The sequence below is a fragment of the Vipera berus genome, assembly GCF_964194415.1.
Source record: "Vipera berus genome assembly, chromosome: 6".
NCBI classification, from domain to species: domain Eukaryota; kingdom Metazoa; phylum Chordata; class Lepidosauria; order Squamata; family Viperidae; genus Vipera; species Vipera berus.
Window position 1 is genome coordinate 91,355,564 of NC_138208.1, and position 142,641 is coordinate 91,498,204.

Below are 142,641 nucleotides of genomic sequence, written 5' to 3' on the forward strand. Positions count from 1 at the left end.
AGAGAGAGAGAGAGAGAGAGAGAGAGAGAGAGAGAATTGTGGGTGCTTTAGCAATGGAGGTTTTTAAGAAGAGACTGGACAGCCACTTGTCTGAAATGGTCTAGGTTCTCCTGCTTGAGCAAGGGGTTGGACTAGAAGACCTCGAAGGTCCCTCCCAGCTCTATTCTATTCTAAAAACTTTGTACTTGCAAGATTCCATTACTATAAAGTGGTTTTAGGTCATCTAGTTTAATTGTGTTTACCTGTCTGGTTTACATGGGAAGCCCAATGATACCCATAGTTGGTGCTTCTCGTCTGGACTGTCCCAAAAGGCTGACATCAATACTTAAATAAGGATGACAATACATTTTTCAAAGTGGATGTTTAAGAAAAAAAATTATTAAGGAAGAAAGTTTAGTCCTGTGCATGTAAGAAAGAGAATCCACTCTAATGAATCCCTCGGGGTATTCTGGAAAATGAATCTGAGGGTCATTAATTGACTGCTGCTTCATAGCAAAACAGAGATGATGAAATTCCCTGCATTTGTTATAAATGGATCGTGATGATGGAGAATTGGATTGCACCCCCTGGGCTGTGCCTGTTTGGGCACACAAACCCATAACGAGGTCCCTTAACTCTCATTTCATCATCCCAGAAAGTTGGACCAATTACTAGCAGCTAACTCTCTCTCGTCAATGCTGGTTATTCCCAGCAGCAGCCTCTTCTCCTGTGAACTGGTCCAGGGAAATCAGCTCCGTTCTTGGGCAGAGAGTCGAGTCCCAGAATGGTAAAACTTTTATTTCCACTTTTATTTCAGAGTTGAAAGTTGCACTCTGTGGCAAAGTGGATAACAGAATATCAGAGTCAGAAGGGACCTTGGAGGTCATCTAGTCCAACCCCCTGCCCAGGCAGGAAACCCTCTACCATTTCAGACAAATGGCTGTCAGGTCTCTTCTTAAAAACTTCCAGTGTTGGAGCATTCACCACTTCTGGAGGCAGGTTGTTCCACTGGTTAATTGTTCTAACTGTCAGGAAGTTTCTCCTTAGTCCTAGGTTGCTTCTCTCCTTGATTAGTTTCCAAGATCATGGCAACTGGCCCTCTCCATTCCTGGCAAATAGATGGGGAAGAAATGGAGGGAGTGACAGATTTTATTTTCCTGGGCTTCAAGATCACTGCAGATGGGGCATGTTGTGGGCATGAAAGTCAGTTTGGGAATTTGAAAGTGGGAACTGGAGAGTTCCTAGGAGGGCAGGCACCTGGTGGCGATGTATAGGACAGCTGTCTCCTACCGCTTGAACGGCCTGTTGTTAGCTGCGAAGTCGTGTGCGACCCATCGCAACCCTATGGACCACGTTCCTCCAGGCCTTCCTGTCCTCCACCATCTTCTGGAGTCCATTTAAGCTCACGCCTCCTGCTTCAGCTCACGCCTAGGGACCTGAAATATATAGTTCCTTCTTTTTGCCATCCTATAGGACCCAGAAAACCTACCTTTTCAGGCTGACCTTGGCTCCAGTGGAGGGGGATCTTACGATAGGAGTAATTGATAAACAACAGATCCCCTCCCTTCCCCTTCCCACCATACTCCCTCCCTCCCCATCTTTTTAGCTAGGTTGATATTTCGTACTATGGCGTTTATTGCGTATCATTAGAGTTTGTAGTTTAATATCCTAATGTTGTAAGCCGTACACTGTTACTGTGAAGTAAAGATGGGCAGCTAATAAATTTCATAAATAAATAAATAAATAACCCCCCAACAGGCCCCCAAACGGCTTATCTTAGGAAAGCTGTTAAGACCTGGCTCTTCCCCCGTGTATTGGGGGTGAATTGAGTGGTCCCCTTCTGATTGTTTTTTTTTAATGGATTTTGTATTTATAAACAGGCAGTCCTGTCCATGGGGTTTTCATGGCAAAGATACTGGAGTGGGCTGCCATTTCCTTCTCCAGTGGGTCACATTTTGTCAGAACTCTCTGCTATGACCTGTCCGTCTTAGGTGACTCATAGCTTCATTGAGTTATGCAAGCTCCTTCGCTGCGACACACGACAGAGAATGAGGTGGCTGGATGGAGTCACTGAAGCAGGAGACATGAGCTTAAAGGGACTCCAGAAGATGGTAGAGGACAGAAAAGCCTGGAGGAACGTTGTCCATGGGGTCACGATGGGTCAGACACGACTTCGCAACTAACAACAACACACAGGCAGTCCTAACTTTAGAAAGGGCACAGTGGCTAAGTGGTTAAGAGGCTAGGCTTGTCAAATGAAAGGTTGGCAGTTCAAAACTTAAGTACCGCAAGACAGGGTGCGCTCCCGTTACTTGCTCCATTCCTGCCGACCTAGCAGTTCGAAAGCATGCACTGAGAGCAGATAAATAGGTACCACTTTGGTGGGAAGGTAACAGCGCTCCATGTCATGCTGGCCACATGCCCAGGAAATTTCTTCGGACAATGCTTGCTCTTTGGGTGTGAATTGGAGAGGAGCACAGCCCCCTAAAGTTGGACACAACTGGACAAGGGGAACACTTTTTTTTAAGTCCTCGTTTTCTGAGTGCAATGGAGTCCAACAAATCCATCGCTAAAGCAGTAACATGACCATAGCTAACTTACGGTGTTAGTTCCATTGTGGTCATTACATGAATCACCAAGAGCCATTAAGCACAACATCAAATGATTAAGACTTGCAATTTCCCGCTGGCTTTCCCATTGTCTTTGCTTATCAGAGACTTGCCGGTAAGGTTAAAAGTGATGATCACATGATCAGGGGATGCTGTAATTGGCTGCAAGATTGAGGATGAGTCATAAATATATTTTTAAAGCACTCATAACTTTGAATGGTCACTGAAAGAGACAGGAGAGGACCAGGTTGTTTCTTGCCTTGATTAGTTTCCATCTGGTGCTTCTTGTCCTGCCTTCAGGTGCTTTGGAGGATAGCTTGACTCCCTCTTCTTTGGGGCAGGCCCTGAGAGATTGGAAGACTGCGATCATGTCTCCCCTGGTCCTTCTCTTCATTAAACCAGACATACCCAATTCCAGCAACTGTTCCTCATATGTTTTAGCCTCCAGTCCCCTGATCATCTTTGTTGCTCTTCTCTGCACTCTTTCCAGAGTCTCGACATCTTTTTTATAATGTGGTGGCCAAAGCTGGATGCAACATGTTCCAAGTGTGGCCTTACTGAGGCCTTGTAAAGTGGTATTAACACTTCACATGATCTTCATTCTATCCCTCTATTAATGCAGCCAAGGATTGCATTGGCCCTCTTGGCAGGTGCCGCACACAGCTGGCTCAGATTTAAGTAATCGTCCACTAGGACTGCGAGATCCCTCTCACAGTTGCTATTAATGAGCCAAGTGCCACCTATTCTATACCTCTGCATTTGGGTTTTCTTGCCCAAGTGTAAAACTTTACTTCTCAAAAGAAGGAGTTTTCTAGAAAACTCTCACGCTGAAGTTTCCACTTCCCTGCTAGCAACGAGTCCCTCAGGGCCAGGCAGGCTGAGCGTTAAATGTCTTCCCTCACAGGGTTCATGACCAGCTTCCTTACGTTGGGGCTGCAGGACCCAGGTCCTCCACAGGTAAGACTGGGTCAACAAAGAAGGAGAGTTAAGATTCGTTGCTGGGAGGGTTTGGTGTTCAAAGGGCTGGAAAAACATTGCCTGGTGGTGTTCCTATGTTAAGCAAAAGGCTACGATGAGGGATCATTGCCCAAGACAGGTTGGCTGGCCCATGACAAAGATCCTGAGCTCTCTGTGCAACAGGGGAGACTGTGCAGTTGCAGAAAGAAGAGGGGTCTGCCTGGAAACCACCAGGTACATCTGCCCTGATTAGCATCCTTCTCCACCTGACTATCCAGATTCAAAGCTGCCTCCCAGATCATGAAGAGAAGACCCAGTCTTTGTTTCTGGATGGGAAGTCCTCTTCCCTGGCCAACAGTGCCTATCTTGACTGTATTGAGATTTAATGTATTGTCCACCCAACTGATCCATTTCTGGATCCAGTTATCGGTTCATATGAGAGTAGACAGGGCAAGACACTCGAACAGAAACAAAGAGCCAAGCTCGCTCCCTTCTAGCATTGACAATGTCATCCAGTTGGGTCATGAAGCAAGGTGCTGGTGATGACCTATAAAGCCCTAAATGGCATGGGTCCGGATTACTTATGGGAGCACCTGCTGCCGGCGTCATCTTCCCTTCATCCTGTGCGCTCCCACAGAGAGGGCCTCCTCAGGGTGCCGTCGGTCACGGATTGCCGGCTGGCGGCCCCCAGGGGGAGAGCATTCTCTGTGGGCGCATCGACCCTCTGGAACCAACTGCCTGTTGAGCTCCGGATGGCTCCCGACCTTCGCTCTTTCCGCCGTGACCTGAAGACTTGTTTGTTACAACAGGCCAGCCTGGACTAAGGGTTTGTGTTTATTGTAATTATTTATTGTTAGGGCTAATTAATTTTAATTCTCTTTTAACTTTTGTATGTTGCATTTTATTGCCCTGTACACTGCCCTGAGTCCTTTGGGAGAAGGACGGTATAGAAATTTAATAAATAATAATAATGAAACGTTTGCAAGAAAGCCACCAAGTTCAGACAGGACATGGGGGACCTCACAATCTCCAGTGTGTTGCAGTGCTCTTAAACACCCTCACCTTTTGTTCTCCCTATGCAGATCGACACTGTGGTTGCATGGAGGCCAGGAACCTTACCAAGGTAGCCGAGTTTCTCTTCCTTGGCTTCTCAGGTGTTCCTCATGGCCAAATCTACCTCTTCATGGTATTCCTCGCCATTTACCTGGTTACCGTAATTGGAAACGCCACCATCTTCACCCTGATCCAGCTGGATTCCCGTCTTCACAGCCCCATGTACTTTTTCCTCAGCCATTTGTCCTGCTTAGATGTTTGTTACTTATCCGTCACGGTGCCTAAGATCCTGATCAATTTCTCCCACCAGAGGAATACCATTTCATACAACCAATGCATGGCTCAAATGTTCTTCTTGATCACCTTCACAGGATCCAAATGTGTCCTTTTGGCTGTTATGGCCTTTGACCGCTACGCGGCCATCTGTCAACCGTTGCATTACAACACCTTGATGAGCAGTCAGGTCCGCGTTCCTCTGGCTGCTGCTGCTTGGATCTGGGGCCTCCTTAATTCATCACTCCACACAGCGCTGGCCACCAACCTGGACTTCTGTGGGGCCAACTACATTGACCATATCTTCTGCGACGTGCCCCCGCTCCTGAAAATCGCCTGCAGTGACACCTACGTCAATGAGCTGACTCTGCACTTGGCCACCATCTTCACAGGCTTGAGTCCTTTCCTGTTTATTCTCTTCTCTTACACCTATATAGTCTCTGCCATCCTGAAGATCCGCTCTCATGCCGGCAGGAGCAAAGCCTTCTCCACCTGTGCTGCCCACTTGATTGTGGTCATGATCTACTTTGGCATGGCCAATGTGAATTACAACCGTCCCAGTGCAGGCTACTCGCTGGGGGTGGACACTTTAATCTCCACCCTCTATTGCATCCTCACCCCCATACTGAACCCCGTAATCTACAGCCTCCGGAACAAGGAGGTCAAGGGGGCCCTACGAAAGCTTCTGAGTGGCCTGAAGACCGATTATGCCTTTGCCCCATCAAAATGACCAGTGCATTTGATAGGACAGCTTTTCTGTCTCCTGCCCTTCCCAATAGGAAGATGCAGAAGTTCTGGGGATCTCCCAGAGAACCAACTGGATAGGAGCTTTCCAACTGCTTCTCCAACAAAATCAAGAGAGTCCCATCTTTTGACAAATGAGGGCAAAAATTCCCAGGTTTTCCAAAAGGCAACTTGGCTTTCTGGCTTTCTTGAAAACGTTTTGCTTCTCATCCGAGAAGCTTCTTCACTTCAGTTCTTCGGAACTGGAGAAGCTCTGTGGATGAGAAGCAAAACATTTTCAAGGGGGGGGGAAAAAAACAAACCCCGAGGAAGTCCATCTGTCTTTTGGAAAAGTGCCTTCAGGACGACCGTGACACTGGATGATTGATATATCTACTTTGATTCTCCGGATGTTAGCTCAGAGCCTTTCCTGATTCGCGAGTGCTGCAGATCATGGTTTAACAAGCTGTTGTGAAGGTTAAAGGAAGCTCTCAATCCTTACCCTGTTGGGCTGTGAAAATAAAAAACCTTTTTCTTGATCTCGACAGTGTTGGCTTTGTAATCTAGAACACACTCCAGAACTCCATAAAACCAGGCAAGCCTGGTGAAAAGAGTCAAACCAGACCTATCTATCTATCTATCTATCTATCTATCTATCTATCTATCTATCTATCTATCTATCTATCTATCTATCTATCTATCCATTATCTATCTATCCATCCATCCATCCATCCATCCATCCATTATCTATCTATCTATCTATCTATCTATCTATCTATCTATCTATCTATCTATCTATCTATTATCTATCTATCCATCCATCCATCCATCCATCCATCCATCCATCCATCCATTATCTATCTATCTATCTATCTATCTATCTATCTATCTATCTATCTATCTAGGGATGCGGTGGCTCAGTGGGTTAGGACGCTGAGCTTGTCGATCAGATGGTCGGCAGTTTGGCGGGTTGAATCCCGAGTGCCGCGTAACAGAGTGATTGCCTGTTACTCGTCCCAGCTTCTGCCAACCTAGCAGTTCGAAAGCACATAAAAATGCAAGTAGAAAAATAGGGACCACTCCGGTGGGAAGGGAACAGCATTCCGTGCGCCTTTGGCGTCTAGTCATGCCGGCCACATGACCACGGAGACGTCCTCGGACAAGCGCCGACTCTTCGGCTTTGAAACGGAGATGGGCACCAGCCCCTAGAGTCGGAAACGACTAGCACGCATCTATCTATCTATCTATCTATCTATCTATCTATCTATCTATCTATCTATCTATCTATCTATCTTTCTGTCTGTCTATCCATCCATCCATTATCTATCCATCCATTATCTATCTATCTATTTATCTATCTATCCATTATCCATCCATTATCTCTCTCTCCATTTATCCATTATCAATCCATCCATTATCTATCTATCTATCTATCTATCTATCTATCTATCTATCTATCTATCTATCTATCTATCTATCTACATCTCACATTCTGCATGCCAGAACTGAAGAAGCTTCTTGGATGAGAAGTGAAAAGTTTTCAAGGAAATCCCCCCTTTTGCCTTTTGGAAAAGCAATTTGGGACTTTTATGGATTTTGTTGGGCTTTGCATGCTGCCCCAAGTCCATCAGAGTTAGGCAATTAAATTTTATGAATAGATATTTATTTATAAATCATGCTTAGTGGGACAGAACATGGTATCCGAACACGGCAACATTCCTTTATCCTTTGGGGCTTAAGGATGGCAGGTTCCCTCTGGGCTCATTGTCCTCTGTTGCCTCTGTTTCCCTCAAGCACAACTGCTGTCTTCTCCCTCCCCCAGCCTGGCTTTCTCCATAAAGACTTGCACAAGGGGGTGATGCCTTAAAGACATTTGAGACCAAATCTGTCTTCTGTCCAGGAGATGCTGGAGAGGACCAAAGCGAACCCCTTACTTCTTCTTTCCCTCAAAAAAAGTTGAGCCAAGAGCAATGCAGAAGTGAGCTTGATCACCACATCTGGAGCAAGACCCCAGGAGCCCAACCTCTCTCCCCCCCAGGTCAGTAGCTTTACAGAATGCCTCCCCCAAAATACACACGTTAGGCTTGCCCACTCACCTGCCTTCAGGTAGTATCCTAACTCCTGAACTTTAAAGGGACACCCTTACTGTGCTTCCAAGCACAGAAGGCAAGCAATTTATGTTTACTTCCAGGCAAAAGACAAACATTTCTTCAGCCAGCTGCATCTGGGATGGGTAGTCCAGGAAATAGGCGTCTGTTGTGTGTTCATGCAACCCTCTTTCTTTTTTTTTTATTGAAAAGTTTTAACATACAATTTATCTTTAACAGTCCCCCCTCCCCCTCCCTTCTCCCTCCCCCCCTACCTCTCCCCCCTCCCCCCCTCCCCCCCGACTTCCCAGAGCTAAATACAAGGTATATATATAAAAAAACAATCATAAACAACCATATACTAACAACCATAAACTCTAAAATCCATCACTCTCTAGCTTATATAGGATAGGACAAAAATAGAAAAAGAAAAAAAGAAAGAAGACTTATTCAAATGCTACATGAAACTTCTTAACCCTATACTTGTTCTGGATAAACTCAATCCATTTTCTCCATTCCATAATATAACGTTCTTGCGAGTGATCTTTCAAATAGGCCAAAATCTTCGCCATCTCTTCCAGGTCGGAGACCTTTAAAGTCCACTCTTCTATGGTCGGCAGTTCCTCTTTCTTCCAATACTGACCTATCAAAAGTCTTGCTGCCGTAATTAAATTTAAGATCAACTTAGTGTCCACAACTGTAGCATCCGTAATTATTCCCAACAAGAAGAGTTGCGGACAAAACTTTATCCTTTGCTTAAAAATCTTCTGCATATTCCACCAAATTTTTATCCAAAAAACCTTGATCTTTTTACAAGTCCACCATACATGAAAATATGTTGCATCTTCATCTCCACATCTCCAGCATTTTGGCTGATAGTTCGGATACATACTTGCAAGCTTTTTAGGATCTAAATGCCATCTATAAAACATTTTATAAAAGTTCTCTCTTAAGTTTTGAGCTTGTGTAAATTTTACGTTCCTCACCCAAATCTTTTCCCACGTGTCCATTGTGATAACTTCCTGGATGTTTTGGGCCCATTTTATCATACAATCCTTAACGAGTTCTGTTTCTGAATCAATCTCTATCAACGCAAGATATATCCGTTTAATATGTGCTGGTCCCTGATTTCTAATTTGCTTTATCAGATTTTCATCAGTCATTGTAAAACCATTTTTCTGGTCTTCTTTCCACCTGGCCCGTAGCTGAGTATATTGAAACCAGTTTTGAACAATCTTCTCGTCTCGCAAGAGACTATATGGCTTCAAACACCAATCATTTCTTTCCAAGCTTAGGATCTCCTTGTACGTAGTCACATCATGTTTGAAACCAGCATGTATATTTTCTATTGCGTGTTTTGGAATTGCCCACAATGGTATCTTACAATCTAACTTATGTCTATACTTCTTCCAAACTCTCAGCAATGCCTGTCTTAAAATATGCACTCTAAACACATTATCTACCTTCTTATCATACAACAAATATGCATGCCAGCCAAACAGCAAGTCGTGGCCCTCAAGATTTAATAATCTCTCTTGTGTCAAATTAATCCAATCACTTATACCTGCTAACGCAGCAGCTTCATAATATAATTTAAGATTAGGCATTTTAAGACCACCTCTTTCACGAGTATCCTGCATAATCTTAAGTTTAACTCGTGGCCTTTTCCCTGCCCAAACAAATTTGTTGATACCTCTCTGCCATTCCTCCAAATTAGAATCTTTCTTAAGAACCGGTATCATTTGAAATAAAAATAAAAATTTAGGCAGGACATTCATTTTTACTGCTGCAATTCGCCCCAACAAAGACAATTGCAGTTTTTCCCAACTCTCCATTTCTTTTTGGATTTTTCCCCATAATTTTTCATAGTTATTTTTATATAATTTTGTATTAGAGGGCGACAAAAACACCCCCAAATATTTAACCCTTTTGACAATCTCAAATCCAGTTAACCCTTCTAAAAGGGCCTTTTGCGATGCTGTCATGTTTTTAGCCAAAATTTTAGTTTTCTGTACATTAACTTTAAATCCAGAAACCTTCCCATATTGCAACCCTCTTTCAAAGGCATCCAAGTTAGATGCCCACACCTTGATTTGTGGGAAGGAATTGCGTGGTTAAGAATGGGCTGTGTGAAGAAAGGCTTTCTTTGGTGTCTTCTAAATCCCTTTTATAATTTTTTATAAATCTCGTTTATAATTTTGCTTGCCCTCTCACATTCTTTTTTCCAGCTCCGAGACACCATGTTTTAAAGGTGGAGACCACAATGTCATTCTGAGCATGGCTTTCTAGAAGAACATTAAAATCCATAGTTTTACTCTCCTTCCTACAATGTCCCTTTCTTTGTCTGTGTCAGAAACACCTACAAGTTATGGACATAACATTCAGCACTGAGCAGATAAAATAGGTATAAAGTAGCTCGTAGAATATACTAGGGAAAAAAGTGCGTAAAATAAATAGGTTTACAATTAAATGGATCAGGCGACTCCAGCACGGGAGGTTTTTCAGGAAGAGACTGGACAGCCATTTGTCTGAAACGGGATAGGGTCTCCTGCCTGAGGAGGGGGTTGGACTAGAAGATCTTCAAGGTCCCTACCAAGTCTGTTATTCTCACCGGCATGAGGTCTTCCTCCATACGTGTTGAAGGGCATTGTATGCAATGCAACGTATGTGGGATGGTTTGTTCTTCTCCACCTTTGCACAGAGTATCTTCCACAGGGAAGCTCCATTTTAATCGATTGTCCTTTGATCTTCCTATGTGGTGTGCAGTCTATTTAGAAATTTCCATACAGGCCAAGATTGGTCTTGACGAAGTGGCAGACATCTGTGTGATTGTGCCCAGGTGCTTGGTAACTTCCTATTCACCTTCTATAGTTCCAGGAGAGTTTGTGTTAACCGGTTTTTAGGAGGGGTGGACACTTTGAGGAAGGTGTTCTCTAGTCTTGATCTAAAATGTCCTAACATGGAAATTGTTTTCCACATCAATCTCTCCACCAAGTTTTCTGATATAGTGTTCTGCCTTAGCCTTCTAGAATAGAATAGAATAGAATAGAATAGAATAGAATAGAATAGAATAGAATAGAATAGAATAGAATAGAATAGAATAGAATAGAATAGAATAGAATAGAATAGAATAGAATAGAATAGAATAGAATAGAATAGAATAGAATAGAATAGAATAGAATAGAATAGGATGCAATGCGATGGGATGGGATGGGATGGGATGGGATGGGATGGGATGGGATGGGATAAGATAGAATAGAATAGAATAGAATAGAATAGAATAGAATAGAATAGAATAGAATAGAATAGAATAGAATAGAATAGAATAGAATAGAATAGAATAGAATAGAATAGAATAGAATAGAATAGAAGCTGGAAGGGACCTTGGAGGTCTTCTAGTCCAGCCCCCTGCTCAAGCAGGAGAACCTTTACCATCTCAGTCAGGTGATTGTCCAGTCTCTTCTTGAAAATTTCCAGTGATGGAGCACCCACGATTTCTGAAGCTGTTCTACTGGTTGATTGTCCTCATTGTCAGGAAGTTTCTCCTCAATTCCAGGTTGTTTCTCTCTTGGATCAGTTTCCAACCATTGTTTCTTGTCCTGCCCTCTGGTGCTTTGGTGAACAACCTGACCTCCTCTTCTTTGTGGCAGCCCCTCAGATACCACAATAAAGCTATTGTGTCTCCCCCGTTTCTTCTTTTCTTTAGACTAGCCAAACCCAAGACCTTCTTTGACTTTCCTTGGAATTTCCGATGTTGCTCCATCCTGATCTAGCCATACATTCTGAAATTGTCCAAGCTAACTTGAATCTTACCTTGTTAAGACACAAGTCAGTCCTCCACTGCAGATGGAAACCATGGCTAAGGTTGCTTTTTCCAGGAGGCACCTGGACTTTATTGTTTTTCACTGAAGACATTTCGCTTCTCATCCAAGAAGCTTCTTCAGTTCTGACTCGAGGGTGGGGAGTGGAAGGACCCTTCTATTCCCCACCATCTAGTCAGAGCTGAAGAAGCTTCTTGGATGAGAAGCAAAATGTCTTCAAAGAGAAGCATGGCTAAGATTGTTCTTCCCCCCCCCCCCTCATTATCAGAAAGAGGTTCTCCTTAGTTGGCTGGATTAGGCATTCAGGAAGAGCAGAAAGAGAAAACCTCCACTGAAAGATATCGAAGGGACACATTGAGAAGAAGTCCCCACGATGAGCAAAAAGTAGAAAGTAGAGAACCTCATCAAGTGACACTGCAAGACAACTGAAGGCTACGTGAGAAGCAAATTCCTGAGTCCTCCTGTTTGCAAACCCCACATCTGGAGCCTCTTCAGTTGCATAGTTGTGACTAGACATCATCATGGGAGATCTAAAAGGGACTTTTTTTACTCTTCATCAACCCAGGCTTGGATGTCTGGAATTGTCGTATGTTCTCTACAACCAACAGGAGTCTTTGCAATTTAAAGGCTGGGAGAATGACTTCCCTCCAGAAGTTGTGGGTGCTCCAGTACTGGAGGTTTTTAAGAAGAAATTGGACAGCCTTTTCTCCAGAATGGTGTAAGGTCTCCTGCTTGAGGAGGAGGTAGGACTCCAAGGTCTGTTCCAATTCTTTTATTCTGTTACTCTGTTGTTGTGTTGTTGTATTATTCTGTTACTCCATTATTCTGTTAGCTGTTTGGTGGCCCTTGCAAAGTTGTCAATGGGTAAGCTAGTAGCAAAGATGGGTATGCTTTGGTCTTTCCCGAAGGATTGTGAGATGCTTTCCTTAAAAACTGATAATAATGTTGTTGTATTTCCTTCCTTCCTGTTGGATGATAGTATTTCAACTTTTTGTCTTTGTGATTTTTTTTTTAATTTGGAAGGATAAGCCAATCCAAAATTGCAAAAAGTCAGAACTTAAAACAAGTGTCCTTTCTGAGCCAGAACAAAAAAAATTATTTGAAAGGTTTCAATTTATGGGAGCAAAAAAGAGTAACTTAAATGCTCTGTGAATTTTGATTAAGTGTAAAATTTATATTTTGTAGACTGTTTAATCCACTACAAAACCTGAGGAGACAACATCTGCCTTTTAAAATTGGTGCATATGTGGAGGTTAAGAAAAGCCCTCTCATTCTGTTATCTTTTTGCTCTCCTTCAGCATCTTCGCTAACACAATCCCTGCATTCTCATGGATTTCAGCAACCACACTCTTGTTAGTGAGTTTCTTTTGCTGGGTTTATCCAACATCATACATGGCCAAGTCTATCTCATCCTGCTGTTCCTCATCATCTACTTGGTCACCATTCTGGGCAACTTCATGATCATCATCCTCATCCTGGTGGACTCCCATCTTCACAGTCCCATGTATTTTTTCCTCAGCCACTTATCCTGCTTGGATGTCTGCTACTCAACAGTCACAGTCCCCAAGATCCTTTCAAATCTCCTTCTCCAAAGGCACACCATTTCCTACAACCACTGCTTTGCCCAGATGTTCTTCCTGATGGCCTTCTCTGGCTCAGAATGCTGGTTGCTGGCCATCATGGCTTATGACCGCTATGCCGCCATCTGTCAGCCTTTACGCTACTCAAACCTCATGAGCTCACACTTTTGCATGCAAGCAGCTGTGATCAGCTGGATCTGGGGCTTCCTGGATTCAACAGTTCACACAGCCTTGGCTTCCAAGTTAGACTTCTGTGGAGATCATCAGATCGCCCACATCTTCTGTGACCTCCCGCCCCTGCTGAAAATTGCCTGCGGTGACGTACACATCAGTCAGATGACCTTACACATAGCCACCATATTTGCAGGAATGACCCCTTTCTTTTTGGTGGTCATCTCCTACTTCTACATCCTTGCATCCATCCTGCGTATCCATTCCAACTCAGGCAGACAAAAAGCATTTTCCACTTGTTCTTCTCATTTGCTGGTGGTCATCCTTTACTTTGGGAATGGACTACTAAACTACAACCAGCCCAGTGCTGGCTACTCCCTGGAGACCGACACCCTGATTTCCATAACGTACTCCATTGTCACCCCCATGATGAACCCCCTGATCTACAGCCTACGCAACAAGGAGGTGAAGGGTGCTCTGCGGAAGGTCCTGGAAAGACACAGGAGAATGTAGGATTCTTCTCAGAAGGTGCAAAGACAAGTTTAAAGTCCTTCTTGGGACATCAAGAACCCAAGTCTTGTTTTTCCTGAATATATTCAGGAGAACGTAGGATTCTTCTCAGAAGTTGCAAAGATAAGTTTAAAGTCCTTTCCGACATATCAAGAGGCCAAGTCCTGTTTTTTCTGAGGAATGAAAAGACATGAAAAACACTGCCAGGACTGCCAGGATGTGTGTATATAATGTATGCATTTACTTGTGGTTCTTACTTGTGTGTAGCGTGCACTGCAGACAGCACTTAATTTTGTTGTGCGATACACAATAACAATATATTCATTAACTCATTCATTCATTCATTTATTCATTCATCCTGTTGCACCAGCTATATTTCACCATATCCCAGTCTGCCATACACAATGGGGGGGGGAAGTTGTGGAGTAGTAAAGGGAGGGGGCTAGGATAAGGAGAATAGAGACTACTCTTCATACCGTTCCAAGGTCATATTATGAAATGCAACACCATCCATCCTGCCAGTTGTTACCAAAACAATTTAGTTGAATGTAATTGGACAGTGGGAGATAACCAGTGGGGAAGGTGGGGAAAAGGGAAGAGAGAGCCAGATGTTTTGGGCGTGAAAGTTCAGATCTGTCTTTGCTATGCTATAACCACTTGACTCTAGTAAAGTACACTTTCGTTAATCATGGAATCTTTCCTGACTGACCAAGTTGGGATGGCTGAAAGACACTGTAGATCTTTGGTTGACTCTCACAATTGGTGACTTTCAGACCGATGGCTTTCCTCCAACTTCTTACCAAACAGAAATGAAGTGTCCTCTGAAACATGTTTATCCAGTTATAAAATCAATAAAATAAAATAAAATAAATAAATAAATAAAAGCTAGCAGAAACACTGGCCAAAATAGCTCCTGGAACAACACAGGGGAACAAAAGTTGAACATGCAACTTTCAAACGCTTTCTGACTCTTGAGAAGACCAGTTCTTGCTCTGACTGGTGAAGCCCTGGGGAAAAGTGGCACGTGGTTTCTGGGTGGGACACAGTCTGTGGCTTCCAGGTTGACTGGCTCCCTTAAGGCTTTCTCCAGAAACATGCTTCTGAAGTTGGGGGCAGCATTGAGAAAGATATTAACCAAAGGGATTGATAGATTGGTTGGTTGGTTGGGTTGAGGTTTTTCCAAATAACATTTTCAATATTTAGCAAACAGCATATTGTCTGGGTACATGTATTTAACTAACAATAATAGATATAGTTAATTATCATAAACAATATGTTAATTAATGCTAATATATATTCAAAATTACATATCACGTTCCTTTCTCTGTGACTCGTTTCTCTAGCCATTGATAGAAATTATCCCATGTTCTAAAATACACAGAGTCTCCTTTCTCTTTAATCTTTAAAGTCAATCTATCCATTTCTGTGCACTCTAAAATTTTCTTAATTAATACTTCTTCAGTTGGTAAGTTTTCATTTTTCCAATGTTGGGCAAATACAATTCTTGCTGCCATTGATATGTGTAGTATTAGATATCTGCAATCTTTCTCCTAATTGGCTCCTATTGTTCCTAACAAAAATAATTCTGGTTTAAAGTTTATTTGCTTTTTAGTCATTTCCTCCAAACATAAATGTATTTTAATCCAAAAGCGTTTTGCATTGAGAAAGATATTAACCAGAGGGATTGTCATGGAGGAATTGGTTAAGCAACTTCTTTTTTTTCGGTGTATTAGTTACAACTCTGGAGGAAATATTTATTTGCTATAACTATTTTTTCACATTGCTATGTTTTTAGCAAATTTATCTGGAATACATTGGTGGGTTTTTTTCCTATTGCCATTCTCTATCCAATGTTTTATTTGTCATTTGGTAATTTAAGTTGCAAAGGTGTAAATGTTTGTCTAAAATAAATGGGATTTTTTTCTTTTCTGAATATAATAATTTCAGAATTGCAACCTTGGCCAGTTTTCGTTCCAAACATTGGTTATCCAGTTTAGCCATCGTACGTACTTGGAACAAATCCAAGGGCTGGAATCTCAAGGACTGGTTGGAAACCTCAAAAAAACACCAAGAACAATCCCATCAACACCGGAAGACATTTCTTGAATGGAATAGAACTGGAAGGGACCTTGGAGGTCTTCTAGTCCAGCCCCCTGCTCAAGCAGGAGAACCTGTACCATCTCAGACAAGTGACTATCCAGTCTCTTCTTGAAAACCTCCAGTGTTGGAGCGTTTCCAGCTTCTGGAGGCAGGTAGTTCCACTGGTTAATTGTCCTCACTGTCAGGAAGTTTCTCCTTAATTCCAGGTTGCTTCTCTCTCTGGTCAGTTTCCAACCATTGTTTCTCGTCCTTCCCTCTGGTGCTCTGGTGAACAACCTGGCCCTCTCTGCCTTGTGGCAGCCCCTCAAATACTGGAATGCTGCTATCCTGTCTCCCCTATTTCGTCTTTTCTTTAGACTAGCCAGGCCCAAATCCCGAGTCATTCTTCATATGCTTTAGTCTCCAGGCCTTGGATCATCTTAGTTGCTCTTCTCTGAACTTTTTCCAAGCTCTCAACATCTTTTTTGTAGTCTGGTGACCAAAACTGGCTGCAGTATTCCAGGTGTGGCCTCACTGGGGTTTTATAAAGCGGTGCTAATACTTTGCGCGATCTTGATTGCATACCGTTATAATACCATCATAATTATGGTAACTTGAGGACCACCTAATTAGCCTCCCAGAAGAGGGAGGGAGACAGTAAGTACTCTTGCTCTACTTATTTCTAGAAGGTCAGCTAAAAGCAAAGGAGGCAACTGACTTCTGCTTCAGATCTGGAAAAGATTCTGTTGTGTAGTGGGTTTCTTGCAAGTAGGAGGCGAGATGACAGGGTTCAAACAGGAACACTGCTTTATTGTAGAACAGGAACAGAAATGAGAACAGAGGCTTCTACGCAGCTACGTATATGGTTGGCCACTGGGCGGTGGCCAATAGGTTTCAAGGAACCTATTCCCGCCCCAGAGCCAACCAATGATCGTCCTGGAGATTGCATGTGTGGGCAGCCAGCGACTGTTACAAAGACAACCTGATTAAGCAATCTCAAGCAGCATTCAAAGACATGTGGACACAGTTCAAGTAAAAACGCCCAATACATTACAGATTCTTATGCTTTGCCCTCTCCTTTTTTCCCCATCCTGTGCATCCGACACCAGGAAACTGTTCTGTACTTGCTAACAAGTCCCAGAGAAGTCAGCTTTGCCCCCGAGGATCTCTGCTGCCTGCCCTCCCACCTGTACTCCCTCCAGGATCCAAGGCAGCAATACTCCCACCCACCCCTCCCACCCCCGGGGCCAAGTCATATTTTCCCTCACGAGCACCACCTGTCAGGGATAATGCAAGCAACTCCGAGACTTGCTGTGTTGTAAGGATGAACGTCTGAACACCTCCCTTCCTGCTCTGTTGCTCCCACTTCATTGCATCTGAAGCCAACTGTGGGAGAAGGTGGGGAGAGGATGAGTCTGCTTCAGCTGCAGCTGCTCTTCTGCAGGTGGGATAACCAGCCAAGGTGAGCTGCTTTGGGGTCATCAAGGATTCTCCTTCTGTTTGGGACGGGGAGGCATTAAAGGAAGATTTTGCGTGTTGGAAAGGAGGGATCAGGAATACAAGATCTCAGTGTATTTGAAAGACCAATCGCAACAGAGATATATTGTGGAGTGGAGAAGATGGATTGATTATATCCAGAATAAATATGGGACTAAAAAGTTTCACTTAGCATTTGAATAAGTAGTGGATTTATAAGATGTATAACTAGCTTGTAGTTATTTTATTAAGAGTTAAAGTGCGATTGAATTTAATATTTTATTGTTGTTTGCATATTTTAGATTATGTTTGTTTGTATTTTTATACCCTGTATTTAGCTCTGGGAAGTCGGGGAGGGGAGGGAGGGGAGGGGAGAGTTGGGGAGGTTTGGGGAGAGGGGAGGGGGAGGGGAATGGTTTTGTATTCAAAAATGTACTGTAAAGCTTTTCAATAAAAAAATAAAGGAATACAAGATCCAACCCAGGAATCTCCTTTTGGGGAATCTCAGAAGTGGCCAAGTCCTTCTTCTGCCCGAGATTCACCACAATATATTATCACCACCAATCGAGGCCTTGTCACCCTTCCGAGCTTTATCCACTGCTCCAAACACAGACTTTGACTTGACAAAACAGCTCCTTGGATGGAAGTTGGGAACTGGGAAGTGGCAGGAATACTTTCCAGCTTCTCTTGTGATGGGCAGACGTGGGAACTGAGGGCTCCAGATTCAAAATAGCCAACCGACACCATCTGCAGGCTATCTGAGTCGACTAGTGGTGATATATTGATACGACTGATAGAGGAGAATATTTCTTGCTTAGGTCTGAAGTGAAGGTGGTGCTCTCTGACCTCGGTGGTTCTTGCAGACATTTTAATGAGCCTGAATGAGGGTACCTAGTTTGGGTACAAAAAAGCAGTGAAGGTTTCAGAAGAGGTGGGGAGCGCTGGCCCCCAAAAGCTGGACATGACTGAATGGATAACATCACCATCGGGTGGGTGATGAAACATCTGCAAGAAAACAAGCAGGCTCAGAGAGGACCAAGGACCCCCACGTTCTTGTAGGTTACTGTAGCAAGGTGGAACCTCCAGGGTCAGAGAAATATTGGGCATCAACGTAGCATTTGATGAGGAACGTGAAGAGGAAGGGTTTGCTTTTGAGTTTGAAAGAGGCGTCTTCAAAGGACCCCTTTACTCTACTCTGCTGCTTCTGCATCCCAAATCTAGTTAGTTATTTTCATTTCTCAAATGGTTACAGCCTCCCAACTGAGAGGCTGCAGGTGGCACACAACATTAAAAATCCAGAGTGAAAATGTGCTATGTAAACCACTCCCCCCCCCAGTGACAAGAGAATCAAGCAAGCCACTTGATGGGCTCTGAATGGGAACCCCTGGCCCAATGAGAAAAGCTTGTCTTCAAGGTCTTCAGGAACAGTAACAAGGTGGGGTGGTCAATCTGACCTCTGGGGAAATGAAGTTCTAGTGGGTCATTTAACTCATCTTCCTCTGCTGTTAGTTCTAATTTCTTCCCTTGCCCATAATTCTCTTCCCAGCTAACCCTTCCCCTCCTCTCATGGATTCCCAGAACCAGACCCAGAGGACAGAATTCATCCTCCTTGGGTTCTCCAGCCTTCGGGGCCACCAGGTCCACCTTTTCTTGGTCTTCCTGGCTGCCTATTTGGCCACGCTGATGGGCAACCTCATGATCATAACCCTGGTTCTCCTGGATTCCCGTCTTCAAACCCCCATGTACTTCTTCCTCAGCCAGCTCTCCTGCTTGGATGTTTGCCTTTCTTCTGTGGTGGTACCAAAGATCTTGGCGAACCTCCTACGCCAAGAGCAGACAATCTCCTTCAACCAATGCCTGGCACAAGCCTTCTTCCTGATTGGCTTTGCGGGATGTGAGCCGGCATTGCTGGCCATCATGGCCTATGACCGCTACGCTGCCATCTGCCAACCTTTGCACTATGCCCACCTGATGAGGGGAACATTGTGTGTCCAGCTGTCTGTGGCCCTTTGGATCTGGGGCTTCCTGGACTCTGCCATCCATGTTGCCCTGGCCTCCAGGTTAGAGTTTTGTGGAAACAGCAATGTTCCTCACATCTTTTGTGATGTTCCTCCATTACTGAAAATCACCTGCAGTGATTCCTGGGTCAACGAATTGACCAATCATGTCACCAGCATCTTTGTGGGCCTTGGACCCTTCCTCTTCATCATCCTGTCCTACTTCTACATTTTGGTCTCCATTTTGAAGATTCCCTCCAACAGCGGCAGGCGCAAAGCCTTCTCCACTTGTGCATCACACATTGCCGTGGTAACTCTCTGTGTTGGAAATGGATACTTAAACTACAACCAGCCCAGTGCTGGCTACTCCATCGAGGCTGATACTCTAATCTCCACATCGTTTTGCATCGTCACCCCCATGCTGAACCCTCTGATCTACAGCTTCCGCAACAAGGAGGTGAAGGGGGCCCTGAGGAGGATTCTCAGCTGCCGGAAGACAGCATTGTATTAACTTGTCTCTCTCTCTCTCTCTCTCTCTCTCTCTCTCTCTCTCTCTCTCTCTCTCTCTCTCTCTCTCTCTCTCTCTGTGTGTGTGTGTGTGTGTGTGGGATTGCTGTACTTCATGTCTTTGAGCCCTGAGGAAGGGTAAAAGAGAACTGGGGTAGAAGTTCTTTCTCAAGGCAACTGCAAAATTATTCCCATGAGGAGAAAAAAAACTTTGGCAATTGTTGTAAGAATAGGAGATATTGGACTTTGCATCCTAACCAGAACTCATCTGAGTCCAGCCTTCTGTGTTCTGTATGGTTTGTCAAGAGACCCATGAGGAAAAGCAACACCTTTGTCCTAGCATTAATTCTACTGTCCCAGAGCAATGATCCGCTCTAGCTAACACAGAATTCAGATGAGGGATAGGAATAGCATTGGGAAAGTGGGAATGTGGGAAAGAAGACACAGACATGGTGGAAGCCAAGAAGGTTTGCAACATTTATATATATGTATGTATGTATGTATGTATGTATGTATGTATGTATGTATGTATATATGTATATATGTATATATATATGTATATATATATATATATATATATATATATATATATATATATATATATATATATATATATATATATATATATATATATATATATATATATAGAGAGAGAGAGAGAGAGAGAGAGAGAGAGAGAGAGAGAGAGAGAGAGAGAGTATAATGAATAGCTGATGTATATTATCATATAGGATCGAACTACATGTATCTCTTTGACTGATCTCTGGCCTTCTTTGACTCTTTCCTACTTGTTCTCTACATGTTACATAATGATTTTTGCTCTGGAAGAGTTGCATGGTGGCTCCTGTCTAGGTGGCCTCCTGTGTGGATTACTGCAATGCCACCTCCATGGGCTGTCCTTGAAGACTGCACTAAACTTTGACTACTCCAGAATGCAGCAGTGTGCATTGTGATTGCAGTCCTGGGTTGTCCATGCAATCTTTTTGTCACATGAGCTGCACCAGCTTCAAGTTCTTTTCTGAGTGCAATTCAAGGTGCTGGCCATCACTAACAATAACAACAACAGAGTTGGAAGGGACCTTGGAGGTCTTCTAGTCCATCCCCCTGCTCAGGCAGGAAACCCTATACCATTTCAGACAAATGGATGCCCAGTCTCTTCTAGAAAACCTCCAGTGTTGGAGCATTCACAACTTCTGGTGGCAAGCTGTTCCACTGGTTAATTGTTTTCACTGTCAGGAAATTCCTCCTTAGTCCCTGAGCTAGCCATGCTGAGGAAAAAGGGAGAGGTTTCCAAGCTGAACTATGCTGTCTCTGGAATTCTGGGAGTTGAAGTCACTGAGTCATAAAAGCCAAGGTTGTCTACCCCTGCACTAGGTTGACTTGGCACCTGGTCTCTGTTGTTTTTAATGTTTTCTGGTTTTAATATGGTTTTATACATTATTTTAATTTTACTTGAGAGCCTCCAGAGTTGGATTAGAAGATATGGAGGCTATATATATTTCATTTTAAATAAAATTAAAAAAAAATAAAGAGCATAAACGGTGTACAAGAAGTTCTTCCTGAAGCTGAGATCCCTGTGTAACTCTGTCCTCTCTTCCCTTCACAATCTCTGCTTACTCTGAAATCCTTCTGGGCACCTCCACAAGTTCTTTATGCGGGAAAGAAGAGTATTTCTCCCAGTAGATGCCTTTAACCAACTGGCCTTACACTTGAGTGCTGCATAGAGAGCCATGGAGCCTTATTATTACAAGGTCCAGCTGGGCATCATTAAATGTAGGAGAGAGAGACTGGCCAAGCCAGGGGAAGGAGTCAAATGTGAAATTAATCTGGCATCCATATGTGCCTATTTTTAATGCTCTTGAAGTCATTTCTAGAGCACCAGCTAAAAGCAAATGAGACAATTGGTTTCAAGTTCAAAACTGAAAAAGATTCTTCTGCTTTGTCCTCTCCATTTCTCCCCATCTCCTGAATCCAGCACCAGATAAGATAAGCTAAGCTAAGCTAAGCTAACCTAAGGTAAGGTAAGGTAAGGTAAGGTAAGGTAAGGTAAGGTAAGGCAAGGCAAGGCAAGATAAGAAGATAAGATAAGATAAGATAAGATAAGATAAGATAAGATAAGATAAGATAAGATAAGATAAGATAAGATAAGATAAGATAAGATGATAAGATAAGATAAGATAAGATAAGATAAGATAAGATAAGATAAGATAACCTTTATTGTTATTTTTTTTACTGTGGGCTCAATGACACACATCAAAAATGAAATTTAGTTGCCGCTCTCAAAGTGAAACACACGCATGACACACACCTAAAACATACTATGTACAACTAATGTATAGACCCAAACCCCTGTATATACTGTACATAATATACGAATGTTGAGCACTCTCCATCTTGAATACATAACGGAAGGAGGAAGCTTGAGAGTTCACAAGATTAATGCTGTATGGAATGAAACTATGGCTGAATCTGGATGTTCTGCTAGGGATGTTCTCTGCCTGCTAACAAGTCCCAGAGAAGTCAGCTTTGCCCCCGAGGATCCCTTCTGCCTGCCCTCCCACCTGTACCCCCTCCAGCATCCCAGGCAGGAATACTCCCAGTCCCCAGTGCCAAGTCACATTTTCCCCCACGAGCACCACCTGCCAGGGATAATGCAAGCAACTCCGAGACTTGCTGTGTTCTAAGGATGAACGTCTGAACACCTCCCTTCCTGCTCTGTTGCTCCCACTTCGTTGGATCTGAACCCAACTGTGGGAGAAGGTGGGGAGAGGATGAGTCTGCTTCAGCTGCAGCTGCTCTTCTGCAGGTGGGATAACCAGCCAAGGTGAGCTGCTTTGGGGTCATCAAGGATTCTCCTTCTGTTTGGAACGGGGTGGCATTAAAGAAAGATTTTGGGTGTTGGAAAGGACGGATCAGGAATACAAGATCCAACCCAGGAATCTCCTTTCGGGGAATCTCAGAAGTGGCCAAGTCCTTCCTCTGCCCGAGATTCACCACAATATATTATCACCACCAATCGAGCCCTTGTCACCCTTCCGAGCTTTATCCACTGCTCCAAACACAGACTTTGACTTGACAAAACAGCTCCTTGGATGGAAGTTGGGAACTGGGAACTGGCAGGAATACTTTCCAGCTTCTTTTGTGATGGGCAGATGTGGGAACTGAGGGCTCCAGACTCAAAATAGCCAACGGACACCATCTGCAGGCTATCTGAGTCGAGTAGTGGTGATATATTGATACGACTGATAAAGGAGAATATTTCTTGCTTAGGTCTGAAGTGAAGGTGGTGCTCTCTGGCCTCGGTGGTTCTTGCAGACATTTTAATGAGCCCAAATGAGGGTACCTAGTTTGGGTACAAAAAAGCAGTGAAAGTTTCAGAAGGGGTGGGGAGCGCTGGCCCCCAAAAGCTGGACATGACTGAATGGATAACATCACCATCGGGTGGGTGATGAAACATCTGCAAGAAAACAAGCAGGCTCAGAGAGCACCAAGGACCCTCATATTCTTGTAGGTTACTGTAGCAAGGTGGAACCTCCAGGGTCAGAGAAATATTGGGCATCAACGTAGCATTTGATGAGAAACGTGTACAGGAAGGGGTTGCTTTTGAGTTTGCGAGAAGGGTCTTCAAAGGACCCCTTTACTCTAACATCTCCATCTACTTGGAAAGCAAACTCTCCTGAAACACTTCGACAAAGCAAAGCACAAAACCTCTTGGTCCCCTTTCCATGTATCAATCATTTTCTGGAATGCAGGGAGAGAATTAAATTCTGCTCTGCTGCTTCTGCACCCCAAGTCTAGTTAGTTATTTTCATTTCAAGGTAGGAGGTCAATCTGACCTATGGGGAAATGAAGTTCTAGTGGGTCATTTAACTCATCTTCCTCTGCTGTTAGTTCTAATTTCTTCCCTTGCCCATAATTCTCTTCCCAGCTAACCCTTCCCCTCCTCTCATGGATTCCCAGAACCAGACTCAGAGGACAGAATTCATCCTCCTTGGGTTCTCCAGCCTTCGGGGCCACCAGGTCCACCTTTTCTTGGTCTTCCTGGCTGCCTATTTGGCCACGCTGATGGGCAACCTCATGATCATAACCCTGGTTCTCCTGGATTCCCGTCTTCAAACCCCCATGTACTTCTTCCTCAGCCAGCTCTCCTGCTTGGATGTTTGCCTTTCTTCTGTGGTGGTACCAAAGATCTTAGCAAACCTCCTACGCCAAGAGCAGACAATCTCCTTCAACCAATGCATGGCACAAGCCTTCTTCCTGATTGGCTTTGCGGGATGTGAGCCGGCATTGCTGGCCATCATGGCCTATGACCGCTACGCTGCCATCTGCCAACCTTTGCACTATACCCACCTGATGAGGAGGAATTTGTGCATCCAGCTCTCAGTCACAATTTGGCTCTGGGGCTTCCTGGACTCAGCCATTACCGTTGCCCTGGCCTCCAGGTTGGATTTTTGTGGGAACAACAATCTTCCTCACATCTTTTGTGATGTTCCTCCATTACTGAAAATCACCTGCAGTGATACCTCAGTCAATGAGCTATCCACTCACATCATGGGCACCTTGGTGGGTCTCATCCCTCTTCTGCTCATCATCCTGTCCTATTTCTACATTTTGTCCTCCATTCTGCAGATCCGCTCCAGGATCGGCAGGCGCAAAGCTTTCTCCACCTGCGCTTCACACATTGCTGTAGTAACACTCTTTGTTGGAAATGCCTTTGTGAATTACAACCAGCCCAGTGCTGGCTACTCTCTAGAGGTGGACACCTTGATCTCCACCATGTTTTGCATCATCACCCCCATGTTGAACCCCTTGATCTACAGCCTCCGCAACAAGGAAGTGAAGGTGGCCCTGAGGAAGCTTCTCAGCTGCCAGAAGACAGCATTGTATTAATGTGTGGGCAGGGTGGGGGGTGGGGGTGGAGTTGCTGTACTTCATGTCTTTGAGCCCTGAGGAAAGATAAATGAGAACTGGGGTAGAAGTACTTTCTCAAGGCACCTGCAAAATTATTCCCATGAAGAGAAAAAACTTTGCCAGTTGTTGTAAGAAAAGGAGATATTGGACTTTGCATCCTAACCAGAACTCATCTGAGTCCAGCCTTCTGTGTTCTGTATGGTTTGTCAAGAGACCCATGAGGAAAAGCAACACCTTTGTCCTAGCATTAATTCTACTGTCCCAGAGCAATGATCCGCTCTAGCTAAGACAAAATTCAGATGAGGGATAGGAACAGCATTTGGAAAGTCAAGGGGTCAATGTGGGAAAGAAGACACGGACATGGTGGAAGCCAAGAAGGTTTGCAACATTAAGATAGATAGATAGATAGATAGATAGATAGATAGATAGATAGATAGATAGATAGATAGATAATAATAATAATAATAATAATAATAATAATAATAATAATAATAATAATAATAATAATAATAATAATAATAATAATAATAATAATAATAAGTTGGAAGGGACCTTGGAGGTCATCTAGTCCAACCCCCTGCTCAGGCAGGAAACCCTATACCATTTCAGACAAATGGCTGTCCAGTCTCTTCTTAAAAACTTCCAATGTTGGAGCATTCACAGCTTCTGGAGGCAGGTTGTTCCACTGGTTAATTGTTCTAACTGTCAGGAAGTTTCTCCTTAGTTTTAGGTTGCTTCTCTCCTTGACGAGTTTCCATCCGTTGCTTCTTGTCCTGCTCTCAGGTGCTTTGGAGAATAGCTTGGCTCCCTCTTCTTTGGGGCAGCCCCTGAGATATTGGATCACTGCTATCATGTCACCCCTCACCCTTCTCTTCGTTAAACTACACATACCCAATTCCAGCAACCGTTCCCTATATGTTTTAGCCTCCAGTCCCCTAATCATCTTTGTTGCTCTTCTCTGTACTCTTTCTAGAGTCTCGACATCTTTTTTACATCGTGGTGACCAAAACTGGATGCAGTATTCCAGGTGTGGCCTTACCAAAGCATTGTAAAGCGGTATTAGTACTTCACGTGATCTTGATTCTATCCCTCTGTTAATGCAGCCTAGCACTGTGTTGGCTTTTTTGGCAGCTGCAGCACACGGCTGGTTCATATTGAAGTGATTGTCTACTAGGACTCCGAGATCCCTCTCACAGTTACTACTATTGAGCAAGGTACCACCTATACTATACCTATGCATTTGATTTTTCCTGCCTAAATGTAGAACCTTACTTTTTTCACCACTGAATTTCATTTTGTTAGATAGTGCCCAGTGTTCAAGTCTGTCCAGATCCTTCTGTATCTTAAGCCTATCTTCTGGAGTATTGGCTATTCCTGCCAGCTTGGTGTCCTCTGCAAATTTGATGAGTTCACCATCTATCCCCTCATCCAAATAGTTAATGAAGATATTTAAGAGCACTGGGCCCAGAACAGAGCCCTGGGGCACCCCACTACACACTTCCTTCCATGTAGACGCGGTTCCATTGAGGACCACACGCTGAGTACAGCCTGTCAGCCAGCTACGAATCCATCTGGTGGTGATGCTATCTAACCCATAGATAGATAGATAGATAGAGAGAGAGAGAGAGAGAGAGAGAGAGAGAGAGAGAGAGAGAGAGAGAGAGAGAGAGAGAGAGAGAGAGTGAGTATAATGGATGGCAGATGTACATTATCATATAGGATCGAACTACATGTTTCTCTTTGACTGATCTCTGGCCTTCTTTGACTCTTTCCTACTTATTCTCTGCATATTACATAACATTTTTTGCTATGGAAGAGTTGCATGGTGGCTCCTGTCTAGGTGGCCTCCTGTGTGGATTACTTGCCACCTCCATGGGCTGTCCTTGAAGACTGCACTAAACTTTGACTGCTCCAGAATGCAGAAGTGTGCATTGTGATTGTGGTCCCAGGTTTGTCCATGCAATCTTTTTGTCACATGAGCTGCACCAGCTTCAAGTTCCTTTCTGAGTGCAATTCAAGCTGCTGGCCATCACTAACAATAACAATAAAAATAACAGAGTTGGAAGGGACCTTGGAGGTCATCAAGACCAACACCCTGCTCAGGCAGGAAACCCTATACCATTTCAGACAAATGGATGCCCAGTCTCTTCTAGAAAACCTCCAGTGTTGGAGCATTCACATCTTCTGGTGGCAAGCTGTTCTACGAGTTAATTTTTTAATATTTATTGCCCTGTACACCGCCCTGTACACCGCCCTGAGTCCTTCGGGAGAAGGGTGGTATAAAAATTTAATAAATAAATAAATAAATAAATTGTTCTCTCTGTCAGGAAATTCCTCTTTAGTTCCTGAGCCAGCCATGGTGAGGGGAAAGAGAGAGGTTTCCAAGCTGAGCCCTGCTGGCTCAGGAATTCTGGGAGTTGAAGTCCAAGAGTCATAAAAGAGCCAAGGTTGCCTATCCCCGGTCTAGGTTGACTTGGCGCCTGGTCTCTGTTGTTTTTAATGTTTTCTGGTTTTAATATGGTTTTATACATTATTTTAATTTTACTTGAGAGCCTCCAGAGTTGGATTAGAAGATATGGAGGCTATATATATTTCATTTTAAATAAAATTTAAAAAAAATAAAGAGCATAAACGGTGTACAAGAAGTTCTTCCTGAAGCTGAGATTCCTGTGTAACTCTGTCCTCTCTTCCCTTCACAATCTCTGCTTACTCTGAAATCCTTCTGGGCACCTCCACAAGTTCTTTATGCGGGAAAGAAGAGTATTTCTCCCAGTTTGACGCCTTTAACCAACTGGCCTTACACTTGAGTGCTGCATAGAGAGCCATGGAGCCTTATTATTACAAAGTCCAGCTGGGCATCATTAAATGTAGGAGAGAGAGACCGGCCAAGACAGGGGAAGGAGTCAAATGTGAAATTAATCTGGCATCCATATGTGCCTTTTTTGTTTTTTTTCCAAATGCTATTGAAGTCATTTCTAGAGCACCAGCTAAAAGCAAATGAGACAATTGTTTCAAGTTGAAAACTGAAAAAGATTCTTCTGCTTTGCCCTCTCCATTTCTCCCCATCTCCTGAATCCAACACAAGATAAGATAAGACAAGACAAGACAAGATAACCTTTATTGTCTTTTTTTTTTTACTGTGGGGATAACGGCACGCATCAAAAATGAAATTTAGTTGCCGCTCTCAAAGTGAAACACACGCATGACGCACACCTAAACATACTATATACAACATATGTATAGACCCACACCCCTATATACACTGTACATAATATATGAATGTTGAGCACTCTCCATCTTGAATACATAATGGAAGGAGGAAGCTTGAGAGTTCACAAGATTAATGCTGTATGGAATGAAACTATGGCTGAATCTGGATGTTCTGCTACGGATGTTCTCTGCCTGCTAACAAGTCCCACAGAAGTCAGCTTTGCCCCCGAGGATCCCTTCTGCCTGCCCTCCCACCTGTACCCCCTCCAGCATCCCAGGCAGGAATACTCCCAGTCCCCAGTGCCAAGTCACATTTTCCCCCACGAGCACCACCTGCCAGGGATAATGCAAGCAACTCCGAGACTTGCTGTGTTCTAAGGATGAACGTCTGAACACCTCCCTTCCTGCTCTGTTGCTCCCACTTCGTTGCATCTGAAGCCAACTGTGGGAGAACGTGGGGAGAGGATGAGTCTGCTTCAGCTGCAGCTGCTCTTCTGCAGGTGGGATAACCAGCCAAGGTGAGCTGCTTTGGGGTCATAAAGGATTCTCCTTCTGTTTGGAACGGGGAGGCATTAAAGGAAGATTTTGGGTGTTGGAAAGGAGGGATCAGGAATACGAGATCCAACCCAGGAATCTCCTTTCGAGAAATCTCAGAAGTGGCCAAGTCCTTCTTCTGCCTGAGATTCACCACAATATATTATCACCACCAATCGAGCCCTTGTCACCCTTCCGAACTTTATCCACTGCTCCAAACACAGACTTTGACTTGACAAAACAGCTCCTGGGATGGAAGTTGGGAACTGGGAACTGGCAGGAATACTTTCCAGCTTCTTTTGTGATGGGCAGATGTGGGAACTGAGGGCTCCAGATTCAAAATAGCCAACCGACACCATCTGCAGGCTATCTGAGTCGAGTAGTGGTGATATATTGATACGACTGATAAAGGAGAATATTTCTTGCTTAGGTCTGAAATGAAGTTGGTGCTCTCTGACCTGAGTGGTTCTTGCAGACATTTTAATGAGCCTGAATGAGGGTACCTAGTTTGGGTACAAAAAAGCAGTGAAAGTTTCAGAAGGGGTGGGGAGCGCTGGCCCCCAAAAGCTGGACATGACTGAATGGATAACATCACCATCGGGTGGGTGATGAAACATCTGCAAGAAAACAAGCAGGCTCAGAGAGCACCAAGGACCCTCATATTCTTGTAGGTTACTGTAGCATGGTGGAACCTTCAGGGTCAGAGAAATATTGGGCATCAACATAGTATTTGATGAGAACCGTGTAGAGGAAGGGGTTGCTTTTGAGTTTGTGAGAGGGGTCTTCAAAGGACCCCTTTACTCTACTCTGCTGCTTCTGCACCCCAAATCTAGTTATTTTTATTTCTCAAATGTCTTAAAGTCACAATATCATGGTTAATATATTTTCAACCCAACATTGTAGGCTATCACCATATGCCTAACAAATATATTGATAAATGTAATAAACATGTTTTTACTTAGCTGATATAATAAAAATTGTACTAGCTTAAATATGAGATAATAGACATTAAGAGAAAAAGATTCTATGCCTTCTAACAGAGGGATAAAATCAAGTTCACGTGAAGGGTTAATACCACTTTACAAGGCCTTGGTAAGGCCACACTTGGAATCCTGCATCCAGTTTTGGTCGCCACGATGTAAAAAAGATGTTGGGACTCTGGAAAGAGTACAGAGAAGAGCAACAAAGTTGATTAGGGGACTGGAGGCTAAAACATATAAGGAACGGCTGCTGGAATTGGGTATGTCTAGTTTAATGAAGAGAAGGACGAGAGGAGACATGATAGCAGTCTTCCAATATCTCAGGGGCTGCCCCAAAGAAGAGGGAGTCAAGCTATTCTCCAAAGCACCTGAAGGCAGGATAAGAAGCAACGGATGGAAACTAGTCAAGGAGAGAAGCAGCCTGGAACTAAGGAGAAACTTCCTGACAGTTAGAACATTTAACCAATGGAACCAGAAGTGGCGAATGCTCCAACACTGGGCAGCCATTTGTCTGAAATTGTATAGAGTTTCCTGCCTGAGTGGGGGGTTGGACTAGATGACCTCCAAGGTCACTTCCAACTTTTTATTATTATTGTTATTGTTACTATTATTACTATCATTATTATAGAGAAATTATTTGATGTTGAAACAAGAGAAAATTTGGTTACTAAATTTAAGATGTTTTGGAAACTAATAGAAAATAAGAATGTTATATCGTATTATTAATTAGTTGATATAAGATGGAGAGAAATAGAATATATTTAAATAGATAAGATAGGTATTCTGAATATTAGACTCTGAGATGTATGGTTATAATGGGAACTTTGGTTACTTAAAACTTGGAAACCATAAATATTAAATGCTAAGTTAAATATTAACAGGAAAAAAATTGGGGAAAACTAAGTAGGACATTGATTGTCCATAAAGATTGAATGTTAAAACAATAAGGATATACACAAGCCAAAAATTATTGATAAATGTAAGAATGTTATGTTTATTTAATTGATTTAATAAGAATTGTATTAGTTTAAACAGGAGAAGGTAAATACTAAGGGGAAAAGAGGGGGAAAATTTTAATGTAGCAGCTCGACATTTGTAGTAAAGATATATGAATGTCATTGCATTATTTATTAACCCAGCCATCACACTGCTTTTCAAATACTCAAATGTAAAATTAGAAAATCAATAAACTTTTTAAAAAAAATATTTGATGAGGAACGTGAAGAGGAAGGGGATTCTTCTAAGTTTGCGAGAGGGGTCTTCAAAGGAACCCCTTTACTCTAACATCTCCATCTACTTGGAAAGCAAACTCTCCTGAAACACTTCGACAAAACAAAGCACAAAACCTCTTGGTCCCCTTTCCATGTATCAATCATTGTCTGGAATGCAGGGAGAGAATTAAATTCTACTCTGCTGCTTCTGCACCCCAAGCCTAGTTAGTTATTTTCATTTCTCAAACGGATACAGCCTCCCAACTGAGAGGCTGCTGGTGGCACACAACATTAAAAATCCAGAGTGAAAACATGCTACGTAAACCACCATCCTAGTGACAAGAGAATCAAGCAAGCCACTTGATGGGCTCTGAATGGGAACCCCTGGCCCAATGACGAAAGCTTGTCTTCAAGGTCTTCAGGAACAGTAACAAGGTGGGAGGTCAATTTGACCTCTGGGGAAATGAAGTTCTAGTGGGTCATTTAACTCATCTTCCTCTGCTGTTAGTTCTAATTTCTTCCCTTGCCCATAATTCTCTTCCCAGCTAACCCTTCCCCTCCTCTCATGGATTCCCAGAACCGAACCCAGAGGACAGAATTCATCCTCCTTGGGTTCTCCAGCCTTCGGGGCCACCAGGTCCACCTTTTCTTGGTCTTCCTGGCTGCCTATTTGACCACGCTGATGGGCAACCTCATGATCATAACCCTGGTTCTCCTGGATTCCCGTCTTCAAACCCCCATGTACTTCTTCCTCAGCCAGCTCTCCTGCTTGGATGTTTGCCTTTCTTCTGTGGTGTTACCAAAGATCTTGGCGAACCTCCTACGCCAAGAGCAGACAATCTCCTTCAACCAATGCCTGGCACAAGCCTTCTTCCTGATTGGCTTTTCAGGATGTGAGCCGGCATTGCTGGCCATCATGGCCTATGACCGCTATGCTGCCATCTGCCAACCTTTACACTATGCCCACCTGATGAGGAGGAATTTGTGTGTCCAGCTGTCTGTGGCCATTTGGCTCTGGGGCTTCCTGGACTCAGCCATCCTTGTTGCCCTGGCCTCCAGGTTGGACTTTTGTGGAAACAACAATATTCCTCACATCTTCTGTGATGTTCCTCCATTACTGAAAATCACCTGCAGTGATTCCTGGGTCAACGAATTGACCAGTCACATCAATGGCATCTTTGTGGGCCTCGGCCCCTTCCTCTTCATCATCCTGTCCTACTTCTACATTTTGGTCTCCATTTTGAAGATTCCCTCCAACAGCGGCAGGCGCAAAGCCTTCTCCACTTGTGCATCACATATTACTGTAGTAACACTCTTTGTTGGAAATGGCTTTTTGAACTACAACCAGCCAAGTGCTGGCTACTCTCTAGAGGTGGACACCTTGATCTCCACCATGTTTTGCATCATCACCCCCATGTTGAACCCCTTGATCTACAGCCTCCGCAACAAGGAAGTGAAGGTGGCCCTGAGGAAGCTTCTCAGCTGCCAGAGGAAAGCATTGTATTAATCTCTCTCTCTCTCTCTCTCTCTCTCTCTCTCTCTCTCTCTCTCTCTCTCTCTCTCTCTCTCTCTCTCTCTCTCTCTCTCTCTCTCTCTCTCTCTCTTTCTCTCTTTCTCTCTGTGTGTGTGTGTGTGTGTGTGAGAGAGAGAGAGAGAGGAGTTGCTGTACTTCATGTCTTTGAGCCCTGAGGAAGGATAAAAGAGATCTAGGGTAGATGTCCTTTCTCAAGGCACCTGCAAAATTATTCCCATGAGGAGAAAAAACTTTGGGAATTGTTGTAAGAATAGGAGATATTGGACTTTGCATCCTAACCAGAACTCATCTGAGTCCAGCCTTCTGTGTTCTGTATGGTTTGTCAAGAGACCCATGAGGAAAAGCAACACCTTTGTCCTAGCATTAATTCTACTGTCCCAGAGCAATGAACAGCTCTAGCTAAGACAAAATTCAGATGAGGGATAGGAACAACATTGGGAAAGTCAAGGGGCCAATATGGGAAAGAAGACGTGGACATGGTGGAAGCCAAGTCCAGCAACCCGGCAAGATGGCAATAGCATTCATTGTGGTGGTGAGACAAGCTTCGCACCTTTGCCAGTTCACGGATTTGGAAGAAAGGCTTCGAGATCATCTCGTCTGTGGAATACGAAGTAGAGATCTCCAACAAAAACTTTTCGTGAAGGAGACTCTCTCGCTCCAAGAGGCCTTAAAAAAATTATGGTGGACAAAGCTGCCGCTGGGGCCGTGAAGGCGTTATGGCCCACCAAAAGTACTCCTCACAAAGAAGCCATCCACCATGAGGATGCCAAGCAACAAGAAGATGTCAACTCCAAGCACGAAGTCGACAAGATTTATCGACACCGAGACAAGGAACAGAGACCCACTGATAAGGCAGTTCCCTTTTTTTGGTGTTTGGGCTGTGGAGGCCACCATAAACAAGTAGATTGCAGATTCAGGACAGCCATGTGTCGGGCCTGTGGGAAGTCTGGCCACATCGCAGCCATCTGTAGGGGTTGCCAAAAGTACCGCAATCTGGATGAATCATTCAGGAGAGGTACCGGGGCCCTGGGGCAGTTTAGAGTAGGGTTCTGCTCCAGCCGCAGGAGTGTCTGTCGCATGGGAGCCGGCCCCTCAAACAAAAACTTTGGCTTCAAGTCGAGTTGCAAGGCATTCCTTGCAGGATGGAGCTGGACACCGGGTATCCGTTATTTCCATGGAGACCTTCCAGTTTGTGTGCAACCACAGCAAGAGGTGAGCCAAGTTTAGACCATCTGAAATCCTCCTGACTGACTTCCAGAATTCCTGAGTAGCTGTCAAGGGCGAGGCCACTTTGGCCGTCAAGTTCAAGGGGTTTTCGGGGGGCCTAGATGTAATCGTGAAGGGCCAGAGAACGAGCTTAATAGGGCTTGATTGGTTTGATGGCCTGGGCATTCAAGTAACCGGGATCCACTGGACACAAGCGGTGAACTTGGCGTCAGTATGCGAAGAATTCACAGATATTTTTTACACAAGCCTGGGAGAGTACAAGGGCCCTCCAATAGCCTTTAAGCTTGATCATGCAGTAATGCCCATTAGGATCAAGCCTCACTGAGTGCCATTTGCACTAAAACACAAAATCGATGCAGAGCTGGACAAGCTAGTTAGTCAGGGTGTACTACAGCCCTTAGATGGGGGTGAGTGGGAAACTCCCATTGTCACGTCACTTAAGGCCAACGGAGAGATCAGGATTTGTGCTGATTATAAGCTCACCCTTAACAGGGCACTGCAGCAGCACGTGTACCCGGTGCCAGTCGTTAGCCACATTTTGGCATCAATGCAAGGGGGTATCATGTTTGCTAAGTTAGATTTGGCACAAGCCTATCAGCAGTTATGAGGTGGATGAGGCCACAGCAGCTGCACAAACAATTGTGACACACATGGGGGCTTTTAGAGGCAAACGCCTCCAATTCGGGGTTAGTGTAGCCTCAGGGATCTTCCAAGGAGTTATAGAGCATACACTCAAGGGTATTCCGGGGGTCTGCTCCTATTTTGACAATGTGCTTATCGCCGGAGAGTCCACTGTGGTGCTAGCAAGGGGGTTCAAGGCCGCCCTTCAACAGTTCCGCACAGCGGGACTCAAGCTGAAAAGGGACAAGTGTAAAATTGGGGTCCCTTCCACTGAAATCTTGGGGTTCTGGATCGACACTGAAGCATCCATCCTGCAGAGTCCAAGCTGAAGGCAATTTATCTGGCACCAAGCCCCAGATCCAGGCATTCCTGGGCCTCTTGAATTTTTACCATGCATTCCTGCCTAACAAGGCCACAGTGGCAGAGCCGTTACACCGGCTCTCAGACAAAAACACCCCGTGGAAGTGGACGAAGTTTCATGAAAATAGCTTTAAGGCAGCAAAGTCACTACTGTCCTCAAATTCAGTGCTTACACACTTTAATGAAAACTTGCCAGTATGCATTGCGTGTGACGCGTCTCCTTATGGTGCAGGGGCTGTACTAAGCCATTTGTCAAATGATGGGACTCAAGTCTCCATTGCCTACTATTCAAGGACACTGTCCTCAGCTGAGCGCAATGACGCTCAGATTGACAAAAAGGCACTGGCCATCGTGGCTGGGGTGAAGAAATTCCATGATTATTTGTATGGCAGGAAGTTCATGATCTGGATTAGAAGATGGGAGGCTATATACATTTCATTTTAAATAAAATTAAAAAAATAAAGAGCATAAACGGTGTACAAGAAGGTCTTCCTGAAGCTGAGATCCCTGTGTAACTCTGTCCTCTCTTCCCTTCATAATCTCTGCTCACTCTGAAATCCTTCTGGGCACCTCCACAAGTTCTTTATGTGGGAAAGAAGAGTATTTCTCCCAGTTGACGCCTTTAACCAACTGGCCTTACACTTGAGTGCTGCATAGAGAGCCATGGAGCCTTATTATTACAAGGTCCAGCTGGGCATCATTAAATGTAGGAGAGAGAGACCGGCCAAGCCAGGGGAAGGAGTCAAATGTGAAATTAATCTGGCATCCATATGTGCCTATTTTAATGCTCTTGGGGTCATTTCTAGAGCACCAGCTAAAAGCAAATGAGACGATTGGTTTCAAGTTCAAAACTGAAAAAGATTCTTGTGCTTTGCCCTCTCCATTTCTCCCCATCTCCTGAATCCAGCACAAGATAAGATAAGATAAGATAAGATAAGATAAGATAAGATAAGATAAGATAAGATAAGATAAGATAAGATAAGATAAGATAAGATAAGATAAGATAAGATAAGATAAGATAAGATAAGATAAGATAAGATAAGATAAGGCAAGGCAAGGCAAGGCAAGGCAAGGCAAGGCAAGGCAAGGCAAGGCAAGGCAAGGAAAGGAAAGGAAAGGAAAGGAAAGGAAAGGAAAGGAAAGGAAAGGAAAGGAAAGGAAAGGAAAGGAAAGGAAAGATAATAAGATAAGATAAGATAACCTTTATTGTTATTTTTTTTACTGTGGGCTCAATGACACACATCAAAAATGAAATTTAGTTGCCGCTCTCAAAGTGAAATACACACATGACACACACCTAAACATACTATATACAACATATGTATAGACCCAAACCCCTATATATACTGTACATAATATACGAATGTTGAGCACTCTCCATCTTGAATACATAATGGAAGGAGGAAGCTTGAGAGTTCACAAGGTTAATGCTGTATGGAATGAAACTATGGCTGAATCTGGATGTTCTGCTACGGATGTTCTCTGCCTGCTAACAAGTCCCAGAGAAGTCAGCTTTGCCCCCGAGGATCTCTGCTGCCTGCCCTCCCACCTGTACTCCCTCCAGCATCCCAGGCAGGAATACTCCCAGTCCCCAGTGCCAAGTCACATTTTCCCCCACGAGCACCACCTGCCAGGGATAATGCAAGCAACTCCAAGACTTGGTCTGTTCTAAGGATGAACGTCTGAACACCTCCCTTCCTGCTCTGTTGCTCCCGCTTCGTTGCATCTGAACCCAACTGTGGGAGAAGGTGGGGAGAGGATGAGTCTGCTTCAGCTGCAGCTGCTCTTCTGCAGGTGGGATAACCAGCCAAGGTGAGCTGCTTTGGGGTCATCAAGGATTCTCCTTCTGTTTGGGACGGGGAGGCATTAAAGGAAGATTTTGGGTGTTGGAAAGGAGGGATCAGGAATACGAGATCCAACCCAGGAATCTCCTTTCAGGGAATCTCAGAAGTGGCCAAGTCCTTCTTCTGCCCGAGATTCACCACAATATATTATCACCACCAATCGAGCACTTGTCACCCTTCGGAGCTTTATCCACTGCTCCAAACAGCTTCTTTTGTGATGGGCAGATGTGGGAACTGAGGGCTCCAGATTCAAAATAGCCAACCGACACCATCTGCACGCTATCTGAGTCAACTAGTGGTGATATATTGATACGACTGATAGAGGAGAATATTTCTTGCTTAGGTCTGAAGTGAAGGTGGTGCTCTCTGACCTCGGTGGTTCTTGCAGACATTTTAATGAGCCTGAATGAGGGTACCTAGTTTGGGTACAAAAAAGCAGTGAACGTTTCAGAAGATGTGGGGAGCGCTGGCCTCCAAAAGCTGGACATGACTGAATGGATAACATCACCATCGTGTGGGTGATGAAACATCTGCAAGAAAACAAGCAGGCTCAGAGAGCACCAAGGACCCCCATATTCTTATAGGTTACTGTAGCAAGGTGGAACCTCCAGGGTCAGAGAAATATTGGGCATCAACGTAGTATTTGATGATAAATGTGTAGAGGAAGGGGTTTCTTCTGAGTTTGCGAGAGGGGTCTTCAAAGGAGCCCCTTTACTCTAACAGCTCCATCTACTTGGAAAGCAAACTCTCCTGAAACACTTCGACAAAGCAAAGCACAAAACCTCTTGGTCCCCTTTCCATGTATCAATCATTGTCTAGAATGCAGGGAGAGAATTAAATTCTACTCTGCTGCTTCTGCACCCCAAGTCTAGTTAGTTATTTTCATTTCTCAAACGGATACAGCCTCCCAACTGAGAGGCTGCTGGTGGCACACAACATTAAAAATCCAGAGTGAAAACATGCTACGTAAACCACCATCCTAGTGACAAGAGAATCAAGCAAGCCACTTGATGGGCTCTGAATGGGAACCCCTGGCCCAATGACAAAAGCTTGTCTTCAAGGTCTTCAGGAACAGTAACAAGGTGGGGGGTCCATCTGACCTCTGGGGAAATGAAGTTCTAGTGGGTCATTTAACTCATCTTCCTCTGCTGTTAGTTCTAATTTCTTCCCTTGCCCATAATTCTCTTCCCAGCTAACCATTACCCTCCTCTCATGGATTCCCAGAACCAGACCCAGAGGACAGAATTCATCCTCCTTGGGTTCTCCAGCCTTCAGGGCCACCAGGTCCACCTTTTCTTGGTCTTCCTGGCTGCCTATTTGGCCACGCTGATGGGCAACCTCATGATCATAACCCTGGTTCTCCTGGATTCCCGTCTTCAAACCCCCATGTACTTCTTCCTCAGCCAGCTCTCCTGCTTAGATGTTTGCCTTTCTTCTGTGGTGTTACCAAAGATCTTGGCGAACCTCCTACGCCAAGAGCAGACAATCTCCTTCAACCAATGCCTGGCACAAGCCTTCTTCCTGATTGGTTTTGCGGGATGTGAGCCGGCATTGCTGGCCATCATGGCCTATGACCGCTATGCTGCCATCTGCCAACCTTTACACTATGCCCACCTGATGAGGGGAACATTGTGTGTCCAGCTGTCTGTGGCCCTTTGGCTTTGGGGCTTCCTGGACTCGGCCATCCATGTTGCCCTGGCCTCCAGGTTAGAGTTTTGTGGAAACAGCAATGTTCCTCACATCTTTTGTGATGTTCCTCCATTAATGAAAATCACCTGCAGTGATTCCTCGGTCAACGAATTGACCAATCATGTCACCAGCATCTTTGTGGGCCTTGGCCCCTTCCTCTTCATCATCCTGTCCTACTTCTACATTTTGGTCTCCATTTTGAAGATTCCCTCCAACAGCGGCAGGCGCAAAGCCTTCTCCACTTGTGCATCACACATTGCCGTGGTAACTCTCTGTGTTGGAAATGGATACTTAAACTACAACCAGCCCAGTGCTGGCTACTCCATCGAGGCTGATACTCTAATCTCCACATCGTTTTGCATCATCACCCCCATGCTGAACCCTCTGATCTACAGCTTCCGCAACAAGGAGGTGAAGGGGGCCCTGAGGAGGATTCTCAGCTGCCGGAAGACAGCATTGTATTAATTTGTCTCTCTCTCTCTCTCTCTGTGTGTGTGTGTGTGTGTGTGAGGGATTGGTGTACTTCATGTCTTTGAGCCCTGAGGAAGGATAAAAGAGAACTGGGGTAGACGTACTTTCTCAAGGCAACTGCAAAATTATTCCCATGAGGAGAAAAAAACTTTGGCAATTGTTGTAAGAATAGGAGATATTGGACTTTGCATCCTAACCAGAACTCATCTGAGTCCAGCCTTCTGTGTTCTGTATGGTTTGTCAAGAGACCCATGAGGAAAAGCAACACCTTTGTCCTAGCATTAATTCTACTGTCCCAGAGCAATGATCCGCTCTAGCTAAGACAGAATTCAGATGAGGGATAGGAACAGCATTGGGAAAGTCAAGGGGCCAATGTGGGAAAGAAGACACGGACATGGTGGAAGCCAAGAAGGTTTGCAACATATATATATATATGTATGTGTGTATATATATATATATATATATATATATATATATATATATATATATATATATATATATATATATATATATATATATATATATATATATATATATATATATACATACACACACACACACACACATATATATATATATGTGTGTGTGTGTGTGTGTGTATGTATGTATGTATATATATATATATATATATATATATATATATACATATACATATATATATATATATATAGAGAGAGAGAGAGAGTATAATGAATAGCTGATGTATATTTTTTTATTAAAAAGTTTTTCAATACATTTTATCTTTAACAAAACAACCCCTCCCCACCCCAATCCCCCCTTCCCAACCCAACCCAACCCTCCCCCCTCCCCTTCCCCCCTCCCCGACTTCCCAGAGCTAAATACAAGGTAGAAAAGTAAAAAACAATCATAAACTACCATATGCTAACAACAATAAACTATTAAGTCTATCGCACTCTAGCTATATAAAATGACTACAAGCAATATAAATGTCACATCGATACTTATTCAAATGCTAAATGAAACTTTTTAGTCCCATATTTATTCTGGATGTAATCAATCCATTTTTTTCCACTCCAGGATATATCATTGTTGCGAATGGTCTTTCAAATACGCCGAGATCTTTGCCATTTCCTCCAGGTTAGAAACTTTTAAAGTCCATTCCTCTATAGTCGGCAGTTCTTCCTTCTTCCAATATTGCCCTACTAAAAGTCTTGCTGCCGTAATTAGGTTCAACATCAACTTAATGTCCACAACAGTAGTATCAGTAATAATACCCAGTAAGAACAATTGCGGACAAAACTTTATCCTTTTCTTAAATATCTTCTGCATATTCCACCAGATTTTAATCCAAAATGCTTTAACCTTTTTACAGGTCCACAATATGTGAAAATACATTGCGTCTTCACCACCACACCTCCAACATTTAGGCTGGTAGTTTGGATACATACTTGCTAGCTTTTTGGGATCTAAATGCCACCTATAAAACATTTTATAAAAATTCTCTCTTAGATTTTGGGCTTGCGTAAATTTTACATTTCTCACCCAGATCTTTTCCCAAGTATCCATTGTAATAACTTCTTGAATATTCTGAGCCCACTTTATCATACAATCTTTAACAAGTTCTGTTTCTGAATCAATTTCTATCAATGCAAGATATATCCGTTTAATATGTGCTTGACCCTGATTTCTAATTTGCTTTACCAAATTTTCATCAGTCATTGAAAAACCAATTTTCTGATCTTCTTTCCACCTGGCCTGTAGTTGCCCATACTGAAACCAAGTTTGAACAATCTTTTCTCCTCGCAAAAAATTATACGGCTTCAAACGCCATACATTCCTCTCCAAACTTAAAATTTCCTTATATGTAGTCACATCATGTTTAAACCCAACATTTATGTTTTCTATTGCGTGTTTCGGTATTGCCCATAAAGGTATCTTGTAATTTAACTTATGTCTATACTTTTTCCAAACTCGCAACAAAGCATATCTTAAAATATGCACCTTAAACACATTATCTACCTTCTTATCATACAATAAATATGCATGCCAACCGAATAACAAGTCATGACCTTCAAGATTTAATAATCTCCCTTGTGTTAAGTTAATCCAATCACTTATCGCTGACAATGCAGCAGCCTCATAATATAATTTAAAGTTGGGCATTCTAAGACCACCTCTTTCACACGTATCCTGCATAATCTTAAATTTAACTCGTGGCCTTTTCCCTGCCCAAACAAATTTATTAATACCCTTTTCCCATTCCTCCAAATTTGAATCCTTTTTAAGAATAGGTATCATTTGAAATAAAAATAGAAATTTCAGCAAAACATTCATTTTCACTGCTGCAATTCTTCCCAATAAAGATAATTGTAGTTTTTTCCAGCTATCCAATTCTTTTTGAACTTTCCCCCATAGCTTTTCAGAATTATTTTTATATAACTTTGCATTTGAGGGTGATAAATATACCCCCAAATATTTAACCCTTTTAACAATTTCAAATCCAGTTAACCCTTCTAAAACAGCCCTTTGTAATACTGTCATGTTTTTAGACAACATTTTAGTTTTTTGTATATTAACCTTAAATCCAGAAACTTTCCCATATTGCATTATTATCTCCATCAATTCTACAACGGAATTTTCTGGCTGGGTCACCGTAACAACCAGATCGTCTGCAAACGCCCTCAATCTATAATCCTGATCTCTTATTTGAATTCCCTTAATTTTTTCCGAATTCCGTATTTTAATCAATAATATCTCCAATTTTAAAACAAATAATAAAGGTGATAACGGACACCCCTGCCTTGTGCCCTTTTCAATATTACATACTTCGGTCAAACTATTATTTACTATTATACGGGCTGTTTGCTTTTGATATAATGCCCTAATTGGTTGTAAAAATTTATCCCCAAAATTCATTTTATCTAATACTTTCATCAAGAATTGCCAATTCAGTTGATCAAAGGCTTTCTCAGCGTCCAAAAAAATCAGCGCTGCAGGGATCTGGTTGTTTCTTTCCAGAAATTCCAACAAGTCAACTATATGCCTCACATTATTTTTCATTTGTCTACCACTTATAAACCCAGTTTGGTCACCATGAATTACCTGTTGCAGTACCCTCATTAGTCTATTAGCTAAAACCTTAGCAAATATCTTGTAGTCCGTATTCAAAAGTGATATTGGTCTATAGTTTCTTGCTTGAGTAACATCCTGATCTTCCTTCAGGATCAAAGAAATAAAAGCAGTTTTCCAGGACGAAGGCACCCCTCCTCCGCTTTGAACTGTCTGAAACAATTCCCTTAATGGCTTTATCATCTCAGACTGTAAATTTTTATAATACACAGCAGTCAGTCCATCCGTACCTGGCACTTTACCCACTTTCAATTGTTTAATTGCTAAAAGAATTTCTTCCTCAGTTATCAATTGATTCATTTCTTCCTTTTGTTCTTGCGTAAGAACCGGAATACTAGCATTTCTCAAATATACCTCAATATCTGCTTCATTAATCTTATCTCTAGCATATAATTTAGAATAAAAATCAACAAAGGTTTCCTTAATAAGATTCTGTTGATACACAACCTTACCCTTATGTTCTATTTTGTCTATATTAGAAGCCCTTTGCTTCTTCCTTAGCATATAGGCTAACCATCTACCTGGTTTGTTGGCATTACAAAAAGTATTATGTCTAGCAAACCGTAAATTAGTTGCCACCTGATCAGCCATCAACTTATCAATAGCTGATGTATATTATCATATAGGATCGAACTACATGTATCTCTTTGACTGATCTCTGACCTTCTTTGACTCTTTCCTACTTGTTCTCTACATGTTGCATAATGATTTTTGCTCTGGAAGAGTTGCATGGTGGCTCCTGTCTAGGTGGCCTCCTGTGTGGATTACTGCAATGCCACCTCCATGGGCTGTCCTTGAAGACTGCACTAAACTTTGACTGCTCCAGAATGCAGCAGTGTGCATTGTGATTGCAATCCCGGGTTGTCCATGCAATCTTTTTGTCACATGAGCTGCACCAGCTTCAAGTTCTTTTCTGAGTGCAATTCAAGGTGCTGGCCATCACTAACAATAACAATAACAGAGTTGGAAGGGACCTTGGAGGTCTTCTAGTCCATCCCCCTGCTCAGGCATGAAACCCTATACCATTTCAGATAAATGGATGCCTAGTCTCTTCTAGAAAACCTCCAGTGTTGGAGCATTCACAACTTCTGGTGGCAAGCTGTTCCACTGGTTAATTGTTTTCACTGTCAGGAAATTCCTCCTTAGTTCCTGAGCCAGCCATGCTGAGGGGAAAGAGAGAGGTTTCCAAGCTGAACTATGCTGTCTCTGGAATTCTGGGAGTTGAAGTCCACGAGTCATAAAAGAGCCCAGGTTGCCTACCCCTGGTCTAGGTTGACTTGGCGCCTGGTCTCTGTTGTTTTTAATGTTTTCTGGTTTTAATATGGTTTTATACATTATTTTAACTTTACTTGTGAGCCTCCAGAGTTGGATTAGAAGATGGGAGGCTATATATATTTCATTTTAAATAAAATAAAAATAAAAAATAAAGAGCATAAACGGTGTACAAGAAGTTCTTCCTGAAGCTGAGATCCCTGTGTAACTCTGTCCTCTCTTCCCTTCACAATCTCTTCTCACTCTGAAATCCTTCTGGGCACCTCCACAAGTTCTTTATGCGGGAAAGAAGATTATTTCTCCCAGTTGACGCCTTTAACCAACTGGCCTTACACTTGAGTGCTGCATAGAGAGCCATGGAGCCTTATTATTACAAAGTCCAGCTGGGCATCATTAAATGTAGGAGAGAGAGACCGGCCAAGCCAGGGGAAGGAGTCAAATGTGAAATTAATCTGGCATCCATATGTGCCCTTTTTTAATGCTCTTGGGGTCATTTCTAGAGCACCAGTTAAAAGCAAATGAGACGATTGGTTTCAAGCTCAAAACTGAAAAAGATTCTTGTGCTTTGCCCTCTCCATTTCTCCCCATCTCCTGAATCCAGCACCAGATAAGATGATAAGATAAGATAAGATAAGATAAGATAAGATAAGATAAGATAAGATAAGATAAGATAAGATAAGATAAGATAAGATAAGATAAGATAAGATAAGATAAGATAAGATAAGATAAGATAAGATAAGATAAGATAAGATAAGATAAGGCAAGGCAAGGCAAGGCAAGGCAAGGCAAGGCAAGGCAAGGCAAGGCAAGGCAAGGCAAGGCAAGGCAAGGCAAGGCAAGGCAAGGCAAGGCAAGACAAGACAAGACAAGACAAGACAAGACAAGACAAGACAAGACAAGATAAGATAAGATAAGATAAGATAAGATAAGATAAGATAAGATAAGATAAGATAAGACAAGACAAGACAAGACAAGATAACCTTTATTGTCATTGTTTTTTTTACTGTGGGGATAACGGCACACATCAAAAATGAAATTTAGTTGCCGCTCTCAAAGTGAAATACACACATGACACACACCTAAACATACTATATACAACATATGTATAGACCCACACCCCTATATATACTGTACATAATATACGAATGTTGAGCACTCTCCATCTTGAATACATAACGGAAGGAGGAAGCTTGAGAGTTCACAAGGTTAATGCTGTATGGAATGAAACTATGGCTGAATCTGGATGTTCTGCTATGGAGGTTCTCTGCCTGCTAACAAGTCCCAGAGAAGTCAGCTTTGCCCCCGAGGATCCCTTCTGCCTGCCCTCCCGCCTGTACTCCCTCCAGCATCCCAGGCAGGAATACTCCCCCCCCCAGTGCCAAGTCACATTTTCCCCCATGAGCACCACCTACCACGGATAATGCAAGCAACTCCGAGACTTGCTCTGTTCTAAGGATGAACGTCTGAACACCTCCCTTCCTGCTCTGTTGCTCCCACTTCGTTGGATCTGAACCCAACTGTGGGAGAAGGTGGGGAGAGGATGAGTCTGCTTCAGCTGCAGCTGCTCTTCTGCAGGTGGGATAACCAGCCAAGGTGAGCTGCTTTGGGGTCATCAAGGATTCTCCTTCTGTTTGGAACGGGGTGGCATTAAAGAAAGATTTTGGGTGTTGGAAAGGACGGATCAGGAATACAAGATCCAACCCAGGAATCTCCTTTCGGGGAATCTCAGAAGTGGCCAAGTCCTTCTTCTGCCCGAGATTCACCACAATATATTATCACCACCAATCGAGGCCTTCTCACCCTTCCGAGCTTTATCCACTGCTCCAAACACAGACTTTGACTTGACAAAACAGCTCCTTGGATGGAAGTTGGGAACTGGGAAGTGGCAGGAATACTTTCCAGCTTCTCTTGTGATGGGCAGATGTGGGAACTGAGGGCTCCAGATTCAAAATAGCCAACGGACACCATCTGCAGGCTATCTGAGTCGACTAGTGGTGATATATTGATATGACTGATAGAGGAGAATATTTCTTGCTTAGGTCTGAAGTGAAGGTGGTGCTCTCTGGCCTTGGTGGTTCTTGCAGACATTTTAATGAGCCCAAATGAGGGTACCTAGTTTGGGTACAAAAAAGCAGTGAAAGTTTCAGAAGGTGTGGGGAGCGCTGGCCCCCAAAAGCTGGACATGACTGAATGGATAACATCACCATCGGGTGGGTGATGAAACATCTGCAAGAAAACAAGCAGGCTCAGAGAGCACCAAGGACCCTCATATTCTTGTAGGTTATTGTAGCAAGGTGGAACCTCCAGGGTCAGAGAAATATTGGGCATCAACGTAGTATTTGATGAGGAACGTGAAGAGGAAGGGGTTGCTTTTGAGTTTGCGAGAGGGGTCTTCAAAGGAGCCCCTTTAGTCTAACAGCTCCATCTACTTGGAAAGCAAACTCTCCTGAAACACTTCGACAAAGCAAAGCACAAAACCTCTTGGTCCCCTTTCCCCTTTCTGGAATGCAGGGAGAGAATTAAATTCTACTCTGCTGCTTCTGCACCCCAAGTCTAGTTAGTTATTTTCTTTTTTTTTTATTGAAAAGTTTTACAATACATTTTAAGTATACTCCATCCCTCCCCCCTCCCCCCAACCCTCCCCTCCCCTCCCCTCCCCTCTCCCCTCCCTGACTTCCCAGAGCTGAATACAGGGTATAAACATACAAACGTAAGCTAAAATATGCTAACAACAAAAATAAAACATTAAATTCTATCGCACTTTAACTCTCCGTAAACATAACTATATTACTAACAAATAACAAATAACTAATAATACATCATATAAAACCACTACTTATTCAAATGCTAAATTAAACTTTTTAGTCCCATATTTATTCTGAATATATTTGATCCATCTTCTCCATTCCACAATGTATCTCTTTTGCGATTGTTCTTTCAAGTATGCTGAAATCTTTGCCATTTCCGCCAGGTTTGAAACTTTCAAAGTCCATTCTTCTATAGTAGGCAGTTCCTCCTTCTTCCAATATTGCGCTACTAAAAGTCTTGCTGCCGTAATTAAATTCAACATCAATTTAGCATCTATAACAGTAAAATCTGTAATATTACCCAACAAAAACAACTGCGGAGAAAACCTTATCTTTTTCTTAAATATCTTTTGCATATTCCACCAAATTTTAATCCAAAAAGCTTTAACTTTTTTACAAGTCCACCATATGTGATAATACGTTGCATCCTCACAACCACACCTCCAAAATTTGGGCTGGCAGTTCGGATACATACTTGCTAGTTTTTTAGGGTCTAAGTGCCACCTATAAAACATTTTATAAAAATTCTCTCTTAAGTTTTGGGCCTGTGTAAATTTTACGTTTCTAACCCAACTCTTTTCCCAAGTATCCATTGTTATAACCTCCTGAAAGTTCTGGGGCCACTTTATCATACAATCTTTAACAAGTTCCGTTTCTGAGTCAATTTCTATCAATGCATTATATATTCTTCTTATATGTGCTTGACCTTGATCTCTAATTTGTTTTACCAAATTTCCATCAGATATCAAGATACCAACTTTCTGATCTTCTTTCCATCTTGCTTGTAACTGCCCATACTGAAACCAAGTTTGCACAATCTTTTCTTCTTTTAAAATATTATATGGCTTTAATTGCCATACATTCCTTTCTATCCTTAAAATTTCTTTATATGTAGTCTCATCATGTTTAAATCCAACATTTATATTTTCTATTGCATGTTTAGGTATTGCCCAAATAGGTATCTTGTAATTTAACTTATGTCTATATTTTTTCCATACTCGCAACAGAGCATACCTTAATATATGTATCTTAAATACATTATCCACCTTCTTATCATACAATAAATATGCATGCCAACCAAATAACAAATCGTAACCCTCAAGATTTAACAATCTCCCTTGTGTTAAATTAAACCAATCACTCATTGACGATAAAGCAGCAGCCTCATAATATAGTTTAAGATTAGGCATTTTAAGACCACCTCTTTCACGTGTATCTTGCATTATCTTAAATTTAACTCGTGGCTTTTTCCCTGCCCAAACAAATTTATTAATACCTTTCTGCCATTCCTCCAAATTTAAATCCTTTTTAAGTATAGGTATCACTTGAAACAAAAATAAAAATTTTGGCAAAACATTCATTTTCACTGCTGCAATTCTTCCCAATAAAGATAATTGTAATTTTTTCCAACCATCTAGCTCTTTTTGTATTTTTAACCATAACATTTCATAATTATTTTTATATAATTTCACATTTGAGGCTGAGAGATAAACCCCCAAATATTTAGTTTTTTAACTATTTCAAATCCTGTTAACTCTTCTAAAACAACCTTTTGTTCTATAGTCATAATTTTAGACAATATTTTAGTTTTTTGCGTATTTATCTTAAATCCAGAAACTTTCCCATATGACATTATTATCTCCATCAACTCTACCACTGAGTAAGTCGGTTGACTTACTGTAATAACCAGGTCATCCGCAAACGCTCTCAATCTATAATCTTGATCTCTTATTTTAATAAGCAGGCATATACATAGAATGAAGGCTACTGCTAAGCTTGTAAGCCGCCCTGAGTCTTCGGAGAAGGGTGGGATATAAATGGAATTAAAATAAATAAAATAAAAAATAAAATAAAATAATTCTGTTAATTTTATTTGAGTCTCGTATTTTAATCAATAATATTTCCAGTGTTAAAACAAACAGCACCCCAAGCCTAGTTAGTTATTTTCATTTCTCAAACGGATACAGCCTCCCAACTAACAGGCTGCAGGTGGCACACAACATTAAAAATCCAGAGTGAAATTGCGCTATGTAAACCACTCCCCCCCCCCAGTGACAAGAGAATCAAGCAAGCCACTTGATGGGCTCTGAATGGGAACCCCTGGCCCAATGACAAAAGCTTGTCTTCAAGGTCTTGAGGAACAGTTTCAAGGTGGGAGGTCCATCTGACCTCTGGGGAAATGAAGTTCTAGTGGGTCATTTAACTCATCTTCCTCTGCTGTTAGTTCTAATTTCTTCCCTTGCCCATAATTCTCTTCCCAGCTAACCATTACCCTCCTCTCATGGATTCCCAGAACCGAACCCAGAGGACAGAATTCATCCTCCTTGGGTTCTCCAGCCTTCGGAGCCACCAGGTCCACCTTTTCGTGGTCTTCCTGGCTGCCTATTTGGCCACACTGATGGGCAACCTCATGATCATAACCCTGGTTCTCCTGGATTCCCGTCTTCAAACCCCCATGTACTTCTTCCTCAGCCAGCTCTCCTGCTTGGATGTTTGCCTTTCTTCTGTGGTGGTACCAAAGATCTTGGTGAACTTCCTACGCCAAGAGCAGACTATCTCCTACAACCAATGCCTGGCACAAGCCTTCTTCCTGATGGGCTTTGCAGGATGTGAGCCGGCATTGCTGGCCATCATGGCCTATGACCGCTATGCTGCCATCTGCCAACCTTTACACTATGCCCACCTGATGAGGAGGAATTTGTGTGTCCAGCTGTCTGTGGCCCTTTGGCTCTGGGGCTTCCTGGACTCAGCTATCTACACTGCTCTGGCTTCCAGGTTAGAGTTTTGTGGAAACCACCAGATTCCTCACATCTTTTGTGATGTTCCTCCGTTACTGACAATCACCTGCAGTGATTCCTGGGTCAACGAATTGACCAATCATGTCACCAGCATCTTTGTGGGCCTCGGACCCTTCCTCTTCATCATCCTGTCCTACTTCTACATTTTGGTCTCCATTTTGAAGATTCCCTCCAACAGCGGCAGGCGCAAAGCCTTCTCCACTTGTGCATCACACATTGCCGTGGTAACTCTCTGTGTTGGAAATGGATACTTAAACTACAACCAGCCCAGTGCTGGCTACTCCATCGAGGCTGATACTCTAATCTCCACATCGTTTTGCATCGTCACCCCCATGCTGAACCCTCTGATCTACAGCTTCCGCAACAAGGAGGTGAAGGGGGCCCTGAGGAGGATTCTCAGCTGCCGGAAGGCAGCATTGTATTAATTTGTGTGGGGGGGTGTTAGGCATATGTCTGTTGCCTAACTGGTTGGGCTGGTAATATATAAACTACTACTGTAGGATTGCAATAAAAAGTGTAATGTATAACTTTAAAAGTAAATGCATGGCATCATACCTTCAGCCGATTGGCTAGCACTGATCCCAATGGCCATAAGAGGGAGCTAGTGACATGGCTTATCTCTCTCTGGTTTGTGGATTTTGCTACTGTTTGTAAAGTCTGATGATCTCTGTTTATTGTGGTTGACTTAAAGATTGGTAAGACGGCTCTTTAGTGGATAATCTTTAGACTGTTGTCATTGACTATCATCTAATTACTTATGAATGACCTGGACTATGCTTTATTCTACGAGTAAAAGCTTTTCACATCCCAGTGCATCTGTATGGTTACTGTGCATAATTCACTACTCTCAAAATCCCATTTTTTGTGCAAACTCTTGCTTACCCAAGAGTAGCTCTGCACATCACTAACAGGGTGGGGGTGGGGGAAGGGTTGCTGTACTTCATGTCTTTGAGCCCTGAGGAAGGATAAAAGAGAACTGGGGTAGAGGTACTTTTTTACATGAGCTACAAGTTTCTTTCTGAGTGCAATTCAAGGTGCTGGCCATCACTAACAATAACAATAAGAGAGTTGGAAGGGACCTTGGAGGTCTTCTAGTACAACCCCCTGCTCAGGCAGGAAACTCTCTACCATTTCAGACAAATGGCTCTCCAATCTCTTCTAGAAAACCTCCAGTCTTGGAGCATTCACAACTTCTGGTGGCAAGCTGTTCCATTGGTTAATTGTTCTGTCAGGAAATTCCTCCTTAGTTCCAGGTTGCTTCTCTCCTTGATTAGTTTCCATCCGTTGCTTTTTCTTCTGCCTTCAGGTGCTTTGGAGAAGAGGTTGACTCCCTCTTCTTTGGGGCAGCCCCTGAGATATTGGAAGACTGCTATCATGTCACCCCTCACCCTTCTCTTCGTTAAACTACACATACCCAATTCCAGCAACCCTTTCTCGTATGTTTTAGCCTCCAGTCCCCTGATCATCCCTGTTGCTCTTTAAAGCCCTGCAATGGTACAGAGCCAGGTGCTCTGTGGGTTCAGGTTCTCCTAAGGACGTCAGCCTGTCCTACCAATGAAGCGGAGCATGGTCCTAGTCCCTTCTCCCAAATGTTGTCATCTAATGGTAAAGAGAAAGTGTACTAAAGTAATTGTGTAAACAAATGTATTCGTGTCCTTAGGGCAGATGCTGATCAAGGTAGCCATAATCCCGATAGCATAACTGCACGTATTCCCGGCAACTGTCTTAAAGAGGAATGTATTAAAGTCCTTGTTTAAGCAAACATAGTCTTGTTGTTAAGGCAGATGATGATTGGGATAGCCATATCCTGTCTGTGAAACTACACATACTTCATGTAATTTTCTTCTGTAAACTGTTGTCTGATAAGAATGTGCAGGATGTAACAATGTATAACTAGGAATTAGAGGTGTATAAATATGTCTGTTCACGAGCACTTCAGGGTTCAGACCTTTTCCTTTGTTTAAGCCTTCTGAACCTGCGCAATAAACCTTTCCTTTCCTGAAGAGCTGGCATGAGTCTCTTCTTTCTACAACAGTTTCATGGCGACCACGAAGGGACTTCATTGCGAGGCGATGTTTCGCTGAGGGCAGCTTGACCCCTCGGACCCGACAAGAGGCCACTCCTGAATCATTCTCCAGGTGCCACGGGGGAAAGCACCTGCGGGAGACAGCAGTGACACCTCTGCGGGGCCGATGGTGCTGACGGCTAGTCCAAGATCCCTTGAGGGAAGGAAAGGAGGTCTGAACATGAATCCTGGCCAGGATGGGGAGAGGACGAAGTGTGAAGACGCCTCAGGCGAGTATGTGTTAAAGGGGGAAAGTACCTATCTCATTTGAAGATAGAAGAGGGGAACTGATCACCCTCCTGGACTTGGGACGGCGATCCTAAAGTAGTCCTTGTTAGGCTGTGTGGGAGGTTAAGCCATTGCAGTTCCTATTGGTGACCATTGGAACATCCGGCACTGTAGGTCAGTGGCAGTGTTCTTAGAATGGGAGGGAGAAGCAGTGTTCCCAGCACACCACTGGAATGCATGTTGAGAGGTTTTGATAATTATTTTAATCATACGCATTATAAAATCCCCTATCCCAAGGTGACAAAAGAGAGACCGAGGTTTCTATGTGAAAAGCAGTGGTCACATATGGGAGTTGGGTGGCCGCAAGAGGGTACATGGAAGTGATTTTTAGACCCCCTCCTTATGTGCCGTGTCCGCCCTCGCTGCCTCAACTGTTAGCGGCAGCAGCTGCAGTGCCAAGTGGAGCGCAGCCAGCAGTAAGAAAGAAGCAGAGAAGAAAGTAGCCTATGGCTCCCAAGGACGAGGGGGGTTTCTCTGTGAGTGAGAGTGGTGAGATAGGTGAAGGTAGTAGTGTGGCAAGCACTCCGTTGGAGCGCATGTTTAAGGGATTTGATACATATTTCAATCATGCCCAATACAGGGTCCCTTATCCGAAAGCCACCAAATGGCAACATAGCCGAATAATCAAGACGTGGTTAGGGGCCAGGTCTTAGTGAACCCTCTGGTTCGAGTCCAGGGGGTGGGAGGAGGCAGAAGAGAGGAGGAAGATGAAGAAACCGGGCTGGCGTCCCCGGTAGCCAAACATACAAGGGGAGCAGAATAGAAGAGGGGAGAACTAATGGCGCCCTTAAGGCAAGTTGATCAGAGAATCATTGACGTCACGGGACAAGCGAATGTGCAACCTGTTTGCAACCTAATTTTGCACTGTTGGCAGCTCCACTTTATACAGCTACAAAGGGGGGAGACTGAACATTTTCAGTGGGGAGGAGAACAAAGAAGGGCTTTCAAGGACATTAAGCTTGCTCTTACAGCAGCACTAGCTTTAGTCGTACCCAATTTCGAGAAGGCTTTCAATCTATAAGTAGATACAATGTTGCATTGGGAGAGTTGATGCAGCAGGCGGGGGCTAAGGTGGAATGAATGAACCGCACTTTAAAGGAGAAAATTATTAAAATATGTGCTGAGAGCCATTTGAAGTGGCCTGATGCTTTGCCCTTAGCACTGTATTCTGTGAGGTGTGCACCGCGAAAACAGTACAGATTATCCCCGTTTGAATTGATGTTTGGTCGTCTTCCTACTCTGTTTTGACGAAACCTGACGGGATGGCCAGATTTGGGACATAAGGGGGGAGTGTGGAACATGGAGATGGTAAAAGAACTAAATAAACAGGTTGAAAAGCTTCGAGGTTACGTGCTGGAGCAAACCCCTCCTAGAATAGTAACAAAGTGTCATCCCTTCAAACCTGGAGATAGAGTCTGGGTGAAACATTGGAAGCGGGAACAGCTAGAAGACAGATGGAAAGGACCGTATGTTGTTATGTCCTCTCCTCTTGCTGTCAAGATTGCAGAATCCAAATCATGAATCCACTGGACAAGGGTCAAAGCAGCAGCTGAACCTGAATGGGTGGTGTCTAAAGATCCAGTGGTTCCCACAAAGTTAACGTTTAAATGAAAGTGATATATGATTTGTTTGTGTAGCTGGACTTATTTAAGAAGCTTTAGTATATTCGTTGAAAGGCTACTCTGCTGGAACCTTACCGGCAATAGGTTCCTCCATGCTCAGTAGTGAAGACCCCTGCTAAGTCACTCTGGAAGCTGACTTTCTACGCACGGGACAAGAATGGAGAAAAGTTTACTGTTGCTATGGGTGTATTGTATTGCTGCTGCATGTAACAATGTTTCAAAGGAAGTTAGGGATAACCAAGGGAACGGGACCAAAACTGACACCTGTAATGCCTGTATAATCAAAGAAGACCTCTGTTGAGACTCATTGTCACAAGTTGAGATAAGGGGGAATAAAGAGGAAGTGTACTAAAGTAATTGTGTAAACAAACGTATTCGTGTCCTTAGGGCAGACGCTGATCAAGGTAGCCATAATCCTGATAGTGTAACTGCACGTATTCCCGGCGACTGTCTTAAAGAGGAATGTATTAAAGTCCTTGTTTAAGCAAACATGGTCTTGTCCTTAAGGCAGATGATGATTGGGATAGCCATATCCTGCCTGTGAAACTACACATACTTCATGTAATTTTCTTCTGTAAACTGTTGTCTGATAAGAATGTGCAGGATGTAACCATATAAGGAACAATGTGTAACAATGTATAACTAGGAATTAGTATAAATATGTCTGTTCATGAGCCCTTCGGGGTTCAGACCCTTTGCTTTGCTTAAGCCTTCTGAACCTGCGCAATAAACCTTTTCTTTCCTGAAGAGCTGGCGTGAGTCTCTTCTTTCTACAACAAAGGAAGCTGGGAAGGGTGCCTTTTTCACGGCAGCCCCTGCCCTGTGGAAGGCTCTTCCCTCTGACTTTCAGCAGGTCTTTACCCTCTTAGACTTCCCTAAAGCTTTGAAGTCCTTTCCCCCTCCCCCCCAAGTGCTGGGATAAAGTTGGCTAACCAAACATCTAGGTCAGGGGTAGGCAACCTTGGCTCTTTTTTGACTCATGGACTTCAACTCCCAGAATTCCTGAGCCAGCCACACTGAGGGGAAAGGGAGAGGTTTCCAAGCTGAGCCATGCTGGCTGAGGAATTCTGGGAGTTGAAGTCCAAGAGTCATAAAAGAGCCAAGGTTGCCTACCCCTGATCTAGGTTGACTTGGCGCCTGGTCTCTGTTGTTTTTAATGTTTTAATGTGTTCACTTTTCTGGTTTTAATATGGTTTCATACATTATTTTAACTTTACTTGAGAGCCTCCAGAGTTGGATTAGAAGATGGGAGGCTATATATATATATTTCATTTTAAATAAAATTAAAAAAAAATAAAGAGCATAAACAGTGTACAAGAAGGTCTTCCTGAAGCTGAGATCCCTGTGTAACTGTGACCTTTCTTCCCTTCACAATCTCTGCTCACTCTGAAGTTCTTCTGGGCACCTCCACAAGTTCTTTATGCGGGAAAGAAGAGTATTTCTCCCAGTAGATGCCTTTAACAAACTGGCCTTATACTTGAGTGCTGCATACAGAGCCATGGAGCCTTATTATTACAAGGTCCAGCTGGGCATCATTAAATGTAGGAGAGAGAGACTGGCCAAGCCAGGGGAAGGAGTCAAATGTGAAATTAATCTGGCATCCATATGTGCCTTTCTTTAATGCTCTTGAAGTCATTTCTAGAGCACCAGCTAAAAGCAAATGAGACAATTGGTTTCAAGTTCAAAACTGAAAAAGATTCTTCTGCTTTGCCCTCTCCATTTCTCCCCATCTCCTGAATCCAACACAAGATAAGATAAGATAGGAGAGGAAAGGAGAGGAGAGGAGAGGAGAGGAGAGGAGAGGAGAGGAGAGGAGAGGAGAGGAGAGGAGAGGAGAGGAGAGAACCTTTATTGTCATTTTTTACTGTGGGGATAATAGCACACATCACAAATGAAATTTAGTTGCCACTCTCAAAGTGAAACACATACATGACACACACCTAAAACATACTATGAACAACATGTATAGACCCACACCCCTCTATATACTGTACATAATATATGAATATTGAGCACTCTCCATCTTGAATAAATAATGAAAGGAGAAAACTTGAAACGATGGCTGACTCTGGATGTTCTGCTACGGATGTTCTCTGCCTCCTAACAAGTCCCAGAGAAGTCAGCTTTGCCCCCGAGGATCTCTGCTGCCTGCCCTCCCACCTGTACCCCCTCCAGCATCCCAGGCAGGAATACTCCCAGTCCCCAGTGCCAAGTCACATTTTCCCCCACGAGCACCACCTGCCAGGGATAATGCAAGCAACTCCGAGACTTGCTGTGTTCTAAGGATGAACGTCTGAACACCTCCCTTCCTGCTCTGTTGCTCCCACTTCGTTGCATCTGAAGCCAACTGTGGGAGAAGGTGGGGAGAGGATGAGTCTGCTTCAGCTGCAGCTGGTCTTCTGCAGGTGGGATTACCAGCCAAGGTGAGCTGCTTTGGGGTCATCAAGGATTCTCCTGTTTGGGATGGGGTGGCATTAAAGGAAGATTTTGTCCCTTAAGAAGGAGGAACCTGCAATCTCCATCTAGGGAATCTTAGAAGTGGCCAGGTCTTTTCTCTGCGTGAGACCCGCAATAGATCACAGCTTGTCATTTTCTACCCATCCAGCCTCTCCCATCCTTCTTAGGTTGAAGTGCTGTTCCAAATGTGGACATTAAATGGAGAAAACAGCTCCCTAGTTGAAAGCTAGGCGTTGGAAACTTACATAAATACCTTGCTACCATGACTAGCATCAATCTACAATCCATATTTGACTTGTATTCCATGAAGTTGTTGGTTTAACTATCTTGGATCTGGATCCCCTCAAGTTCTTCTGCCTCTCCTATAACAAAAGAAGTATATAAACGGGCAATGTTCCAATATTGGAAAATCAAAGTTATCCCGTTACCAGTCCTCCTTCCCCCAGCAAGTCATTTGTCCAGAATCTGGTTCTGATATCAAGCTTGGAATTGATGTTCCTCAGAGTTTGCACACCGAATTCTCCAGAAATGGAGAAAATTAAGCTCGGCTCCATTGGGTCTGGACACCCAGTTTTCCTTCCATCTAATTCTCATCCAAATATCTCTTCTGTGGAGACCTCATATAATGACATTGTAATTTTACCTCCGAAGGAGAATACCGCATATGTAGTTCAGGATTGAAATGAGGGGATTAAATGCAACCTGTTTTCAATAGAATTAACTGGTCCATCTGACCTGCATTGTCCACCTTGGGCTTAACTTCAGATTGCACACCTCTAGCCCAGGGGATGGCCTTTTTAAGAAAAGAAATCCCTGATAGAAAGAAGCTTGAGCCATTTAGCTGGTCTTAACAACCAATAAAGGAGAATATTTGTAGCTCAGGAATAAAATCAAGGCTCCTTGGTGCTCTGAGCTTGGCTGTTTTCTTGCAGATGTTTCATGACCCATAGTTTCATGTTCCATAGTTTTATGACCCGGCTATGTTCCACCATCAGTGCTAGAAGGGAGTGGGGTTGAAGGAGGAGGAGGAGGACTGTGGGGTCCTTGGTGCTCTGTTTTCTTGCAGACGTTTCATGACCCAACTAGGTAACATCATCAATGCTAGAAGGGAGAGGTGTTTGCAGAGTGGAGGAAAGAGAGGAGGAGGAGGAGAATGACAATGACAATGACAATGTGGTCTTTGTTGCTCTCTGAGCTTGGTGGTTTCTTGCAGATATTTCATTACCAAACTAGGTAACCCCATCAATGTTAGCGATGTGATTCCTCTAGCCCTGATGATGTTACCTAGTTTGGGTAATGAAACACTTGCAAGGAAACAGCCAAACTCAAAGAGTACCAAGGACCCCTAATTTTACTTTTTCCGTGCATTTTCCAAAGCCCACTGACCTACTGTGTTTTCTTCTCGTGTTTTTTCCTCTCTTCTCAGCTGTACATTTTCTTACCCATGAATGCACGAAACCAAACACGAGGGACAGAATTCCTCTTCCTGGGTTTCTCCCACCTGCTGAGCTACAAAACCCACCTTTTCCTGGTGCTGCTTGCTGCCTATGTGGCCACTGTGATGAGCAACATCATGATTATAATCTTAATTCTCCTGGATTCCCGTCTTCACACCCCCATGTACTTCTTCCTCAGCCAGCTCTCCTGCTTGGATGTTTGCCTTTCTTCTGTGCTGGTGCCAAAGACCTTGGTGAACTTCCTACGCCAAGAGCAGACTATCTCCTACAACCAGTGCTTGGCACAAGCCTTCTTCCTGATTGGCTTTGCAGCATGGGAGCTGGCCCTGCTGGCTGTCATGGCCTATGACCGCTATGCTGCCATCTGCCAGCCTTTGCACTATGCCCACCTAATGAGAGGCAAGTTGTGCATCCAGCTGTCTGTGGCCATTTGGCTCTGGGGCTTCCTGGATTCAGCCATCCACATTGCCCTGGCCTCCAGGTTGGACTTTTGTGGAAACAACAATATTCCTCACATCTTTTGTGATGTTCCTCCATTACTGAAAATTGCCTGCAGTGATACCTCGGTCAACGAATTGGCCAATCACATCACCAGCATCTTTGTAGGCCTCGGTCCCTTCCTCTTCATCATCCTGTCCTATTTCTATATTCTGGCCTCCGTTATGCGAATTCGCTCCAACACCGGCAGGCGCAAGGCCTTCTCCACTTGTGCAGCACACATTAGTGTGGTAACTCTGTTTGTTGGTAATGGAAGTATGAATTACAACCAGCCGAGTGCTGGATACTCTCTGGAGGTTGATGCTTTAATCTCCATCATGTTTTGCATCGTCACCCCCATGTTGAACCCCTTGATTTACAGCATCCATAACAAAGAGGTGAAGGGTGCCCTGAGGAAGCTAATCAAGAGCTGGAAGAGAGCATAGCCGTCATTTTGGGAGGAGGGTCGGTTTTTTTTTTTTAATATAACGATTACATTTTTATACAACATAAAGATAAAATCTAACAGACAGAAACGGCCAGAGAGATGGATAGGTAGAATAAAGTGAAAGAGAGAGGAGTGGAGTACAGAAAACAAGCAACGATAAGGAAGAAAACAGAAATATAAAAAAGAGACTTCCAACTTTTTTTACAAAGTTTATTTATTCAGCCTCTTAGTTTAGGGCAGGGGTCTTCAAACCTGGCCCTTTTATGACTTGTGGAGTTCAACTCACAGAATTCCTCAGCCAGAATGCCTGGCTGAGGAATTCTGGGAGTTGAAGTCCACAAGTCATAAAAGAGCCAAGTTTGAAAACCCCTGGTTTAGGACAATATAAGTAGTCCTGTACTTATGACCGCAGCTAGCTCAAAATTTCTGCTGTTAAGCAAGACAGAAATTTTTATGACCTTCTTTGCCACAATTGTTAGGTGAATCACTGAAGTTGTTAAGTTAGTCACACGGCTGTTAAATGAATCTGGATTTCCCCCACTGACTTTGCTTGTCAGAAGGCCACAAAAGGTGATCACGTGACCCCAGGACACTGCAACCGTCATAAATATGAGTCAGTTCCCAATATCTGAATTTTGATCACGTGACCACAGGGATGGTGCGATAGTTATAAGTGTGAAAAACAGTCATAAGACATTTTTTCCCAGTGCTGTTGTAACCTCGAACACTCACTAAATGAATTTGTGTAAGTCAAAGACTAAATCAGGGCTCTTCAAACTTGGCCACTTTAAGACCTATGGAGTTCAACTTCCAGAATTCCTCAGCCAGTAGGCGGAGCCAGTAAGCTCAGCCAGTAGGCTGAGGAATTCTGGGAGTTGAAGTCCACAGCCCTTAAAGTGGCCAAGTTGGAAGACCCTTGGACCACATGTAGTACAGCATCCACTTTCCAAATGGTCAATAGTTTTTGAATCATCAAATCCATATGTCATCATTTGTTTTGTTTTTTTACTTCTTGTAAAAAGCCCACCAGTGGGTCCCATTTAGAAGTAAATTTTGAAGCTGTCTTTTCTCTAACGAGAGCCATTCATTTTGCCATCTGTTCCAGTCCCACTACCTTTACCAACTGCTCTTCCATTGTCAGTATAGTAGAATCTTTCCAATCTTGAGTATATAGGAATTTTACTGCTGCAACCAAATGTAAGATTAACGTACCATGATTTGTTTTTCTAAAATTTTGTCCATCGACCCTAATAAAAAAAAATCTCTGGTCTAAAGTGTATTTGAATTAATGTCTATGTTTCTCAAGGAAGGTGTTTTGTCGACCCGCCTATGAAAAATGAAAGCTGTGCAGTTGAACTGTGGTAGAAGGACTTTCTAAAGGTGCCTGCAAAACCATTTCCATGATAAAACGAATGGAGATTAACTCTAAGAACATGAGTAGCTAGCTCTTGCACCTTTTAATAGAGTAACTCTATTTAAAATTAAAATAACAATTGAAATTAATGCAAATTAAAAACAAGGAAAAGAAAGAAAAATTAGAAAGTGAAGAAAAGAGAAAAAGGAAAAATAGAGACTGTGGTCTTGTGGTCTCAGCACGAGGAGCAACTCTCTGGACTACTTGTGGGTGATCTCAAATCCTCTCTTAGTCCAGAGAGGAAACATTGAAGAGCCGGTCTATTCACCAGCTCTTCATTCCGCTAAAGTCATCGACTTCATTTTCTGTGGACCAATCTTCAGCCCACCATTTCTTCCCCAAAGTTTGACGTAGCTTTTGTGGAAAAAAACAAATTTTACTCCACCCATCCATCCACACATTAACCCACCAACTCATCCATCCACCCATTCATTCCTCCATCGTTCCATGCATCTATCTGCTCAACCATCCATCCACCCACCCACCCATCTATTCATTGACCCACCAACTCATCCATCCATGTATCCATCCATGTACCCAACCAACCAGCTGGCCCCTTTCTCTCTATTAGGAAAACAAGTTTAGATGTGTGAACGTTGAGAAAAAGGATTCACATGAACTTAAAAAGGGGTGGCCATTCCCTAGCCTGTTGTCCTACAGATTTGTTTGACCTTAAATGCCCTAATTCCCAGCCTGCACATTTCTAGCAGAGGGGCGGCTTGTGAGGGTCTGCGATGAAATCCCTCAAGGTGTTTTGGAAAATGAATCTGAGGGTCATTAATTGATTGCTGCTTCCTAGCAAAGCAGAGATGATGAAATTCTTTGTATTTGTTATAAATGGATCGTGATGATGGAGAATTGGATTGCACCCCTTGGGCTGTGCTTGTTTGGGCACACAAACCCATCACGAGGTCCCTTAACTCTCATTTCATCATCCCAGAAAGTTGGACCAATTACCGTAGCTAACTCTCTCTCGTCAATGCTGGTTATTCCCACCAGCAGCCTCTTCTCCTGTGAGCTGGTCCAGGGAAATCAGCTCCGTTCTTGGGCAGAGAGTCGAGTCCCAGAGTGGTAAAACCTTCATTTCCAGCTCCGGTTGCAAAGTGGCAGCTAAGCAATGAAAGTCTTCTCTTCTCAGCCAGCAATTTGCTCTTTCAGCTCAATTTTCTGCTCTGCAGGTGGACTTTTGGCTCAGCCACCGCCATTCTCATTGTGTCTGAATCCATCTGTGGGGGAGAGCTTGAGTCTGCTTGAAGCACAGCTGGTCTCCTGCATGTGGGACAACCAGCCAAGGCCAGCTGTTTCGTGGTCCAGCCAACATCCTCTTTAAGGAGACGATTGCAAGGAGAGATTGACCATGGAAAGGAGAAGGAAGTGCATGACCAGGAATGCAAGATTCAACCCAGGAATATCCATTTAGGAGATCTCTCTGAGGGGACAACAGTTGTAACTGTCAACAATCCAGACCTTTCTATCCTTTCTCTCTGTCCTGCTCCAAAGATCGACTTGGACTAGGCAAATTGGTCCATTTGGCCCTTCAGAGAGGCAGTCCAAATGAAAGCTGGCTGCAGGAAACATACGGAGTTATATTTCCTGACAGGCAAGGGAGTTGATGAGATTCAACAGAAGTCAATCCAAGCACATCTTCATACCATATAACTAAATTATGGATATATATTAAGGGCTATTAGTTTTGGTGGATTTCTGTTGGCTCTTGACCATGATAGCAAGAAGCTCCTGCAGACCTAATACATCTGGGTATAAAATGCAAGGCTGCTTTTAGGCTCGTCAGAGGGAATTTGGAAAATGACCTGCCTCCCTCACTGTAAACCTCAATCTTGCAAGTAAAACCAGATCTTCTAAAACATCTCTACAACTGGAGGCCACTTTCTCCTTCTGATCCCAACATCTTTTCATCCATTTGGTAAACCTCACTTATTTTTTTTGGAAATCTGAAAGACGGTGGAGGTTTATTATCTCCCTTAAAACTGTATTAATCTCAGGTAATACCATATGCAGACCTAATGCTAAATGAGGTTGGACCTTCGTATGAGTGAGGTGGGACAACATGGGACAAATACCTTTAGATTTCTAAAGAGCAAGGGTGGACAGACCTGTTTTGTGTTGAAGCTCAGAGCAAGTCAACCATTTTCTTAAGAGACGCAGGATGTCCAAAGGGATGGTATAGCTGGACTGTGTTCCACATTGACTTAGAAAATTGATGGTCCTTCCTGAAATTAGGAAGGCAAAGAACTCAAGTAAAGGAAACGTGACAGTCTTTGATTCAACGGTTCCTTGTTCATGCTGCTCTCAGCTTCAACAACATGCTTTAAAAGAATCCAAACAATTAGACAATGTAGGAAACACATAAATAGTCTTTAACCTGGAGGATCTTCACAGCCTTCTCAGTTGCAGTTGGCACTGATTCTTGGAAGATCAATTGCCAGGAAAAGAGTAGGACCCACTGGAACATCAAAGATGTCTAAGCTGATGATCTCCTGAAGGATTGAAGGAAAACCTGCTAATCCAGCTGAGAGTCATAACCCACCAGGGTTTGGAGAAGGCAGATATTTTGGTATGTGGGAATGAACTTGGGAGATGGGAAGAAGGGAAGTTGCCTAGAGAACAATCAGATAAGACAGAGTAGAGCTCACAGAGAAAGGAACTCAGAAATGAACAACTGCCCAGGCTGTAGAACAAGATGGCAGGACATTTGTACTTTGCTAGGGCTTTATTGTAGCCATACAATAAAGTTCAATTAACTCATCTGGTTGTGATTCCTCTCTGGTCTACCTGAGAAGATTGACAGCAGGGCTGAAGGACTGCTACTTCCTGAGTAGGGTTTCTGGAACCAGTGTGGTGGCTTCCTCTCCACGTAAGCCGTTGGTCCACTTTGTGGAATATGCTTCTGATGCCATACTTGGAAGGGATGTTGTCAGGGTCCATTGCCACTCACTGCTTTCTTAGGAAGAATTTTTCTCTCTTCACAGGTGTCGATGTTCTTCCTGATGGATGCCCACAACCAAACACAGGAAAAGGAATTCACCTTCCTGGCATTCTCCATATTTCAGAGACACCAAGTCCATTTTTTCCTGGTGTTCCTGGCTGCCTATTTGGTGACTCTGCTGGGCAACATCATGATCATAACCCTGGTTCTCCTGGATTCCCATCTTCACACCCCCATGTACTTCTTCCTCAGCCAGCTCTCTTGCTTGGATGTTTGCCTTTCTTCTGTGGTGGTGCCAAAGATCTTGGCAAACCTCCTATACCAAGAGAAGACGATCTCCTATAACGGATGCCTGGCACAGGTCTTCTTCCTGATTGGCTTTGGAGGATGTGAGCCAGCACTGCTGGCCGTCATGGCCTATGACCGCTATGCTGCCATTTGTCAGCCTTTGCATTATGTCCATCTGATGAGACACAAGTTGTGCATCCAGTTGTCTGTGGCCATTTGGCTCTGGGGCTTCCTGGACTCAGCTATCTATGCTGCTCTGGCCTCGAGATTGCATTTTTGTGGAAACCACCAGATTCTTCACATCTGGTGTGATGTTCCTCCACTGCTGAAAATTGCCTGCAGTGACACCCGGGTGAACAAACTGGTCAATCGCATCACCAGCACCTTGGTTGGCCTCGGTCCCTTCCTCTTCATCATCCTGTCCTATGTCTGCATTTTGGCCTCCATTCTCCGGATTCCCTCCAGCACCGGCAGACGCAAAGCCTTCTCCACTTGTGCCTCACACATTGCTGTTGTAACTCTTTATATTGGAAATGGGTTCCTGAACTACAACCATCCAAATTCTGGCTACTCCCTAGAAAGCGACACCCTGATTTCCATCATGTTTTGCATCGTCACCCCCATGTTGAACCCCTTAATCTACAGCCTCCGCAACAAGGAGGTGAAGGAAGCCAGGAGGAGGGTTTTCAGCCACTGGAGAGCAGCCTTGTCTTCACATTGAGGTGCTTTTCTCTTTGAACCTCATATTTGTTTGCTCCGCAGGAAAAATAAAAGTGGTGCAGAAGAACTTGGGACAAAGACTTTCTACAGATGCCTGCAGAATTTCCCTTTGAGGAAAGAAAATGGGGCTTTGTAAGAATACGAGTAGCTGGGCGGTGCAGACAATGCAAGCCATGGACTTCACCACTCCAGATTGTATCCTGATCAATCAAGGGGCCTTGCGGGACCTGCAAACAAATGTAATTTCCTAATCCTAGAATCCTCCAATAAGCAGGGGCACATGGTTTTGGACTGTGTCGGTAAAACATCATGGCTTGTAAGCATTTTGATAGTCACATTTGCGTTATCCCAGAAGCAACCTCTATCAAACGTAGAATTCAGATTAGGAAAAAATAAATGATTCTGTTGACAAAAGAATATGTGACAATGTGTGGAATGCAGGGAAGCTAAGAAGGCAAATGAGGATAGAAATATATAAGAGATGTAATGAATGGTTAAGGTGTGATGGAGTTCAATACACGCTCCTCTTACCTCCTTCTTTTAATTATTATTGTATTATTTCCTATTGGCTTTCTCTCTGTGTGTCTTTCTCTGGGTGGATTATTTTTTTTTAATTTCACAAACTTTGACAGATCATTTAAACAGGAATAGCCAGAAGGATACAGGAAGCTAAGCAGAAAATAAAGAGCTGCTATTAAATCATAAGTAAAAACATCAAAGAGAAAATTGACAATGCACTCTCCACTTCTTTTTATTTTCCCAGTTGCACCCACAACCTAAATATCTGTATTGTACTTTGCACATTAATTGTGGAGATGATTATTAGCATCTATTTGGCCTTTTCTTCTGTTGTTTTGATTGGTCCCTTAACTCTTTTCCTAAGAACTGATTTCTAATTGTTTGAATTTTCCATTTTGTGTTACATGTCCTATATAAGACCTTCCTGCATAAATATTTTTAGTCTTTATTGTATGTCTGAGCAAGTCTCCAGTTTTGGTGACCTGGTCTTCTCTTATCAGCACAAATTCACCTGTGCCAAATTCATTCCTCTGGCCTCAACATTAAATTGTGATATCTTTTATGTTTTTTTCTGCGATTATTCCTAATAACAATATTTGTGGCATTTGTTCAATGCCTGTGTTGACAATGTTATGAAGGTTTTGATGCCTTTCTTTTGAATAATTTGATTTTTTTTCATGATTCTCAGATGTGATAAAACACTCTTTCTTTGCTGCAGCCAGTGTGGCCTTTCCATGTTCTCACATGCATGTGCCCCAGGTTTTCCTCCAGTCTCTTCCCTGTCCAAGGGATGGAGTCTCCGGCTGGGTCAGGCTGGGTCATTTCTCCACTCCACAGCAACCAAGAGAGACCCTCTCCAGCACCATAGAACATAGAATAACAGAGTTAAATGGTCCTTGGAGGTCTTGTAGTCCAACCCCCTGCTCAAGCAGGAGACAAATGGCTCTCCAATCTCTTCTAGAAAACCTCCAGTTTTGGAGCATTCACAACTTCTGGAGGCAGGTTGTTCCACTGGTTAATTGTTCTAACTGTTAGGAAATTCCTCCTTAGTTCCAGGTTGCTTCTCTCCTTGATGAGTTTCATCCGTTGCTTCTTCTGCTGCCTTCAGGTGCTTTGGAGAATGGCTTGACTCCCTCTTCTTTGCGGCAGCCCCTGAGATATTGGAAGACTGCTATCATGTTACCCCTCGTCCTTCCCTTCATTAAACTGGACATACCCAATTCCAGCATGTTTTAGCTTCCAGTCCCCTGATCATCCCTGTTGCTCTTTAAAGCCCTGCAATGGTACAGAGCCAGGTGCTCTGTGGGTTCAGGTTTTCCTAAGGATGTCAGCCTGTCCTACCAATTAAGCAGAGCATGGTGCTAATCCCTTCTCCCAAATGTTGTCATCTAATGGAAGCTGGGAAGGGTGCCTTTTTCATGGCAGCCCCTGCCCTGTGGAAGGCTCTTCTCTCTGACTTTCAGCAGGTCTTTACCCTCTTAGACTTCCCTAAAGCTTTGAAGTCCTTTCCCCCTCCCCCCCAAGTGCTGGGATAAAGTTGGCTAACCAAACATCTAGGTCAGGGGTAGGAAACCTGGGCTCTTTTATGACTCGTGGACTTCAACTCCCAGAATTCCTGAGCCAGCCATGCTGAGGGGAAAGGGAGAGGTTTCCAAGCTGAGTCACGCTGGCTGAGGAATTCTGGGAGTTGAAGTCCACGAGTCATAAAAGAGCCAAGGTTGCGTGTGTGTGTGTCTGTGTGTGTGTGTGTGTGTGTGTGTGTGTGTGTGTGTGTAGTCCCAGACACGGGACAAATCTTATTTCCTGTTTCAGCCTAGCCCAAGGCCATCTACAGGCAGTAGCCACAGCAGTGGCAGCTCATATTTGTGTAAATTTTTTTTTGGCTTGCTAAAAAAGAATAAAGGGAGACTGATATGATCATTTCAAACTTATTTGTTCTCATCAGTCAGCCATACCCTTCTGAGATTCGAACCTGGGCCGACTGCGTCTTAAGCAGTTGTTTTAACCCCTAGGCCACAGGCTCTCTCTCTCTCTTTGTCAGCTGAGAAACAAGGGAGCAAGGAAGATATGTGTTAAATGTTTGTTAAGCATTCAGAATACACTTGCTTAGTCCCAGACATGGGACAAATCAGCACGGGACTTGCTAAATAAAATAATAAAATAATAAAATAAAATAAAATAAAATAAAATAAAATAAAATAAAATAAAATAAAATAAAATAAAATAAAATAAAATAAAATAAAATAAAATAAAATAAAATAAAATAAAATAAAATAAAATAATAAAATAATAAAATAAAATAAAATAAAATAAAATAAAATAAAATAATAAAATAAAATAAAATAAAATAAAATAAAATAATAAAATAAAAAATAAAATAAAATAAAATAAAATAATAAAATAAAATAATAATAATAAAATAAATAAATAAAGAGCATAAACAGTGTACAAGAAGGTCTTCCTGTGTAACTCTGTCCTCTATTCCCTTCACAATCTCTGCTCACTCTGAAATCCTTCTGGGCACCTCCACAAGTTCTTTATGCAGAAAAGAAGAGTATTTCTCCCAGTTGACGCCTTTAACAAACTGGCCTTATACTTGAGTGCTGCATAGAGAGCCATGGAGCCTTATTATTACAAGGTCCAGCTGGGCATCATTAAATGTCACCCTAAGAAAGTGTCATAGCTGTAGGAGAGAGAGACTGGCCAAGCCAGGGGAAGGAGTCAAATGTGAAATTAATCTGGCATCCATAAGGTAAAGATTACCCCACACATGCATGCTAGTCGTTTCCAACTCTAGGGGCCGGTGCTCATCTCTGTTTCAAAGCCGAAGAGCCAGCACTTGTCCAAAGACGTCTCCGTGGTCATGTGGCCGGCATGACTAGACGCCAAAGGCGCACGGAACGCTGTTACCTTCCCACCGGAGTGGTCCCTATTTTTCTACTTGCATTTTTACGTGCTTCCGAACTGCTAGGTTGGCAGAAGCTGGGACGAGTAACAGGCGCTCACTCTGTTATGCGGCACTCGGGATTCGACCCACCAAACTGCCGACCTTCTGATCGACAAGCTTAGCGTCCTAACCCACTGAGCCATTGCGTCCCTGGCATCCATATGTGCCTTCTTTTTAATGCTCTTGAAGTCATTTCTAGAGCACAAGCTAAAAGCAAATGAGACAACTGGTTTCAAGTTCAAAACTGAAAAAGGTGCTTCTGCTTTGTCCTCTCCATTTCTCCCCATCTCCTGAATCCAAGGCAAGGCAAGGCAAGGCAAGGCAAGGCAAGGCAAGGCATCCTTTATTTTCATATATTTTTTTACTGTGGGCACAACGGCACACATCAAAAATGAAATTTAGTTGCCGCTCTCAAAGTGAAACACATACATGGTTAATGCTGTATGGAATGAAACCATGGCTGACTCTGGATGTTCTGCTACAGATGTTCTCTGCCTGCTAACAAGTCCCAGAGAAGTCAGCTTTGCCCCCGAGGATCCCTTCTGCCTGTCCTCCCACCTGTTCTCCCTCCAGGATCCCAGGCAGGAATACTCCCAGGCCCCAGTGCCAAGTCACATTTTTCCCCACGAGCACCACCTGCCACGGATAATGCAAGCAACTCCGAGACTTGCTCTCTTGTAAGGATGAACGTCTGAACACCTCCCTTCCTGCTCTGTTGCTCCCACTTCGTTGCACCTGAACCCAACGGTGGGAGAACGTGGGGAGAGGATGAGTCTGCTTCAGCTGCAGCTGGTCTTCTGCAGGTGGGATAACCAGCCAAGGTGAGCTGCTTTGGGGTCATCAAGGATTCTCCTGTTTGGGATGGGGTGGCATTAAAGGAAGATTTTGTCCCTTAAGAAGGAGGAACCTGGAATCTCCATCTAGGGAATCTTAGAAGTGGCCAGGTCTTTTCTCTGCGTGAGACCCACAATAGATCACAGCTTGTCATTTTCTACCCATCCAGCCTCTCCCATCCTTCTTAGGTTGAAGTGCTGTTCCAAATGTGGACATTAAATGGAGAAAACAGCTCCCTAGTTGAAAGCTAGGCGTTGGAAACTTACATAAATACCTTGCTACCATGACTAGCATCAATCTACAATCCATATTTGACTTGTATTCCATGAAGTTGTTGGTTTAACTATCTTGGATCTGGATCCCCTCAAGTTCTTCTGCCTCTCCTATAACAAAAGAAGTATATAAACGGGCAATGTTCCAATATTGGAAAATCAAAGCTATCCCGTTACTAGTCCTCCTTCCCCCAGCAAGTCATTTGTCCAGAATCTGGTTCTGATATCAAGCTTGGAATTGATGTTCCTCAAAGTTTGCACACTGAATTCTCCAGAAATGAAGGGAGAAAATTAAGCTCGGCTCCATTGGGTCTGGACACCCAGTTTTCCTTGCATCTAATTCTCATCCAAATATCTTGAGGAATTAGGTCTTCACTAAGTGGAGGAGATCTCTAAAGTTTCATCCTTCCGTGAAGACCTCAAATAATGACATTGTAATTTTACCTCCGAAGGAGAATACCGCATATGTAGCTCAAGATTGAAATGAGGGGATTAAATGCAACCTGTTTTCAATAGAATTAACTGGTCCATCTGACCTGCATTGTCCACCTTGGGCTTAACTTCAGATTGCACACCTCTAGCCCAGGGGATGGCCTTCTTAAAAAAGAAATCCCTGATAGAAAGAAGCTTGAGCCATTTAGCTGGTCTTAACAACCAATAAAGGAGAATATTTGTAGCTCAGGAATGAAATCAAGGCTCCTTGGTGCTCTGAGCTTGGCTGTTTTCTTGCAGACGTTTCATGACCCAACTATGTTCCATAGTTTTATGACCCAGCTATGTTCCATCATCAGTGCTAGAAGGGAGTGGGGTTGAAGGAGGAGGAGGAGGACTGTGGGGTCCTTGGTGCTCTGTTTTCTTGCAGATGTTTCATGACCCAACTAGGTAACATCATCAATGCTAGAAGGGAGAGGGGTTTGCAGAGTGGAGGAAAGAGAGGAGGAGGAGGAGAATGACAATGACAATGACAATGTGGTCTTTGTTGCTCTCTGAGCTTGGTGGTTTCTTGCAGATATTTCATTACCAAACTAGGTAACCCCATCAATGTTAGCAATGTGATTCCTCTAGCCCTGATGATGTTACCTAGTTTGGGTAATGAAACACTTGCAAGGAAACAGCCAAACTCAAAGAGTACCAAGGACCCCTAATTTTACTTTTTCCGTGTATTTTCCAAAGCCCACTGACCTACTGTGTTTTCTTCTCGTGTTTTTTCCTCTCTTCTCAGCTGTACATTTTCTTACCCATGAATGCACGAAACCAAACACGAGGGACAGAATTCCTCTTCCTGGGTTTCTCCAACCTGCTGAGCTACAAAACCCACCTTTTCCTGGTGCTGCTTGCTGCCTATGTGGTTACTCTGATGAGCAACATCATGATTATAATCTTAATTCTCCTGGATTCCCGTCTTCACACCCCCATGTACTTCTTCCTCAGCCAGCTCTCCTGCTTGGATGTTTGCCTTTCTTCTGTGGTGGTACCAAAGATCTTGGTGAACTTCCTACGCCAAGAGCAGACTATCTCCTACAACCAGTGCTTGGCACAAGCCTTCTTCCTGATTGGCTTTGCAGCATGGGAGCTGGCCCTGCTGGCTGTCATGGCCTATGACCGCTATGCTGCCATCTGCCAGCCTTTGCATTATGCCCACCTAATGAGGGGCAAGTTGTGCATCCAGCTGTCTGTGGCCATTTGGCTCTGGGGCTTCCTACATTCAGCCATCCACATTGCCCTGGCCTCCAGGTTGGACTTTTGTGGAAACAACAATATTCCTCACATCTTTTGTGATGTTCCTCCATTACTGAAAATCACCTGCAGTGATACCTCAGTCAACGAATTGGCCAATCACATCACCAGCATCTTTATAGGCCTCGGTCCCTTCCTCTTCATCATCCTGTCCTATTTCTATATTCTGGCCTCCGTTATGCGAATTCGCTCCAACACCGGCAGGCACAAAGCCTTCTCCACTTGTGCATCACACATTAGTGTGGTAACTCTGTTTGTTGGTAATGGAAGTATGAATTACAACCAGCCGAGTGCTGGATACTCTTTGGAGGTTGATGCTTTGATCTCCACCATGTTTTGCATCGTCACCCCCATGTTGAACCCCTTGATTTACAGCATCCATAACAAAGAGGTGAAGGGGGCCCTGAGGAAGCTTCTCAAGAGCTGGAAGAGAGCATAGCCGTCATTTTGGGAGGAGGGTCGTTTTTTTTTAATATAACGATTACATTTTTATACAACATAAAGATAAAATCTAACAGACAGAAATGGCCAGAGAGATGGATAGGTAGAATAAAGTGAAAGAGAGAGGAGTGGAGTACAGAAAACAAGCAACTATAAGGAAGAAAACAGAAATATAAAAAAGAGACTTCCAACTTTTTTTACAAAGTTTATTTATTCAGCCTCTTAGTTTAGGGCAGGGGTCTTCAAACCTGGCCCTTTTATGACTTGTGGACTTCAACTCCCAGAATTCCTCAGCCAGGCACATGTCTGGCTGAGGAATTCTGGGAGTTGAAGTCCACAAGTCATAAAAGAGCCAAGTTTGAAAACCCCTGGTTTAGGACAATATAAGTAGTCCTGTACTTATGACCGCAGCTAGCTCAAAATTTCTGCTGTTCAGCAAGACAAAAATTTTTATGACCTTCCTTGCCACAATTGTTAGGTGAATCACTGAAGTTGTTAAGTTAGTCACATGGCTGTTAAATGAATCTGGATTTCCCCCACTGACTTTGCTTGTCAGAAGGCCACAAAAGGTGATCACGTGACCCCAGGACACTGCAACCGTCATAAATATGAGTCAGTTACCAATGTCTGAATTTTGATCACGTGACCATGGGGATGGTGCGATAGTTATAAGTGTGAAAAACAGTCATAAGACATTTTTTCCCAGTGCTGTTGTAACCTCGAACACTCACTAAATGAATTTGTGTAAGTCAAAGACTAAATCAGGGCTCTTCAAACTTGGCCACTTTAAGACCTATGGAGTTCAACTTCCAGAATTCCTCAGCCAGTAGGCGGAGCCAGTAAGCTCAGCCAGTAGGCTGAGGAATTCTGGGAGTTGAAGTCCACAGCCCTTAAAGTGGCCAAGTTGGAAGACCCTTGGACCACATGTAGTACAGCATCCACTTTCCAAATGGTCAATAGTTTTTGAATCATCAAATCCATATGTCATAATTTGTTTTGTTTTTTTACTTCTTGTAAAAAGCCCACCAGTGGGTCCCATTTAGAAGTAAATTTTGAAGCTGTCTTTTCTCTAACGAGAGCCATTCATTTTGCCATCTGTTCCAGTCCCACTACTTTTACCAACTGCTCTTCCATTGTCAGTATAGTAGAATCTTTCCAATGTTGAGTATATAGGAATTTTACTGCTGCAACCAAATGTAAGATTAACGTACCATGATTTGTTTTTCTAAAATTTTGTCCATCGACCCTAATAAAAAAAAATCTCTGGTCTAAAGTGTATTTGAATTAATGTCTATGTTTCTCAAGGAAGGTGTTTTGTCGACCTGCCTATGAAAAATGAAAGCTGTGCAGTTGAACTGTGGTAGAAGGACTTTCTAAAGGTGCCTGCAAAACCATTTCCATGATAAAACGAATGGAGATTAACTCTAAGAACATGAGTAGCTAGCTCTTGCACCTTTTAATAGAGTAATTCTATTTAAAATTAAAATAACAATAGAAATTAATGCAAATTAAAAACAAGGAAAAGAAAGAAAAATTAGAAGGTGAAGAAAAGAGAAAAAGGAAAAATAGAGACTGTGGTCTTGTGGTCTTTTGACGAGGAGCAACTGTCTGGACTACTTGTGGGTGATCTCAAATCCTCTCTTAGTCCAGAGAGGAAACATTGAAGAGCCGGTCTATTCATCAGCTCTTCATTCCGCCAAAGTCATCGACTTCATTTTCTGTGGACCAATCTTCAGCCCACCATATCTTCCCCAAAGTTTGACGTAGCTTTTGTGGAAAAAAACAAATTTTACTCCACCCATCCATCCACACATTAACCCACCAACTCATCCATCCACCCATTCATTCCTCCATCGTTCCATGCATCTATCTGCTCAACCATCCATCCACCCACCCACCCATCTATTCATTGACCCACCAACTCATCCATCCATGTATCCATCCATGTACCCAACCAACCAGCTGGCCCCTTTCTCTCTATTAGGAAAACAAGTTTAGATGTGTGAATGTTGAGAAAAAGGATTCACATGAACTTAAAAAGGGGTGGCCATTCCCTAGCCTGTTGTCCTACATATTTGTTTGACCTTAAATGCCCTAATTCCCAGCTTGCACATTTCTAGCAGAGGGGCGGCTTGTGAGGGTCTGCGATGAAATCCCTCAAGGTGTTTTGGAAAATGAATCTGAGGGTCATTAATTGATTGCTGCCTCCTAGCAAGGAGAGATGATGAAATTCTTTGCATTTGTTATAAATGGATCGTGATGATGGAGAATTGGATTGCACCCCTTGTGCTGTGCTTGTTTCGGCACACAAACCCATCACGAGGTCCCTTAACTCTCATTTCATCATCCCAGAAAGTTGGACCAATTACCGTAGCTAACTCTCTCGTCAATGCTGGTTATTCCCACCAGCAGCCTCTTCTCCTGTGAGCTGGTCCAGGGAAATCAGCTCCGTTCTTGGGCACAGAGTCGAGTCCCAGAGTGGTAAAACCTTCATTTCCAGCTCCGGTTGCAAAGTGGCAGCTAAGCAATGAAAGTCTTCTCTTCTCAGCCAGCAATTTGCTCTTTCAGCTCAATTTTCTGCTCTGCAGGTGGACTTTTGGCTCAGCCACCGCCATTCTCATTGTGTCTGAATCCATCTGTGGGGGAGAGCTTGAGTCTGCTTGAAGCACAGCTGGTCTCCTGCATGTGGGACAACCAGCCAAGGCCAGCTGTTTCGCAGTCCAGCCAACATCCTCTTTAAGGAGACAATTGCAAGGAGAGATTGACCATGGAAAGGAGAAGGAAGTGCATGACCAAGAATGCAAGATTCAACCCAGGAATATCCATTTAGGAGATCTCTCTGAGGGGACAACAGTTGTAACTGTAAACAATCCAGACCTTTCTATCCTTCCTCTCTGTCCTGCTCCAAAGATGGACTTGGACTAGGCAAATTGGTCCATTTGGCCCTTCAGAGAGGCAGTCCAAATGAAAGCTGGCTGCAGGAAACATACGGAGTTATATTTCCTGACAGGCAAGGGAGTTGATGAGATTCAACAGAAGTCAATCCAAGCACATCTTCATACCATATAACTAAATTATGGATATATATTAAGGGCCATTAGTTTTGGTGGATTTCTGTTGGCTCTTGACCATGATAGCAAGAAGCTCCTGCAGACCTAATATATCTGGGTATAAAATTCAAGGCTGCTTTTAGGCTCGTCAGAGGGAATTTGGAAAATGACCTGCCTCCCTCACTGTAAACCTCAATCTTGCAAGTAAAACCAGATCTTCTAAAACATCTCTACAACTGGAGGCCACTTTCTCCTTCTGAGCCCAACATCTTTTCAGCCATTTGGTAAACCTCACTTATTTTTTTTGGAAATCTGAAATACGGTGGAGGTTTATTATCTCCCTTAAAACTGTATTAATCTCAGGTAATACCATATGCAGACCTAATGCTAAATGAGGTTGGACCTTCGTATGAGTGAGGTGGGACAACACGGGACAAACACCTTTAGATTTCTAAAGAGCAAGGGTGGACAGACCTGTTTTGTGTTGAAGCTCAGAGCAAGTCAACCATTTTCTTAAGAGACGCAGGATGTCCAAAGGGATGGTATAGCTGGACTGTGTTCCACATTGACTTAGAAAATTGATGGTCCTTCCTGAAATTAGGAAGGCAAAGAACTCAAGTAAAGGAAACGTGACAGTCTTTGATTCAACGGTTCCTTGTTCATGCTGCTCTCAGCTTCAACAACATGCTTTAAAAGAATCCAAACAATTAGACAATGTAGGAAACACATAAATAGTCTTTAACCTGGAGGATCTTCACAGCCTTCTCAGTTGCAGTTGGCACTGATTCTTGGAAGATCAATTGCCAGGAAAAGAGTAGGACCCACTGGAACATCAAAGATGTCTAAGCTGATGATCTCCTGAAGGATTGAAGGAAAACCTGCTAATCCAGCTGAGAGTCATAACCCACCAGGGTTTGGAGAAGGCAGATATTTTGGTATGTGGGAATGAACTTGGGAGATGGGAAGAATGGAAGTGGCCTAGAGAACAATCAGATAAGACAGAGTAGAGCTCACAGAGAAAGGAACTCAGAAATGAACAACTGCCCAGGATGTAGAACAAGATGGCAGGACATTTGTACTCTGCTAGGGCTTTATTGTAGCCATACAATAAAGTTCAATTAACTCATCTGGTTGTGATTCCTCTCTGGTCTACCTGGGAAGATTGACAGCAGGGCTGAAGGACTGCTACTTCCTGAGTAGGGTTTCTGGAACCGGTGTGGTGGCTTCCTCTCCAAGTAAGCCGTTGGTCCACTTTGTGGAATATGCTTCTGATGCCATACTTGGAAGGGGTGTTGTCAGGGTCCATTGCCACTCACTGCTTTCTTAGGAAGAATTTTTCTCTCTTCACAGGTGTCGATGTTCTTCCTGATGGATGCCCACAACCAAACACAGGAAAAGGAATTCACCTTCCTGGCATTCTCCATATTTCAGAGACACCACGTCCATTTTTTCCTGGTGTTCCTGGCTGCCTATTTGGTGACTCTGCTGGGCAACATCATGATCATAACCCTGGTTCTCCTGGATTCCCATCTTCACACCCCCATGTACTTCTTCCTCAGCCAGCTCTCCTGCTTGGATGTTTGCCTTTCTTCTGTGGTGGTGCCAAAGATCTTGGCAAACCTCCTATGCCAAGAGCAGACGATCTCCTATAACCAATGCCTGGCACAGGTCTTCTTCCTGATTGTCTTTGCAGGATGTGAGCCAGCACTGCTGGCCGTCATGGCCTATGACCGCTATGCTGCCATTTGTCAGCCTTTGCATTATGTCCATCTGATGAGACACAAGTTGTGCATCCAGTTGTCTGTGGCCATTTGGCTCTGGGGCTTCCTGGACTCAGCTATCTATGCTGCTCTGGCCTCGAGATTGCATTTTTGTGGAAAACACCAGATTCTTCACATTTGGTGTGATGTTCCTCCACTGCTGAAAATTGCCTGCAGTGACACCCGGGTGAACAAACTGGTCAATCGCATCACCAGCACCTTGGTTGGCCTTGGTCCCTTCCTCTTCATCATCCTGTCCTATGTCTGCATTTTGGCCTCCATTCTCCGGATTCCCTCCAGCACCGGCAGACGCAAAGCCTTCTCCACTTGTGCCTCACACATTGCTGTTGTAACTCTTTATATTGGAAATGGGTTCCTGAACTACAACCATCCAAATACTGGCTACTCCCTAGAAAGCGACACCCTGATTTCCATCATGTTTTGCATTGTCACCCCCATGCTGAACCCCTTAATCTACAGCCTCCGCAACAAGGAGGTGAAGGAAGCCAGGAGGAGGGTTTTCAGCCACTGGAGAGCAGCCTTGTCTTCACGTTGAGGTGCTTTTCTCTTTGAACCTCACATTTGTTTGCTCCGCAGGAAAAATAAAAGTGGTGCAGAAGAACTTGGGAGAAAGACTTTCTACAGATGCCTGCAGAATTTCCCTTTGAGGAAAGAAAACGGGTTATTTTTGTAAGAACACAAGTAGCTGGGCATGCAGACAATGCAAGCCATGGACTTCACCACTCCAGATTGTATCCTGATCAATCAAGGGGACTTGCGGGACCTGCAAACAAATGTAATTCCCTAATCCTAGAATCCTCCAATAAGCAGGGGCACATGGTTTTGGACTGTGTCGGTAAAACATCATGGCTTGTAAACATTTTGATAGTCACGTTTGCATTATCCCAGAAGCAACCTCTATCAAACGTAGAATTCAGATTAGGAAAAAATAAATGATTCTGTTGACAAAAGAATATGTGACAATGTGTGGAATGCAGGGAAGGCAAGAAGGCAAACGAGGATAGAAATATATAAGAGATCTAATGAATGGTTAAGGTGTGATGGAGTTCAATACACGCTCCTCTTACCTCATTCTTTTAATTTTTATTGTATTGTTTCCTATTGGCTTTCTCTCTGTGTGTCTTTCTCTGGGTGGAATATTTTTTTAAAATTTCACAAACTTTGACAGATCATTTAAACAGGAATAGCCGGAAGGATACAGGAAGCTAAGCAGAAGATAAAGTTGTTGTTGTTAGCTGCGAAGTCGTGTCCGACCCATAGTGACCCCTTGGACAATGTTCCTCCAGGCCTTCCTCTCCTCTACCATCTTCTGGAGTCCATTTAGGCTCACGCCAACTGCTTCAGTGACTCCATCCAGCCACCTCATTCTCTGTCGTCCCCTTCTTCTCTTGCCCTCAATCTTTCCCAGCATGAGGCTCTTCTCCAGTGAGTCCTTCCTTCTCATTAGGTGGCCAAAGTATTTGAGTTTTAGCTTCAGGATCTGGCCTTCTAAAGTGCAGTCAGGGTGGATCTCCTCTAGGACTGACCAGTTTGATCGCCTTGCAGTCCGAGGGACTCGCAGGAGTCTTCTCCAGCACCAGAGTTCAAAGGCTTCAATTCTTTGGCGCTCAGCCTTTCTTATGGTCCAGCTTTCACTACCATACATTGCAACTGGGAAGACCATAGCCTTGACTATACACACTTTTGTTGACAGGGTGATGTCTCTGCTTTTTAGTGTGCTGTCTAGATTTGCCATGGCTTTCCTCCCCAGGAGCAAGCGTCTTTTAATTTCTTGGCTACAGTCCCCGTCTGCAGTGATCTTGGAGCCCAGGAAAATAAAATCTGTCACCACCTCCATTTGTTCCCCAGAAGATAAAAGAGCTGCTATTAAATCATAAGTAAAAACATCAAAGAGAAAATTGACAATGCACTCTCCACTTCTTTTTATTTTCCCACTTGCACCCACAACCTAAATATCTGTATTGTACTTTGCACATTAATTGTGGAGATGATTATTAGCATCTATTTGGCCTTTTCTTATGTTGTTTTGATTGGTCCCTTAACTCTTTTCCTAAGAACTGATTTCTAATTGTTTGAATTTTCCATGTTGTGTCACACGTCCTTTATTTTTTTATTTTTTATTATTATTTATTTATTTATTTATTTATTCATTCATTTATTTATTTATTTATTTATTTATTTATTTATTTATTTATTTATTTATTTATAATGAGACTTGTATGCCGCCCTATCTCCCGAAGGACTCAGGGCGACTAACAACAATAAAATACAAATGAATACAAATATTAAAAAAGAATTAAATTGTGTCAAAGTCCCATTAAAACCAATAAAAACATTTAAAATCATAATTAAAAACCCCATTATCATCAGTCCAGGTCGGCCTGTTGGAAAAGATATGTCTTAAGGTCACGGCGAAAGGACCGGAGATCCGGGGCCATCCGGAGCTCCCGGGCGAGTTGATTCCACCAAGCAGGTGCCCCAACAGAGAAGGCCCTCCCCCTGGGGGTCACCAGCCGACATTGTCTGGCCGACGGCACCCTGAAGAGGCCCTCTCTGTGTGAGCATACTGGGTGATGGAAAATCGTTCCCGGCAGCAGACGGTCCTGCAAATATCCCGGGCCTAAGCCATGTAGGGCTTTATAGGTAAGAACCAGCACCTTGAATCTCATCCGGAGGGCAACCGGTAACCAATGCAGCTCACGCAGGAGGGGTGTAATATGGGAGTATCGGGACGCTCCCATCACAACATGCTCGGCCGCATTCTGCACCAGCTGAAGCCTCTGGGTGGTCTTCAAGGGCAGCCCCATGTAGAGAGCATTGCAGTAATCTACCCGGGAGGTGACGAGCGCATGAGTGACCATACGTAGAGCATCTTGGTCCAGATAGGGTCGCAACTGGCACACCAGGCGAACTTGTGCAAATGCCCCCCTGGCCACGACTCCAACATGATTTTCTAAACTGAGTCATGCATCCAGGAGGACGCCTAAGTTGTGCATCCATCAACAGGAGGCAACACCCCTCCCTCCATAACCAAAGATGGAAGATCTTGGACTACACGAGATGCCGATACATAAAGCCACTCAGTCTTGGCCGGGTTGAACTGGAGCCTGTTCTTCCCCATCCAGATTCATACTGCTTCCAGGCACCGGGACATCACGTCGAGGGCATCACTGGGTTGGTTCGGGGTGGAGATGAAAAGCTGGGTATCATCCGCATATTGATGATACCTCACCCCGAAACCACGGATGATCTCGCCCAGCGGCTTCATATAGATGTTGAACAGGAGGGGAGAGAGGACCAGCCCCTGAGGCACCCCACAATCAAGGGGCCTCGGGGTTGACCTCTGTCCTCCTGCCAACACCGTCTGTGAACGGCCCAAGAGGTAGGAGGAGAACAACCATAAAATGGTGCCTCCCACTCCCAACCCCCGGAGACGTCGCAGCAGGATACCATGGTCGATGGTATCAAAAGCCGCTGAGAGATCTAATAGGATTAGGACAGAGGAATAACCCCTATCCCGAGCCTGCCAGAGATCATCCACCAGCGCGACCAATGCCATCTCCGTGCTGTACCCAGGCCTGAAACCCAATTGGTACGGGTCCAGATACTCAGTTTCCTCCAGGACCAATGGGAGTTGCCATGCCACCACACTCTCAACAACCTTCGCAAGAAAGCAAAGGTTGGAGACAGGATGAAAGTTATTCAAAATGGCCGGGTCCAGGGCAGGTTTCTTGAGGAGGGGCCTCACCACCACCTCCTTCAAGGTGGCAGGGAAGCACCCCTCACTCAAGGAAGCATTAATCACTGCCTGGAGCCAGTCTCGTGTGACCTCCCAAGCCGCATAAACCAGCCAGGAGGGACACGGGTCCAACAAACACGTGGCGGCACTCAATCTACCCATGATCCTGTCCACTTCATCCGGAGTCACAGGGTCAAACTCCTCCCAAATAATATCGGCCAGATCCGTCGTTTCCCCCTCGTCAGATACTGCCCAGTCAGAGTCCAGACCAGTCCGAATCTGAGCGACTTTGTCCAGCAGATGCTGACTAAACTCCTCGGCCCGTCCCCGCAAGGGATCTTCCCCTGTCCCCTGATTTAAAAGGGAATGGGTCACCCTAAACAGGGTGGCCGGGCGATTATCTGTGGATGCAATGAGGGTGGCGAAGTAAGCACGCTTCGCCACCTCCATTGCCACAAGGTAAGATCTGGTAAAAGATCTTAACTGTGTTCGGTCAGATTTGGACCGACTGGATCTCCAAATGCTCTCTGGGCCCCTCCTCCAGTGCTTCATCTCCCGAAGGTCCACGGAAAACCAAGGGGCCAACCGGGACCTGCGCCGGGTAAGAGGCCGCAAAGGCACAACGCAGTCAAGAGCCTCAGAAGCAGCTCATTGCCAGGTGTTAACTAAGGTCTCGACCGGGCTGTGGGAAAGGGAGGCAGGAATCAGTCCAAGCACCATCTGAAACCCTTCCGGGTCCATCAGGCGTCTGGGGCAGAACCACCTGGTCAGTTCTGCCTCCCAGCAGTGGGAGGTGGCATGTCGGAGGCCCAGCTGCAGGAGATAATGATCTGTCCATGAGAGGGGTTGAGTAGATGGAGAAACCCCACCAGACCATTAAGCCACTGCCCGGAGATAAAAATAAGGTCGGGCATGTTTCCCCCCTCGTGGGTCGGACCCTGAATAATCTGGGTCAGGTCACCATAGAACATAGAATAACAGAGTTAAAGGAGCCTTGGAGGTCTTCTAGTCCAACCCCCTGCTCAAGCAGGAGACCCTATACCATTTCGGACAAATGGTTGACTACTCTCTTCTTGAAAACCTCCATTGTTGGAGCATTCACAACTCCTGGAGTGATTAATTGTTCTATCTGTCAGGGAATTCCTCCTTAGTTCTAGGTGGCTTCTCTCCTTGATAAGTTTCCATCCTGCCTTCAAGTCCTTTGGAGAATAGGTTGACCCCCTCTTCTTTGTGGCAAACCCTCTGATATTGGAACAGTGCTATCATGTCAACCCTAGTCCTTCTCTTCACTAATTTGGCCATACCCAATTCCAGCAACCCTTCTTCTACATATGTTTTAGACTCCAGTCCCCTAATCATTTGAAACTTAACATTAAGAAAACCAAGATCATGGCATCAGGCCCTCTCAATTCCTGGCAAATAGATGGGGAAGAAATGGAGGTAGTGACAGATTTTATTTTCCTGGGCTCCAAGATCACCGCAGATGGGGACTGCAGCAAAGAAATTAAAAGATGCTTGCTCCTGGGGAGGAAAGCCATGGCAAATCTAGACAGCACACTAAAAAGCGGAGACATCACCCTGCTGAGCGCCAAAGAATTGAGGCCTTTGAACTCTGGTGCTGGAGAAGACTCCTGCGAGTCCCTTGGACTGCAAGGCGATCAAACCGGTCAGTCCTAGAGGAGATCAACCCTGACTGCTCTTTAGAAGGTCAGATCCTGAAGTGGAAACTCAAATGCTTTGGCCACCTAATGAGAAGGAAGGACTCACTGGAGAAGAGCCTCATGCTGGGAAAGGTTGAGGGCAAGAGAAGAAGGGGACGACACAGAAGGAGGTGGCTGGATGGAGTCCCTGAAGCAGTAGGCGTGAACATAAATGGACTCCAGAAGACGTTAGAGGACAGGAAGGCCTGGAGGAACGTTTTCCATGGGCTCGTGATGGGTCAGACATGACTTCACAACTAACAACAACAACAAACCCTAATCATTTTTGTTACTCGCTAGAGTCTCAACATCTTTTTCACATTGATGTGACCAAAACTGGATGCTGTAGTCCAGGTGTGGCTTTACCAAGGCCTTGTAAAGTGGTATTAACATTTATTTATTTATTTATTTTATTGAGATTTCTATACCGCCCTTCTCCCTAAGGGACTCAGGGCGGTTCACAGGGCATATATAAATAGCAGTACAAAAATTAAAAGAAAATTAAACCAATGCCCAATTAAAATACAACAATGATAAAATAATAAAAACCAATAAAAAACCCATATACCCCTATCAGGCCAGACCAGCTAATTCAAATAAATGGGTCTTCAACCTGCGACGGAAGGATCGAAGGTCCGATGCCGTCCGGAGCTCAACCGGCAGTTGGTTCCATAATGCCGGAGCACCCACAGAGAAGGCCCTCCCCCTGGGGGCCACCAGTCGGCATTCCCTGACTGGAGGCACCCTGAGGAGGCCCTCTCTGTGGGCACGCACAGGGCGGAGGGGAGTTGACGCCGGCAGCAGGTGGTCCTCAAGGTATCCCGGACCCATGCCATGTAAGGACTTAAAGATCATAACCAAGACCTTGAACCTTACCCGGAAGACAACTGGTAACCAATGCAGCTCGCGGAGCAAAGGTGTAACATGATCATGTGATCTTGATTCTATCCCTCTGTTAATGCAGCGTAGCACTGTGTTGGCTTTTGGGGCAGCTGCGGCACACGGCTGCCTCATATTTAAGTGATTGCCCACTAGGAATCCAAGGTCCCTCTCACAGTTACTACTACTGAGCAAGGTGCCACCTATACTATACCTGTGCATTTGTTTTTTCTTGCCTAAATGTAGAATCTTACTTTTTTCACAACTGAATTTCATCTTGTTGGATAGCGCCCAGTGTTCGAGTCTGTCCAGATCCTCCTGTATCTTAAGCCTATCTTCTGGAGTATTGGCTATTTCTGCCAGCTTGGTGTCGTCTGCAAATTTGATGAGTTCCCCATCTATCCCCTCATCCAAATCATCAATGAAGATGTTGAAGAGCACTGGGCCTAAAAGAGGCTTGGGGTAGCCCACTGCATACTTCCCCCACAAAGATGCAGTTCCATTGAAGACTACATGTTGAGGGGGGTTGGTCAGCCAGTTATGAATCCATCTGGTGGTGATGCTGTCGAGCCCACATTTTTCTATCTTATCAAGTAGTAGGTTGTGATCTACTTTATCAAATGCCTTACTGAAGTCCAAGTAAATTATATCCACAGCATTCCTCTGGTCCACTAATTTTGTCACCTGGTCAAAGAATGCAATAAGATTTGTCTGGCATGATCTGTTTTTGACAAACCCATGTTGGCTTTTGGTATATCTCTAGGCGTTCACTGCTTCGTTGCCTGATTATCTTTTCCAGAATCTTCCCAGGTATTGAGGTCAAGCTGATAGGTCTGTAGTTTCCTGGATCTATTTTTTCCCCTTTTTTGAAGATGGGAACTACATCAGCTCTCTTCCAGTCCTCTGGTAGTTCCCCAGTGCTCCAGGATCTTTGAAAAATATAGTTCAGTGGTTCTGAGATCACGTCTGCCAGTTCCTTGAGAACCTTAGGGTGTAATCCATCTGGTCCTGGTGGTTTGAACTCGTCTAGGCTGGACAGGTGCTCACTTACCATTTTCTTGCCTATCTTAACTTGCGTTTCTATTCTGTTTTTTATGGTTTTGTTTTTGATAGGTTGGACTGTTTCTTCCCTTTGTGTAAAGACAGATGCAAAAAAATAGTTAAGTAGTTCTGCTTTCTCTCTGTTGCTTGTCAACTTCTTGCTACTTTCTCCACTAATGGTCCCATCATTTCTTTAACTTTTTTCTTATGTTTTACATGTTGAATGAAGTTTCTTTTTGTTATTTTCCACCCATCCACCCTTTCATTGACCCACCAACACATCCATCCATTTATCCACCCACCCACCCACTCATCCTTCCATGCATCTATACACCCATCCATCCACTCATTGACCCACCCGTTCATCCCTCCATGCGTCTATCCACCCACCCATCCACTCAATAACCCACCAACTCATCCATCCATGTACCCAACCATCCAACCGGCCCCTTTCTCTCTAAAAGGAAAACAAGTTTAGATGTGTGAATGTTGAGAAAAAGGATTCACATGAACTGAAAAAGGGGTGGCCATTCCCTAGCCTGTTGCCCTACAGATTTGCTTGACCTCAAGTGCCCTAATTCCCAGCCTGCACATTTCTAGCAGAGGGGCGGCTTGTGAGGGTCTGTGATGAAATCCCTCAAGGTGTTTTGGAAAATGAAATGATGAGATGATGAAATGAAATGATGAAATTCTTTCATTTATTATAAATGGATCGTGGTGATGGAGAATTGGATTGCACCCCTTGTGCTGTGCTTGTTTGGGCACACAAACCCATAACGAGGTCCCTTAACTCTCATTTCATCATCCCAGAAAGTTGGACCAATTACCACAGCTAACTCTCCCTCGTCAATGCTGGTTATTCCCACCAGCAGCCTCTTCTCCTGTGAGCTGGTCCAGGGAAATCAGCTCTGTTCTTGGGCAGAGAGTCGAGTCCCAGAGTGGTAAAACCTTCATTTCCAGCTCCGGTTGCAAAGTGGCAGCTAAGCAATGAAAGTCTTCTCTTCTCAGACAGCAATTTGCTGGTTTAGTTCAGATCCATCTGAATATTTTGGCCACTCCCTTGCGAAATGTGGGGACCCTGAGCTCGGGAAAGGACTACGAGGAGTCAAAATGATGCTTTTCCAAATTTGCTGAATCCAGGTGTGTAGTCAGCTTTACCTGATCCCTTTGATTTCATGGGCTTCTGCCTAAGGCTTCCTCCCACAGCTGGCTCTGTGCAATAGGGTAGCGCAGGGGTCTCCAAACTAGGCAACTTTAAGACTGGTGAACCTTAAGACTCCCAGAATTCCTCAACCAGAGATCTGGCTTTTAGTTTTAGCCTACGCTTTGACTCCATAGCTTTGGATGTTTTTATGCAGCATCTTCTTGAGGTAGCCTGGAGTGACATGGCTCCAAGGCAGCCATCTTGACTTTCCTCCTTCTTGCCTTCCATCTCAGTTCTTCTGTTGGGTTGAGAACTGGATTGTTTTTTCTATGTCTTTTCTCGTTGTTGTTATTTTTGTTTGTTTTTTCCTGGCTGGTCTTCCTGATTCTTTTCCTCTTCCAACTCCAACTCTTGCCTCAGAAATCTTTCCCTCAGAATCATTCTGAGGAAAGGCAATCAATAATTTTGCCTCCTCGGTTTTCCTTCTTGCTGCCTCCTTTGCCTTTTCTCCTCAGAGTAGTCTGTGGTTTTGTTTCAATTTTCACTTTGGTTCCTGGACTCCCGTTTACTTAGCTTCATCCTGAGGAGACCTGTGGAGTCAGATCTCCAGGCAGTTTCTTGACTTTCCCTCTTCTTATCTCCCATGTTTTGTCCTCAAATAATTTCTGTGTTATTCTTCCCTCCATTTTTCAGGCTCCGTTTTCACTCGCTGCTTTCTTCAGAAGAATTTTTCTCTCTTCCCAGGTGTCTATGTTCTTCCTCATGGATCCCCACAACCAAACACAGGAGACAGAATTTATCTTCCTGGCATTCTCCATATTCCAGAGACACCACGTCCATTTTTTCCTGGTGTTCCTGGCTGCCTATTTGGTCACTCTGCTGGGCAACTTCATGATCATAACCCTGGTTCTCCTGGATTCCCATCTCCATACCCCCATGTACTTTTTCCTCAGCCAGCTCTCTTGCTTGGATGTTTGCCTTTCTTCTGTGGTGGTGCCAAAGACACTGAAGAACCTTCTACGCCAAGAGCAGACTATCTCCTATAACGGATGCCTGGCACAGATCTTCTTCCTGATTGTCTTTGGAGGATGTGAGCCAGCACTGCTGTCCGTCATGGCCTATGACCGCTATGCTGCCATCTGCCGACCTTTGCACTATGCCCACCTGATGAGGGGTAACTTGTGTGTCCAGCTGTCTGTGGCCATTTGGCTCTGTGGCTTTCTGGACTCAGCTATCTACACTGCCCTGGCTTCCACGTTAGAGTTTTGTGGAAACCACCAGATTCTTCACATTTGGTGTGATGTTCCTCCACTACTGAAAATTGCCTGCAGTGACACCTGGGTGAACAAACTGGCCAATTACATCACCAGCGTTCTGGTTGGCCTCGGTCCTCTCCTCTTCATCATCCTGTCCTATGTCTGCATTTTGGCCTCCATTCTCCGGATTCCCTCCAGCACCGGCAGACGCAAAGCCTTGTCTACCTGTGCCTCACACATTGCTGTGGTAACTCTTTTTATTGGAAATGGGTTGCTGAACTACAACCATCCAAATTCTGGCTACTCCCTAGAAAGCGACACCCTGATTTCCATCATGTTTTGCATCGTCACCCCCATGTTGAACCCCTTAATCTACAGCCTCCGCAACAAGGAGGTGAAGGAAGCCAGGATGAGGGTTTTCAGCCGCTGGAGAGCAGCCTTGTCTTCACGTTGAGGTGCTTTTCTCTTTGAACTTCACATTTGTTTGCTCCGCAGGAAAAACAAAAGTGGTGCAGAAGAACTTGGGAGAAAGACTTTCTACAGATGCCTGCAGAATTTCCCTTTGAGGAAAGAAAATGGGTTTTTTTTGTAAGAACACGAGTAGCTGGGTGGTGCAGACAATGCAAGCCATGGACTTCACCACTCCAGATTGTATCCTGATCATTCAAGGGCCTTGTGGGACCTGCAAACAAATGTAATTCGCTAATCCTAGAATCCTCCAATAAGCAGGGGCACATAGCTTTGGACTGTGTCGGTAAAACTTCATGGCTTGTAAGCATTTTGATAGTCACGTTTGTGTTATCCCAGAAGCAACCTCTATCAAACGTAGAATTCAGATTAGGAAAAAATAAATGATTCTGTTGATCAAGGAAGATGTGACAATGTGTGGAATGCAGGGAAGGCAAGAAGGCAAACGAGGATAGAAATATATAAGAGATCTAATGAATGGTTAAGGTGTGATGGAGTTCAATACACGCTCCTCTTACCTCATTCTTTTAATTATTATTGTATTGTTTCCTATTGGCTTTCTCTCTGTGTGTCTTTCTTTGGGTGGATTTTTTTTTTAATTTCACAAACTTTGACAGATCATTTAAACAGGAATACCCGGAAGGATACAGGAAGCCAAGCAGAAGATAAAGAGCTGCTATTAAATCATAAGTAAAAACATCATAGAAAGAAATGACAATGCATTCTCCACTTCCATTTATTATCCCAGTTGCACCCACAACCTAAACATTTGTATTGTACTTTGCACATTAATTGTGGAGATGATTATAAGCATGCCAAATTCATTCCTCTGGCCTCAACATTAAATTGTAATATCTTTATGTTTTCTGTGATTATTCCAATCAGCAATATTTATGGCATTTGTTCAATGCCTGTGTTGACAATTTTATGAAGGTTTTGATGCCTTTCTTTTGAATAATTTGATATTTTTTTTCATGATTCTCAGATGCGGTAAAACTCTCTTTGCTGCAGCCAGTGTGGCCTTTCCATGTTCTCACAAGTACATGCCCCAGGTTTTCCTCCAGTCTCTTCCCTGTCCCAGGGATGGGCCAAGCTGGGTCATTTCTCCACTCCACATCAACCAAGAGAGACCTTCTCCAGCACCATAGAACATAGAATAACAGAGTTAAAGGGGCCTTGGAGGTCTTCTAGTCCAACCCCCTGCTCAAGCAAGAGACCCTCTACCATTTCAGAGAAATGGTTGTTCACTCTCTTCCTGAAAACTTTCATTCTTGGAGCATTCACAATGTCTGGAGTGATTAATTGTTCTAACTTTCAGGAAATTCCTCCTTATTTCTAGGTTGCTTCTCTCCTTGATGAGTTTCCATCCGTTGCCTTCAAGTCATTTGGAGAATAGGTTGACCCCCTCTTCTTTGTGGCAAACCCTCTGATATTGGAACAGTGCTATCATGTCACCCCTAGTCCTTCTCTTCACTAATTTTGTGAGATGGCCTCACGAGACCGATGGTTCGTTAAGGTGCTTCCAAGTAAAAAGGCAGCACGCAGGGATGCAATCAGATAAAGCCTTATTAACGATAGAGTAAACAGAAAGAGTTCCCTGCCATGGAGGCATCCATGCCTGGATTGAGCTCATGGATCATTCCCACGAGAGAGCAAGCAAGCAGACAACAAGAAAGCAGAGTGAGAGCTAGAGCAGCCCCTTGAGCAGAGGTTTTTTATGGGGGTCCTCAGCCCCTCCCTTACCAATTAACTCTCTCCAATGGGGCTGCAGGGGCCGGGGACCCCTGACCCACCAGTGGGAGCAAAGATGCCTCTTTGCTCCCATCTGATGACCTTTTTGGGGAACTGCCATGGCTGGCACAAAAACATCTAACAAATTTGTCCATACCCAATTCCAGCAACCCTTCTTCTACATATTTATTTATTTATTTATTTATTTATTTATTTATTTATTTATTTATTTATTTATTTATTTATTTATTTATTTATTTATTTATTAAATTTTTATACCGCCCTTCTCCCGAAGGACTCAGGGCAGTGTACAGGGCTATAATAAATATAAAAATGAAGTACAAAAGTTAAAAAACAATTAAATATTACGCCCAATATAACAATAATTAAAAACATGTTAAAACCCTGACCCTAACCCATCAAACCAGGCCGGATTGCTCAAATAAATAAGTTTTTAGATCCCGCCGGAAGGAGCGAAGGTCGGGGGCCATCCTGAGCTCGACCGGCAAGCGGTTCCAAAGGTCTGGCGCGCCCACAGAGAAGGCCCTCCCCCTGGGGGCCGCCAATCGACATTCTTTGATCGGAGGCACCCTGAGGAGGCCCTCTCTGTGGAAGCGCACTGGACGGAGGGAAGTTGACGCCGGCCGCAGGTGTTGCCGTAGGTAATCCGGACCCATGCCATATGTTTTAGCCTCCAGTCCCCTAATCATCTTTGTTGCTCTTTCTAGAGTCTCAAGATCTTTTTTACATCGTGGTGACTAAAACTGGATGCCGTATTCCAAGTCTGGCCTTACCAAGGCCTTGTAAAGTGCTATTAACCCTTCACACGATCTTGATTCTATCCCTCTGTTAATGCAGCCTAGCACTGTGTTGGCTTTTTTGGCAGCTGCAGCACACGGCTGGCTCCTGTTTAAGGGATCGTCCACTAGGACTCCAAGGTCCCTCTCACTGTTACTACTATTGAGCAAGGTACCACCTATACTATACCTGCACATTTGTTTTCTCTTGCCTAAATGTAGAATCTTTTTCTACCATTGAATTTCATTTTGTTAGATAGAGCCCAATGTTCAAGTCTGTCAAGATCCTCCTGTATCTTATTCTGGAGTGTTGACTATTCCTGCCTGCTTGGTTCTGAATGAACCTTTATTGTCAAAGTACAACCATGTATACATTGAGATTGGCTGAGCCTCCCTTTCTGCCCCACCACCATCACAACTGACAGTGACAACAAACCCACCATCTTGTTACACCATGTGAGCTAATTGCACAACACAGTGGCCTCGCAAGTTCAATCATACATAAAATTATAAAATTATTTCCCTTTCAAGAGCCTGACAGCCCTTGGATAAAAGCTGTTCTTCAGCTTGTTGGTACAGCTTGTTGGTACAGCTGTTGGTACTTCTGTATCTCCTACCCAAGGGTAGGAGAGTAAAGAGGTACCGACCAGGCTGTGAGTCGCCCCTGAGAATTTTCCTCACTCTTCCAAGGCAGCAAGCCCTGGCAAGGTCATCCAGTGGTGTCAGGCACAATGTCTTGTGCTGTGCTCACCACCCTCTGTAATGCTTTCCTATCCGGGGCTGTCAGACCAGCATACCAAACCACAATACCATACGAGAGGACGCTCTCTATAGTAGACCGGTAAAAGAGGGTCATTAGCCGTTGTTCTACCCTGTTCTTCCGCAAGACCCTGAGGAAGTGGAGTCTCTGTTGGGCCTTTCTGGCCACCTGGGTGTCATCTGCAAATTTGATGAGTTCCCCATCTATCCCCTCATCCAATCATCAATGAAGATGTTGAAGAGTACTGAGCCTAAAAGAGGCTTGGGGTAGCCCACTGCATACTTCCCCCCAAGAAGATGCAGTTCCATTGAGGACCACACGTTGAGTACGGCCTGTCAGCCAGCTATAAATCCATCTGTTGGTGATGCTGTTCAACCCACATTTTTCTATCTTATCAAGTAGTCGGTTGTGATCTACTTTATCAAATGCCTTACTGAAGTCCAAGTAAATTATACCCGCAGCATTCCTCTGGTCTACTAATTTTGTCACTTGGTCAAAGAATGTAATAAGATTTGTCTGGCATGATCTGTTTTTGACAAACCCATGTTGGCTTTTGGTTACGACTTTATCTCTAGATGTTCACTGATTTGTTGCCTGATTATCTTTTCCAGAATCTTCTCATTTATTGAGGTCAGGCTGATAGGTCTGTAGTTTCCTGGATCTATTTTTTCCCCTTTTTTGAAGATGGGAACTACATCAGCTCTCTTCCAGTCCTCTGGTAGTTCCCCAGTGCTCCAGGATCTTTGAAAAATATAGTTCAGTGGTTCTGAGATCACGTCTGCCAGTTCCTTGAGAACCTTGGGGTGTAATCCATCTGGTCCTGCTGATTTGAACTCGTCTTGGCTGGACAGGTGCTCACTTACCATTTTCTTGCCTATCTTAACTTGCGTTTCTGTTCTGTTTTTTATGGCACTGGTTTAAGTTAAGCAGTTAAGTTAAGCAGTTCTGCTTTCTCCCTGTTCCTTGTCACCTTCTTGCTACTTTCTCCACTAATGGACCAATCATTTCTTTGACTTTTTTCTTATTTTTTACATGTTGAACAAAGGTATTTTTCGTTATTTTCCATCCATCCATCCACTCACTGACCCACCAACACATGCATCCATGCATCTATTCACCCACCCACCCACCAACTCATCCATCCATGTACCCAACCATCCAACCGGCCCCTTTCTCTCTATTCGGAAAACAGGTTTAGATGTGTGAATGTTGAGAAAAAGGATTCACATGAACTTAAAAAGGGGTGGCTATTCCCTAGCCTGTTGCCCTACAGATTTGCTTGACCTTAAGTGCCCTAATTCCCAGCCTGCACATTTCTAGCAGAGGGGCAGCTTGTGAGGGTCTGTGATGAAATCCCTCAAGGTGTTTTGGGAAATGAATCTGAGGATCATTAATTGATTGCTGTTTCCTAGCAAAGCAGAGATGATGAAATTCTTTGCATTTGTTATAAATGGATCGTGATGATGGAGAATTGGATTGCACCCCTTGTGCTGTGCTTGTTTGGGTACACAAACCCATAACGAGGTCCCTTAACTCTCATTTCATCATCCCAGAAAGTTGGACCAATTACCGTAGCTAACTCTCTCTCGTCAATGCTGGTTATTCCCACCAGCAGCCTCTTCTCCTGTGAGCTGGTCCAGGGAAATCAGCTCTGTTCTTGGGCAGAGAGTCGAGTCCCAGAGTGGTAAAACCTTCATTTCCAGCTCCGGTTGCAAAGTGGCAGCTAAGCAATGAAAGTCTTCTCTTCTCAGACAGCAATTTGCTGGTCCAGTTCAGATCCATCTGAATGTTTTGGCCGCTCCCTTGCGAAATGTGGGGACCCTGAGTTCAGGAAAGGACTACGAGGAGTCAAAAAGATGCTTTTCCAAATTTGCTGAATCCAGGTGTGTAGTCAGCTTTACCTGCTCCCTTTGATTTCATGGGCTTCTGCCTAAGGCTTCCTCCCACAGCTGGCTCTGTGCAATAGGGTAGCGCAGGGGTCTCCAAACTAGGCAACTTTAAGACTGGTGAACCTTAAGACTCCCAGAATTCCTCAGCCAGAGATCTGGCTTTTAGTTTTAGCCTACGCTTTGACTCCATAGCTTTGGATGTTTTCATGTAGCATCTTCTTGAGGTAGCCTGGAGTGACATGGCTCCAAGGCAGCCATCTTGACTTTCCTCCTTCTTGCCTTCCATCTCAGTTCTTCTGTTGGGTTGAGAACTGGATCATTTTTTCTATGTCTTTTCTCATTGTTGTTGTTTTTGGTTTTTTTCCTGGCTGGTCTTCCTGATTCTTTTCCTCTTCCAACTCCAACTCTTGCCTCAGAAATCTTTCCCTCACAATCGTTCTGAGGAAAGGCAATCAATGATTTTGCCTCCTCGGTTTTCCTTCTTGCTGCCTCCTTTGCCTTTTCTCCTCAGAGTAGTCTGTGGTTTTGTTTTAATTTTCACTTTGGTTCCTGGACTCCCGTTTACTTAGCTTCATCCTGAGGAGACCTGTGGGGTCAGATCTCCAGGCAGTTTCTTGACTTTCCCTCTTCTTATCTCCCATGTTTTGTCCTCAAATAATTTCTGTGTTATTCTTCCCTCCATTTTTCAGGCTCCATTTTCACTCGCTGCTTTCTTCAGAAGACTTTTTCTCTCTTCCCAGGTGTCTATGTTCTTCCTCATGGATCCCCACAACCAAACACAGGAGACAGAATTTATCTTCCTGGCATTCTCCATATTCTAGAGACACCACGTCCATTTTTTCCTGGTGTTCCTGGCTGCCTATTTGGTCACTCTGCTGGGCAACCTCATGATCATAACCCTGGTTGTCCTGGATTCCCATCTTCACACCCCCATGTACTTCTTCCTCAGCCAGCTCTCCTGCTTGGATGTTTGCCTTTCTTCTGTGGTGGTGCCAAAGACTTTGGAGAACCTTCTACGCCAAGAGCAGACTATCTCCTATAACGGATGCTTGGCACAGGTCTTCTTCCTGATTGTCTTTGGAGGATGTGAGCCGGCATTGCTGGCCGTCATGGCCTATGACCGCTATGCTGCCATCTGCCAACCTTTGCACTATGCCCACCTGATGAGGGGCAAGTTTTGTGTCCAGCTGTCTGTGGCCATTTGGCTCTGTGGCTTCCTGGACTCAGCTATCTATGCTGCCCTGGCTTCCAGGTTAGAGTTTTGTGGAAAACACCAGATTCTTCACATCTGGTGTGATGTTCCTCCACTACTGAAAATTGCCTGCAGTGATACCTGGGTGAACAAACTGGCCAATTACATCACCAGCATCCTGATTGGCCTCAGTCCCTTCCTCTTCATCATCCTGTCCTATGTCTGCATTTTGGAATCCATTCTCCGGATTCCCTCCAGCAGCGGCAGACGCAAAGCCTTCTCCACTTGTGCCTCACACATTGCTGTTGTAACTCTTTATATTGGAAATGGGTTGCTGAACTACAACCATCCAAATTCTGGCTACTCCCTAGAAAGCGACACCCTGATTTCCATCATGTTTTGCATCGTCACCCCCATGTTGAACCCCTTAATCTACAGCCTCCGCAACAAGGAGGTGAAGGAAGCCAGGATGACGGTTTTCAGCCACTGGAGAGCAGCCTTGTCTTCACATTGAGGTGCTTTTCTCTTTGAACCTCAAATTTGTTTGCTCCGCAGGAAAAATAAAAGTGGTGCAGAAGAACTTGGGAGAAAGACTTTCTACAGATGTCTGAGAATTTCCCTTTGAGGAAAGAAAATGGGTTTTTTTGTAAGAACACGAGTAGCTGGGTGGTGCAGACAATGCAAGCCATGGAATTCACCACTCCAGATTGTATCCTGATCAATCAAGGGGCCTTGCAGGACCTGCAAACAAATGTAATTCCCTAATCCTAGAATCCTCCAATAAGCAGGGGCACATGGCTTTGGACTGTGTCGGTAAAACATCATGGCTTGTAAACATTTTGATAGTCACATTTGCATTATCCCAGAAGCAACCTCTATCAAACGTAGAATTCCGATTAGGAAAAAATAAATGATTCTGTTGATCAAGGAAGATGTGACAATGTGTGGAATGCAGGGAAGGCAAGAAGGCAAACGAGGATAGAAATATATAAGAGATCTAATGAATGGTTAAGGTGTGATGGAGTTCAATACACGCTCCTCTTACCTCCTTCTTTTAATTTTTATTGTATTGTTTCCTATTGGCTTTCTCTCTGTGTGTCTTTCTCTGGGGGGATTATTTCTTTTTATTTCACAAACTTTGACAGATCATTTAAACAGGAATAGCCGGAAGGATACAGGAAGCCAAGCAGAAGATAAAGTTGTTGTTGTTAGCTGCGAAGTCGTGTCCAACTCATCGCGACCCTATGGACAACGTTCCTCCAGGCCTTCCTCTCCTCTACCATCTTCTGGAGTCCATTTAAGCTCACGCCTACTGCTTCAGTGACTCCATCCAGCCACCTCATTCTCTGTCATCCCCTTCTTCTTTTGCCCTCAATCTTTCCCAGCATTAGGCTCTTCTCCAGTGAGTCCTTCCTTCTCATTAGGTGGCCAAAGTATTTGAGTTTTAGCTTCAGGATCTGGCCTTCTAAAGAGCAGTCAGGGTTGATCTCCTCTAGGACTGACCGGTTTGATGGCCTTGCAGTCCAAGGGACTCGCAGGAGTCTTCTCCAGCACCACAGTCCAAAGGCCTCAATTCTTTGGCGCTCAGCCTTTTTTATGCTCCAGATTTCACTGCCATACATTTTTTTTAATCCCATTTATATCCCACCCTTCTCCGAAGACTCAGGGCGGCTTACAATTTAAGCACAAACCAATGTGCTTAGCAATAGCCTTCATTCTATGTATATGCCTGCTTATTAGGGCTTTCGCCCCCCCCCCAAGCAGCATTATTACAAAGTCAGCTTATTTCCCCCAACAATCTGGGTCCTCATTTTACCTATCTCGGAAGGATGGAAGGCTGAGTCAACCTTGAGCCTGGTGGGATGTGAACCTGTACTAATTGCAGGCAGCTGGTGTTACTTAAGGAGGCATTAGCCCACTGCTCCACCAAGGCATTGCAACTGGGAAGACCATAGCCTTGACTATACGCACTTTTGTTGGCAGGGTGATGTCTCTGCTTTTTAGTGTGCTGTCTAGATTTGCCATGGCTTTCCTCCCCAGGAGCAAGCGTCTTTTAATTTCTTGGCTACAGTCCCCATCTGCAGTGATCTTGGAGCCTAGGAAAATAAAATCTGTCACTACCTCTATTTCTTCCTCAGAAGATAAAAGAGCTGCTATTAAATCATAAGTAAAAACATCAAAGAGAAAATTGACAATGCACTCTCCACTTCTTTTTATTTTCCCAGTTGCACCCACAACCTAAATATCTGTATTGTACTTTGCACATTAATTGTGGAGATGATTATTAGCATCTATTTGGCCTTTTCTTCTGTTGCTTTGATTGGTCCCTTAACTCTTTTCCTAAGAACTGATTTCTAATTGTTTGAATTTTCCATGTTGTGTCACATGTCATTTATTTATTTATTTATTTATTTATTTATTTATTTATTTATTTATTATGAGACTTGTATGCCGCCCTATCTCCTGAAGGACTCAGGGTGGCTAACAACAATAAAATACAAATGAATACAAATATTAAAAAAGAATTAAATTGTGTCAAAGTCCCACTAAAACCAATAAAAACATTTAAAATCATAATTAAAAACCCCATTATCATCAGTCCAGGTCGGCCTGTTGGAAAAGATATGTCTTAAGGTCACGGCGAAAGGACCAAAGGCCTGGGGCCATCCGGAGCTCCTGGGGGAGTTGATTCCACCAAGCAGGTGCCCCAACAGAGAAGGCCCTCCCCCTGGGGGTCGCCAGCCGACATTGTCTGGCCGACGGCACCCTGAAGAGGCCCTCTCTGTGTGAGCACACAGGACGATGGGAAAACGTTCCCGGCAGCAGACGGTCCTGCAAATATCCTGGGCCTAAGCCATGTAGGGCTTTATAGGTAATAACCAGCACCTTGAATCTCATCCAGAGGGCAACTGGTAGCCAATGCAGCTCACGCAGGAGGGGTGTAATATGGGAGTATCGGGATGCTCCCATCACAACCCGTGCAGCCGCATTCTGCACCAGCTGAAGCCTCCGGGTGGTCTTCAAGGGCAGCCCCATGTAGAGAGCATTGCAGTAATCTATCCGGGAGGTGACGAGTGCATGAGTGACCATACATAAAGCATCTCGGTCCAGATAGGTTCACAACTGGCGCACCAGGCAAACCTGTGCAAATGCCCCCCTGGCCACGACTCCAACATGATCTTCTAAACTGAGTCGTGAGTCCAGGAGTCTGATGAGCTTTTTGGGGAACTGCCATGGCTGGCACAAAAACATCTAACAAATTTGTCCATACCCAATTCCAGCAACCCTTCTTCTACATATTTATTTATTTATTTATTAAATTTTTATACCGCCCTTCTCCCAAAGGACTCAGAGCAGTGTACAGGGCTATAATAAATATAAAAACGAAGTACAAAAGTTAAAAAACAATTAAATATTACACCCAATATAACAATAATTAAAAACATGTTAAAACCCCGACCCTAACCCATCAAACCAGGCCGGATTGCTCAAATAAATAAGTTTTTAGATCCCGCCGGAAGGAGCGAAGGTCGGGGGCCATCCTGAGCTCGACCGGCAAGCGGTTCCAAAGGTCTGGTGCGCCCACAGAGAAGGCCCTCCCCCTGGGGGCCGCCAATCGACATTCTTTGATCGGAGGCACCCTGAGGAGGCCCTCTCTGTGGGAGCGCACTGGACGGAGGGAAGTTGACGCCGGCCGCAGGTGTTGCCATAGGTAATCCGGACCCATGCCATATGTTTTAGCCTCCAGTCCCCTAATCATCTTTGTTGCTCTTTCTAGAGTCTCAAGATCTTTTTACATCGTGGTGACTAAAACTGGATGCCGTATTCCAAGTCTGGCCTTACCAAGGCCTTGTAAAGTGCTATTAACCCTTCACACGATCTTGATTCTATCCCTCTGTTAATGCAGCCTAGCACTGTGTTGGCTTTTTTGGCAGCTGCAGCACACGGCTGGCTCCTGTTTAAGGGATCGTCCACTAGGACTCCAAGGTCCCTCTCACTGTTACTACTATTGAGCAAGGTACCACCTATACTATACCTGCACATTTGTTTTCTCTTGCCTAAATGTAGAATCTTTTTCTACCATTGAATTTCATTTTGTTAGATAGAGCCCAATGTTCAAGTCTGTCAAGATCCTCCTGTATCTTATTCTGGAGTGTTGACTATTCCTGCCTGCTTGGTTCTGAATGAACCTTTATTGTCAAAGTACAACCATGTATACATTGAGATTGGCTGAGCCTCCCTTTCTGCCCCACCACCATCACAACTGACAGTGACAACAAACCCACCATCTTGTTACACCATGTGAGCTAATTGCACAACACAGTGGCCTCGCAAGTTCAATCATACATAAAATTATAAAATTATTTCCCTTTCAAGAGCCTGACAGCCCTTGGATAAAAGCTGTTCTTCAGCTTGTTGGTACAGCTTGTTGGTACAGCTGTTGGTACTTCTGTATCTCCTACCCAAGGGTAGGAGAGTAAAGAGGTACCGACCAGGCTGTGAGTCGCCCCTGAGAATTTTCCTCATTCTTCCAAGGCAGCAAGCCCTGGCAAGGTCATCCAGTGGTGTCGGGACAGCCCACAATGTCTTGTGCTGTGCTCACTACCCTCTGTAATACCTTCCTATTCGTGGCTGTCAGACCAGCATACCAAACCACAATACAGTACTAGAGGACGCTCTCTATAGTAGACCGGTAAAAGAGGGTCATTAGCCATTGTTCTACCCTGTTCTTCCGCAGGACCCTGAGGAAGTGGAGTCTCTGTTGGGCCTTTCTGGCCACCTGGGTGTCATCTGCAAATTTTATGAGTTCCCCATCTATCCCCTCATCCAATCATCAATGAAGATGTTGAAGAGTACTGAGCCTAAAAGAGGCTTGGGGTAGCCCACTGCATACTTCCCCCCACAAAGCTGCAGTTCCATTGTAGACTACGTGTTGAGGGTGGTTGGTCAGCCAGTTATGAATCCATCTGGTGGTGTTGCTGTCGAACCCACATTTTTCTATCTTATCAAGTAGTCGGTTGTGATCTACTTTATCAAATGCCTTACTGAAGTCCAAGTAAATTATACCCGCAGCATTCCTCTGGTCCACTAATTTTGTCATTTGGTCAAAGAATGTAATAAGATTTGTCTGGCATGATCTGTTTTTGACAAACCCATGTTGGCTTTTGGTTACGACTTTATCTCTAGGCGTTCACTGCTTTGTTGCCTGATTATCTTTTCCAGAATCTTCCCATTTATTGAGGTCAGGCTGATAGGTCTGACGTTTCCTGGATCTATTTTTTCCCCTTTTTTGAATATGGGAACTACATCAGCTCTCTTCTAGTCCTCTGGTAGTTCCCCAGTGCTCCAGTGGTTCCGAGATCATGTCTACCAGTTCCTTGAAAACCTTGGGGTGTAATCCGTCTGGTCCTGGTGGTTTGAACTCGTCTAGGCTGGACAGGTGCTCACTTACCATTTTCTTGCCTATCTTAACTTGCGTTTCTATTCTGTTTTTTATGGCATTGGTTTTGGTAGGTTGGACTGTTTTTTCCCTTTGTGTAAAGACAGATGCAAAAAAAGAGTTAAGTAGTTCTGCTTTCTCCCTGTTCCTTGTCACCTTCTTGCTACTTTCTCCACTAATGGACCAATCATTTCTTTGACTTTCTTCTTATTTTTTACATGTTGAACGAAGGTATTTTTCGTTATTTTCCATCCATCCATCCACTCACTGACCCACCAACACATGCATCCATGCATCTATCCACCCACCCACCCACCCACCAACTCATCCATCCATGTACCCAACCAACCAGCTGGCCCCTTTCTCTCTAATAGGAAAACAAGTTTAGATGTGTGAAAAAGAGCCTTGGTGGAGCAGTGGGCTAATTCCTCCTTAAGTAACACCAGCTGCCTGCAATTAGTGCAGGTTCGAGTCCCACCAGGCTCAAGGTTGACTCAGCCTTCCATCCTTCCGAGGTAGGTAAAATGAGGACCCAGATTGTTGGGGGCAATAAGCTGACTTTGTAATAATGCCGCTTGGGGGCCCCAAAAGCCCTAATAAGCAGGCATATACATAGAATGAAGGCTACTGCTAAGCTTGTAAGCTGTCCTGAGTCTTCGGAGAAGGACAGGATATAAATGGAATTTTTTAAAAAAATGTTGAGAAAAAGGATTCACATGAACTTAAAAAGGGGTGGCCATTCCCTAGCCTGTTGCCCTACAGATTTGCTTGACCTCAAGTGCCCTAATTCCCAGCCTGCACATTTCTTGCAGAGGGGCGGCTTGTGAGGGTCTGTGATGAAATCCCTCAAGGTGTTTTGGAAAATGAAATGATGAGATGAAGAAATGAGATGATGAAATTCTTTGCATTTGTTATAAATGGATCGTGATGATGGAGAATTGGATTGCACCCCTTGTGCTGTGCTTGTTTGGGCACACAAACCCATCACGAGGTCCCTTAACTCTCATTTCATCATCCCAGAAAGTTGGACCAATTACCGCAGCTAGTCTCCCTCGTCAATGCTGATTATTCCCACCAGCAGCCTCTTCTCCTGTGAGCTGGTCCAGGGAAATCAGCTCCGTTCTTGGGCAGAGAGTCGAGTCCCAGAGTGGTAAAACCTTCATTTCCAGCTCCGGTTGCAAAGTGGCAGCTAAGCAGTGAAAGTCTTCTCTTCTCAGACAGCAATTTGCTGGTCCAGTTCAGATCCATCTGAATATTTTGGCCGCTCCCTTGCGAAATGTGGGGACCCTGAGCTCAGGAAAGGACTACGAGGAGTCAAAAAGATGCTTTTCCAAATTTGCTGAATCCAGGTGTGTAGTCAGCTTTACCTGCTCCCTTTGATTTCATGGGCTTCTGCCTAAGGCTTCCTCCCACAGCTGGGTCTGTGCAATAGGGTAGCGCAGGGGTCTCCAAACTAGGCAAATTTAAGACTGGTGAACTTTAAGACTCCCAGAATTCCTCAGCCAGTGATCCGGCTTTTAGTTTTAGCCTACGCTTTGACTCCATAGCTTTGGATGTTTTCTTTTTTTTTATTGAAAAGTTTTACAGTACATTTTTGAATACAAAATCCCTCTCCTCCCCCTCCCCTCTCCCCAAACCTCCCCAACTCTCCCCTTCCCTCCCCTCCCCTCCCCCCTCCCCGACTTCCCAGAACTAAATACAGGGTATAAAAATACAAACATAATCTAAAATATGCAAACAACAATAAGATATTAAATTCTATCACACTTTAACTTTTAATAAAATAACTACAAGCTAATTATACATCATATAAATCCGCTACTTATTCAAATGCTAAGTGAAACTTTTTAGTCCCATATTTATTCTGAATATAATCTATCCATCTCTTCCACTCCACAGTATATCTCTGTTGCGATTGATCTTTCAAATACGCTGAAATCTTTGCCATCTCCGCGAAGATAGAAACTTTCTAAGTCCACTCTTCTATAGTCGGCAGTTCTTCCTTCTTCCAATATTGCGCTACTAAAATTCTCGCTGCTGTAATTAAATTCAACATCAATTTAATATCTACAATGGTAGTATCAGTAATAATGCCCAGTAAAAACAATTGCGGAGAAAACTTTATCCTTTTCTTGAATATCTTTTGCATATTCCACCAAATTTTAATCCAAAAAGCTTTAACCTTTTTACAGGTCCACCATATATGAAAATACGTTGCATCTTCACCGCCACACCTCCAACATTTGGGCTGGCAGTTCGGATACATACTTGCTAATTTTTTAGGATCTAAATGCCACCAATAAAACATTTTGTAGAAGTTCTCTCTTAAATTTTGGGCCTGTGTAAATTTTACATTTCTCACCCAAATCTTTTCCCAAGTATCCATTGTAATAACTTCTTGAAAATTCTGAGCCCACTTTATCATACAATCTTTAACAAGTTCCGTCTCTGAATCAATTTCTATCAATGCAAGATATATTCTTTTTATATGAGCTTGACCTTGATCTCTGATTTGCTTTACCAAGTTTTCATCAGTCATCAAAAAAACAGTTTTCTGGTCCTCTTTCCACCTAGCCTGTAATTGCCCATACTGAAACCAAGTTTGTACTATCTTTTCTTCTTTTAAAATGTTATATGACTTTATTGCCATACATTCCTTTCCAAACTTAAAATTTCCTTATATGTAGTCACATCATGTTTGAATCCCACATTTATATTTTCTATTGCGTGTTTAGGTATTGCCCAAATAGGTATCTTATAATTTAACTTGTGTCTGTACTTTTTCCAAACTCGCAACAGAGCATACCTTAAAATATGTATCTTAAACACATTATCCACCTTTTTATCATACAATAAATATGCATGCCATCCAAATAACAAATCATGACCCTCAAGATTTAATAATCTTGCTTGTGTTAAATTAAACCAGTCACTTATCGCTGACAAAGCAGCAGCTTCTTAATATAATTTGAAATTAGGCATTTTAAGACCACCTCTTTCACACGTATCTTGCATTATCTTAAATTTAACTCGTGGCTTTTTCCCTGCCCAGACAAATTTATTAACTCCTTTTTGCCATTCCTCCAAATTTAAGTCCTTTTTAAGTATAGGTATCATTTGAAATAAAAATAAAAATTTTGGCAAAACATTCATTTTCACTTCTGCGATTCTTCCCAATAAAGATAATTGTAGTTTTTTCCAACTATCTAATTCTATCTAATAAGCTAAAAGCATAGCTTTGGATGTTTTCATGCAGCGTCTTCTTCAGGTAGCCTGGAGTGACATAGCTCCAAGGCAGCCATCTTGACTTTCCTCCTTCTTGCCTTCCATCTCAGTTCTTCTGTTGGGTTGAGAACTGGATCATTTTTTCTATGTCTTTTCTCGTTGTTGTTGTTTTTGGTTTTTTTCCTGGCTGGTCTTCCTGATTCTTTTCCTCTTCCAACTCCAACTCTTGCCTCAGAAATCTTTCCCTCACAATCGTTCTGAGGAAAGGCAATCAATGATTTTGCCTCCTCGGTTTTCCTTCTTGCTGCCTCCTTTGCCTTTTCTCCTCAGAGTAGTCTGTGGTTTTGTTTTAATTTTCACTTTGGTTCCTGGACTCCCGTTTACTTAGCTTCATCCTGAGGAGACCTGTGGAGTCAGATCTCCAGGCAGTTTCTTGACTTTCCCTCTTCTTATCTCCCATGTTTTGTCCTCAAATAATTTCTGTGTTATTCTTCCCTCCATTTTTCAGGCTCCGTTTTCACTCGCTGCTTTCTTCAGAAGACTTTTTCTCTCTTCCCAGGTGTCTATGTTCTTCCTCATGGATCCCCACAACCAAACACAGGAGACAGAATTTATCTTCCTGGCATTCTCCATATTCCAGAGACACCACGTCCATTTTTTCCTGGTGTTCCTGGCTGCCTATTTGGTCACTCTGCTGGGCAACTTCATGATCATAACCCTGGTTGTCCTGGATTCCCATCTTCACACCCCCATGTACTTCTTCCTCAGCCAGCTCTCCTGCTTGGATGTTTGCCTTTCTTCTGTGGTGGTGCCAAAGACACTGAAGAACCTTCTACGCCAAGAGCAGACTATCTCCTATAACGGATGCCTGGCACAGGTCTTCTTCCTGATTGTCTTTGCAGGATGTGAGCCGGCATTGCTGGCCATCATGGCCTATGACCGCTATGCTGCCATCTGCCGACCTTTGCACTATGCCCACCTGATGAGGGGCAAGTTGTGTGTCCAGCTGTCTGTGGCCATTTGGCTCTGTGGCTTCCTGGACTCAGCTATCTCCACTGCCCTGGCTTCCAGGTTACAGTTTTGTGGAAAACACCAGATTCTTCACATCTGGTGTGATGTTCCTCCACTACTGAAAATTGCCTGCAGTGACACCTGGGTGAACAAACTGGCCAATTACATCACCAGCGTCCTGGTTGGCCTCGGTCCCTTCCTCTTCATCATCCTGTCCTATGTCTCCATTTTGGAATCCATTCTCCGGATTCCCTCCAGCACCGGCAGACGCAAAGCCTTCTCCACTTGTGCCTCACACATTGCTGTTGTAACTCTTTATATTGGAAATGGGTTCCTGAACTACAACCATCCAAATTCTGGCTACTCCCTAGAAAGCGACACCCTGATTTCCATCATGTTTTGCATCGTCACCCCCATGCTGAACCCCTTAATCTACAGCCTCCGCAACAAGGAGGTGAAGGAAGCCAGGTTGAGGGTTTTCAGCCGCTGGAGAGCAGCCTTGTCTTCACGTTGAGGTGCTTTTCTCTTTGAACCTCACATTTGTTTGCTTCGCAGGAAAAATAAAAGTGGTGCAGAAGAACTTGGGAGAAAGACTTTCTACAGATGTCTGGGACCTGCAAACAAATGTAATTCCCTAATCCTAGAATCCTCCAATAAGCAGGCGCACATAGCTTTGGACTGTGTCGGTAAAACATCATGGCTTGTAAACATTTTGATAGTCACATTTGCATTATCCCAGAAGCAACCTCTATCAAACGTAGAATTCAGATTAGGAAAAATAAATGATTCTGTTGATCAAGGAAGATGTGACAATGTGTGGAGTGCAGGGAAGGCAAGAAGGCAAACGAGGATAGAAATGTATAAGAGATCTAATGAATGGTTAAGGTGTGATGGAGTTCAATACACACTCCTCTTACCTCATTCTTTTAATTATTATTGTATTGTTTCCTATTGGCTTTCTCTCTGTGTGTCTTTCTTTGGGTGGATTATTTTTTTTTAATTTCACAAATTTTGACAGATCATTTAAACAGGAATAGCCGGAAGGATACAGGAAGCCAAGCAGAAGATAAAGAGCTGCTATTAAATCATAAGTAAAAACATCATCGAAAAAAATGACAATGCACTCTCCACTTCTTTTTATTTTCCCAGTTGCACCCAGAACCTAAATATCTTTATTGTATTTTGCACATTAATTGTGGAGATGATTATTAGCATCTATTTGGTCTTTTCTTCTGTTGCTTTGATTGGTCCCTTAACTCTTTTCCTAAGAACTGATTTCTAATTGTTTGAATTTTCCATGTTGTGTTACATGTCCTATATAAGACCTTCCTGCGTGAATGTTTTTAGTCTTTATTGTACGTCTGAGCAAGTCTCCAGTTTTGGTCACCTGGTCTTCTATTATCAGCACAAATTCACCTGTGCCAAATTCATTCCTCTGGCCTCAACATTAAATTGTGATATCTTTATATTTTATCTCCGATTATTCCTAATAACAATATTTGTGGCATTTGTTCAATGTGTGTGTTGACAATTTTATGAAGGTTTTGATCCCTTTTTTCCAATAACTTGATTTTTTTCCATGATTCTCAGATGTGATAAAACTCTCTTTGCTGCAGCCAGTGTGGCCTTTCCATGCTCTTGCATGCATGTGCCCCAAGTTTTCCTCTGGTCTCTTCCCTGTGCAAGGGATGGAGTCTTAAACATGTCTATGTCACTTTCAAGGACTCTACCCACCCAGTCTAACCCCAAGGAAAGCCAAGTGACTTTATCTCATAGATGCCAAGGATGTTCCTTATAATGACTCTGCAAGGGCTCCTGTCCTAGCTCCTCCAGAAGATGCACTAAGGGCAGAGAAGCATTTATGCTCCACCTCTCATGTCACTCAGACGAGAGCTGGAAGACCTTGTAGGCCTTCTAGTCCAACGCCCTGTTCAAGGTTCCAGTCTTCAAGGACATCTAGCCTGGGAAAGGGATGTGAAATTGCGTAAAGTGGTGCCAAACATCCAAGCTGTTCCCAGAACATCTAAATGGCACGTCAGAGTTGGATCAGTCCCGGGGGGAGAGCTAGGGAAAGAAGGAAAGATGTAACATTTTGCACAGGAACCTCAGATCTAGCCTTGCTTTTGCTGCAACAACTAATCCTTAGTAAAAGAAGCTGTCACTTTTACCAAATGGAGCCGAGGGTCTTTCTTTCCTGGGGCAGGTCTGACAGCCTTACTCTTTGTCCAGTTCTACTCTGAGTGTCCCTTGATCCTCTAATCTGCTTGGTGAACCATGGTTTATTCCTTGGATCTCTGAGCTGTCACAGTCTTACAGGGACACACCATAATAAATGAAAGCCATCATTCCTTCATAAACTGGAGGTGTTTATGAAAATTATTAAGGGACCTTCAGCTCATAATAAAGCAAACATGCTCCATCGTATACATATCTCAATATATATCAAAAGTCTACCTCACCACAGTCAGATGATTCTCAGCCCCTCACAGAGTACATACAAGAGAAAATTTGACACGTGGCCCGTCCAATTAAAACCCAATCTAAAGAACAGCCTAAAAATCCCAGACAAAATAAACGTGATGGCTAGATAGGTTCCATAGGTCGCAATAATCTATCGAATCCCCATTTTACAGATGAGGGTCTCCACCTGTAGTATCTTCACGTCCTCCCGAGAATGAGGGAGGAGCCACTGAAATGGTCCCTGGCAACTCTGAGGGAATCACTACAAAACTTTCTCTTTTGCTGCCCAGGTTATCTCCAATGGAACAATACCCAATGCAAGAACTTGCGTCCTTTTTTCTGCCAGTGCAAATACTAGTGAAAATCACTCCAGCTTCAGAGTGAGAGAAGCTTCTGGTGCAGTCTGGAGAAGCAAGGAGCACACACACACCCCGCCCTGCCTCCTGGAATCTCTGCACTGCACCCTTCACTTAACGGATGCTTTCTGTGGCTTTGCTCTGACTTTGCTCATCCTGACGGGCCAGATTGTCAAATAAATTCTGCCTTAACGTGATTGGCCACCTTTATTTTGCACAGGCAGGCGACTGTTTAAAGCTCAGCACCCCTGTGTTGTCTTCGTGGCAAGGCTTGGCTTTAAGGGAATGGAACGGAATGGAACAGAACGGAACAGAACAGAACAGAACAGAATAGATATTGGAGAAAAAGAATAGAATAGAATAGAATAGAATAGAATAGAATAGAATAGAATAGAATAGAATAGAATAGAATAGAATAGAATAGAATAGAATAGAATAGAATAGAATAGAAAATATGGAATAGAATAGAATAGAATAGAATAGAATAGAATAGAATAGAATAGAATAGAATAGAATAGAATAGGGAATAGAATAGAATAGAATAGAATAGAATAGAATAGAATAGAATAGAATAGAATAGAATAGAATAGAATAGAATAGAATAGAATAGAATAGAATAGAATAGAATAGAATAGAATAGAATAGAATAGAATAGAATAGAATGGAATGGAATGGAATGGAATGGAATAGAACAGAACAGAAATAGGAATAAGAATAGAATAGAATAGAATAGAATAGAATAGAATAGAATAGAATAGAATAGAATAGAATAGAATAGAATAGAATAGAATAGAATAGAATAGAATAGGAATAGAATAGAATAGAATAGAATAGAATAGAATAGAATAGAATAGAATAGAATAGAATAGAATAGAATAGAATAGAATAGAATAGAATAGAATAGAATAGAATAGAATAGAACAGAAATAGGAATAAGAATAGAATAGAATAGAATAGAATAGAATAGAATAGAATAGAATAGAATAGAATAGAATAGAATAGAATAGAATAGAATAGAATAGAATAGAATAGAATAGAATAGAATAGAATAGAACTAGGAATAAGAATAGAATAGAATAGAATAGAATAGAATAGAATAGAATAGAATAGAATAGAATAGAATAGAATAGAATAGAATAGAATAGAATAGAATGGAATGGAATGGAATGGAATGGAATGGAATGGAATGGAATGGAATGGAATGGAATGGAATGGATGGAATAGAATAGAATAGAATAGAATAGAATAGAATAGAATAGAATAGAATAGAATAGAATAGAATAGAATAGAATAGAATAGAATAGAATAGAATAGAATAGATGGAAGGCACCTGAGAGGTCATCTAGTCCAACCTCCTGCTCAAGCAGGAGATCCTTACAAAACAAGGAAGGCTTGGAGGAACATTGCCCATGGGGTCACGATGGGTCAGACACGACTTTGCAATTAACAACCACAATCCTCTCTACAAGAATCTGAACTACTAACGGTTAAAGTGGGTTAGCGGTAGACAAGAGTCAATGGAATTCAAGGCAGGGTGGATTTAGATCTCTTGTGAGCATGCAGAGATTCAAGACTGATGGTGCGTTTGACGCCCCCCTTTGGGCTCTGGCTGGCCACTTCCTACTGTCCATTGACACCATGTGCCAAGGGTGGGGTAGAGTCAGGAGGGGTTCTAACTTCTGATGGTGAGATTGAGCCCTTTTGCATGACTGCCAAGATTCGAAGTAGCCCTTGACATCCCTTGCAATGTAAAGCCATCAAAGTCTCTTCACGTTCTGTGCAGCGTCTTGAACTCACAAACACACACACACACACACACCCATGCCCCACTGTGCAGTTGTCATAGCAAATGTCTACAGAGAGTCTCAGTCATCCAGGTTCATCATTGTCCCAAAGATGCTTTTTCACGAGGCAGCAGGACTTTCTCATTATTATTTTTTGCAGACGTTTCACTTTTCAACTGTCAGAGCTGAAGAAGCTACTTGGATGAGAAGTGAAACATCCCTCATTATCAGTCTTTGACCAACTGAAAATTTCTGATTGTTTAGGTAAAGGTCCCTCTGTGTGGGTGCCTGCTTCATCTCCGCATTCTTTTAGGTGACCTGGGGCCAGATTGGCGCATTTCCCTCGTTGGGCCGGCACTGCTTGGCTTCCCAGATCCCCCCACCCCATGTCCTCCCTCATTCTGTTGCAAAAGGTCAGGCTGGCAGGATGTGAAGCGATGCTAGCAGGATGGTGTCCATGACTTCAACAGCCCCCTGTGTTTTGATTCAGCATCAGCCTGTGGTTCTGGCAGCTGAGTCGGATGATTCTGAAGAGGAGGAGGAGGAGGGGTTTCGAGAGCCTTTGGTGTCAGAGGAAGGTTCTGATGCACCGCAGAACTCTCAGCCTGGCCCCTCCCATCTTGTTCCTCCTCATACTCAGCTGTGTGAGCATGAGGGATTGGAAGAAGACGATCCACAGCTGGCTCTGTTCAGGGATGCTAGGAGCAGGAGGCAATCTAGCAGAACAGAACAGAGGAAAGCAATGAGGCAACTCAGGAGAAGGCAATGAGAAGCCACGCCTTGGGACTGCTGATAAAAGGGGAAAGTGTGGGAGGTGCTGGTTGCTGAAGGCAACCGTTTGAAGAGCTTCTGCTAGAGTCCTGGTCTGTTATTCTTGTTTAACTCTTGTTTAACCTTTTGGTTTAAGTCTTGTTTGAACTTTTCGTTAAACTTTTGTTTGAACTCTTTGTAAATAAATTTGGTTGGATTTTTTCCAGCCTGTTGATTATAAAAAGGGGTTGTCCCTGACATTCAAACAGGGCCGGTCATAGGCTGGAACAGAACACCCTGGCTCTGCAGAATAAAGGAGGCCAGTCACGGCTAGGCGGAATTTATTTGAGCTTCTGGCCTATCGGGATGAGCAAAACCACATCCAAGCCACAGAGAGCATCCATTAAGCGAAGGAATGCAGAGCATGGATTTTGGCTGAGCTTCATTGCTTCTCCAGACTTCACCAGGTGCTTCTCCCCTTCCGGAGTGGGAGAAAGAGCGATGGGCCTTAGAATCTGCACTGGCAGAGAAAAGCATTCTTGACTTTGCAGTCCTGATCATTCCACAGGCGATACCCTGGGTAGCGAAAGAGAAAGATTTTCAGGGATTTCCTGGGAGCATTTTAAGGGCTCCCCCCTCATTGGCAGAAGGATGTGAGGATGCCACAGGTGGAGACCCCCATCTGCTAAAACAGACTTGGAGTTCAGCGTGGTCTTGTCGGGGATTTGCAGGCTGCTCTTTTTATTGGTTTTTAATGGGACAGGCCACGTGTCCATTCTTCTCTTCTCTGCAAGCTCTCAGTGGCTGAGATTCATCTGACTACAGTGAGGTAGACTTTTAATATATATTGAGCTATAGAGAGAGAGATTTAAGCTAGAAGGCACAAAAAACAGATGTCCAGTGACAATGACGGCTTTTCAAAAGTAGTTTAAGATGGAGCTTGTTTGTTTTATTATGAGCGGATGGTCCTGTAATCATTTTCATATACAACTCCAGTTTATAAGAATAGAATAGAATAGAATAGAATAGAATAGAATAGAATAGAATAGAATAGAATAGAATAGAATAGAATAGAATAGAATAGAATAGAATAGAATAATAAAATACAGAATAGAATAGAATAGAATAGAATAGAATAGAATAGAATAGAATAGAATAGAATAGAATAGAATAGAATAGAATAGAATAGAATAGAATAGAATAGAATAGAATAGAATAGAAGAATAGAATAGAATAGAATAATAAAATATAGAATAGAATAGAATAGAATAGGAATAGAATAGAATAGAATAGAATAGAATAGAATAGAATAGAATAGAATAGAATAGAATAGAATAGAATAGAATAGAATAGAATAGAATAGAATAGAATAGAATAGAATAGAATAGAATAGAATAGAATAGAATAGAATAGAATAGAATAGAATAGAATAGAATAATAAAATTCAGAATAGAATAGAATAGAATAGAATAGAATAGAATAGAATAGAATAGAATAGAATAGAATAGAATAGAATAGAATAGAATAGAATAGAATAGAATAGAATAGAATAGAATTTTTATTGGCCAAGTGATGATTGATAGATAGATAGATAGATAGATAGATAGATAGATAGATAGATAGATAGATAGATAGATAGATAGATAGGGATATGGATATAGATATAGATATAGATATAGATATAGATATATAGATATAGATATAGATACAGTATAGATATAGATATCAAGAAGTGGTAAATCATAGATACCAATAGGGGTCTAGGAGTACTTGTCCACCCTTAGTGCATCCTCAGGTAACAAACCAGCATCCCTCTTTCAGGTAACCAGGTCCCTCCTAGGAAAGAAGGGCCTGAGAGAAGAATATTCTTGATATCTGTGTGATAAATCCCTTGACTTCCCTTGGACTTGAACTCTGGCTGGATAGAATCTTTAAAGACCCAAGCCCAAGCTTTGGGGGAAGATTGGTTGTTTTCAAATCAGAAATCCAACTTGGTGCCAGGTTTTTGTTGCTCTTAATGTTAGAATAGAATAGAGCTGGAAGGGACCTTGGAGGTCTTCTAGTCCAGCCCCCTGCTCAAGTAGGAGATCCTACACCATTTCAGACAAATGGTTGTCCAGCCTCTTCTTTAAAAACCTCCAGTGATGGGGCGCCCACGATTTCTGGAGGCAAGCTGTTACGCTGGTTAATTCTTCTCGTTAATATATTAATTTTGCTATGATTGTCATGCTGCTTTTGTTAGGGTGTTGGTTATAAGAGGGGGTGCCTATGTAACTGTTTTAAACAAACAAACAATGGTCATCCGTTGCCAAGGGGTGATTGCTCCAAGATGAATCGTTGTTGGAATTGCCCCTCAACTGCCTCATCACCATCTTGGCTTACCTGTAAAGTACACAATCTCAGCACAGAATTCTTTGTTCGGGTAGTGATTGGGCTGATTTTGCTTCCAGGGTAGGTATTTGGTGCTCGATCCATCTGTCCACTCCCAGGAGAAGCCCTAGAATGAAAAAGAAGCCAGGTTAGCCAATTGAGGAGGGGGCTTGGGGTCTTCAGGGCCAGGTCAGAGAGGAAAGTTTTCAGGTTTCAAAGGGTAGATCAAACGGAACTTCCCTCTCTCCATCTTTGCCCCCATCTTGGTTGATCTGCAACAGCTAAGCAGGGTTAAATATGGTGGATGCTTGGATGGGGGATGATCAGCAGACCCAGAGGAAAAACCGCCCCAGAGCCCCCTTTGCCTCATGCTCAACGCGGTGGCAGCCCTGGAAGATAACGACTGACCTCAGAGAGACAAATAGGGTCAAAGTCAAGAGGTCCTTGGGCAGGAGACCACCAGCAAAAACCCAGGACTCTCCGTGACACTTGGAAAGTGGAAAACATCCTGGACAACTGTATGTCTGTTTGTGTGTGTGTGTGTGGGGGGAGCTTGTGGTGCTGGATGGAACCCACTTCTGTGTTATTGCCAGAAAAATAATATTTCCATTTGTAAAGTCACCAGGAGCTGAGCTAAATTCCAGGGTAAGGTCCCTTCTCCGTATATGATCAAGAATTTTTCAGGAATTGAACGTGAAACTGGCCCGTCAGAGCCTCAAGAAGGTTTAGAGGGCCAAAAAAGAGGAAGGCAGACTGACGGAGGAGCCTAAGGTGGGGGTCAGTGCAGGATCGGACCCTTTGGGGCTTGAAACTCATCAGTCAGTTCTTCAACTGGGCCCGAAGGGTTGGTGAGGGGAAGGAGAGACAGCATTGGAACAAATGACATTTTTCGGAAGTTTTGTCCAAGACAAGAGTTTTTATCGGAGAAAACCCTATCTCCCATGGGAAGATCTTTCCAAATGCCCCTTAGAAATGGGGGGAAAGGGATTTATGAACACCAGCAAGAAAAAGGACTTACTTTCTTTTTACCCCACAGTCCGATCCAGACGTTGCCCCAACCTTTGAGATAGTCAGCAATGTACTCAGCAAACTCAGTTGAGTCTTCTTTGCTGTGAAGGGAGGCGAGGTGACAGCCTGGCTTGTATTTCCTGCAGAACATCTGGGAGACAGCAGTCACAAAGAAGGGCATTTGTCCAGCGGAGAAGAAACGTGTGTGTGTGTGTGTGTGTGTGTGTGTGTGTGTGTGTGTGTGTGTTTGTACTGCACAAGTGAGAAAAGAGCAAGGATCAGACTGCCTGGTCCTGCCCACTTGTCTTTGTTGAAGCTTGCAGATTTCCTCACTCGGGTCTGGAGCTCTTGATCACTTCCTGACTTTAAATTCACTTTTCACCAGTTACAGTCTGAGATCCCCCTCCCTTCAGTGGCAAGGCAGTCAGAAGGTGCCAGCCAAACATCTGGAAATCTCTTTTCTACAAGACGGTCACTCAGCCCTGAAGCTCAACCCTGAATAAAGATTAACACCGTTGGGTGGGACCTTGGAGGTCTTCTCTAGGTCTGCTCAACCAGGAGACCCTCTCCCTTTTCAGACAAGCTGACTGTCCAGCCTCTTCTTGAAAACCTCCAATGTTGGACTAACCACAACATCTGGAAGGAAGCCATTCCACTGATTAATTGTCCCATCAGGAAATTTCTCTTTAATTATAGGTTGGTTCTCTCCCTGATTGGTTTCCATCCATTGCTTCTTGTCTGCCTTTGGGTGCTTTGGAGAATAGGTTCACACACACACACCCTCTTCTTTGTGGCAGCCCCTCCCAATACTGGAAGACTGCTCTCATGTCACACACACACTTCCTGCAACCGTTCCTCATATCTTTTAGCCTCCAGCCCCCGACACGACCCAACAGATAATGGCCATGAAAGCCTACCAAGGGTAGGCAACCTTGGCTCTTTTATGACTGGTGGACTTCAACTCCCAGAATTCCTGAGCCAGCCATGCTGAGGGAAAAGGGAGAGGTTTCCAAGCTGAGCCATGCCAGCTCAGGAATTCTGGGAGTTGAAGTCCACGAGTCATAAAAGAGCCAAGGTTGCCTACCCCTGGCCTAAACCATTACAGTATATAGTCCAGAGGATACTTGCATTTCAAAGTATCCTAAAATGATGATCCTTGCTACATTTTCAGACACCCAGCCTAGTGATTCAGCCCAACCATAGGGGACTTGGGGGGCGGGCGCTGTGCAAGGCTCTGCCTAGACTTCTCTCCATTGTCTGGGCCAATATAGAAGCACTTCTCACCTCTGCATCATCCCAGGTCTTTGGTTCGTTGAAGACCTTGTAGCAAAGCCCATACATGGGGAGCCAATTGAAGGGACAATTACTGCCTTTGGCTCCTGTGTGGGAAGAGAGGAAGTCCAATGAGAAGATGGCCAGGAGAAGAGGAGGAGGAGGAGGGGGAGGAGGGGGAGGAGGGGGAGGGGGAGGAGGAGGGGGAGGAGGGGGAGGGGGAGGGGGAGAGGGAGAGGGAGGACTGTGGGGTCCCTGGTGCTCCCTGAGTTGGGTGTCTTGTTTCATAACCCAACCAGGGAACATCATCAGTGCTAAAAGAGAGTGAGATTTTAGGGGGAGGAGGAGGAGGAGGAGGAGGAGGAGGAGGAGGAGGAGGAGGAGGAGGAGGAGGAGGAGGAGGAAGGAACAGCTGGGTCTGTAGAATATGCTTAACCTCCTGATTTACAAACATCTTTGGTGACAATAAACTGAAACTGACTTGGGTTATAGACACGGTGGCTGCATTTGCAGTTTGTCCAAAGCTTGGTTAGGGTTAGTCTGGGTTAATTTCCTTGAAGCTGCAAGTCTGGTGTGAATCTTTCTGATTTCGTTGCTTTACCAGTCACTCAACTGTGTTAAGCTGGAAAACGGGTTCCCTCAAGAAGCAGGCTGTCGACTGGCGCAAAGTATAGGGATCCCGTGGGTCTGTCTTGAAGGATCTGCATTGACCTCCTGGATGATCCATAACTTCTCAAGCCCTGAATGGCTGAATGGCCCATTATTTGTGGGACTGCCCACTGCTGCCCACCGCCCAGGAGAGGCCCTTAGGAAGAAGCCCCCAATGGTTCCTCAGCTCTCAGGTCCCCGGAAAAAGGTCTAAGCCCGTGGTGGCGAACCTATGGCACGCATGCCACAGGCAGCATGGGGAGCCGTCCCTCTGGGCACACGCACCATCGCCCTGGAGGGAAGCGGGGCCAGGCTGCTCCCCTCCATCTCTCCACGTGCGCCTGCACTCTCGCTGCAAGAGCTGCTGGGCGGATCCGGGCTGGATGGTGGAGACAGCTGCCAGCACGAGTCCAGGTAAACCTCCGGAGCGATTTTTGCAGCACCCCAGCAGCCGGATCCAGGCTCCAGAGGCCTGGAAAATGCTTCTGCCACCCGGATCAGCTGTGGGGGGTGCACAAAATCGCTCTGCAGTCCTAGATCCAGGCAGCAGATGTGAGGTGGACTCACAATGAATCGTTAAAGGAGCTCCCAAGCAAAGGCAGAACGCAGAGATGCAATCATATTAGTTTTATTCATGATAGATCAAAGAGAAAGAAATACTTGGCATGAAAGCATTCATGCCTGCATGTGAGAGAGAAATAAAATAAAACAAAACAAGCTAGGATTACATGACTAAAATAGAGGTTAGGAGTAGAGATAGAACTGGAGACTGGAAAATGGAGAACAAAGAGCAGCCCCTCGTGCAGAGGTATTTATGGGGGGTCTTGGCCCCTCCTTGACCATAAAACTCTCTCGCCAATGGGGCTGTGGGTCTGGGACCCTTGGCTCATCAGTGGAAGCAAAGAAACCTCTTTGCCTCCATCTGATGACCCTTTTGGGGAACTGCCAATGGCTGGCACTAAACATCTAACAATTCCCCTTCTTGCCAGCCAATGACAGGGACCAGTGAATGCATGTAAGGGGTGAGCAGGTGTCATGGACATGCATGAAAAACATTCAGAAGGCCAAACACAAACGCTTACACAGAAGGTTGTGCCGGTCAACGGGAACAGGCTTGGTAAACAGATCAGCTATCTGGTCAGCTGTATTACAGTGCTCAACATGTATAAAACCCTCTTTCGCAAGGTGCCTGACATTTTTATAGCGTATGTCTATATGGCGAGATCTGGAGCCTACTGCATAAGCCTCCGAGATTGCAATTGCGGCAGTGTTGTCCTCTAGAATTTGGATGGGCAGAGGGGGAGATGCCCAGATGTTTGTTATCAGCTCATTGAACCAAGTCAAATCATTGGCCGTGTCTGACAGACTAGCAAATTCAGCCTCGGCCGTGGAGCAAGAAATAAATTTTTGCTGCCTAACATGCCAATGTATTGGGCAGCCATTTAGCAATATGAGGAAACCAGAAGTGCTCCGTCTACTTTTGGAGTCGCCAGCCCAGTCTGCGTCTGAGTAAGCGGAGAGCTGGGCCGTCTTCCCCTTCTCTGGTTCTAGCATGAGAAGAGCATCAGCTGTGCCCTTTAGGTATCTGAGCACCCTTTTGACAGCAGTCCAGTGGAATTCCTTTGGGTGTTCCACGTGCCTGGACAATAGATTCACAGCTAAAGCTATGTCAGGTCTGCTCCAATTGCTGATGTATAGCAAGGAGCCAATCACAGATCTGTAGAGCGTGTTATCTGTGAACTCAGGACCGTCCTTATGGGTGAGGTTGTAAAAGTCAGTTTGCATTGGGCTATGCGTAGGATTAGATGAATTGTTAGATGTTTAGTGCCAGCCATTGGCAGTTCCCCAAAAGGGTCATCAGATGGAGGCAAAGAGACTTCTTTGCTTCCACTGATGAGCCAAGGGTCCCAGACCCACAGCCCCATTGGCGAGAGAGTTTTATGGTCAAGGAGGGGCCAAGACCCCCCATAAATACCTCTGCACGAGGGGCTGCTCTTTGTTCTCCATTTTCCAGTCTCCAGTTCTATCTCTACTCCTAACCTCTATTTTAGTCATGTAATCCTAGCTTGTTTTGTTTTATTTTATTTCTCTCTCACATGCAGGCATGAATGCTTTCATGCCAAGTATTTCTTTCTCTTTGATCTATCATGAATAAAACTAATATGATTGCATCTCTGCATTCTGCCTTTGCTTGGGAGCTCCTTTAACGATTCATTGTGAGTCCACCTCACAAGTTGGTAGTCAGAGCATGGTTTAAAGGAAAGCTTCCAAGCCAGCCAGGAACTAACCAATAAGATGTCTGGAGGACCCGGCTCCAATCCATTTATAACAGATGGCAGGACTTCTACTATCGTGACCAGGAGTCATCGATCGAAGACAGCCTCCCTGCCTACATCCAAGACTTCAGTCCCTGAAGCAACCTCAGCTGCAGATGAAAGCACAAATGGCCTTCATCCCGTCAGAGGATCCAGCAGAGCGTCTAGGACCCCTTCACATGCCTCTCTACAACTGAACGCCACAGAGGAGAGCATAGAAGGATTACAGACTGTCCAAGGCTGCTCAGATGCTGCAGAGACGGACCTGGCTGAGACCAAACGCCGCGTGAGTAAACTGACTGCACAGGAACGTGAAGAGCTGCTTAAAGAGATCCTTGCAATGCAGGAGGAGGGAGGGGCAGCCCAGGGAACAGCTCAGAAAGCCTCAGAACCCCTGGTGAGCCTCTCCCTAGAGACCACGAGGCCCCCAAATATGGCGCCCGCCTCCCTTAGTGACCCCGGGACCCCAAGGCTTTTGGCGCGAACCCGCCCCCCCAGCTGTGAGCTACAGCTTCCTGGGGCAAGCGGAAACAAGATGGCTCCACCCACATGGTCTGGCACAGGAAACAAGATGGCGGCCCCCACTATATCTAACAAAGACTTGATTTCTTTAAGTCTGGAGAGCCAGCAATCCCTGGCTTCCAACCAAAATAGCCAGCACTCCCTGGCGTACAGCAGAAATGACATGCAATCCCTGGCTTCCAGCCAAGACAGCATGCATATTCCTGATTTCTCCCCCCCACAAAGCCTAAAATGCTATGATAGCAATGAGATCTGCCCTGCCAAAACTGTTACAACGGCTCTCCAGACAACAATGCAAGCTCTGGCCACTGCCTTAGAGGCTAGCAAGACAGCGGCCAAGCAGACGTCGGGGGTGCCCACCCCCCCTCCAAGGCCTCCCATCCTCTCCCCAGGGCCCAACTGCCGGGGGAATCCAGCCTGCAGCCTCCCAACAATCAACCCCCGAGGCCTCCCACCTCAGGTCTTCAGGACCAGCAATGGGCTCCTCAGGGCAAAACAGGCATTGATAAAAATCCATGTGGTTTTAATTCTTGGGAGGATCCATTCAAACAACCCCGGGCTGGTAAATCTGGGCTCCGCCCCCCCAATGCCTCATGGGAAGAAGGGAGAAACCCTGAACAACGCCCTCCCCCGGGTCACATGGTTCCCGGGCACGCCCACCTGGAGTCAATAAGTACTCAAGAAAGGATTCCCTCCTCGACCACTAGAGGGAACCCTTTCACTGAAGGATTCACTGAAGAACTCACTTCAGAATTAAGCATTTTTCCGCTTCCTTTTACATCAATAGACATATCAAAAATTTTTGAAAGTGGGTCTGATAAGGACTATATTCCTGCAGCAAATTTGCCAAATGATTTTAAAAAACTACAGCTGGATGGGGAGAATTATAGCAGTTGGAGTAAAGATATACAGCTACATCTCTTAAAGAATGGGATTCTACAAATGGTTCGGAACCCCCCCCCTCCCCCATGGGGACGTCAAGAAGAGCTGCGACACTTGCAGGCTTATTCTGCTCTACTCAGTTCTCTGGACAATAACTTGTTCCCAAGCATTCCAGCTGGTCTCAGAGCTGCTGAGGTCTGGAAACTGTTATACAATTTATTCAACAGCAATACCATTGGTTCCATCACCAGATATACAACTGAGCTTTATACAACCAAACTGAAATTTGGTGCCAGCATGCCTGAACATCTTGCAAAATTAAAGGCACTCAGGGCAGAATTGATTTCCAGAGATTTTCCTGTGTCTGATGTGAGCATGCTCTCCATAATTTTTACTTCTCTAGACAGGAGTTGGAGCAATTTCATTGTTTCACTCGAAGCGGTCAAGAGGGAAGACATAAATCTGTCCTACCTCACAGGGAGACTGATCGAAGAAGATCGGAGAAGGAGAAATGCTGGAGAATACGCTAGAGTCACCACTCAGCAAGCCAGAAGGGGGTGCCACAACTCAGAGCAAATTAATGCTCTGCTTAAATGTTTCATCTGTGGCTCTGAGGAGCACCTCAAGAAAGACTGCCCCCATCAACATCAAGCCCCTAAACGTGGTCCCAATCAAGTAAGAAGCAAAGGGGGAGGAAGGGGGCGTGGCAGGGGCAAGGGAAATTCACTGCATACTTGTTCCCTCACCCCCACAACAAAGGCTGATAGCTCCACTGACTTATGGTTACTGGACTCTGGAGCTTCTTCTCACATTACTAATATGAGTCAAGGTTTTAAAAGGTTAAAGAAAATTAAATCATCTGTCAAGGTTGCAAACGGTGACACTGCTTCAGTTGTTGGGGAGGGTTTCGTTTCTGTACCTGGGCTTGGAAAAGTAGAGGGTGTCTTGCACGCCCCTTCCATAGCCAACAACCTTTTGAGCATCACCAAATTGTGTGACGATGACAAAGTGGAAGTCTTATTTCGCAAGGGGGTAGGTCATGTCACCCGGGACCAGAAGGTCATTGGAAATATTACCATAATAAATGGCTTACCATATTTTTCTCCCAAGCCACCACAGCCTGCCCCAAGGCTTTCCAAGGGCAGTGTGGGCAAGGAGCCTGAATCTCAGCAGGCACCTACAGTACCACTCAAAGCAACCAGAGCCAAGAGAGTGTCAATAGGGAAGCCAATTCACGATAAGTGCGCCCACTTATTGCACAGAAGGCTGGGTCATGCAAGCTTCCCTGTAGTTAAAAAGATGGGAGAATTTGCTGAGGGAGTCCAGCTCAAGGACTGTGACGTGTTTCTGGACTGTGCCATTTGCAAGAAAACAAAGAGGAAGGCTGCTCCTATATCAAAGGTGTCATTACGCAAGACTCAATATCCATACCAACTAGTACATGTTGAATTGGTTGGGCCTTTTACACCATCCCTAGGAAAGAAAAAGTATTTTCTCACTGCCGTTGATGATTTTTCACGATACGGCCACGTGTATACCCTCACAGAAAAATCTGAAGCCTTTGACGCCATAAAGTCACTGTACAACTTCGTAGAGACCCAGTACAAGACCAAGATCGCACAATTGCAGAGCGATCGTGGGGCTGAGTTAATGTCTCAGAAGTTCCAGGACTGGGTAAGGCGTAAGGGCATCCGCCATTTTCTAACTGCACCGTTCACCCCGTCGCAAAATGGTGTAGCTGAGAAAAGGAATGGAATCCTGCAAACCATGATGCGTAGTCTGATTGCAGACGCGGGTGTCGCAGAGTCATACTGGGGGGAGGCAATTCATTATGCCAATTACACTTTAAACCGCACCTGGAGCAGTGTCGTGAACCAGACCCCATATTTCCTGGTTCACGGTAGAAAACCAAATCTGGCACATTTGCGTGTGTTTGGCTCCTATGCATGGGTACACATCCCCAAGCAGCTGCGGAAGAAGGGAAGATCTGTTTCCCAGAGACTAAGGTTCTTGGGCTATGCTCCTGGCTCCAAGGCCTATCGTTTCCTGGGAGAAGGGGGCAGGCCTGTGACTTCCCAATCTGCCTCTTTCGAAGAGGACTCCAATTGGACTCAGATCCACTCAAATGATCTGAGCCCATATGCCAACCGACCCAGCAAGGACACCCCGACCGCGACATCACCAGAGGCGACCTCGTACCCTGCCACCGATGAAAGTGAGGAACAAGACGAAGATGCGTCCAGTCCCATGGAGGAAGACACGCCGTCTTCACCCCCAGCGACACCTCAGAGACCCGCGGAAGAAAAGAGCGGTGAGTGGCAGAAGGTAAGGAGGTCAAAGCGGTCCAACAAGGGGGTCCCGCCAAAGAGAATTGACATTGGCCACATCGCGTCTGTCAACAGCGTTGTGGTCACCCCAAAATCCTTCTCTGACATCCAGGAGCTGCCCATCGAGGAGCAGGAGAGATGGCAGCTCGCGATGGAGAAGGAAATGCAGAGCTTAAAACAACTCAAGGTCTTCACCCCCCAGCAACCTCCAAAGGAGAGGAAAGTCATTGGCACAAGGTGGGTTTACAAGGCCAAACCACTTGCCAATGGCCTCTACCTATACAAGGCCCGTTTGGTAGCCCAGGGCTTCGCTCAACGTTATATGGAGGACTACTTGGAGACTTACTCTCCAACCGTCCGGGCAGAGAGCGTCAAGGCCGCCCTCGTGACTGCAGCCGCTCTGGGAGAAGAAGTCTTCCAATTTGACATCCAGACGGCTTACCTCCACGCCAACTTGGACCGGCAGATCTACGTGAAGGCTCCTCCTGGCTACCAGCAAGAAGGGGGAAATACATGGTTGCTTCACAAAGGGTTATATGGTCTTAAGCAGTCAGGGAAATTATGGTATGACTGTCTTAGAAAGAGTTTAGAACGAGTTGGTTTCTCAGAATCTCATGCAGATCAATGTGTTTTCACACGCAATTCCAAAGGTACCACAGAACGGGTGTTAGTTTATGTGGACGACCTATTATATGTAGGGCCTAACAAGGAAAGGTGTGATGAATTTGCCAAGGCCCTGGAAGAAAAGTTTACTCTGAAGTCTTTGGGGCGGGTTGACAAGTACTTGGGTGTGCATATTTTGGCCACTAAAGGGGGGTTCGCTCTATCTCAAAAAGAAAAGATAGAGGAATTACTGGCCAAATGCAAAATGACAGAATCTAATCCTACGCATAGCCCAATGCAAACTGACTTTTACAACCTCACCCATAAGGACGGTCCTGAGTTCACAGATAACACGCTCTACAGATCTGTGATTGGCTCCTTGCTATACATCAGCAATTGGAGCAGACCTGACATAGCTTTAGCTGTGAATCTATTGTCCAGGCACGTGGAACACCCAAAGGAATTCCACTGGACTGCTGTCAAAAGGGTGCTCAGATACCTAAAGGGCACAGCTGATGCTCTTCTCATGCTAGAACCAGAGAAGGGGAAGACGGCCCAGCTCTCCGCTTACTCAGATGCAGACTGGGCTGGCGACTCCAAAAGTAGACGGAGCACTTCTGGTTTCCTCATATTGCTAAATGGCTGCCCAATACATTGGCATGTTAGGCAGCAAAAATTTATTTCTTGCTCCACGGCTGAGGCTGAATTTGCTAGTCTGTCAGACACGGCCAATGATTTGACTTGGTTCAATGAGCTGATAACAAACATCTGGGCATCTCCCCCTCTGCCCATCCAAATTCTAGAGGACAACACTGCCGCAATTGCAATCTCGGAGGCTTATGCAGTAGGCTCCAGATCTCGCCATATAGACATACGCTATAAAAATGTCAGGCACCTTGCGAAAGAGGGTTTTATACATGTTGAGCACTGTAATACAGCTGACCAGATAGCTGATCTGTTTACCAAGCCTGTTCCCGTTGACCGGCACAACCTTCTGTGTAAGCGTTTGTGTTTGGCCTTCTGAATGTTTTTCATGCATGTCCATGACACCTGCTCACCCCTTACATGCATTCACTGGTCCCTGTCATTGGCTGGCAAGAAGGGGAATTGTTAGATGTTTAGTGCCAGCCATTGGCAGTTCCCCAAAAGGGTCATCAGATGGAGGCAAAGAGGTTTCTTTGCTTCCACTGATGAGCCAAGGGTCCCAGACCCACAGCCCCATTGGCGAGAGAGTTTTATGGTCAAGGAGGGGCCAAGACCCCCCATAAATACCTCTGCACGAGGGGCTGCTCTTTGTTCTCCATTTTCCAGTCTCCAGTTCTATCTCTACTCCTAACCTCTATTTTAGTCATGTAATCCTAGCTTGTTTTGTTTTATTTTATTTCTCTCTCACATGCAGGCATGAATGCTTTCATGCCAAGTATTTCTTTCTCTTTGATCTATCATGAATAAAACTAATATGATTGCATCTCTGCGTTCTGCCTTTGCTTGGGAGCTCCTTTAACGATTCATTGTGAGTCCACCTCACAGCAGAAGCATTTTCCAGGCCTCCAGAGCACGGATCAGGCCGCTTGCATACCCCAAAATCACCATGAAATGCGAGTAGGCCATGCCCATGCCAGCCACACCCACCCAGTAGTCCACCCCCACTCAGCGGGCCACACCCACCCAGTGGGCCACGCCCATCCGGCACCCAATGATAAATAAGTGGGGTTTGGGTTGCAGTTTGTGCAGCCGGTCTCTAAAAGTTTTGCCATCACTGGTCTAAGCTCTTGTGCAGGTCCCATGGACAGGAACCCCAGCCCTACTCGACTTTTATTTCTTTCAATTTTATTTATTCATGTAATAAATTTATACGCTGCCCATCTCACTATGGAAGCAGATTTTTAATGATAAAAGGACAGATCCTTGGCCAAACCTTTAACTATTAATTAATTATTCTGCATTTCCCTCGTATTCATGTTGCTTTGCTTTGCATCCTTGCAAGCCACTCTTGATCATTGAGAGAGAGATCAGATGGGATCTAAATTGCAAATAAGGCAAACAGGACGCCTGTAAGTGAAGACTCAATTGTCCAGGCCAAAAGTACGTAAAAAGGTTAAATCATGGCAACTGGACCAAAGTTTATTAAAGTCTCAGTTTAATCTTAATTTACATTTTGCAAAAAAAAGCCTGATCACGTTGACTGAAGACGTTACTTGGATCAGTAACAAAACGTCTCAGTTTAATAAAATTTGATCCAGTTGCCATGATTTAGCCTTTTCACTTATAAGCCAAACAGGAATAAAAGCCATTTCAGCAAGACGATTCGGGGGAGTCAAATCAGGAAGGGGTTGGAGATGCGACAGCTTTGGCCTCTCCGGACACGAGAGACCCTGCTCGAACTCACCACTCAGGGAGAGGAACACGACCAGCCAGCCGAAGCTGACGGAGATGAATCGCCCCATGGTCTTCCTTCCTTCCCTGCAGAGAGAACTGGGGGGGGGGAGAGAGAGAGAGGCAAGGGGGTGAAATGGGGTGAAGTCCAACCTGTGGCCAAGCTGGGAGTCCCACACTTTGCTTTGCACTTTTTCCCTTGCCCAGCTGGACCCCGTTTCTCCCTCCTTCTTCAGGCAGCAGCCTTGGGGGGGGGGGTCACAGGGGATCCTCCATTGCTACGTACAGGACAGAAGCCCCCCCCAAAAGGCTCTCCAGTGCCCCTCTTTCTCTTCCCCAGAAATCTCCCAGGTAGATCCCTTTGTCCTTGCCTCCCATAAATCCCCTGCTGGAACCTGGACATCACCTGCAGCCCCCTGAAAGAGGTCCCTTCAGGTGGGGAGAGAGAGAGAGAGAGAGAGGGAGGGAGGGAGGGAGGGAGAGAGAGACAGAGAGAGACACACACACACACACACACAGAGAGAGAGAGAGAGAGAGAGAGAGAGACAGAGAGAGAGAGAGACAGAGACAGAGAAGGGAATAGAGAGAGAGAAAGAAAGAGAAGAGAAGAGAGAGAGAGAGAGAGGCAGGAGCGATGTAATGCAGAGCTCCTCACCTGTCAGGTGCCCACAGGTGGGAGAGCCGCACTCACCTGTCCCTCAGCCTCCACAGGAAGCAAATCAGCTCAGAGGCAACTCCAGGCTTCCCTCCTGGGAGGGGAACGGAGGCATTTATAGGCAAGGCAAGTGGGGGGGGATTTCTGTGGGGGGGGATGGTGGGGGAAAAGGCTCTGCGTGAGAAGGGATTTTTGTGCCTACCAATCAGGAAGTAGCTTGTTTGCACAAAAGAAGTTGACAGATTTACTCTCTGCCAAGACTGATGTCGTGGAGGGAATCTTGCAGTTTGAACTGTTCCCTGAGGTCATTGATCTGATTTGATTTGATTTGACTAAATTTATATAAAGTAATTTTTTTTAAAAAAAAATAATTAAACAATAGATGCAATAAATACAAGACGATTTAACCCAGTAAAAAGCCTAATTAAAAACCGTAGTCAGTCCAGGCCCGCTTGTTGGAACAACCAGGTCTTCAGGTCCTGCCCAGCCCCTGCTCAGTGCAGCAATGCAAAGGAAATCACCCCGGGTACGTGGCTGATTAGCCCCCACCCAGACAAGGGGATCCCCCCCCCCTCACATCCTCTGGGTCTTGGGGCTGCTGTTGACAGGCTGACTTCCCCTGTTTCTGAGCGAGATTTTTCTAACTTTCCTACAGAACCTGCAGAATGAACATCTCCCAGCGTCCTCCTAAAGGAGGGCATGGCTGCGTCCCCATGATACGCCCAGACCTCAACCCAGGTTCAGAAAAGGTAACGGCTGCCTCGTTCACACAATCTGCTGAATGGGTGGCTGGGTTCTGAAGAAACGCAGTCTCACAGCAAACTCCCTATTCACTAGCGCAGAAACAGACAAATGACAGCAGAAAAAGACTTAGTGTCCATCGTACTTTAAGCTTTTACTTTACTTTTTTCCCCCCCGGGTGATGGCCTGTCTTTATCTGATCCACGTTGAAACTCAGTTATTGAGGACCGACACATCTCCTCTGCTGGCTGATGGTTCCAAACGTGGGCTGCTCTTTCTGCGAAGTTCAACTTTCTCACGTGACTTTGCAACATCCCTCCTGTGAGTTTGTCTTTCTGCCTCCACGTTCTTTTGTTTTCTTAACCCAGTGGCTTTCCCACACCACCCCTTTACTCGGGGGCAGAATGAGCCCCACTCCTTTCTGGATTTGGTCCAAGCTGAACCCCCCCCCCATCCTGGCTTCCTCTGCATGACACACTAAGCCACGGAAGAACCAGCATAGCTTGCTCCTGCAAAGAAGGCCCGAGGCTCTGCTGATGGCCCCCAGCTTCCAAGTCCAGGGGTGATAGAGAAGGAGCAGCACATCTGCAAATCAGGCCGTTGCTTCTGAGAGAGGGGAGCCTTTGCCACCCACATCCTGCCCCCTCCTTCCACATCTCCGCTTTGCAACTGTGCAAAATCAGCCGTTCACCACCAGTTGCCCTGCACTACAGCTCCCATGTTCCTTGGCCCTCCTTTCGCTTGGCTAAATGTCTGTGGTATATAGACATTTATATACCATGGAAGAATATAAATCCTTCCATTCCCCACCATCCTGTCAGAGCTGAAGCTTCTTGGACGAGAAGCAAAACTTCGTCAAAGAAAAACAAGAAAGTCCAGTTGCCTCCTGGAAAAGAGATTTGAGTTTTGTTTTGGCAATTTGGGGGGGGAGGTGGCTGCTCTAGGGAAACCCAGCCATGGGGTTGACCCTCTGGGTGTTTGGGGGGGGAGGGAGCAAGCTGGGCCTCTGGGAACCAGGCTCAGTGGTCCACAGGTGCTTCCTCAGCCTTGGCCCTTTAGGCGGCCTGGACTTCACCTCCCAGAATCCCCCAGTCTCGGCCTTGTCCCAGTCCAGGCAGCAGCCCTGAACTGAAAGGACCCCCGGCTTCTGCCCAGGGCCAGGAGGTGGGGGGGGAGGGAGCCTTGAAAGGGGTTTGGCAAGACTCACAAAGGAGCAATTCTTGCCTCGGCACCAGGAAGGGAGCTGCTGTTGTTCCCAAAACAACGATGAGCAAGCTTGGGTTCCTTACAAGCCAGATTTGGGTTTGGCCTCGTCCAAAGATAACAGGGGTTGTCGCTTCTCCGTGACCTCCTGCCCCCCCACCTGGACCTCCAGGTCTTGGGGGGGCCCCCTGGCCCCCCTTTCCTCTGAGGGGGAGCAAGATGGTCATATGACCTGGCCGAGGGCTGAGCATCACCTGCACTCTTCCTGCTGATCCTCTGCTGAGCCGGGACGAGGCCAAACCCAAATCCAGCTTGTAAGGAATCCAAGTTTGCTCATCCTTGTTTAGGGAACAACAGCAGCTCTTCCTGGTGCCGAGGCAAGAATTGCTCCTTTGTGAGTCTTGCCAAACCCCTTTCAAGGCTCCCCTGTCCTCCCCCCAAGAAGCCAAGTGAAAGGGCTTAGTGGCCAAGGAACATGCCAGCTGGCTCTCGGCTTCCTTTCGGGGGAGGAGAAAGCAGGTTTTGGCAGACGCCAGCGGAGGGATCAGAGACTTGTCAAAACGCATTTCAGGCTGGAGAAGTGAGAGGCGTTGGGGGGGATCAGGGAGGGGTCTAGTCCAGTTAGGCAGCCTCCCCCTTCCTGGACAGCCCTTTGTCCGGAATGAGGTAGGGGGGTGGACTAGAAGACCTCCAAGGGCCCTTCCCTCTCTGTGAGGCTGTTATTCCGCAGAGGTGAGGCCCGAGTGTGTCTGGAGGTCTCGGATGCTCTGAAAAGCCGGGCAGTAGCTGGCTGGGAGGTCTCCCCAAATCTGGAAGGCTGAGCTGCGTTTGGCCCCCTCCAAGATTCTGCAAACTCTTTTTTCCGCTCCTCCCTCTCGGAAACGCGGAGGAGGAGGAGGAGGAGGAGGAGGAGGAGGAGGAGGAGGAGGAGGAGGAGGAGGAGGAGGAGGAGGAGGAGGAGGAGGAGGCACCTTTGCTGAGCCATTTGATCCATCTTGGAACCCTCATTCCTTACCAGTGAATAACTTTGGTTGATCCCGGTGACGGAGAATATTTGTAGCTCAGGGATGAAATGAGGGTTCTATGTCTCCGATATTTATTCTATTCTATTCTATTCTATTCTATTCTATTCTATTCTATTCTATTCTGTTCTGTTCTGTTCTGTTCTGTTCTATTCTATTCTATTCTATTCTATTCTATTCTATTCTATTCTATTCTATTCTATTCTATTCTATTCTATTCTATTCTATTCTATTCTATTCTATATTTTACTATTCTATTCTATTCTATTCTATTCTGTTCTATTCTATTCTATTCTATTCTATTCTATTCTATTCTATTCTATTCTATTCTATTCTATTCTATTCTATTCTATTCTATATTTTATTATTCTATTCTATTCTATTCTATTCTATTCTATTCTATTCTATTCTATTCTATTCTATTCTATTCTATTCTATTCTATTCTATTCTATTCTATTCTATTCTATTCTATTCTATTCTATTCTATTCTATTCTCCTGACCTTCCATAAGGGCCCAAAAAGACCTGGCTTGGGGCTCCAATGGAGGCTGTTCACAATGAGGAGGGTTGATAGACAATAGCAGATCCCACCTCCCCCCTTCACATCCCATTCATTCCCTCCCCATCTTTTAGCTGCCATATTTTGGACTTTGGATTTTTATAGTTTTGTGGTATTCTATTTATATCATGTTTTTAAAATACTTTAAGCTGCCCACTGCAAAAGAGGCAGCTCAATTCACGACTTTCACTATAGAGGAATGGCTTCAAGATTTTTGTCTGAGGCGGAGCAGTTAATTAACTTTCGGGTTCTAGAAGGCACGGTTCCCTCTTTTGAAGGTCCAGTTCACCTCCCCACAACTCTGCCAAAAGTGATCAGGCTGAGGAAGCAAGCCAGATGCTGCAGCGGCAAATGAGACGTGGCTGTGAGTTTTGAGTTTCCAAGGACACCCAGCAATCAAATACAGCAAATGGTTTTTGTTCTCTTGATTTCTGCACCATTCAAGATGGTTCTTGACATAGATAGTCATTTATGTGATTATCATAGTGGGCTATATTCTGATATTTACTCTGATTCAGTTGGGTGATTCTCTTTGCAGCCCTATGTACTTCCCGATCCTCTTGCTTTGCCTGTCTAAGAAACCTGGTTTCTTAGACCCTCCAAGAGGCTCGATGCTTGAGAGCTTTTAAGGTCCTTGGGAAGATAGAATCAAGATCACGTGAAGAGTTAATACCACTTTACAATGCCTTGGTAAGGCCACACTTGGAATACTGCATACAGTTTTGGTCACCATGATGTAAAAAAGATGTTGAGACTCTGGAAAGAGTACAGAGAAGAGCAACCAAGCTGATCAGGGGACTGGAGGCTAAAATACATGAAGAATGGTTGCAGGAATTGTCTAGTTTAACGAAGAGAAGGACTAGGGGGGACATGATAGCAGTCTTCCAATATCTTATGGGCTGCCACAGAGAAGTGGGAGTCAAGCTATTCTCCAAAGCACCTGAAGGCAGGAGAAGAAGCAACGGATGGAAACTCACCAAGGAGAGAAGCAACCTAGAACTAAGGAGAAACTTCCTGACTGTTAGAACAATTAACCAGTGGAACAACCCGCCTCCAGAAGCGGTGAATGCTCCAACACTGGAAGTTTTTAAGAAGAGACTGGACAGCCATTTGTCTGAAATGGTAGAGGGTGTCCTGCCTGAGCAGGGGGTTGGACTAGATGACCTCCAAGGTCCCTTCCAACTTCTTGTTGTTGTGGTGGTGGTTGTTGTTGTTGTTGTTGTTGTTGTTGCTGTTATTATTATTAGTATTATTAGTACTATTAGTATTATTAGTATTATTTTTCTTTGCATTTCCCACCTTCCATGATGGGCCCACCCAGTTCCTCATCATTCATTACTGGTCCCAGAAGCCCCTTCTTGCCCTTAGGCTCACAGAACCCACAAAACATCAAAGCTCTGTAAAGAAAAACGGGGCTGGTCATGCCAAGGCTGAATTTATTTTTTCCTTCTTCTGGCCCATCACAAGGAGCAGAATCAGATCCGAGCTACAGAAATCAACCATTATAAGGGAAGGGCTGCAGAGCCAAGATTTCGGCAGGTGGGTCGGCTTCATTTCTTCTCCATACTTCAGCAGGTGCTTCTGTCCCTCTGGAGGAGGAGCAACGTCCGCTAGAACCTGCACTTGCAGAGGAACGACCGCAAGGACGCACAATTCTCATCGTTCCATTTCATATAACCTGGGCAGAAAAAGAGGGGGGGAAGGCAGGGACTCCCTCAGAGTTCTGCGGAAGCATTTTAATGTCTCCTCCGTCCTTTGCAGGAGGGCGTGAAGGCACCACAGGTGAAGAAGCTCATTTGCTAAAAGGGGCTGGGGCTTCAGCAGATGGTTGTAACCCAAATAACTTAGCTAGCCAAACAATCAGGATACAGCAACCGGGCTTTGCATGCAAAGCTCTGCTCAGCCGCAAGAGGGCAGCAAAGGAGCTGAGATTTTGGTCCATCTCTTCTGCAGGTCATGATTTCACTGTCATGACCAGGGGTAGGCAACCTTGGCTCTGTTACGCCTCTTGGACTTCAACTCCCAGAATTCCTGAGCCAGCATGGCTGGATGGCCCCTTTTAGGCCTGGTGGACTTCAACTCCCAGAATTCCTGAGCCAGCATGGCTGGATGGCCCCTTTTAGGCCTGGTGGACTTCAACTCCCAGAATTCCTGAGCCAGCATGGCTGGATGGCCCCTTTTAGGCCTGGTGGACTTCAACTCCCAGAATTCCTGAGCCAGCATGTCTGGATGGCCCCTTTTAGGACTGGTGGACTTCAACTCCCAGAATTCCTGAGCCAGCACGGCTGGATGGCCCCTTTTAGGACTGGTGGACTTCATTTCCTAGAATTCCCGAGCCAGCATGGCTGGCTCAGGAATTCTGGGAGTTGAAGTCCACCAGGCCTAAAAGAGCCAAGGTTGCCTACCCCTGGTCATAGCTGTTATCTTGACCCTTTTTTATTGTGTGCTAAGGACATGCCTAGACAATGGCTGTGAAAACCAGTATTCTGGCTTGCACAGAGGCCCCTCAGTCAGACATGCTAGCTTGCACAGAACAGCATGGGGACGCTATGCTTTCACTTGTGGTTCCCTGGCCAAATTGTCTTGAGGCTGACTGGGACTGTCCTAACTCCCAGCCCGGGACTCTGCTGGTAGCATGGATCCAACTAAGGCTGTTAGCCTCCCCTACAAATTAGGACAGTGATATTTAGATATTTCTGCAGAGTGCAAGATCAGCATCACATCTGGAATATTTAACTTAGCTGAACAAAATGCCCCGTTCGTAGAGTGTTAAGGGTGAAGGTTCTCTGTGTATGCCTCCCAGCATACACAAAGGACAGCACAGCAGGAGGTTGATGGTGCAGATCAGCAGAGGGGCTGGACAGCTCCGGGCGTTAACTGCTCACTCAGGATAAGCCTAATGAGTTAAGCTGTTGACAGCCCCAGGCATGGTCAGCCTGGTGGGAAGCCAGGATCTACACCCATTGTCACCTGCACTGGCAGGAAGCCCAGGTTTGAACTGATTGGATGCCATCCACCTGGGCAGGTACAAATATACGCCAGGCTTCCCTGTTTCCCCAGTTTGTTCTGTTCAGAATAAACTCATCTTTACCCCAGCTCTGTGTCCGTCTCTATGTGAAGCACGCGACTTTACACTCTGAGCTTGTGGGTTGGTTTCCAAACATTTTGTTACTAGGCTAGGTAACATCTTCAGTTGAACTCCACTGACAATGTTCCCTAGCCTGTTAATGAAACCTTCAGAAACCAACCCACATCCTACACCTGAGCTACAGATATTCGCCACTATTGCAAACAAAGAGGGTTCCCTTGAATGAAATGCAAGATTAAGAGCTTTAAAACAGGCAGAAACATGGAATCCGAAGGTTCCGGTTAGGTCCGGACCTAGCCTTGTTGGGTTTCCTTCTCTCCACCCCCCAACTGGACCTTCGCTCTTCAATTATGTTCACACAACACTCTCAGCCGTATCTCAAAGGTGCTTTTTCAAGAGGCAACTGGACTTCCTCGTTTTTCTTTGAAGAAGTTTTGCTTCTCACCCAAGAAGCTCCAGCCCTAGAAGCTTCTTGGATGAGAAGCGAAATGTCTTCAAAGAAAAACGAGGAAGTCCGGTTGCCTCTTGAAAAAGCACCTTTGGGACACCCGTGACCTGGATGACTGAGGATTATCCCCGGACACTCTCAGCCATGCCAGCTGCACCTCTGGTAACTACATTCTCACGAAATACCAAGCTTGGCTGTTCTACCCACAATCTTTCAAATCGTTTACAGGGAACACCCAAGAGATCCTCACAGCTAGGCAAGTGCATTGTGAGTGCCTTCTTGTGCTCCCCCCCCCCGTATTTTAAGGTAACGGAAACAATTGGGTACAGCAGGGATTGCCTTTGGACCAGCTGAGGCCTCTTGAGGCTCTTCTTCCAAAAGAAGAAGAAATGCTGGTTGAGAAGAAGTCTCCTGGCTTGGAAAGAAGAAGAGACGTTGGGAGAGAAGGGTCTTGTTCTGGAAGACTCGAAAGAATTGGCTGTTTCCATTTGCAAAAAAAAAGGATGGGGTTGGCCTTGAATATGTCTGTCTGTGGCAAACATTCCAGAAACGGTTTCTGTGGACTTTTTTTGTGTGTGTGAAAGTAGCCACAATGTGTTGCCTTAGTTTCAAAAATATCTGCTGGGTGAAAAGTTGGATCAAATCCATTGGCATCCACTGTAAACTGCTAGCGATCAATAAACCAAGGAAAGGGATTGTGATGCAGACGTCTGCCTTGGTGTGGGGCCCCTGACATCAAGACTTAATAAATATATTATGTGGCTTGTGATGTTGTTGGCTTTGCATCAGATTAACAAGGGCTGGGTGAGACTCGGAGTGGCAGGGGTCTCTTCCTGTGTGATGCTGGGGGGCCTCTGAGGTCAAGAGGAATTATTTCTTCCTTACGTCCCCCATGCCTTCTCCAGAGGTCAGACCAGTTTTCAGGAAAATGTTTATTCTTTGTTCTATTAAAGATAGAATAAAGAATATTCTATTTATTCTATTAATCCTTTGTTTATCAAGTTTCAGGGTTGTGATTCATTTTTAATTAACCTATACAGGTGTTAATTTCCCCCTTGTATGTGGTTGCCAAAGAGTAAATGTTCCAAGATCGATCAAATGGATCCTCATTGTTGGAAGCACATCCTCAGCTCCCTCTCCTCCCCCTTGGCTTACCTGATCGGTTCCAAAGTTCAACGCAGTATTCATTGTTCCCACTGTTGTTGGGCTCTCCTGGATTCCAGGTGAGGTAGCTAGTTCTGGATCTGTCTGTCCACTGCCAGATACGTTGCTATAATGACAGGGAAGCCACATTAACCAACTGAGGAAGGGACTCTGGTTCTGCAGGACCCAGGTAGAGAGAGAAAACATGGGCATGGATTGGGCCAATTCTCTCTCTCCTTCTTTACCTATCCATCCATCATCCATCTATCCACCCATCCACCCATCCATCCATCCATCCATCCATCTTCCATCATCCATCTTCCATCCATCCATCCATCCACTCACTCACCCACCCATCCATCCATCCATCCATCAGTCCATCCATCCATCCATCCATCATCTGTTCATCCATCTATCCAGGGCTTTTTTTCTCATAGAACGCTAAGAACGGAGTTCCGGCACCTTTTTTGGATGGAACCTTGTAGGGTAGGCAAGGCAGGTTGTATGACGGGTGTGAGTTCCGGCACCTTTTTCTTTTACAAACAAAGCACTGCATCTATCCATCATCTGTTCATCCATCCATCATCTTTCATCCATCCATTCTATCCATTCCATCCATCCATCCATCCATCCATCCATCCATCCATCCATCCATCCATCCATCCATCCATCTATCTATCTATCTATCTATCTATCTATCTATCTATCTATCTATCTATCTATCTATCTATCTATCTATCTATCTATCTATCTATCTATGCAATCTCAGTTGATCCAGAGGAGCTAAGTAAGATTGAACTTGGTGAACTCTTGAATAGGTGATGATCAAGAGATCCAGAGAAAAAACTTCCCAGAAGTTTTTAATGAGTCCTTGTGTGGGAAACCAACAGCAAAACTCCAGGGCTAAAGATGACACTTGAAAACTGAAATGAAGATCCTAGGACTAGGTTGTATAAACAGAGGCATAGAATCAAAATCATGTGAAGTATTAGTACTTCACAAATACTTAGCAAGGCCACACCTGGAATCCTGCATCCGGTTTTGGTCACCACATTACAAAAAAGAGGTTGAGACTTTGGGAAAAGTGCAGAGAAGAGGAACTAAGATGATTAAAGGCCTGGGGACTAAAATATATGAAGAAGGTTTGCAGGATTTGGGAATGGCCAGTCTAGAGAAAAGAAGGACCAGGGGAGACATGAAAGCATTCCAGTATTTGAGGGGCTACCACAAAGAAGGGGGGGTCAAGCTATTCTTCAAAGCAGCAGAAAGCAACTCAAGAAAGAATGGAAGGAAACTAATCAAGGAGAGGAGCAACCTGGAATTAAGGAGAAATTTCTTAACAATGAAGATAACTAATCAGTGGAGCAGAATTGCCATCAGAGGTTGTGGGTGCTTCACCCCTGAGGCTTTTAAGAAGAGACTGGACAGGAAGGGGTTGGACTAGAAGACCTCCAAGATCCCTTCCAGCTCTATTCTATTCTGATTCCTGTTGGTGGATCCTTCAAAAAAAAAAACCTCCTTAGAAAAAGTACAAATGGATTGATGAACATCAGCAACAGGAAGGAACTTACTTTCTTTGGATCATTCAGTCCAATCCAGACATTGCTACCACTCTTGAGATAGTCGGAAATGTACTCGGCCACATCAGCTGAGTCGTCACTGCTGTGGAGGGAGGCGAGGTGGCAGCCTGGCTTGTGTTTCCTGCAGAACATCTGAGAGAGAGAGAGAGAGAGAGGGGGGGGGAGGGAGGGAGGGAGGGAGGGAGGGAGAGAGAGAGAGAGAGAGAGGGAGAGAGAGAGAGAGAGAGAGAGAGAGAGGGGGGGGGGGAAAGGCCCTTGTTAAGGAGACAAGCAAATATGCTTGGGTGTGTCAATGTGTGAAAATGAAAAAAGAGCAGGGAATCTGATCGTATGGTCCTAGCCACTTTCTTGACTGTGTTGACTCCCATCAGAGGCCCTTGCTAGATTCTGCAGCTCTTGAACAGTTCCTGATCTAGACTCCTGAGATATACGCTCCGATTCCCATCACTTCAGAGGCAAGGAGGTCTGTGGATGCCACCAGAGTTGCCTGTGAAACATCAGGAAATCTGTGGTCTACAAGATGGTCCCTCAACCCTGAAGCTCAACGCTGCCCAACAGATACGGGCCATGAAAGCCCACACCGGTATATAGTCCAGGGAATAGTTGCATTTCAGGCTCTCTTTGCTACCTTTCCCTCCACACAGCCGGGTGGTTCTCCATCGCAGGCCAGGGGACTCGGGGGGCTGTGCAAGGCTCTCCCTAGACTTCTCCCCTGCCTGAGCTAGGAGACCCACAGGCACACCAAGACTTCTCACCTCTGCATCGTTCCAGTTCTTTTGGTCATCGAAGACCTTGTAGCAAAACTCTTCCCTGGAGAGCCAATCGGTGGGACAACAACAGCCTTTCACTCCTGTGTGAGAAGAGAGGAAACCCAGTGAGAAGATGGCCAGGAGAAGAAGAGGAGGAGGAGGAGGAGGAGGAGGAGGAAGAAGAAGAAGAAGAAGAAGAAGAAGAAGAAGAAGAAGAAGAAGAAGAAGAAGAAGAAGAAGAAGAAGAAGAAGAAGAAGAAGAAGAAAATGTAAAAAGAGAGGAAGGAAGGGAGAGAGGGAGCGAGGGAGGGAGGGAGGGAGGAGGAGGAGGGTCTGCAGAACATTCTTAACCTGCTGAGTTGCAAACATCTTTGATGACAATAAAGATGCATTTGCAGAACGTCCAAAGCTTGGTTAGGGTTTGACTTGGCTAGTTTTCTGGAAGCTGCATGTCTTGTGTGAATCAATCCATTTGGGCTGGTTTGTCATTCAAGCCAGGAAATGGAGTCCTTCAAGAAACAGGTTAAGCCTCTTTAACTGTTGTCCATTTGGAACTTTGGTGTCATCTGTGAAGCTTCTTGAGCCATTCGGACTTAGCAAGAATTATCCCCCCCTTTGCTTGCAACCTATCCAGACTACTGCAATGTCCTTGATGTGGGGCTGCCCTTGAAAGCCTCCCAAAATTGCAATTGATCAGTTGGGTCTGTACTAAGGGATCTCCTGGGTGCCCCCAAACTGCTGAACACTAAACAGTTTAATAGCTGACTATTTGGGGGTCTGTCTTCCTGCCCCCCACTGCTTAGGAGGGGCCCTTCTGAACATGTCCCTGCCAGAGGCTACTGCAAGCTCTTAGATCCATGGGAAAAGATCAAAGGTCTTGTGTGGGTCCCATGGAAAGCAGTGGTGGAGGTAGGGAGCAGCACTCTACTTTTAACATTTTTTTAAAAAAAATACTAATTTATTTAATAAATTTGTAAGCCACCTATCTCACTATTGAACTGACTTCTTAATGATAAAAGGACATATCTTTCATTAAACCTTTAACTAGTGGTTAAGTTCACAAATCTGTATTTCAATGGTGTTAATTTCGCTTTGGTTTTGCATCGTTGCTTGCAGTCCTGAGTCTTGGGGCGGAGAGAGAAGCTGGGATCCGAAGGGCAGAATGAGCCAAACTGAAATAAAAGCAACTTTGGGGAGAGGATTTGGGGGGGGGGGTCAAATGAGGAAGGGGTTGGAGATGCGAGAGCTTTGGCCTCTCCGGACACGAGAGACCCTGCTCGAACTCACCACTCAGGGAGAGGAACACGACCAGCCAGCCGAAGCTGACGGAGATGAATCGCCCCATGGTCTTCCTTCCTTCCCTGCAGAGAGAACTGGGGGGGGGGAAGAGAGGCAAGGGGGTGAAATGGGGTGAAGTCCAACCTGTGGCCAAGCTGGGAGTCCCACACTTTGCTTTGCACTTTTTCCCTTCCCCAGCTGGACCCCATTTCTCCCTCCTTCTTCAGGCATAAGCCTTGGGGGTGGGGGTCACAGGGGATGCTGTACTGCTACGTATAGGACAGAAGGCCCCCCCCAAAGGCTCTCCTCTTTCTCTTCCCCAGAGATCCCCCTGGTAGATCTCTTGCTCCCTGCCTCCCGCAGATCCCCTGCTGGAACCTGGATGTCACCTGCAGTCCCCTGGATGGAGAGAGAGAGACAGGAGCAATCTAATGCAGGCGGCCTCACCTGTCAGGTGCCCACAGGTGGGAGAGCCGCACTCACCTGTCCTTTTGCCTCCTGGGATAGCAAGTCTGCTCAGTGGCAACTCCAGGCTTTCCTCCTGCGAGGGGAAGGGAGGCATTTATAGGCAAAACAGGGGGTGGACTTCATTAGGAAGACAAAGAGCCAGGGAAATTGCTTAGCTTCAGAAGGGATTTTTTTCCCCTTTAAGAACCAGGAAATAGCTTGTTTGCACTAAAGGTTTAGCAAGGCATAAAAATACCAAACCTGACTTCTGGGCAGTGATATTGGGTTTATAGATTTATTTAAAATTTTTATGTAGCTTCCCAGCTTGTACTGAATTCTCAGTCAAAAACTAAACAACCTCAAACATACATCTTTTAACACAATCAACATTAACCACCAGGCACCAAATCCACTCACCCACCTCATCCTATCCCAGCTCCTGGGGGGGGGAACAGGTCTTGGGGGCTTCTCCGAGGGTGAGGAGGGCAGAGGCCCATAGGGCCCCATAGGGCAGGGGCTGCCACCAAACAGGCACAATTTCTAGATCCCCTAAGACAGCAATAGCACTTAGACTTCCGTACAGCTTCACAGTGCTTTACAGCCCTCTCTAAGTGGTTTGCAGAGTTAGCCTATATGCCCCTCACAATCTGGGTCTTAATTTGATGGACCTTGGAAGGTAGGAAGGCTGAATAAACTTTGAGCTGGTCAGGATCGAACTGCTGGCAGCGGGCAGAGTTAGCCTGCAATACTGTATTCTAACCGCTGTGCCCCTGGGGTCCATCACGTTCTGGGCTGGGCCAATTTGGGGGACAGGTGTGAAGAACCCCAGGGTCAACAGAGAGTGGCTGGTCCATGGCAGGGAACTGATGCTAATGCCCCCCAAATCCAGATCACGATGCCACTGCCTGGTGGCAAACACCAGATCTGCGATGGCCTGTGTGAGTAGGGTGATGAATAAGTTAGGGCAGGTCCATGACTATGATGGAGGCCATGAAGTCCTCTACTACCTCAAACCTTGGGTCCAGAGAAGGCAGATTGAAGTCCACCAGAATCATGAGTAGGGTGATGAATACGTTGGGGCAGGTCCATGTCTGTCATGATGGTGATCATGCTCATGATGTTATCCATTCAGTCATGTCCACCTCTGGGTGACTCTCTGGGCCAGGTCTCCATGTCATCCAATCTTGCACTGCTCCTTTGAGTCTTTCTATGCTCTGGCTGGTATCAGTTTGATGGTGTCCAGCCACCGTGTTCTTTGGTGGCCCGGCTTCCTTTGACTGCTAACTCTTCCCAACACAATTGCTTTCTCCAGTGAGTTCCCCTGCATGGCATGGCTAGAATAAGCAAGACAGAGTCTCTCTACCTCAAACCTTGGGTCCAGAGAAGGCAGATTGAAGACCACCAGAACCATAAGCCTGGGGAACGCCACTGCTGGCCCAGAGAAAGGGCCCAGGATTGGCATCCTCCACCATTGTTCTGTAGCAGAACAAAAGTTGTCTCCATCTGGTCTCCAAAACACTCAGATGGCAGCCCCATCAGTCATAAGGAGAGCTGTTCCAGGGGCACTCAAAGGGCATCTATCCAGCCCCGTGTTTTACAGCCTGGGGGCTGGTGAGTGCATTGTGTTAGGACCAATGTACCAGCAATTGCTATTGCTATTGCTAAGCACATTGATTTGTGCTTCTTAGATTGTAAGCCGCCCTGAGTCTTCGGAGAAGGGCAGGATATAAATGGGATTAAAAAAAAATTGGTTTGGAGAAGATGACCACTAAACAAATGACAAAAAAGCACCTCTTTTTTTGTGCAAATCCGAAAGTGGCTCTGGCAGGGCCTCAGTCAGTGGGTGCATTCACACTCCGTATTCCTTTTGTGTAAATTAAACTTGACTTTTATCTGTATAGTTTAGGTTTTGATGCAAGCAGTGTGAGCTTCCTTAGTACTCTGTTTAATTTATTGCAGATTCTGAGAATTGGAAGCTTACTGACTCACAACAGATAAATGGCAATAATTGGCACTGTTTAAACACAGAAATTTCCCCTGGCTGAAGAAATAAAATAAGGAAGAAGGAACAGAACGATACAAGGGGTTCCCTACAAGGAGTAAAGTTTGTCCACAGATGCCCACTGGGCATTATTCCAAGCAGAAGGGACGTTCAATCCCGGAAGAGATGGACATGTAAAAAAAGAAAAACTTTTATAACAGACCTCCGCTAAAATGAAAGCACAATTAGCAAGTAAAAATCAACAATAGGTAGTTGAAAAGCATGGAAGCAATACAATCACTGCACACCAAAAGAGACTTACATGTCAGTAAAACATCATAAACATCAAACCGTTTCAGTCTTTACTCATTGATCAGGGCAACGCATTTCAAAAACTTTGAAACAACTTAAATTGTGCAGCTCAATAAATACCCACGCTCGTGTTTCGGTTGCAGGAGATGGGCTACCATGTGCTAACCCAGGTTAGAGAAATGGGATTGAAGTGCTCCAGTAAAGGGTGGGAGGGCTTCCCCCCACACACACACAAACACAAACACAATCTGCTAAATTAATGGCTGGGTTTTGTAGAAGTGCTGAACCACAAACCAGCCAGGTACATTTTTATGCAGAAGGAGCCTTGGCTGAGCATGTCCTGTTTCTCAGCTTGTGCATACATTTATTTATTTTTATTTATTTATTAATGGGACTTATATCCCGCCCTATCTCCCGAAGGACTCAGGGCGGCTAACAACAATAGCATATAACAGAAATTAAGATAAAATTAAAATTAAAGTCATCTGTACAATAAATTAAAATTAAAAATTAAAAATAAATTAAAAATTGTAAACATAATTAAAATGCCTGTCAGTCCAGGTCAGCCAGGTGGAAAAGGAGTGTTTTGAGGCCACGGCGAAAGGACTGGAGATCTTGGGCCATCCTAAGCTCAGGGGGGAGCTGATTCCATAGGACTGGCGCTCCCACAGAGAAGGCCCTTCCCCTGGGGTTCGCCAGCCGACATTGTCTAGCCGACGGTACCCTGAGGAGGCCTTCTCTGTGTGAGCGTACTGGGCGATGGGAATTCGTTCCCGGTAGCAGATGGTCCTGCAAGTATCCCGGGCCTAAGCCATGTAGGGCTTTAAAGGTAAGTACCAGCACCTTAAATCTCACCCGGAGGGCAACCGATAACCAATGCAGCTCATGGAGCAGAGGTGTTATATGGGAGTATCGGGGAGCTCCCATCACTACCCGTGCAGCCGCATTCTGCACCAGCTGAAGCCTCCGGGTGGTTTTCAAGGGCAGCCCCATGTAGAGAGCATTGCAGTAGTCTATACGGGAGGTAACGAGTGCGTGGGTGACTGTACGTAGGGCATCTCGGTCCAGAAAGGGGCGCATGCCGGGACCCTTGAGTCCTTGGCCCAGGGGAGACCTGTCAGACAGACCCCAATCTGCCACAGGTACAGATGTGTCCATTGGGATCAACCCAGGTGTGAAATGCTGAAAAGGTGAAGAGAGAAGAGCAACTGTAACCCAGCCTTTTTTACCATGGCTGTTCAGTGGGACATTGGATTGGATCCCTGGTCACTTGTCCTGGATCACAGGCTCACCCTTCATAGCTTTATGGTGGGGCTCAGGTGGTCCCCCCTCTATAGGGTGGAGGCAAATCAGTTCAACTATCCCTGAAGCCTCTTCTGGGAAACTTCCATGATGGAGAACCCACCATGTCCAGAGGGAGAGTCTTCTACTGTTGGACAGATCTTATCCCCAGGGAGATGTTCCACGTATTTCAATGAAATTTTCATAAATGCATCCATGATTTCTGGACTCAGTTGCAGAGGACAATGTTTGCTAGGACAACCTTCCCGACCTGGTCATTCTGGGGCCCAAATGAATTCCTTGGCATGAATAGAGACAACCAAGATCTTGCTTCTTGAGGATCTTGGATCTCCTTGTCAAGGTAAAAATCACCTTTGTAGAGGGTGAAGGACCATGCTTCAGAGAATGCATGATATGCATGCAGGAAGGAAATAAAACACGACGCATAATCTTACTAAATACCTTTAATTACGAAAATATAAAAACTAAAATATATAAACTAAATATACATTATAAAGAGAGCTAGCTAACTACATCCTAACGTAACAGACAGTAACAGCAAAGTGAATAAAACAATAAAGAAATAACTCTGGGTCCTTTTTCTAGACATGCGCACTAAACAGACTGAAACCATAACATAACTAGTCATATGGGATTCACTATGGTTACCAGATAAGTTATCACAACAGGTGCAGAAAGCAGGGGAAATGTACAGTTAGAAATGAACTTTTCTGACGAACAAAAAAAATGTGCAGTGACATTCCCCTTCTTTCGTCAGCAAAGTGAAGACTCAAGTAAGGCACATCTTCTCACGCAGATACTCATGCTGGGCTGTAGGAAGTGGTTTGTTCAGCATATCAGCAATTTGATCACGTGTAGGCACATACTGTAATGTCACAAAACCTTGTTTAACCAGTTGCCTTATGTTTTGATATCGGATGTCAATGTGTCTGGACCTTGAACCTGTAAAACGTGTTTCAGAAATATAAACCACAGATTCATTATCTTCCATCACAGTGATCGGTCGAATCGGATGTGTCCAGATATCTGTGACTAAAGCATCAAACCAGGTTAAAGAATTGCATGCATCAGACACACAAGCATACTCAGCTTCTGTAGAGGAACAAGAAACAAAATTCTGTTTACGCACATGCCAGTAAACAGGGCAACCATTTAAGAACATCATGTAACCTGATGTACTTTTCCGTGACTTCTTATCACTCGCCCAATCTGAATCTGCATAACAACATAACTCTGCATAGTCAGTATGTGTGGGTTCCAACAACAACTTCATGTCTTTGGTGTGTTTTAGATACCTCAATAACTTTTTAACACATGTCCAATGAAACTGTTTTGCCTTGCCTACATGTCGTGATAAAAGATTAACACTAAGTGCAATGTCGGGTCTAGTCCAACTACTAATATACAGCAGCGACCCAATGACTGAGCGATATAGTGTTTGATCTTCAAACTCAGGACTTGGTTCATGTGCCAAAATGTGAAAGTCAGTTTGCATGGGTATACTCACAGGCTTAGCGTCCTCCATGTTACAGTGATGTAACAGTTGTTCCCCCTTCATGGATTACTGCCTTGTCGTGGCGAAGGGGCTTGCGTAATTCAATGAAGCTATGAGCTATGCCGTGCAGGGCCACCCAAGACGGACAGGTCATAGCTGAGAGTTCTGACAAAACGTGATCCACTGGAGAAGGAAATGGCAACCCACTCCAGTATGTTTGCCATGAAAACCCTATGGACAGTACCAAAAGGCAAAACGATATGACGCTGGAAGATGAGCCCCTCAGGTCGGAAGGCGTCCAATATGCTACTGGGGAAGAGCAGAGGGCTAGTACTAGTAGCGCCAGAAAGAATGAAGCGACTGGGCCAAAGCCGAAAGGACGCTCAGCTGTGGATATGTCTGGTGGTGAAAGGAAAGTCCGATGCTGTAAAGATTTTTTCTCCATAGGAACCTGGAATGTAAGATCCATGAATCAAGGAAAGCTGGACGTGGTCAAACAAGAGATGACAAGACTGAACATCGACATCTTAGGTATCAGCGAACTAAAATGGACAGGAATGGGTGAATTTAATTCAGATGACCATCAGGTATACTACTGCGGGCAAGAATCCCTCAGAAGAAATGGAGTAGCCTTCATAGTCAATAAAAGAGTAGGAAAATCAATACTGGGATACAATCCTCAAAATGACAGAATGATCTCAGTTCGAATCCAAGGCAAACCATTCAATATCACAGTAGTCCAAGTCTATGCCCCAACCACCAGTGCTGAAGAGGATGAAATTGACCGGTTCTATGAAGCCCTACAGCACCTTATAGAAGTAACACCAAAAAATGATGTCCTTATCATCATGGGGGATTGGAATGCTAAAGTAGGAAGCCAAAAGATAACTGGAATAACAGGCAAGTTTGGCCTTGGAGTACAAAATGAAGCAGGGCACAGGCTGATAGAATTTTGTCAAGAGAATACAATGGTCATAGCAAACACTCTTTTCCAACAACCCAAGAGACGGCTCTACACATGGACATCACCAGACGGTCAACACAGAAATCAGATTGACTATATGCTCTGCAGCCAAAGATGGAGAAGCTCTATACAGTCGGTAAAAACAAGACCAGGAGCTGACTGTGGCTCAGACCATGAGCTTCTCCTCGCAAAGTTTAGGCTTAAACTGAAGAAAGTAGGGAAAAGCACTAGGCCACTCAGGTATGAATTAAATCATATCCCTGTTGAATATACAGTAGAGGTTACAAATAGATTTAAGGAATTAGATCTGATAGACAGAGTGCCTGAAGAACTATGGACAGAGGTTCGCGACATTGTACAACAGGTAGCAACCAAAACCATCCCAAAGAAAAAGAAATGCAAGAAAGCAAAATGGCTGTCTGAGGAAGCTTTGCAAATAGCTGAGGAAAGGAGGGAAGCGAAAGGCAAGGGAGAAAAACATAGATATGCCCAATTGAATGCAGAATTCCAGAGAATAGCTAGAAGAGATAAGAATGCCTTCTTAAATGAACAGTGCAAAGAAATAGAAGAAAACAATAGAATAGGGAGGACCAGAGATCTTTTCAAGAAAATTGGAGAGATGAAGGGAACGTTTAATGCAAAAATGGGCATGATAAAGGACCAAAATGGCAGGGACCTAACAGTGGCAGAAGAGATTAAGAAGAGGTGGCAAAATTACACAGAAGAACTATACCAGAATGAGCTTAACGTCCCAGATAATCACAATGAGGTGGTCACTGACCTCGAGCCAGACATCCTAGAATGTGAGGTGAAGTGGGCCTTAGAAAAGCTGAGCAACAACAAAGCTAGTGGAGGTGACAGTATTCCAGCTGAGCTATTCAAAATCTTAAAAGACAGTGCAGTAAAAGTGCTACACTCAATTTGCCAGCAAATTTGGAAAACTCAACAGTGGCGACAGGATTGGAAAAGATCAGTTTACATTCCAATTCCAAAGAAAGGCAGTGCCAAAGAATGTTCAAACTATCGCACCATTGCACTCATTTCTCATGCTAGTAAAGTCATGCTTAAAATCCTACAAGCTAGACTTCAGCAGTATGTGGATCAAGAACTACCAGAAGTACAGGCAGGATTTCGAAGAGGCAGAGGAACTAGAGATCAAATTGCCAACATACGCTGGATCATGGAGAAAGCTAGGGAGTTCCAGAAAAACATCTACTTCTGCTTCATTGACTATGCTAAAGCCTTTGATTGTGTGGATCATAACAAACTGTGGCAAGTTCTTAAAGAGATGGGTGTACCAGACCATCTTATTTGTCTCTTGAGAAACCTATATGCGGGTCAAGAAGCAACAGTGAGAACTGGACACGGAACCACTGATTGGTTCAAAATTGGGAAAGGAGTCCGGCAAGGCTGTCGCCCTGCCTATTTAACTTATATGCAGAGCACATCATGAGAAAGGCAGGGCTAGATGAATCAAAAGTTGGAATTAAGATTGCCGGAAGAAATATCAACAACCTAAGATACGCAGATGATACCACTCTAATGGCAGAAAGTGAAGAAGAACTAAAGAGCCTCTTGTTGCGGGTGAAGAAGGAGAGTGCAAAACTTGGGTTGAAACTTAACATTAAGAAAACCAAGATCATGGCATCTGGCCCTCTCAATTCTTGGCAAATAGATGGGGAAGAAATGGAGGTAGTGACAGATTTTGTTTTCCTGGGCTCCAAGATCACTGCAGATGGGGACTGTAGCCAAGAAATTAAAAGATGCTTGCTCCTGGGGAGGAAAGCCATGGCAAATCTAGACAGCACACTAAAAAGCAGAGACATCACCCTGTCAACAAAAGTGCGTATAGTCAAGGCTATGGTCTTCCCAGTTGCAATGTATGGCAGTGAAAGTTGGACCATAAGAAAGGCTGAGCGCCAAAGAATTGAGGCCTTTGAACTATGGTGCTGGAGAAGACTCCTGCGAGTCCCTTGGACTGCAAGGAGATCAAACCGGTCAGTCCTAGAGGAGATCAACCCTGACTGCTCTTTAGAAGGCCAGATCCTGAAGCTAAAACTCAAATACTTTGGCCACCTAATGAGAAGGAAGGACTCACTGGAGAAGAGCCTAATGCTGGGAAAGATCGAGGGCAATAGAAGAAGGGGACGACAGAGAATGAGGTGGCTGGATGGAGTCACTGAAGCAGTAGGCGTGAGCTTAAATGGACTCCAGAAGATGGTAGAAGACAGGAAGGCCTGGAGGAATGTTGTCCATAGGGTCGCGATGGGTCGGACACGACTTCGCAGCTAACAACAACAAACAGTTGTTCAATCTTCTCTTCTTGTGTGAGACTAAACCCCTTCTGAGTTTTGGCAATTTGAACACCTAAATAAGTGTTAATACATCCTAAAGACTTCAATGTGAAAAACTTTTGTAAAGCTTTAGCAAAAACCTCACTCATCTGCTTATTTGGACCAATATAAACAATATCATCGACATAAACAAGAATTATCTCATACCTATTACCGGATCTTTTGGTAAACATGCATTCATCTGTTTCGGACTTAATAAAGCCTATTGAATTTAGTTTGTCAGAAAGACATAAGTACCACATTAAACCAGACTGTTTCAGACCATAAAGACTTTTGTGTAGAAACCAGGTATCCCCTTCTTGCTGTCGGAAACCTGGAGGACCTTTCACGTAAATGTCCTCGTCAAGATCAGCATGTAGATAAGCCGTTTCAACGTCGAACTGGAAAACCTCTAGGCCAAGGATAGTTGCAGTGGCTAAGGCAATTTTCACACTCTCAGTCCGCACTGTGGGTGAGTATGTATTTGTATAGTCCTCAGGATAACGTTGAGCGAAACCCTGGGCTACAAGCCTGGCCTTGTACAACGACTCACCATTCGGCTTCTTTTTGATCCTGTAGACCCATCGAGTACCAATAACTTTCTTGTTTGCTGGAGGGCTTGCAGGCGTAAACACTTGGAGTTTCTTTAGACTGTCCATTTCAGCCTGCATTGCCTCAAACCATTTATCTTGTTCTGATTCAGGAAGATGTTTGATCTGTGTGAACTTCTCAGGTGGAAGTGTAACATTACAAATCAAAGGTACAGGTGTTTTTGTTACTTGCCACGAATACCGTTTTGGAGGGATTTCCTTTGTGGTCCTCTTGGAACGTCTCGGGCCAACCGTCCATTCTTCTTCCGTGTCGTCCTCGTCTTCATCATCGTTGCCAGCAGCAACATCAGCGGCTTGCGAAGACGGAACAGTAGGTGGAGAAGAACGCGTGGAAGGAACATTCTTCTGTGAATCTTGATCATCAGGTTGTGTGGCATCAGCAACATCATCTCTAGGAAAATAAACTCCAGGATCGTTAGAATGAATCCTGGACCAGTCAGCATCTTCCTCAAAAGTAGCAGATTGTGAAACCACAATAACATGATGAGAGTCAATGTATTTGCTCCATTTTGAATTATCATCAATGCCCATAAATCTCATCCTTTTTGCTGCAGGACCCCCTTTCTTTCTTTGGGCTAAAGGAATATTGACCATAGCATAGGAACCAAAAATATGGAGATGTGAGAGATCAGGCTTGTGT

The 142,641-nt window shown here is 44.5% G+C and overlaps 14 protein-coding genes across 14 annotated transcripts in view; 12 read left to right on the plus strand and 2 right to left on the minus strand.

Moving 5' to 3' along the window:
* Positions 1-4,644: 4,644 nt before the first annotated feature.
* On the plus strand, positions 4,645-5,601 carry LOC308670410 (olfactory receptor 5B12-like; the record flags this gene model as incomplete). The annotated part of the gene is made up of 1 exon (XM_081331912.1): positions 4,645-5,601. The coding sequence occupies one exon, from the start codon at positions 4,645-4,647 to the stop codon at positions 5,599-5,601; it is 957 nt and encodes a 318-aa protein (XP_081188038.1).
* Positions 5,602-12,830: 7,229 nt separating this feature from the next.
* Positions 12,831-13,766, plus strand: LOC308670411 (olfactory receptor 5V1-like; the record flags this gene model as incomplete). The annotated part of the gene is made up of 1 exon (XM_081331913.1): positions 12,831-13,766. One exon carries the CDS (start codon positions 12,831-12,833, stop codon positions 13,764-13,766), a length of 936 nt encoding a protein of 311 aa, XP_081188039.1.
* A 5,118-nt stretch (positions 13,767-18,884) lies between these two features.
* On the plus strand, positions 18,885-19,826 carry LOC308670412 (olfactory receptor 5V1-like; the record flags this gene model as incomplete). Its single annotated transcript, XM_081331914.1, has 1 exon — positions 18,885-19,826. The coding sequence occupies one exon, from the start codon at positions 18,885-18,887 to the stop codon at positions 19,824-19,826; it is 942 nt and encodes a 313-aa protein (XP_081188040.1).
* Positions 19,827-23,770: 3,944 nt separating this feature from the next.
* On the plus strand, positions 23,771-24,712 carry LOC308670413 (olfactory receptor 5V1-like; the record flags this gene model as incomplete). Its single annotated transcript, XM_081331915.1, has 1 exon — positions 23,771-24,712. One exon carries the CDS (start codon positions 23,771-23,773, stop codon positions 24,710-24,712), a length of 942 nt encoding a protein of 313 aa, XP_081188041.1.
* Positions 24,713-31,233: 6,521 nt separating this feature from the next.
* Positions 31,234-32,175, plus strand: LOC308670414 (olfactory receptor 1G1-like; the record flags this gene model as incomplete). The annotated part of the gene is made up of 1 exon (XM_081331916.1): positions 31,234-32,175. One exon carries the CDS (start codon positions 31,234-31,236, stop codon positions 32,173-32,175), a length of 942 nt encoding a protein of 313 aa, XP_081188042.1.
* Positions 32,176-37,466: 5,291 nt separating this feature from the next.
* On the plus strand, positions 37,467-38,436 carry LOC308670511 (olfactory receptor 5V1-like; the record flags this gene model as incomplete). The annotated part of the gene is made up of 1 exon (XM_081332046.1): positions 37,467-38,436. One exon carries the CDS (start codon positions 37,467-37,469, stop codon positions 38,406-38,408), a length of 942 nt encoding a protein of 313 aa, XP_081188172.1. The 3' UTR covers positions 38,409-38,436.
* A 9,428-nt stretch (positions 38,437-47,864) lies between these two features.
* On the plus strand, positions 47,865-48,806 carry LOC308670415 (olfactory receptor 1G1-like; the record flags this gene model as incomplete). Its single annotated transcript, XM_081331917.1, has 1 exon — positions 47,865-48,806. One exon carries the CDS (start codon positions 47,865-47,867, stop codon positions 48,804-48,806), a length of 942 nt encoding a protein of 313 aa, XP_081188043.1.
* Positions 48,807-56,257: 7,451 nt separating this feature from the next.
* On the plus strand, positions 56,258-57,193 carry LOC308670416 (olfactory receptor 5V1-like; the record flags this gene model as incomplete). The annotated part of the gene is made up of 1 exon (XM_081331918.1): positions 56,258-57,193. One exon carries the CDS (start codon positions 56,258-56,260, stop codon positions 57,191-57,193), a length of 936 nt encoding a protein of 311 aa, XP_081188044.1.
* A 4,412-nt stretch (positions 57,194-61,605) lies between these two features.
* Positions 61,606-62,565, plus strand: LOC308670417 (olfactory receptor 5V1-like; the record flags this gene model as incomplete). Its single annotated transcript, XM_081331919.1, has 1 exon — positions 61,606-62,565. The coding sequence occupies one exon, from the start codon at positions 61,606-61,608 to the stop codon at positions 62,563-62,565; it is 960 nt and encodes a 319-aa protein (XP_081188045.1).
* A 5,811-nt stretch (positions 62,566-68,376) lies between these two features.
* Positions 68,377-69,312, plus strand: LOC308670418 (olfactory receptor 5V1-like; the record flags this gene model as incomplete). The annotated part of the gene is made up of 1 exon (XM_081331920.1): positions 68,377-69,312. One exon carries the CDS (start codon positions 68,377-68,379, stop codon positions 69,310-69,312), a length of 936 nt encoding a protein of 311 aa, XP_081188046.1.
* Positions 69,313-99,303: 29,991 nt separating this feature from the next.
* On the plus strand, positions 99,304-100,931 carry LOC308670419 (olfactory receptor 5V1-like; the record flags this gene model as incomplete). Its single annotated transcript, XM_081331921.1, has 1 exon — positions 99,304-100,931. Exon 1 carries the CDS (start codon positions 99,972-99,974, stop codon positions 100,929-100,931), a length of 960 nt encoding a protein of 319 aa, XP_081188047.1. The 5' UTR covers positions 99,304-99,971.
* A 5,160-nt stretch (positions 100,932-106,091) lies between these two features.
* Positions 106,092-120,893, minus strand: LOC308670184 (C-type lectin 1-like). Its single transcript, XM_081331491.1, has 6 exons — positions 120,782-120,893; positions 120,104-120,189; positions 110,430-110,524; positions 109,156-109,296; positions 108,150-108,264; positions 106,092-106,343 (listed from the first exon to the last, which is right to left on the minus strand). Exons 2-6 carry the CDS (start codon positions 120,159-120,161, stop codon positions 106,276-106,278), a joined length of 477 nt encoding a protein of 158 aa, XP_081187617.1. The 5' UTR covers positions 120,162-120,189; positions 120,782-120,893; the 3' UTR covers positions 106,092-106,275.
* A 4,987-nt stretch (positions 120,894-125,880) lies between these two features.
* LOC308669810 (C-type lectin mannose-binding isoform-like) lies at positions 125,881-130,661 on the minus strand (the record flags this gene model as incomplete). Its single annotated transcript, XM_081330687.1, has 3 exons — positions 125,881-125,948; positions 128,962-129,076; positions 130,521-130,661. The coding sequence occupies 3 exons, from the start codon at positions 130,659-130,661 to the stop codon at positions 125,881-125,883; spliced, it is 324 nt and encodes a 107-aa protein (XP_081186813.1).
* A 339-nt stretch (positions 130,662-131,000) lies between these two features.
* Positions 131,001-142,641, plus strand: part of SHANK3 (SH3 and multiple ankyrin repeat domains 3) — a gene marked incomplete at both ends in the record, with an annotated part of 518,002 nt that continues 506,361 nt past the window's right edge. The window contains 2 exons of the mRNA XM_081330688.1: positions 131,001-131,112; positions 131,255-131,547. Of these exons, the coding sequence (XP_081186814.1) occupies positions 131,001-131,112; positions 131,255-131,547 (405 nt within the window). The remainder of the gene's footprint in view (positions 131,113-131,254; positions 131,548-142,641) is intronic.

Excerpts from the sequence above, each read along its gene's own strand:
- LOC308670184 (XM_081331491.1), bottom strand. The coding sequence starts at position 120,161 with ATGGGGCGATTCATCTCCGTCAGCTTCGGCTGGCTGGTCGTGTTCCTC. Across the intron at positions 110,525-120,103 it reads CGTGTTCCTCTCCCTGAGTG|GAGCCAAAGGCAGTAATTGT; the intron begins GTGAGTTCGAGC and ends CTTCCCACACAG. Across the intron at positions 106,344-108,149 it reads TGAGATTGTGTACTTTACAG|GGTATCGCCTGTGGAATGAT; the intron begins GTAAGCCAAGAT and ends TTCGCTACCCAG.